The sequence below is a fragment of the Anomalospiza imberbis genome, chromosome 5, assembly GCF_031753505.1.
Source record: "Anomalospiza imberbis isolate Cuckoo-Finch-1a 21T00152 chromosome 5, ASM3175350v1, whole genome shotgun sequence".
In the NCBI taxonomy this organism is placed as follows: Eukaryota; Metazoa; Chordata; class Aves; order Passeriformes; family Viduidae; genus Anomalospiza; species Anomalospiza imberbis.
Window position 1 is genome coordinate 28894421 of NC_089685.1, and position 144179 is coordinate 29038599.

The 144179-nt window shown below is 37.3% G+C and overlaps 1 protein-coding gene across 5 annotated transcripts; it reads right to left on the reverse strand.

Annotated features, from left to right (window-relative positions):
- Nucleotides 1-24124: 24124 nt before the first annotated feature.
- Nucleotides 24125-110567, reverse strand: ADAMTS20 (ADAM metallopeptidase with thrombospondin type 1 motif 20). 5 transcript variants are annotated; one of them, XR_010999054.1, is made up of 39 exons: nt 109872-110567; nt 109212-109558; nt 98158-98317; nt 94745-95004; nt 83205-83288; nt 82374-82498; nt 81502-81542; nt 81087-81192; nt 79856-80002; nt 79082-79223; nt 77682-77786; nt 70676-70821; nt 69114-69295; nt 68881-69017; nt 67649-67766; nt 64038-64133; nt 62644-62810; nt 62405-62534; nt 61413-61539; nt 60515-60725; nt 59856-60020; nt 59019-59183; nt 57235-57357; nt 56266-56373; nt 55060-55224; nt 54548-54838; nt 54052-54213; nt 52451-52627; nt 34543-34710; nt 33147-33320; nt 31625-31795; nt 30749-30949; nt 30486-30615; nt 30237-30331; nt 30044-30138; nt 29502-29635; nt 28762-28830; nt 25898-26002; nt 24125-25264 (listed from the first exon to the last, which is right to left on the reverse strand). XR_010999054.1 is itself a non-coding variant. In XM_068190033.1 (39 exons), exons 1-39 carry the CDS (start codon nt 110521-110523, stop codon nt 25175-25177), a joined length of 6270 nt encoding a protein of 2089 aa, XP_068046134.1. In that variant the 5' UTR covers nt 110524-110567; the 3' UTR covers nt 24125-25174. The 5 variants fall into 5 exon arrangements, 2 of the variants coding, with proteins under 2 accessions (XP_068046134.1, XP_068046133.1); XM_068190033.1 differs by having other exon boundaries at nt 28762-28853; nt 67673-67766; XM_068190032.1 differs by having other exon boundaries at nt 28762-28853; nt 109872-110566.
- Between the last annotated feature and the right edge of the window lie 33612 nt (nt 110568-144179).

Sequence of the window (144179 nt, forward strand, 5' to 3'; positions counted from 1 at the left end):
ATAGGACCACGGGACTTGAGGTTCTGTACCCTTTTAGGCCAGACTTGGGGTTTCTAACTCTCAGTAATATAAGTTCAGCCTGACTTTTCTCCCCTAACAGGAGTCTACTTCGTTTTTAAAGTGAATGCGCCAAGTGTCTCAGTGCTACTACAATGCTTTCATTTTCTCATTGGATTGCTCTCCCATTTTCACACCCCTGTGGAAGTTCCCCTAATAGTCAAAGAAATATGTAACACTCAATTTAACAATACATTTCCAAACCCATCCTGTTAAAATAGGTCAGACATTTACTAAATCAAGCCTGATATTTTTCCTTTTTCAAAAGGGAAAACGTGACCCTTGAGGATGTTAACATATTTGTAGCTAGGAGGTTCTAGGGAAAAATCTGCAGTAGGACTTTATTTTCAACATTAAAGGAGTTCAAGGAAAAATCCGTTTGCATATGGCCAGTAGTTTAAAAAATTCAGGACTATAATGCTTTCACATCTATGCTGTACAGTATTTCCTTATCTAACCCAATTTCACCCTCAGGTAGTGATTTGATTCAGGTGTCTAAAGTGATCAGTGAAACTCACTTGCTTAGAAAATCCCAGTCTTGGTTTTAATGGGTAGTCTACAAAGATGTAGCAGGAAACTGATGGTTTTTGGAAGTCACAATTCAGGTTTCCTTGTGAAGCAGATACACATGTACAATTCACAAACTGGTGTCCATAAACACATCCCAGATAATTACCTGATTTTGATTTCCCTTATTTAGTTGCAACACCAGAAATTCCTCATTTTTACAACTGAGTAAAAGTCTTGAAGAGCCTGGTGCATGGATGAGATTAATGGGAGAAGCCTACAAGAGGCAAAAGAGCCACAAGCATGGCTCAATTTACTGGTTCAAAATGAAGTTGAAGAGACCCTAATGGTGAGTAAAGGGCAGAGAAGGGAAGTTCACTGAGCAAGGCAGAGCTTTTGATTGACTGATATTTCACTTAACTGAGCAAATGAATGTAGTCTTTAATAAAACAGTTATGTTTCTGATAATACCAGTCTCTGGTAATTTAGTTAAGCTGTGTTAGTTAGAAGTCAATTCATAGTTACTTGATTCCACTGTTTGCAGCTGGGATATGGCTCAGCTCCAGTGGGGTGCTGATGGAGTGATATGGGCAGCAAAAGGGACTGGTGGGGGCACAGCAAACACTGTGAGGTTTGTACTTGCTGTCATAACACACTTTCTGCTCCTTACAGCCTTTGGCAGCCACGGTTGTTAGACAATATTTATAATGCATGGTAAACTTTATTTGTCTATCTAGGTAGCTTTGGATTTTCTGCTGCTAAAAACAAAGAGGAACCATAGATGCAGGGCTAAGTTACTAACTGGATGTTTATTCTCCCTCCATCTTGTTTTACTTTGCTATCAAAACATATTTTGTTTCTACTAATCCAGAAAATTAAGCTGCAGTAATCTAAGGCCATTTACCCTGAATGAAACCATTCACATGCAGCTTGAATATACTATAACTTACATAAATTGATTTCACACCTTTAGCTGATTTATTTATTTAACTTTCCCAAGTGACCTTGTGTAGGCAATCCAAAATGTTTAATTAGTAAAATGAAGACTGCCCTACAAGCTGTATCTCTTACAGCTTCTCTCAGTCCCTATCGTGCAGTTTTTCATTACTGTGCAAATTAAAATTTTTGCAAGGGGCTCGAGCCCAGTTTTAGCTCACTGCTTGGACAACACTTTGGACTCAGCCTTCTTCTCACTGCCATAGGATCTTCACTTCCAGCCCTGCTCCTGCAGCACTCTGTCCTCCCACCCAATCAGATTTACGGGGTCAGGGCTTCTGCTGTGTTGTGTCAAGGTTGTCCTCCTACATTACCCACCCACCTCCATTTTTCTTCTTTCTCTTTCTGACAAATTTTTCTGCTTCTTTATGGTGTTATGTTAATTTGGTATTTTTCCTGGAACCTTTTCCAACAAGGACTCTCTCAAATACATTTCCTACCAACACAGCATAAAGCAAAGCCCTGATGTAGGAAATCTATGAGTGCCCCCTCTTGTCTGCTTTCCAGTAAAACAGCTCTGACACCCTTTCCATGGAGGGAGAGGAGAATACAATAATTTGGCTTAATCAGTTTACAGACTGAAATGGAATAAAATAGCGAAGTTCACAGCATGATAAATGTAGATGCCTGCACATACTTGCAGAATGAAAGGTTGGGCTGTCCCTTCTCCTGGGTGTGAAGGAGATTCAAAAGGCACATGTAATATTTCTGCCTACTCCACATTCCTCAGTTTTTTCTCTGCAGATGGAGAAATGCTTTTGGTATTGCTTTGATCAGAAAGATCATAGATTATAAAATATTCCCTTTTTTTCTCAGCCCTGCTTGAACCTTGGGATTCACTTTTCCTTGAAACAGTTTATTCAAAATGGTTACACCACAATATGAAGTCTGATTTCCCAGCTAGTCAGACCCATAAATATTAACATTCTTACAGCCCCTCTACTCTAGAACAATATAGGGGAAAAAAAAATCTATCCATTTGAAATGCCCTAGGTGATGAGAATGGAAGTGGCAAATGGAGGCCACACAAAGAACTAGCAGAAGCATGGATCCCCTGTGGTTACTAGAGCTGGGCTGTCATCTTCAGAGCCAAGTCTGCAGAGCAGGCTCTGTCAGGGCACTGTGCTGCAGGATGGCTCTGGACAGAGAAGGCTGTGGGGTAGGATCCACTGGGAGGTGGATTCGTGCAATCTGCATGCTCGAGAATGGCCTCAGGCTGCAAATCATCAGCTCCTTGCATTTAGATGAATATGGAGAATATGGAGGGCTTGGATACAAAAATCCTAATCTGTGGGTTTAAATATTTCCCCCAAAAACCCCTGAAATATTTTTGTATCATTAACTGAAAGTCTGCAACACAGCCTGATTTTTGTTCTCTCTTTGCCTTGTTTTCATTCTCCTGCACAACTTTTGGTTTGCTGGCTGGAAAGCGATCCCTGGAGACAAAGTTAATCTCATTTCAGGAACTGTGCCCACAAAACAAGGAGAGGACTGTTGAGTTCTGGATAATATTAAATTTTAAAAAAACTGCATTGCAGCACTGAAGTCTGTGTGAAGGCAGCACTGGGGAGCAGGGCCACACTGACAGTGACAGGGAATAGAGGTTCTGATTTACCCAGGTGACATGCAAGTACAATGTTCTGTTTTCCTGCTAGCACATCTACATGTCAGGACTTTGTCTTTACCATCTAATCAATAAGATGCTGTGGTTGGCCTAATTAGCTCCAGATCTTTAATTAGGCCAGCCAGGATGCTATGCTAATGTGGCCAGGCTGCGTTGGGACTTCAGCAAGTGTCTCTGCACATCTTTGCACCGCACAGACCTGTCAGCTTGATGGGATTTGAGAGGCCACCCTGGGCTGTGAGGGATGTGGACAGTGCACTTGTGGTGTTTGTTTGGTGCTCAGCCCTTGCTGAAGCCCCAGATTTGGTCTGACTGAGCAGCTTGTGTGCTTGTTCGTGCTGGAGGGTTCTCCTGGGGAAGTGAATGATCCTGTAGCAATTTCCAGGATCAAAACATATTTCAGGGCTTTGCCTTACTAATCTCCAAATAATTGACTCCTCAGTCACAGTTTCTGTCTCCTGGGTGGATTCCATCGAGAAGAGAGTTCATGTCTCGTTCTTACTGTAATTGAGTTGAAAATCAGTCATCTGTGAAAGGAGAGTCCACCAGAAATGGCATTTGATGAGTTCCAGTGGCTTGAGAAAGGACGCCACTCCCAGGCCCACAGGGTGGGCTGACACTAGCCTTCTCCTCCACTTTGCCCAGTGAGGTGATTTCACTTATCTCTGATCTAGTCCAGTTTTTTTCAAGCCCTTCAATGCTAACACATTATTTTTATTTTCTTTACAGCTTTGTGATATTTACACTTTCCTAGGATACCCTTCCCAGATGAGACTGCACTCTATTGCCTCGGATCTCTGCCAAAAAGAATTACAGATGTTTCAAAGGAAATGTGCAGAAACCATGTGGCTGAAACAGAACAAATTATGTTTAAAATGGAGGAAATGTCCTAATAAGTGAGAAATGCACCAATTTCTCTGAGAGCTTTTCCCCCTGCCTCTACCACCTGCGGGTTTTTTTTTTCTTTTTTTTGTTGGTTTTGGTGTGGTTTAGTTGTTTTTTTTTTTTTTTTTTTTTTTTACTTTACTGTGTGGTACAGCAGATGGTTCTTTCACATGAAAAAGTCTGCAGTAAGGCCAAAGTTAGAGAGGATTTTTAGAATTTCTGAAATTTTCTAATTTCAGAGCACTTTACTAAAATTTGCAGAGATGTTTCTTTGTCTGTGCAACCAGAAAACATGGTTCTGGAGCAGCTCTTAGAATTGCAAGTACTCCCTGACTAACTACAGATGTAACACTTGATCCAGTCATCAAGTAGAGTCTCAAGTGTTGGCAGAAGCATCCCCACCTTGAATCAGTGGAGTGAAATGAGCTCCTGAACTCACCTGGATGACACATCTCATTTTCTGTCTGCAACAGGCTGTGAGAGACTAAGATATTAAGGGTTATAATGACTCAAATGGTCAACCTCTGCAAAAGCAGGGGAGATTTGCTGGCAGGTAACAGCCCCAGTGCAGAGGTTGTGAGCACCCACCACCAGAGGCTGCACACTGGAATTTGAGCCGGGTAAGGAAAGAAGCAGATGCTGCCTGGTGGGATTGTGCTTTTACCACACCAATGTCCTCTCTCACACAACTGGTTCAGATATGAAAACTCCCCTCTGGGGAAGTATCAGGACATTCCCACGTAGGCCTCGTCCCCTCTGATGGGGCATAACTGACTCAAATACACTGATGTGCGTGGCAGCTGTCATGTTGTGTCTCAAAGACCAAAGTGCCTCCAGACTCATTCCTGAGGCCTTCCACTAGAGGACTGCATGTGATACACAGTGTTCTATATAGAGAGTATAAAACTCTCTACCCTGCCCAGGGAGGTACCTGGACATTTCATAAACTTATATAAACCCACTGAGCTTCTGTCTTTTGTGGGCTTCCCCCACTCCTGATGGATGAAGACTGAGACCATCACTTCTACCAACAGACTTTGAAATTGCAGCAATCTCATAGCTGGGTCCACAGGTGGTGGTATCTTTGTGCTCTTATCTTCTTCTTCTTCTCTTCCTTTCTTTTCCCTATACATTTTCTTAATTTTTTAATATTTTTATATTATAGATTTTATATTGCTGTATTTCTACAGATAATAAGCAAAATGGCTGAACACCTCCTTTCCATTACAACCAAATAATTCTGAAATAAACCTGCTGATCATTTAGTGTCATTTCTCTCTGATCCTCCCCAAGGGATCTATCATTAACAAGAACCTCAGTTACCCCTGCTTCAGGGAGGGTTGTAGCACATGCTGTGTTCAGAGAGGAGCATTACTAATTTTTGGTCTTTCTGTAGCTGTATCTCAGGAGAAACTGCAAACTTGAGTGATGTCTCGTCTCCTTGCTTTCCAATAAGCTTTTCCCTTACTTAGCAATGTCCATTGCCCACGCATATATGTACTCCAACAATGTAAAATACTTCTGTCCAGCTAATTTTAGACTTTGCCTTTTTTAACTGTTCTAGAAAAGCCAGGCCCAGCATCTCAGAAAACCTTGTTCAACAGAAGATGCCAGATTTTTACACCTTACTTGCTGAACCATAGCTACTAATCAAATATCTGATAGGATCATCAAGTCATTCTGGAGAAAAGGCATTTCTACCCATTTCAGTCGGGAAAATACTTCTTAGATTAAAGTCTATCTGAAGAGGAGGAAGGTATTTTTCTACACATTTATACTTTTTGCTGGATTTTCCTCTTCTGTGTTTGATTTCATTAATTTATCATATTTTCATACTATCAAAGCTCAGGTTCCCTGAAGAACCATGAGAGCCACAGTAATAACATTCATGAGATGAGGTCATCTGTCCTCTCATGGAAGAAAGCTGTAATTCCACTGGAATTTCGTTGTAATTTAGCATGCATTTGTGTCTCCTTATTTGAAAGTTTTTCTGGATAATGAATTGCATCCCTTAGGCATTCCATAATAGTTCTTGTTTTTGTAATACTATATCTTCTGTGCATTTCTAATACCAAAAAATTCCACGTCAAGCAAAATTATCAAAACTGAATGTAGTTTCCTCAGTGTAATTTAGCCCAAATTTGAATTCCTTTCTAGCTATGTATTTTAATTATGCAAACTAGGGGCTCAAAGTAATTTTGCCATGTTAACAGAAAGGACAACTGATTTTCCCAATGTGAAAAAATGCAAATCTCCTCAGCTTTTGCTTGGTTCCCAGACTTACTATATTTTGATGTGTCTTAGAAGTGTGTTTACCATGTGCATAGAGTCACCTCCCAGGATCTCACTGTCCTGAGTGTGGGCTTTAAACGTGTCATGTGTTTTTTGTAGCTCATGAGTAAGCTATAGGTTACATATTGGTTTTTTGGTAACATGTGATCCCTCATTGTCTGGTCTGAATTTGGGAGGAGGCTGAACTTTTTCTCATAGGAGTATTTGAAACCGCTGGGTGGAAATGAATCCTGAGCCTGTTCTCAATGCTCCCCATCCACCCTGTAACACTAAACAGTGTGCCCAGCTAGGGCTCTTACACTGCTGGGATCTGCACATGCTATCCCGTGTCACTTCACACACTGCAGCTATTGTCTCCCCATGTTCCCCTCAGCAGCCACAATCATGCCATCCCTGGCTCCGCTATCACAGCCACATGGATTGTTTTCCTTCAGACTCCAATAATAAGTCAATTAGGGCAGGATTAGCCTCTGGGAAGTGAAACCAGTCAGTCTCTCTCTCCCAGAACGAGAACCTTAAATGATCTTCTTGAACATTTTGATTCCTTTCCTTTTGCTTTTTTTTTTTTCCTGCAATCCATCTAATCTCTGCTCTTCTAATTAGCTTGCCAGTAGCCATCTATCAAGCATTTCTCTCATTAACTTACAGACAAAAGAGTCCTCTCTAGCATGTTGTGAGGCTACAGCCAAATTTGGTGTCTGGTAGAGCTGGAAAGCAAACAAACAACCCATCCCACCTCCAAAATACTCTGCCTGACCCTGTGCTAAGTTTTCACACAGGAACAAGCTCATTTTCCTCCCTGGCTGACACTCCCATTTCACTCCTCTAGCCGCTGAGAAGAATCATGGTGATCTTTTTTGTAAACACCAGTAGGCCAGTGTTTAGAGAAGGGGAAAAATTTCTGGTCATGATTTTCATTTCCTGGATTAAAACAGGCAGAAAAAATGTGGTTAGCCACTATAAATGGCCTTTTTCTGTGTTAAAAGGTAAGCAAATTCAAAATATCAGCCAGTTTGCTGCACCTAGAATTTGAAGGATCAGCACTGACTCCTCGACATCACATCCAAGCCTTGCTCCAATCCTCCTCCTGTTTGCCGGGCTGATTTATCAGGGCAGTTGTTCCAGTGGATTGGCATTTGCTCTGGAGGCACATTAGCGTTGTGGATTTGCCTACTGCAGTTTCCCAGAGCCTCTGCTCCCCCAAGAACAACAGCTGAGACTGGGACTGGCAGCTACAGGAAAGGCATGGAAAGTGCCAGGGAAGCACTGCAGCTGTGAGCAGAGCTGTGTGAGGTCTCCCTGCATGCCCTGCTACTGCCCCAAGCCATGCAGGGGCTTCTCCATGGCGTTTGGAATTTTTGCACTAAGTTTCATACAACATGATGCAGGTTTTGCTGCAGGGCCTCAACTATTAGTAAGCAAGAAGAGGAGGCAGGGCATGACAACAAAATCTGCTGAGAAATGAGTTTCTGAGGAGCTATTAAGAAAAAAACCTGCAAAGACCCTGGAGCCTGGCTGTGGACCTCTTTTAGATATTTCCTCAGAGCCATAGAAAATATGCATCGTTTCCAAACAAATAACTGTAACTGTAATCTGGCTATAACATGGGCCTTGATTTATCAAAGAGCATATCAGAACAATATAAGTGAATGACAGCATGGATTTTTTTCAAGCAAACCTTTTGAGAAAAGCCAATTGTTTTCAAATCTGGAAATGCAGCTTCTGCTTTCGGCTTTTCTACCTGCTGGCTGCAAGGGGCCTGCAGATGGAGCTGGATGCTCTGGGTGTTTTGTTTGGTACTGTGTTCTGAATTGCACACCCATGAATCTTCATCTTCTGAACTTCTGAAATGCTGAACTGAAAATGTATCCCACATTTTAAACTTAATAAAGCAAATATCCATTGACAGGGAAAAAGGGGCTAATGCCAGGTAAAGCCAGTAAGAGAGACAAATGTGGAGATGTGCCCACAGAAAACATCCAGGCAGCTGCCAAGCACCACATAATCGATTCTGCTGACAGCTTTGCACAGAGAGTTCAGCAGCAACAGTGCCTGCCACAGCTCTCCCTGCCAAAGAGCTCCCAGCCATCCAGGCTGGACTCCCCGTGCAACAGGCTCTTCTCAGCATCCTCCTCCTGGCCCTGGATCTGTGATTAACAGCCCAGCCAGGCTACGCCAGGGGCCTCTTGATATATTCGGTATTTTAGAACAAAGCCATCATTCTCCAGGGCAGTTGAATGTGCCATAATGAACTGAAATAAAGCAGAATGTAAAGGCTGGGAGATACAGGCACACTGCTGGAAAGCAAAGTCATTAAAAATAATGAGCAGTCTTTCACTTCCTTCTTTTTATTAACTTTCTGCAGAGGACAACCTGGCACTTTATTTTTAACACAGTCTCCACTTTACTAATATCTGTCAGACAGATGGCTAATTTTTTTTCCACAACATGAGCCACAATATTTAGAGGAAAGGAAAGGAAAGGGAAAGGAAAGGGAAAGGAAAGGGAAAGAAGGAAAGGAAAGGAAAGGAAAGGAAAGGAAAGGAAAGGAAAGGAAAGGAAAGGAAAGGAAAGGAAAGGAAAGGAAAGGAAAGGAAAGGAAAGGAAAGGAAAGGAAAGGAAAGGAAAGGAAAGGAAAGGAAAGGAAAGGAAAGGAAAGGAAAGGAAAGGAAAGGAAAGGAAAGGAAAGGAAAGGAAAGGAAAGGAAAGGAAAGGAAAGGAAAGGAAAGGAAAGGAAAGGAAAGGAAAGGAAAGGAAAGGAAAGGAAAGCCCAGCAGCATTTGAAACGTGTATATTAACCATCAATAACAATTAGGGAAAATTTCAATGAATAAAGTTTTGCAATGTCTTCCTTGGGACAGAGGCATGTCTGTAGCCACAGAGCCCTGGCTTCCTGATTGGGTCTAGGTAAATCAGTCCTGCTGTGCAGTGTAGAGCTGAAGCAGGTGATGGGGTCGACCAAGCATTGCTTGGGTTACTGTTGAAGCTGTTGCTCAGGCACAACTCCACAGCCCTTAGAAAGGTCTGAGCATTGGAAACCAGGCTGTTAATTGCTCTAGAAGCTCTGTCTTCTCCTATAACCACAGAAACCTTCAGCCCTAGCTTGGAACCATAAGTTCAAATCCTGACCCCATTCCCTGGACCAGCATCCTTGGGCTCCTCTGCCCATGCCAGCTGCCCAGGCTTGTAGACACTGAGGTACCAAGTACACTGAAGGTTAAGCTTAGCAACAAGCAATGCTAAAACATTCCATTGCTGTAATCAGACAGGTGGCTCAAATCATTGCTCTAGATCTAAAGAGCTGTTGAGTAGGATTTAGACTTCTAATTTACACTTGCAATTTGTCTTTGTTGCAGCTTTACACTGGGGTAGTAATTTATTGCTGCAATTCTACCATCCTGGCCAAGGTGTCCTGGAATCCTAAAAACCGAAGGCTTTCCCTAGGCCTCCTTGAGTAAGATTTGTCCCTGCTGCCCCCTTAAATGGGTTCTTAATTTCTGCACTCACACACAGCACTTCTGTGCTTGGATCATAAAAAAATCTGCCGTGAGGCCAGAAATTAATATTTCAGAAGGTTGTAAGATAAACTGAATGAAACATCAAAATGAATAAGCAACATATTTGCATCAGGCTTGAGATGGGGGTGTGTGGGAAGGGAGAGAGAGCTTGCTGAAGATAGACAGCAATATTACACAGCCTTGAACTACCTGCTGGCTACAGCCTGAAATGTTGGGAAAGTATCAGAGGGAGAGCAAAAGGAGCCATGAGCAGAAGTTGCTCTCCTGGTCTGCTCAAGCATGTACAACCCCATGCAGAGCCTCCCACTGAATTTAGCTTCAGAGGATGACACCCTGTAGCCACAGGGGCCCAAATCATCCTTTACAAACACCTTCACAAGCTTCTGCATGGTGATTTGGGGTCTATGGTATAAAGGTCTTACAACTTTGTATAGGCATTTTCCTACATGACTGTAGCAAAGCTCCTATAGTTCATGTCAGCCATGTTAGTCAGGATTTACAGGGCTGTCATGATAGCCTAGTGCTGATCCCCTGATAAGAGAACAAATATTTAAGTCTGGGTTGGTTGCAAATATTTGCACTGGAGTTGTGCTTCCCAGTTGTAATTGATAAAATGAGTGCTGCTGTTTCTGTCGAGGAAGGTCTGGTGACATTTTCACGATACTTTCCCAAGGGATAGCTCTGTGAGTTTGCAATCCATACTCTGGCTTGTTTTACAGCCACTTCCAGCAGCAGAAGAATGGACAAGCCCATACACCAGCAGCAAGTCTGCATTTCAGATCGGATGTTGAATTTTCTAAGTTAAATATTTATAGAATTTCCTATTTGTGTCTGTGTTTATACATACAGCTATGTGTAAAGATATGTCTATCCTGGTTGGGACTTAGTAAAATTTTTTAAAAACTTAAACTTTTCATGAGCAGCATAAAACAGCAAAGCCTTTGTTTCAGTCAGTTCACTACAGAGGCCAGAGGAAATTCAGTTAAGAGAAAAATATTCCTTGTGCTTATGTATCATCTTGTATTAATCGTCTTCCTCCTGTTCCACAAATTGCTTTGGGCTGTACTGGTATACAAGGTATACATCAGCTGAGGATTTGTTTTTGAAATCCCTTTTGGGTTTGCACTCCAGCAGGGCCTGTGCCAGAGACTATCTCTGACAGCTCAGAAAAGATACGAACTGTAATTGATTGTGCCCCTGAGAGCTTTTCTTCCTGTTTGTCTGTGTGTGTGCATGAGAGAGAAAGGGAGAGGGAGAGAGAGGCTGTCTTTTATCTTTTGCCAAAAGTGGCTTTAATCCAGCACTGAGCTTTTCTTCTTCACTCATGTCCTGAAATGCTCAACATTATGTGTTTTCAGGGTGGGATCAGAAAAAGGCAGCTTTCAGGGAACATCTTGCTCCAGAAATTTCAGAAAAAACCCCTTTTTCTTTAGTTGAGAGGCAAGGGAGGCAGCAGCAGTGATGACAGAGTTCATTTTTGAAGACATGGAGAGAATGGTATTGCCACACCATGCCAGCCCTCTGCCATGCTGAAGGACTCTGTCAGCAAAGCACTGCCAGATCCTGCCAGGGCAGTTAGATGGGTCACAGCTTGTCCCTTCTCTGCCTCCTTACATCCCCTTTCGCTGCCCAAGTACCTGTCCTGCTGCATGGGATGCTGTGGCCTGGAGGACTGGGTTTCACATCCAGCCTGCAGCCAGTGAGGAGAAGGCTGGTCTTTTCAACAGGCTTTGACAGAAAGTGGAAGGACATGAACCACTTTCCCTGCTGCTGCATCAGCCCATCTTAATGCCTGTAAATCAGAATCATAGATTCATAGAACATTCCAGGCCGGAAGGAACCTCAAATGATCATTTGGTTCAACGTTTTTTGGGAAAGGGAGATTATAGATGGTACTAGCACTCTGACCAATCACATATTGAAGTTCTCTAATGACAGGGGATTCTACCACATCCTGGAGAGGTTATTCCAATAAATGATTGCTCTCACTGAAATATTTTTTTCTGTATACCAAGATGAAGCATTTCATTGCAACTTGTACCTGGTGTCCCTTGTCTTCCCTATGTGGCTCCTTGTGAAGAGAGAGACTCCATCTTCTTTATAGCTGTGTTTTAAATACTGGAAGGTTGTGGAGCTGTTCCTTCTGGAAGATATTCCAAAGAACATAAAAGATGGGAAATGTTTGGGAACAGCCGGAGTGGAGTGAGCAATGAACAGCTTGGTAGTCCTCTGTACTGAGGGGACTGGGAATCAGACAGGGGGAGAGCAGGACATGCTATTTCTTTGACTGTAGCAAGGCTTTCTACAGTATCCTTGGAGCTAAACTGGTGTGACATGGGCAAGGCCCTTCAAGTGCAGGATATGTGGAAATTGATTCATTGGATGGTGACCAGCAGGGCTTGTTCAGTCCAGAGAAGGTCTTTAGAGGAACCTTATTCCTGTCTGCAAAAATTTAATGGGGTCATAGAGAAGAAGAAACCATATTCTATTTGGAAGGGCATCAGGCAGCAGACATAAATTGCAACACAGAAAATTCCAATTAGATAGCAAGATAGAATTTTTTTCCTCAGTATGAGGATAGTCAAACACTGGAAGACAGTTCCCAGAGACTGTGAAATCTCCATTGTTGAAGATATTCAAAACTTGAATATCCAATGGGATCCTGAGCAGCCTGATCTACTGGGCCTTCTAGTTGGAAAACCTACTAGGAATGAAGAAATAGGACTTTCTGTGGTATTTTTCATTCATGTCTTAATTATTTCCCCCCCTCATTCTTGTATAGGGCCAAGAACTAACTCCTGTGGCTCCTGGTTTTAAAAAAATAGTCATCTGTGCGTATTTTCTCTCCTAGAGTTACATTTTCCTTGCTTCTGCTAATGAAAAATCCCACAATGATTGTGTTAAATGCCCTACAGAAGCCTAAATAACTTTATAATCTTAAAACATTTATTAGCCATCCTTATTTTGCTAAACCTTTGTTAAAATAGCTTTAAAAATGATTCAGTGTGAGCCTGATGAACTGTTTTCCATAAAGTCAGATCAAGTGGCATGGCTGATAGCATTGAGTTGCAAAGAGAACTTTTCATCAGTAACTCTGATGTTTTGCCCAGGATTGATGGCAAGCTCAGAAGCCTGCTTTCAGATCATTGTATTTATGCCTTTAAAATAATGGCACACGTTAAGGTCTTTCTTACAGGCCTCTGGAAACATAAGCCAAAACTTTCCCAGCTGGATGCCAAATACTGCACATTTAAATAATGTTTGCAAAGACCATGAGAATGGCAGATGCTTAAAAATAGGGCATGTTTATTTATGTGTTGAACATGGGTTTAGGCATCTAGCTTCTTATATGAAAATTACTCAAGTGTGAATAGCCCACTTCCAGACAAGCGTGGTTATGCTTGTGATCATCTTTGCTCATATGCAAAAACATGCTAAAAGTGGGTGTGGGCAGCAGGATCTCATACAGCATGGTCGTGTCAGGAGGGGAGGGCAAGATTTCCTCCACCATCAGGTTTCAAATGCAGCATCAAATAACAGCAGAGGTGTGAAACATAAAACATGAGCCTGCACCTGCATGGGAATTTACCATGGAGCAGGTATGGGATGGAGATTATTGGCATTTGAAGAAAGAGATGCAGAGATGCAGGGAGAGGGAGGGAGGGAGGGAGAGAGAGAGGGAGAGAATAACTCTTAAAATTAGATTCAAAGTGGGAAAATGACAAGTCCTGCCAAGTCCTATTAAGATACTGCTGCTAAGGACAGGGCTGTCCCCTGGTTCAAACCTTTGCACTCGCTGCCACTTACACTGCCACCAAAGTGTGCTTTTCCAACTGGCTGCATTCCATCTCCCAGTCTAAGAGTTACATATTGCTATAAAAAAATCCGACTGAAACTCATATGTAGTGTTAAAAATCATGAGCATATCACAATCAGCCTGTGTTGGTTGTGGCCAAAATCCATAAGAAATAAATTCACAGCAAATGTCTTTGCAGTGCAGAGGGTGGGAGGTGAGATTTTGGAGGAGATCTGAGTACATGCCTCAGCAGAGATTATTTTCCTGCATGAGCTCACGTGGGTGCATCATGTCTGATAGTCAAACAAGCTTGTTTGGAACAAGCTGAGCATCTCTGCACACTCTGTTTTATCACAAAAGCTTTGGCTCCTGAATGCATAAATAATTTTTAAGTGATACTTCTGGCCAGAAACAGAATATGTTTAGAGACCAAGTTCATACTTAAATCACTGAGAATTAGATGTCTGAATACCTCTGAAAATCTGGTCATGTGGCTTTCAAGTCACTGAAATGCCTCTACAAGTCCCAGCCAAAGGATTAATCTGATCTTGTCACCTACTGATAGAAACTCACAGGTACAGCCGGGAATGTATTTCCTTCACAATCTTTTTCAGGTACCCGAAAGGCTGGAGCCATTCAGTCTGTTAAACTCAGCTCCCACCTTGACCAAAATAAAGAGCTTGTATCTACATTGTCCCTTGAGAATGTAATTTTTATTGTTTCTAAAACAATAGGACCCTGGGAAATAACTGTTTCTAATACTGGGCAATACTTTCACTCTTCAAAGACCAGCAGTTTATAATGTGGAATATTTTCTCCATCTCTAGTACCCAGTTTGAGGGTACAACTTCCCAGGGGCAAATTCTGCAGTTCAGGCCCCATTCGGGTTCCTCTGCTTGGTTGCCCAAATAAACAACTATCCCAAACTGAGCACAGTTAAATATAAAAAGGAAGTTTAATAAAATATTTTGGAATTAAGTATAAAGGAGAGTGTTATAGGCCCTCCCTAGCACCTTGCTTCTTCTAGAACCTCACTTCTTCCCCGTCGCATTTGTTCCTAGAGAGCACTGCTCTTCAGTAGCTATCTTTCTTACGCCTAATGCACCATGCCACTCTTTCATGCTTAATTCAGAAATGAAGGAATTTATGGACCAATAGACCTCACACAAAAAAAAAAAAAAAATCATGGGTGGTGGGGGGACAGACAGGGGGAGGGAAAGGAAGCAGTCTGGCAAAGGGATAGATCAGAAGCAATAAAAGTACTTTTCCCTCTCCAGCATGTAGGGAACTTGTAATTCCTAATATGGAAGGACTGAAACTTGCTATGTAGTCCTGAAGTTAATTTAAAATACAATCAACAAAGTACTTAAAAATAATGAACACTTGTAAAATGAGTAATCCATTAAAATATGCCCAAAGTATATTATATAAGCAGACTTTAATGCAACTACATGATAAGAAAATATTTGGAGTCGCTAAGACTGTATATAGCACAAACCAAAATGATGTGTTATTAGAATTGCTTTGTCACCATCTTGTGGACATTAGGGTAACATCTGTCTTGCTCCTGATTTCAGTTTGTGGGTTCAATGTGTGCTGAAGAAAATGGTAAGAAAGTGACTGCTCTAATATTACACTGGTGTAATATAAGCACACCATACTGCAAAATTTCAGATCACTTCAAGTGCGCTTTAGGGCTCCTGCAGCTTTATTGTGCTGTTGAACAAACTTTCCAATTTGCAGGTCAAATAATTCTTTCAAAGAGAGTATACAGACTCTTATAAAAGTTGGCACAATAAAGAGGGAAGACAAATCAGATTGCTAATGTAAACATCTTTGTCTTCTCAGAGAATGTCTCTTTTTCAGCCGTCTGATTTCAAATGGTTTCCTTAAGCCCTAATTTATTACTTCAAATTCAGAAACTGAGCCTAGTCTGAAGATGCTTAAGAAATATGCTCCCTCTCTCCATGGTCCAAGCAGTCTAATGCAAACTTTTCTGGGTAAATGTGAACCAGATGTTTCCCAGTCCTAATTTGTGAACTTCTGTCCCAGGTTTCCACGCTGAGGCAGTGCAAGAGAGCTGCGCAGCAGTAAAGGGCTGTCTGGGTAAGTGTGCTGCTCCAGACACCCTTCAGTGTTGCAGCACTTTTCTTCTTGTGCTTGACCACCAAAACACAAATCTCTCTCTTTCTAGGGCCACTGAACAGCACCCAGCATAGCAAAATATATTTGTAGTGAACAAACACACCATACTGTGTGTTTCTAGAAGAGGTGCCAAACCTGTGTGGGCTCATTATGCCAATCCCTCTGTGCCAGCTCTGCCCATGGAAACCACCTCACAGCCCGCTACTGCTCTGATAGCAAAGGACATCATATCTGAGAGGTCTGTGATAGAGAAATCTCGAGTCAGATTGTATTTCCCAACTATTAATAAAATTTCCCCTGAAATAAAAGTAGAGGATCTGGCGCCACTTTGTGTTATTCAAAACCACAAATTCCCCCTCTCCCACAATCTGCCAGAATTGTAGACTCTTCTGCAACTTTTTATAAATTTGAGATGTTTTTGTCAAGTGAGCATCCTCCCCCTTCAAAATACACCCAAGGAAGTTTAGTGTTCCAATTTAGCATTGTTGTTCATGAGAAGAAGGAAGGCTGATATTGACCCAGCACAACACCATGCATTGGAAATATATTAGCAATAGTTTCATCACTGCATTTGCCCCACCTTTTGCAGCAACTGTCTCTAGGAATCATGCTCTGTGGCCAAGGTGAAGAGTGTAAGCTGTCTGTGAGAGGAACAAGGAGAATCTCTGCTGTCAGCCTCAGGGCTGCTCCTGGGCCAGCAAAACAGAGCTGGGATATGGAGTGACCTCTGTCTTGCTGGCTCTGGCATCAAATTATTGACACATTTCTTGATGCTATTTTGGCCTCTACTGTTCTCCAAAATATGTGGGCATATTTTGGAGCAGCATGTGCCAGAGGTTCCCGCAGCAAGCAGGGACCCTGCCTTGGAGTGGGGATTTATACCTACAAACGTATGGAGATGAACTATGTGTGCTGTGTTGTGTTACTACTAAGTAGGGCAGATGAGGCCATCCACGAAGGCAAGAGTTGAGTTGATGCCTGGCAAGAGCTGTTCAATATTTCTTGTCTGTATTGAGTCACATTTTCTTGTTAAGAAGCACCTTTGACTCTAAATGCAGGTATGCAGAGAGCTGGATGGGAAATCATCCGATCATTTCCCAGATTTTAACAGCATATTACCTTATGTCTTTCATTGCTCAGTGTTTTACAGCCCCCCACTCCCAAAGCCTCTGGGTATATAAAATAGACCACTGATGTCAGATGGAGTATCTTGTTACAGTAAAATTACTTGTAAAATTTGTTACTTGTAATAAATATTATGAGCAGTCAAGGAGCCTAAACCACCCAACTTGAGATTTGAAGAAGGCATCTTTCATGTTTGATGTGCCTTTCTCTTTCCAATGAGCTGAAAGGCTGCTGGCTCCTGACCTTCAGCCAGGCTGAAGCTCAGAATGAGCTGACCTTCAGAATGAGGTCTGTCCTGAGCAGGAGGCAGCAAACACCCGTGCCCAGCCTTGAAGCGGCACACAGGACACCTGTGCTCCTTGGCAGCACCTGCAGGAAGAACTGTGAGATTGATTCTGGGGAACCAGCTACCACATGTGTGATATCCCCATTTGGTGATGTGGGGGCATGAGCTCTGTGCTGACTGCTGAAGCCCAGGCTGGAAGCACGCTGCTCCCTGCCTCCCGCCTCATGGCCAAGCCTTCATGATGACAAAGAATCAGCACATTAGCACTGGAGAAAGGACAGGGTGAATGACCTGAGTGAAGTTCGCTTTCCTGATGAACAAGCAGGGATTTTATATATGCAAGGGAGATTCTTGGACATACTCTGTAGTTCAGTAAATGGGATCATGCTTTTTTTTAGGCAGAAGATCTAGATTTGAGACTATCATCTGCTAGTTGAAACTATGTAGGGATGACATCCTGTCTTCTGCATGTCAAGAGGTCATTTTAATGTCCTCATATTTATTATTCTGATATCTTTAGCACATACTTGGCATAGCACTGATCAGATCATTTAGCTTTGGCTCATATGGTAAAGGCAGTGTGAAGTAGCAGCACAGTATGCAGTTAAATCTTTAAAGCAAAATATGCCCTCAGATTTACATGAAATTTCTGTTTCAAAGCAAGTGATTCTTGTGTAGCTATAGGGAATTTAACTGGCAACCTTTCAAATAAGACAGAAGTTTCAAATAGCAACTCCTGATGAAAAAAATACCATACAAGTAACTGTGTTACACCATTTACCCTGTATTTCTCACAGCAATAGCACATTTTGAAAAAAAAAAAAAAACAATTCTGAAAAATAACCACGTGCTTTATCCTGAACAAAATGCTAGAGGAAGGCATATGGCCAGGAACAAACAAAAAAAAAAACCCAAGCCTGAGGTTTCAAGCAAGATCTCATACAAGATCTGTGGACCAGTATAGAATTACATGGGCGTTATTGGGGTTCATTGAAGGGTTAGAAGTATGGCCTGCTATGGTGACTTGTGGAATCAGACCCAGAAGTGTTTTCTTATACGAAGAGTGGCCGTGCCAATTCACATACATTTTTTGTAATGTACCATGTTACTAAGAAACCTAAACAACTTTGCCAGGTTGGTACTCATGCTTGTGCTGGCTTATGCCTTTTGATATGGAAGATGCCACTGGCTTGAACAAGAATGTAAATGTGGGCGTGGGTAAAAATATTTAAATACTAAAATACCTGGTTGCATGAATGTGTGTTTCTAGGGCAATATCATTAAAATAAGAAACCTCACTTTCTTCAGGGAGTAAAGCAGAAAGAAATTTTTTTAAGAACTGATGTCTCCAGAAGAGTTATTTTTTGGTTAGAAAAGTCAAGCACATTCAAAAGGTATGAAATGATGTTTGCAGTGTACAGAACTAAACAGAGAGAAAAAGTCACCGAGCAGTGCAAAAATTGCCTGTAGATACATTTTTTAAATTAAAATTTTATAGTTCTGACAGCTTATATATAATTTAATGTGGCAGTAAAAACACAACACTGGTAACAATGGTGAGGGGGTTGCTTGCACAGGGGCTAGGTAAGCTTTTCAGGTAGCCTGAAGCAGATTTCCTTATTAAAGTCCTCCCTCTCCCTCTGCTTAAGCAGGGTGTAAGTTACTGCTGGAAACAGCGCTCCACACTTCACCTCCTTTGCTGCTTGGGAAATACTCTGAACATTGAATTTCATATGAGGCTATGCTGTCGACAGCTGGTCAGACAAACACATTGCAGGAGGCTAAGCTTCCAGCCCAAAGAGTACATCCCTTTTTTATGCCTGCCTATCTGCATTCTCCAGAGACCTGTCTCAAAATAATCTCTCAGTAAATATTTGGCAGCATGATACCAATAATTCACTTGTCCACAAAAGAAAAAGCAACAATGACTCTCTAATCCTGCCATGGAAGAGAGGCTTCTAGGAGCAAAATAATGTCATTCTTCACTATGCACTTTCTGGTCCTGCTTTTATGTCAGTGCACAGGTTGTGTGGTTTCCCTTTGAGGTAGCAACGATGAATTTACTTCTTTTCCCTTCTTTCTCGGGACTTAGAGGTGGAAATTTAGCTAAGGAACTGGAGACATTTACTTTCCTGGCAAAGGTAGTAATAAACCCAAGACAGAAAACAATAATTGAAGGGCAAAAGAATTCTTAGTTAAATACCTTGTAAACCCTGATGAAAGGGGCTACTGGTGGCAGCCTTCTTAGCCCTGTCTGATCTGCAGAGCTTCCAGGAATACAGATGCTAGCAGGGCTGCTGTTTTCTTTACTGAGGTGTATAAAAATGTTTTTACAACAAGCTTTTCTGCAAGATGTTTTAAATACAGAACACTAACATGAAAGTTTCTGCTCTCTGGTTTTACAAGCACAAATTTCAATTTGTGTTCTGTGCAACCGCATTTTTAATTATTCCATCTTCCAAAAGTAAATGAAAAAAAAAGGAAAATGGAAAATGATTAAATGACCATGAATGTCATTACTGTGGTCAATAAATGACTGCCAGAGACAGCTGAAGTGCGAAAAAGAATTTCAGCCTACAAGGTGTAAATATATGCTGCTGCTATGAATCACTCTAGTCTTCTGCAAATAGAAAATTCATGAGCTTTCCTTGAATGTTTCTTGCTTCTGTAAACCAGACTGCAAAATAAGCCAATACAGTTATTTAAAAAAAAGCCTTTCAGTATTCATAAATGAGGGGTTTCGCTTTCCAAAACAAAATAGTAATGATGAGAAAGACAGAAAAAGCTTGGTTTATTTCAGCTCTTTAGAGAGAGTAATTTGCTAACATTTACAGCTCAGATTCTCCACGCTGCATGCTTTGTTTAATTATGCAAATAAGATTTGAAAAACATACGTAGACAAGAAAGTTTTGTTGCAGGAACAGAGATAAAACATACACAGATTAAAGAGGGAAACATTTGTTTATTGAAAAGGAAAAGGTTCTGGATGGCAGCACAGAGTCAGACATGAGACAGATGAATGCATGCACAGCTGTTCATGTTTAAAGGCAGAATACAGACATAAATACAGTTAGATCTTTGCTCTGCTCTACTGCTACAGTATTTTTATACAATCAACTCAAAGGAATATCTATCATAACTGAACACAAGGAGAAATTTATCAGAAACAGAGCACAGATTGCTTCTTTAAAGCCAGGATAAACAAAGCCCAGAAAAGCCTTTCAACCTATAGTATTGCAAAATAAACTTGACTGTGCAAAAGCAAACCACCTTCTGTGGATGGCAATATTAAATGTCAGATCCAACTCCAAGTCAGATAGCTTGTATTTCTGTTTGAATAAAATGCAGGTAGTTTACCCCTACTATCACAGTTCTGCTCTGTCTCAAGAAAAGCCAGCACTGTGAAACAGGAATGAATGCCCTTTAAAAGCAGTACTTTTTTTTTCCTGTGATCTATAAAGCTTATTTTCAAAGCACACCAGAAAGAGGCCCCCCCTGCATATTTTAGTGATTAGATAATGATTAGTAAGACCATCCTGAAAAATCGTAAATGCTCAGGAAATGATGGCTAAATACTATAGGAGAGCAAAACGGGCCATACAAGAGAGACCATAAGCAGGTCTATAGAATACAAATACTTCCCCAGAGTTGCCACTTTCTAGCCTTTAGAGTACATTATTTCATATTGGTTCTGCCATGGTGACCTCCAGTCATACTTTGCCTGCATCAAGTAGGATACCACATAACTGTTCAAGCCATTTAATTGCAGCCTTTAGTATTTCATGGTTCAATTTCTACAAAAGTTGAAATATGGAAGTCTATCATATAATGAAAATTAATTCTTGAAAAATGCTTTGACAGGCTTCTTTGGTGTGCAGTAGGAAATTATTTCAATTTTTAAATAAAGCCAACATGGATTAACTGCCAACATGGATTACTTTGAAATCTCAGCTGTGATATTTATATATGATGTTCATTTTAATGTTCCTTATTTAAATATTCAGATATCTTCCTTCAAAGTTATTTTTGTAAGTAGTTTTCCTTTATATTTTTAAGTTAAAGTTAAAATATTGCAGCATATTTCTGATCCACTTATAATTCAAGTTCAGTTTTGATAGCCACAGAACATCAACTTTCACATATCTAATTGTTTCTTTATGGAAACTGTAACAAACAACCCCACATATTCCTTCCTAATTTTATTTAAAGCTTTGCAAAATGTAGAAAGCACTTGCAAGACAGTAGTATTTTATTAATATTCTGGATTTCCCAAGAATATCATGTTTTACTGCAATAAAAATGTAAAGATGCAAACCGCCCTCCCTGCTACATGTAACTTTCATTTCAAATAGCCAACAAAACACAGAAGTTACACTGAACATATTCCAGGTTACAGAAGTGCAAGAAAACCCCAAACCTTTCCTTCATCTTGTCAAGTATGTCTTGGATAATACAGCCTTTCAATTAGATAAGAAAACCCATGACTGTCCATCAGAAACCTGCACAGTCACATCCATGTGCTGAAATCACTCAGTCACAGCTCTGCCCACGAACATAGGATTGAATGATTGTACAACACCCGTGTTCTAGATCAAACACCAGGGCACATCCTGCTTCTCTGCAGAGGGAGAGAGGCACAACAGACCAGGATGAATCCTGCTAGAACAGAGACCTCCTAGTGTACCCTGAGCCAAAATTTCCAACTCCTCTGCTACCTCCCACATATAACATTTGGGGAAATACAAGTAGAAGACATCTAGAGGATGAATTCGTCAAGAGAAGTCGCAGGTACTGTCACACATCAAGTGACATTTTGTTAGAGAAACATAAGAAACATGGTTTTTCACATCTAGTCCCTTTTTGGCACTTAATATTCATATAAGCATTAAATGTGTGTGTGCACACACACAGGTAAGTGCATGCAGAGCCAAGTCAAGTGCAGTTCTGTCACCTAATATGTAATGCTACCATTGATGGGATTGAAAAGATCCTAGAAGCTATCTAACAAAGCATAGTTTCAATCCTCTTTAGCTATTACCATTCATCTTTTTTTTTTTTCTCTATGGAATGGTGATAGGGCATTTAAGCATTTCATTTCTTAAGCATGAACCCAAGCAGGAGAGCTGTGTGACTGTGACCAGCAATGGGCAGCTCAGCACATGCAGACCCAGGAGGTGGAGTTGATAGCCCTGTCATGGAGCACTCTACCACTCTGGCAAGCATCTCAGCTGCCCAGTGGGATGGAAATTCAGAATAATTTCAATTAAAGTATATGGAAACATCTTACTGCAAGTACAACCTGTGATCTGCTTTTCTGTTTTGCATGGCCTCCTAACATGTCAGCATCATCAAGTCTCCAATTTCTTCAGAGTTGATCATCAGGCTTATGTTTTTGTTAAATTGCCCTCAGGATAAAAAGTTAGAAGTTAGAAAGTTGAAATTTGGATGACCTTTTGAGCCCTTTTTCCTCCAAAAAAAAAAAAAAAAAAATCACAAAAAACCCCACCAAAACAAAATAAAACAAAACCCCAAAAAAACCCCAAAACACCAACTTACACAGGGAAGTCAGAAAATGTCAGAACATGATGATTACTTTTTCCCTACAGTAGGCTGAAACTCTAAATCAAGGGTATGAGAAAAAAAAGATGCAAAAATATAATCAATATAATATAGTGCTGTTACATGCAGAAGTTGGACCACTGGAATAACTGGTATACTAGAAGCAGAGAAAATACATTTTTATTCAAAAATATATTTTATTATCCAAGAAAAACATGATGTATTGAATATTGCATTAAAAGTCACTTGTTTGGCAGTGGATTGACAGAGTGACTTTGTGGCAGCAGAGCTGAATGCTTTGTAGCCTTTAAATAAGCTGAAAAGTAAAAAGTCCTCTTGGGGATAGAGGCAAACTGCAGTTGCCCTTCTGCCAAAGAAGCAGGCAAGGGACCATGCTATAAAAGCTGGAGTTAGCATAAAGAGAGGAAAATAATTTCAGATTTCTACATTATTTCAGTTAACAACTTACAGGGCAACCCCCTCCCCCAAAAAAATTATAGCTAAATGTGGGAGGATAACTGGAAAGAGCAGACAGACATGGAGTTTTTCCCTCTGAAGCAGGATTTGCTTCTATTGACATTTTTCCTGTAACTATAACCTCCTGTTATTCCAGTACAAGTCAATGTATACCACTGTAAAGAAGCATTAAGAATGTAATTATTCTGTAAATTATCTTATTTCAGCTTAAAGAAGCTGAAATGTTTTTGCAACATTTTGTACATAGAGTACAATACCAAAAAGAGCCCAAACAAAAGTACCCTGGTACCATTCACACAAGCATATTTATTATATAAATATTTTATAAATTACAAGACTTTAATTCCAAATGTAAACACTCCTAGGAAAATAATGTTTTATAGTCTTATTAATGTTTACAACTATTATAAGGCACATAGTGCAAAAATACATTTCTGATGCAGAGATCACAAAATAATTACCTACACGTGTTATCTTAAAAGAAGCTGCATACACTTCTGTGGTACAGTAGTGTTTTTAATTAATAAATATTGCTAATTCATGGCTAATTTTTTGTGGGTAAAAATGTGATATAGCTGCCACTTGATCTACCAATTGTACTGGCATGCAAAATAAGTATTTGGTTTACAGAATGTGTATGGTCAGAAAAAGCATGTATAGTTATCTTCTACATTATGGTTATCTGCTACAATAATATGCACTATTATGCAGGTAGAAAATTTTATTCTGAATACCTGAGAGTTGGCCCTAAAACACATTATCTGTATATGCATATATTTCTACAGTTCTGGACTGTAAAGTAATATAATCCAACAAATCATAGAGCTAGATAATTTTTAAACCTTGTGACTCAGGTGTTAGAACTGTATTTACAGACATTGAAAAACCAAACTGAGTCAAAGATGGACACTAAAACCACTGTGGGTGCTGCCTCTGTCCAGATTTTTCACTAAGGTTATTTAAAATGATGCTGAATCAGACTTTGAAGGACGCACACTACAGCCTTTACTAATGTGCCATTGGCCAGGGTAAAGGAGTAAAGTGGATATGGAAAGTGTTTAAGCAAATACATATTCGTGCAATTATACACAAGATCCTATGGTAAACAGAATACACTGCTTTCACAGTATATTAGGATGAGAGGCAGTGATTTAAAATCAGGTTTTGAAGCAATTTGTTTCCCTATTTTCTTTTTCTGTAACCACAGCAAACCTAAGACCTGATGTTTAACATGTGCTACAGAGACTAAAGAGGTTAAACCACACTTCTCAGTATTTCTGCTAGGAGTTGAGCACCACCAAGAATATAATGAAAGGGGTGGGGAAAAATGCTTTCACTGACAGAGAAACACACAAATCTATAAAACTATCTCAAGCATTTTGGCTATGTACTTTTCAGCTGTAAGTTATTGACAGATAATCCCTACAAGTTTGCACAAAATTGGAAGTATTGAAATTACCCGTCTCTTTATATAGCAGTAAAGCTTTCCTTTCTATATTTTAGCACAATCTATCAAAAAGATCATTAGAGGATAAATTTTGTTGAATACTGCATGAAAAATTATACTGGTAAGTTATAGGTAAAGAATTACAATTATGGTAAAATTTAGAGTGTTACCCATGGAAGTAATCTCAGTGCAATTTACTCATTAGCATATACTGTACTTGGAATAAATGCTTCTATAAAACCTGAAGGTTTCTGATTGTGATTTATGCACTTGCTAGACCACAAACAGATAATACAACTTTGAGCAAATCCTGAAGAAAACAGGAATTCTTATTAGTGAGCATTACAGTAATGAGCACTACAGACATAAAAAAAATTACAATATAAAAATACAGAGCACCTACAATTTGAACCTAAATGGCAAATGTCTCTGCTTTGATGCTGTTAGTACATCAGAGTTCTCACTGTATTTGAAGTTGGAGACCAATAATTGTGTTAGGAACACATTTTCCACAAAATCCTCCACATCTTCCATATATTTTAGTACCATCCTGGGAATTAGACAAAGAGAAGAGTCAATCAAGAAAAGCAATTGAAATGACAGTTGCACAAAAGGCTTCTCGAGGTTTGCACACAACAGACCTTTTGACATATCATACCTAGAAACACTAAATCAAGAGACAACAGCATTAGCAAAAGAGGAACAGAGAACCTTTATCACTACCACTCTCACCTTGTTCCCAAGGCTCTACACCATTACCATCCAATGTTGTCTTAAACCGTGCACGCTTACTGTTCCAGTTTAATTGGTCTTTTGGTTTCCCATGCTAATAAATTTGGGAGTAAGCAACAAAAAGGATCATCTGTAGTAGAATGATCTTGAACAAAATGTGGAGGTTTGGGCATTGTGTTCGGGTATTTTTTAAAGCATCTTCAAAGCCTCTAATAAACCAAATTAATACAATACCTCTTAAAATCAGTTAAGAGAAGGGTAGGTAGGGAGTGTTGATCTGAATTAGATGCTGGAAAGTGTGATTAAACATTGCTGAAGAAGACTTAAATGAGTCAGACACCTTGAATGCTATTTCTGATTCACAAAAATCACTGTAGCTTTCACTACAGTCAACACTTGTACCTCTTGTCCAAGCAATAAGAGCAGGTAAAGAAAAACAGCATTGACTCACGTGGGATTTGTGTATATCAGCAGTTGCATAGTTGCCCTGAGCAATCCACCTCACTGTACTGGATAGTCTCAGACCTGTACCAGCTAAGTTAATGCTGAACTGTCCCTAGGAAAAAAAAAATACAGAGCTGATAAATGGTTCAAACGGTTCAAAACACTAAAAGACTTTACATTGGCATATTTGCACATATCGCTTGGGATATGTCTAAACATTAAATACTCAAAGGTGTGTACAAAATATGAGCTGGTTATGCTGCATTACACCTTTTCTATGGACATTCACAACACAAAACCAAGTTATTCTGCAATAAGCATCAGTTGTGCTTCAGCTGATCTGTAGCATCTGAGTATGAAGACAAAACTAACATCAGACAAGTGAAATTATTTTTGCCTTTCTACAAATGAAATTTTAATTTACAAAAAGTGCAGACTTTCAAAAGACAAGAGTGAAGCTGTTTTTCTTGAAAGACTATTTTTTTTAAGTTCCTGATATTTTTGGAAATAACTTGATCAAAACATACTGCTCTCTGTAAAGAGAAATCACTTCTTGTACACCTAATTTTCAAATGTTTTAACTCTGTCTAAGCATCATCATCTTATCATGTTCCATTGCTTTTTCAGTATAATAAATAACACATTTGAACAGGAATATAAGAGAATGTTAAAATAAATAACTATACTTTTAAGTGGAATGTTTTGCAATACAAACCATTCACAACAGATAGAGAAGCTATTGATTCTAAAACATTTGCCTACACAAATACAGACTCTGAAGACTAGCTTCAGTCAGTTCCTATGAGAATAGGAAATATATTAAAAATAACAAATTGCACCACCTTGGTAAACAAACTGGCAAACAGAAAAATATTAAATTGCATTCACAGAGAAGTGCAATATGCTACAAAGAAGTACTACCTCCACAAAGAGCCTAATGATTAGTTCAGGCAGCACTACAATCAGAAAACTGCACACCTCTGCATCACTCACTGAAAGCCTGGATTGCTGTATTCAGACCTCATAATTTTTATTGCAAATGGTAGCTTCTGTGTTTTATTGCTTAATAATGCCATACATATATATATATATATATATATATATATATATATATAGCTTTTATTATGATGATTCGCTTACATTATTTTGCAAAAATTCAGTTATATTGCTCAGTGTGGCAGATTTATTTTGAGAGCACTTCTATAAAAAGATGCTGTGCTTATAGTCCTCATGTAACTCGGGATGAGATAATAAAACTCATATAGATAGATAGGTTGTTCTTCACAAAGAATCCACAAAGTGGAAGATTTCCATTTAATGAAGGAGGAAATTCTATAAATGGTGTGGAATGATTTCCATAATTAACAGTCCCAGAGTAACTTCTTTCACACTGATACCGTTTTGCAAAAATAAGTGAGAAATGCTATTACAATTACAATGCCAGCTCAATAGCTGTCTGACATATCATGCAGCATATGCAAGGCTAGGAACAGATTTCAAGGACTAAAAGTACAGGAATGGAAGCCTTTTGACTGCATCAAAAGTGCCAGCTTCAGTCAGAACTTATAGATGGAAATAAATGTGTCAGTGCCAAGGCATATAAGCAGAATGACCTCCCAACAGAAGCTACACACAGCAAAGAGATTTGTATCATACTGCACCCAAAGGACTTGCAGGTTGAAGGCATCCAATACTACAATGAAATTCAAAAGTTTTCTTGCCAAGGTTTAAGTCTGCCAAACCTAAGCACTTCATTTGTAGAAAAACTGCGCATAAATTGTCTCCATCTGCCCTTGGCTGTGTCCACTCACAGAGCTGGTCTTAAGTTAAGGCAACCAGGAGACATGGGCGACAGGGATTCACTTCCAAGCAAGTGTGAGCCAGTTGGTCTTATCTCCTTTATAACCAGTGAAAAGAAATTCACTTCCAGAGGACAGCTGACCTCATCCTAAACTGTCTAATACAGTAAGATAAACTGAAGTGTTTTCTAAGGAATCCTGTTTCTGCCAATGGGCTGCAAAGGTTGATTAGGTCAGACTAGGGCTATGTCTGCATTATCAAGAAGGACAATGCAGTATAAACATACTTTTAAAGTAAAAATTGGCCCAGAGACCCCAAGTCTGTAGACAGTGCACAAATCAGGGGTTTATTTTGGACTAACTCTCCCCTAGTCCCATGGACTGAATCCTCAATAGCATTAGAGTATATTAAGATCCTTCCTCTGAAGCTCATTGTTAGCTTTAGCTTCATCCAAAAGGGATCCTGTTCATGTCTTTCAAAACTACTCTGTGATGTGAAACAACAAACAGCAAACTGGGACAATATAGAGGTTAATCTAAGAAGCACCACCCAGTACAGCTAGAACACTAATGTAGTCACAACAGTGCATGTGGAAATTTTAAAGTAAACTGCTAAAAAAGATTTATTTCCTCTGGTAGTCTTCAAAGACATGAAGCAGAGTAACAGAGAAGCAGAGAAGACATCTCAGGAGAAAAACAGAAAAGATAAGGAAAATTATGCAGGATGATAGAAAAGTCACTAGAGAAGAATAAAGAATGAGAAAGCATTAGGGGAAACAAAGGATACATCAAATCCAGAGAGAGGCAGAGCAGTACATGAAACACACAGAAAGTTGGAAGCACATACATGGAGCCTACAGGGAAAGGGTGTAGCAAACAATTTGAGGGAAAAACTGTGAGGGGGGGATGATGGAACAGGAGAGAAGAGAGTAAGAAAAAAATACTTGTTAATGCTGTACACTGACCTCACAGAATAGGAGATTAGTTTAGAACCTTACAGATCTAAACAAGTCACACTTTTTTTCCCCCACTCTTATGTAAAAATTTTAAGGGAGTAAGAAATCATAAATACCTGTGGACATCTGGCTGCACTGTAGCAATCTCCAGCTGTAGCAAATGGTACTGCTCTCCCAAGTATAGTCTGAGCAAAAAGAAAATCTGTGGCTAGAAAACAGAAAATTACTCAACACTAACTGTTGCATTTGAAGTTCAGGGGGAAACAGTGAAAAGTGTGAACATGGGTGTTTGCATTTTTATTTGTTGTTCCCTTGGAAGGGAAGGTTGTGTGTTTTGATTTAAGAAACAATGGTTTGAATTTTGATTATTGCACCACTAGTCCAACCTACAAGGCCAGAATTCTGTCTGAGATATGAGTGGGTTAGGAGGAAGATGGATGTGTGCCTTGACACTGCACCAAGTGACTTGGGTCAACTTGCCAGCTTCAGGCAGGGGCTTAAAGCACTGTAAGATTCCCTGATCTCAAGATTTATTTAGTGTCTGCCAAGGCCTAGGAAGGGACTAAGCAGAGCACAGAAATGAAGACTTCCACAAGAAAAAAAGGCCATGGACTAAAATAAAATGAAATAATGGGAACAAAACCTTTGAAAATGAAGGTAGTTCACATATAAGATAGTGGTGGGTTGGTTTTTTTTTTTTTTTTGACATTGAATTCTTAAATTAAATAAGAACTTTGTTTGCCACGCAATGGCACAGCTGGATCTGTTAAGTGGATCAAAGTAGTAATTTGGTAATTGTAACCACATCCAACTTCAATAGAATGCTGAAATTGGCTAAAACAAACAAAATACTTACTTTTAATTTGCATAGAAGCTACATCAAATCTTATTTTGCTAAAAACCGTGAAGCCAGCTGCAAGGTAATCATTTCGACAGGCACAGTCTTGCCTTCTGCTTCCATTGAAAGGACATTCATATGGATTCTGCAACCTAAAGAATAGAAAATATTCAGTTTTCATTTTGAGATTTTTTCCTTAACAGAATTTCACAGTGAAAAATAAGTGTATTGCACTATGTCACATAAAAATATTAAACAACCTTTACTGAACAAGAAGCGCAGCTTTTAATCTTGGCTCAAGTGAAATACTAATGTGGATCCAAGTCATTTCTACCAAAGTCAACACAGAAAAAAAATATAATCATTAAGTACAACTGACATAATTTCAGGCTGGAAGTATCCACATTTCTGTACGTGTGCTCACATACCTGGATATTTAAAACAGAAAATCAAGGAAAAAAAATCCTACTCATATCCCTCACAAAAAGTAAGTATTATTTTATTCTTTTATTTTGGAAGGAATAAGTGTACTTCATAAAGTTACAAAACCACGTCTGTACCTGTATCCATATACTTCAGAAAAGTTTTCTGCTTCACCTTTTACCAATGTCAAATATTCTTTGGGATTTTCTAAGTTCATGCCTGAGCAATAAATCTGGGAGAGAAAATGCAACTCTTTAGCAAAATCTTTATTAGAAAAGTGTAATTTCACAAAAATATGTACTCATAAAAACTTATAAATATTAACAGTACCTTTATCATCCTCCCCTTAACGTTAAGTAGGTATTCACCATCCTTCCTAATCCCTTTTTTAATCTGCATATCTTTGCAGGTGGCAAGAGTTTCACCTTCAAAATGAATTATTAAATCATATTAATATTTCAGGAACAGAGCTTACTTTTAGGACTTAATTTTCCATAATTGCACTGCAAATATATTTATAGCTTTAATATAAGTAACCTGGGAAAATATTAACTGCATAAAATCACAGCTATCACTTACATTCTTTCTCATGGCAGATCTTTCTGGCATTTGGTTTTAAATGTGGCAGGCACAAGTCACTAGATAAGCCATTTTCAGTCATACACTCTACTGTTCTCTGCTTTATCCCCACTCCACAAGATGCTGAGCACTAGACATAGATAACCATTAAGACTCAGTTTAGAAAGAAGCAAATAATTAATATCATTATGTCAGCAAGTTATTCTTGGCATTTATTCATGCTAGAGGCAGCTATAAAAATAAGCTTGCACGTCTGTACTCACTTTGGTCCACTTCCCCACTGTCCACGTAGATGCTTGTGAACATCCTTTGACATTGCATTTATAAATGTACGGGGATGGCTCTACTGGGCATTCTCGGTACGCTACAGTCCGAAGGCCATGGATGTGCTGACTTTGGACGGAGTGGATTCCAACACAGTACGGGATCCTCTGCTGGTAACCAAACCCACAGCTCTCTGAGCACTGAAATAAAATCCCCAGACACAGACATCATTTCTGTGAAAGTTTCTGTGACATTTCTGAAGAATTGCATTACAGGTAAGTCAGCTCTGAGCCTTGCTCTGGCAAAAGCCTGTCATTGCAGGCGTGCCACCTTGGGCTGGAACATCAGTGCGGAGAAGTGAAGGTCTGCAATAGTTCCATGTGCAAGGAGCCACAAAGCCCCATGGTGCCCTTTTTTCAGAGGTTCCAGAGAGCTGTGACACATGTACAGACAGTCATTCCCTCTCAGATGTGATACATGCACAGACATGCACACACAGGCAGTGCAGACGTGAAAGGAAAAAAAGCACCGATCAAACACTTCACTGAAATCAAGGAAAAGCTTTTTGGCTACTTCAGTGAGGTCAGCTTGCAAGAGAGTTTCCTGGGAACCAGCAAAGGAACCCTGCAGTAGGTGTAGCTCTCCTCTAGTTAATGATCACAGGTCCTAGGTGGTTAAGGGAGGACTCACAGTAACAGCCTCTACAGTAAATCATGGCTGACTTGGAAGGTCAATGTGAGAACGTTTAGACAGCCATGTTCAAATGCAAATATACTTCTCTTTTTCTCCACACAGGTAACCTACATTTTACATGAATATAACATTCTTAAATGTAAAGATATATAAAGGATGTGTGAGCAGTACAATTAGTGTACCTGTGACAGTTCTCCTGTAAGCACAACATATTTCGAGGGAGCTACCCTGCAGGTTTTGGATGATGGAGGCTTTGTAGCAGGATCACAGAAGCTTTCATCCACTTGGAGCTGGTTTTCATTCACACATTTTACTTTCCGGTATATTTCCTTTCTTCTAGATGATGCTGAGCACTAAAAGTGAGAAAATCAATCATAGTTTAACTAGACATTTACAGAATGAAGTTATCTACTGATTGTCACACACCAGTAAAACCCAGACAGCAATACTTTTGACATCTGCTATCAATGTCAGACTAAATTACTCACTGAATCAGTGTCTTTTACTTTGTTTTCAATGTTCAAGTACTTCTAATCAGCTGAAAAAAATCAACAGCTTATAATAACAATGACACAGTAACTGTTGGGTGAGACAGAGAAGAAAATGAAAATGCCAAGCCAAGATGACAGGTTAAGTGTAAAAGCCTTTCCACAGAGAAAGGAAAGATACAGAAAAAGATTTCAGAGAAATATGAAAGGAATAAGTTGGTCCTGAAAACAAAACAAGATGATCTTGAAAACAAAACAAGAGGGAGATTGAGAGGGAGATGGACGGGGAGAGGGAGAGCCTAGAAAATTTAGCATGTCAGATTATTATTATTATTATGACACAAATGCACAAAATGTTTTTTGTTTAATGCTAGAGAAAGGCTCTTCTGCACACCATTTCAGGTATTATACATAATTTTTGTTTTTCTCTCTTCCCCATCTTTATACATTTGCATGTTTGCAAAAATATCAAAAGTTATTAAATGTTTAGCGTTTTTAGCATATTTTAGTAGAAAATAGTAATTACACCTTTAGAAATGACAGCACTCTTCTGAAGGTATCTGTAGATTTTCTTAAATATGAAAAAGCATACTTGTTAAGAGAATGCTGAGTTTTATTTTCTTATCTTGCTTCCTCTTTGCTAGGAATATAATGAGATTTATTTTGCTTCTTATCTTTTCTTTAACAAGAAAAGATGCTTCATGTTTTTAAGATGCTTTAAATCTTCCATACAGAAATTCTTATAAACACTGTTGTCTGAAGATTTTACCTCCATGGTGTTTACTTCCACATGACACTTCTGCTGCATTTCTGTTCTTAAAAAGCTGCTTTTTAAAAAGATATTTCATAATAAGGATTTATTAAACATCTTATGCACTATGTAGAGAAGTATGTAGAGACAGTCCTATCAATAAGTACCTGCTCAGAACTCCACCAGAGCTTTTGTTTACTACAACAGGCAAGCAAATCTTGTAGAGACTATAAAAAGAGAGTATAAATAAAGCCTTTGACATTTTTTGTCACTTTTGAAGTTTTGCAAGCCTGACCTTCAAAATTTCCAGCATAGTCATTTGTTATTCTGCATCATAACAGCTACTAGAAATATACCCAAATGTGGGGGAGGGAAAGAAATTTAAAAATAACAGAAAGCCCAAGCTCATTATATATAGATATTACGTAACTGAATTAAGTCATACAAGTTAAAAACCTTACTTACACTTTCCCATCCATGTGCCAGCCAGCGGTACAGAAGGCAGGCGGGCTGCTGGCAGTGCCTCATGCTGGCGGGGCGCAGGTCATGGCTGCACATTGCATCACTCACCCGCCCCAGGCCTGTCACCTGACAGGAGATGTCCCTCTGTTGAATCCCCACTCCACAGGATACAGAGCACTAAAATTGATCAAAATTAGTTATGTCACTACAAAACGAGACAGTTCCCAAAAGGGTGTACAGATGTCATTAGAAGCTCTTAGGATATCATTTAAGATATACTTCACAGCCCTTGTGATAGAATACCTGAAGAAATTTATGTTGAAAATGCAAAACTACAATTAAAACATTTTAAAAATACAGAAAATAATTGCATCTGAGGTACCTAATGGAACTCTCTGCCTACCTTAATACACAGTAGGGACAATCACTATAGAAATATGCAAAGCAAAAGTTTACATTTTTGCAAGACCAACAGTCGAAGCTCTGAGTTTACATCTTGTTTTTATTAGAGACTGACAGTCTTGTCTGTTGTTTTAAAATGCAAATACTACAATAAAAGAGAAACAAAATCTCAGTGTTTCAGGTTAGAAAATCTTGCAAAAAGTGTAATATTCTGAGGACACTATCTTTTGTGGTAGTACTAAGAATTTTGAACCCTGAAGAGCTTAAATGCCAAATGTCTCTTTTCCTCCTTCCTGGCCAAAGAAGTTTCACTATGCCACTAATGCCTGCTGAGATAAACCTAATTCCTTTTTAGCCTAGGCAGAAGCACTATTATATCCCAAAGCCTACCGAAAAGTCCAAGCTCCATCATAAAGTTCACATTGTTCTATCAAGTGTGGCCAAAATGTGGAGAGTGGTACTGTGTCTTTACCAATGTGGGGAATTTGTGTTGAAAGAGTGAGTGAAATGCAAAATATTGCAATGTGCTCAGTTGTACACACAATTTTACAAGAAGGTGAAAGACGTTTTATAAGACCAAACCAGGGAAAAGTCCAGTATTTATGGCCATGAGCCCTTTTTCTTGTCCTTTTCCCACAAATGTGGCTCCATTTCACTGTTTAGACTGAAATAGCAAATAGTGATACTACTGAATTCCTTGCAGAAGGTAAGAAGTAAACCTTAAAAATTCACTGTTAATTTACAAGGTAAGATGAGGAAAGTCCTAAGTAGCTATTCAGTACAAAATTCAGATTAGCAAATAATTTCAGTTTCCACAGACATTTATTTTTCATTACTCTTGAAAGAAAGAAAAAGAAAATACAATGAAGTACTTGCTAATTTGCAAATGTCATTGTGATGTGTGTACTGACAATTATTCCCACTGAAGCATTGTGTCATGAAAATGCTATTGTCTTGCATTTTCATGGAGAACATAATTATGGAAGCTTTTACATACCTCTTTCCATCTGCTGGCCTTCCAAGAAGGACATCTTCCAGCTCTACATATTTTGTATATTCGTGGTTTTTTCAAATGTTTGCAGTTGTCTTCTCCTATTTTTGCTTGGAAGCTGTTAATGCAATGCACATCACGAAACTTCAAACCTTTTCCACAGGAAACAGAACACTGAAAAGAGAAGTGTTATTTCACTACTATGCTAAAAATCTCAGAGCAATAAGAAAACCAGAAGAAGCTGTGGCCTCACTCAAAATGGACTCAGCCATTATAGAAGTTTCTGTATTATGACACAACATCTGCTGTACGTGTCTGAAACTGCTCTGTAAGCTGTCTCATACTGAGCATTACAGATCACGTGCCAAATGTCTCTCTCATCTTGTGCATTCATTGATGTAATCATTGAGAAATACCTGCGCTCAGCCATCCATACCCATGCAGGAGACAGCTTGCTGCTAATGTCACCTATGATCTCACAAGAACATGCTCTAGCAGCTGTTTCCAGCATGTGTACTTCTATTTTCATGTAGGCACGATGCTTATCACAAGCACCAAAGAAAGGAAAATGCAGTACCATGGCTATGTGTGTTCCTAGCTAGTAGGCTACAAAGTCATGTTTGCTTGGCAAGTCCCCTCCATGAGCTTTGGGTATCTTATGGTATGTGGCAAAAAGGCATGAGAAGAGGTATGAAGTAGACACCACCAGTTTAAGTGTGGTCCTTGGAGGTGTGGAGTTGCCCCACCCCCCCAGTATCCCATTTTCTTCAGAAAGCTGCTACAATTTACAGAGCTGGTTCTAGGACCTTCCTCCTTCCCTTTCCCTTTTCCTTTCCCTTTCCCTTTCCTCCTTCCCTCCAATATCAAACTGTCAGGGCTGCAGGTTCATTCCGTGAAGCCCTCCCTGGCAGTGTGTCCTAGCTGAGACTACAGCGTGCCTGATGGATCAGGCTCTTCTGCAGAAATGGCCATTCCTCTGCTACGTTGCTGGACTGCTGTTAGACTTCACTGAGGTTTGATCAGTGAGGTTCTGATTCATCACATCATGGTCGTCCTGTACACCTACAGAGTAGGGCTATAGGACCTAGGGAGCTTTCAGTCAAAGAAGGAAGTCAAACATCTGAACTTCTTCCACATTAGGTGGCTACTCAGCTGATTTCTCTTGAACCATGAACAACGTAAGTACTTTAGTATTTCCTTCTTAAATACTGTTATCATTTTGTCATATTTCCTTAAATATTTCATACCCTCCTATTAAAAAGCTTAGATCAATGGAGACAATTTTTTCTGTTTTGAAAGAGAACATGCTTAATTTGTTCCAGGATTTCATCCATGCTTTACTTTATGCTTGAAAAAGCACTTCCTACAGGAAGATAATTAATTCAGGTAGAAAAATAATAGTCCAATAAAAATTGAATTTTTTTAGTGGGTATGAAAAATAAATTAAATATAGACTTTCCTCAAAAGCAATGAAGATATTTCTCTTCCCTTTATGCCACATCATCATCACCTACATCATTAGCATTACATGCTAACTAAACAAAACATTTTTGAATACATATGTCTTCTATTTTCAGGAAATTAAGTTCAGGTCATTCAGCTTTCTGTACAAAACCTGGTAAATATTTGCCTGGGAACAACAGCTGGATGAAAGTTTTTAAAATAGAGAACAAGCTGCTGTAATAAATTAATCTGCTAGGTAAGAAACATTTATGTTTAACAGTTTGTTAAACAGAATCTCAGTTTACTCAGTTGTCTTCAATATTACATGGATTTATATGTCTTTAAACATTTATATGAATATTCTTAAAGGTTTAATTGAAACTGCCACTGTGCTTAAAATTACAATTTTGCAGAATGAAGCAATACATTTGTCACAAAATAAAATGGCTGGCATATTTCTCTTATGCAACTATATTTACAAAAAAGATAAGGGCACTGATTTGGCCACAGTTTGCCTTTTACATATGTACTCTAAAATCTTCATAAAAATGCTTATTTCTAAATTAAATTATTTTGCTCTCAGCAAAACCTTTCAATGTATCTTTTTAAAATCATGTTCTTGTAGTTTTACAATTTATGTTTTATTAATTTGGAAAATACTTTGAGATAATAAAAAACCAAAAAATACCTGAAGTTTTAATATATGGCTAATGTAGGTCAAAAAACTTAAAAGGTTTAAATCATATCATTATAAAACCCCTTCAGAAGACTTAGCTCTGAATTCAGAGGATTTATTTATCAAAGCAGGCATTATAACTTACATAAAAAACTAAAATACTGTTACTATCTGAAAATTTACTCTACCTTCCCTTAAACCTTTTTTCCCAAGAAGTTCAGACATAAACTATAGACATGAAGGACCCCTAAACAGTAAATGTTTTTCCCTTTAATTCTTTAGCAGGAAGCGAAGCACAGCACAGTTACTTAGCCTCCACCTGTGATGCGTCAGAAAAATCCTACATGTCCCTCCTTTCTCAATGGCCTCCTCTGCAGAATAAATCAGGCTCCAGAGAGCTCCCAGGAGAGGCCTTGTGGGGACAGCATTCCAGGCTGAGAGCTGCAACCAAAAAAAACTCTCCTAAGAAGTCTCCACTTCAGGAGGTGAGGCTAGAACAGCACAGAATAATCTCACAGCACAGCACAGTCTCACTCTAATTTGTTGCCCTCAACATTAAGTACTAGGACAACACTTTTCAGCAGATACACATCTTTGTTGATATACCTTATGCAGATATCTTCTATTCAACAGAAGTTTTATTTATTGCACAGGGCTCATGGCTGCTAACAGCAGTAGACTATGCAAAGAAATGTCTTATCCTGAATCTCAGCCTTAGAAAGATCTTCCCATATACCTACTCACTAGATACAGCATTACATTACTTCTACACAGGTGAGAACTTGATCTGAATTTCTGTGGTTGGCCTTTTTTTTCCTCTTTCTTGGTTCAAATTCAACTGAGTTATATCTCTGTTATATTTAAATGTCCTTATTTGATCTTTATAATTTGTGCTATTACTTCTAAAGAAAAAACTAAAGATTTTTGTGTTAATTTATTAGAAGGTATTATTACCAGTTCCAGAGAAATGCCTGCATCTCTTTTACAATGTTCTACTTTTGTAATTAGAATACAGGAATTAAAAGAGGGAGTTCAGAAAGGAAAATACCAGCTTAGATGTTAAAAATAAGAGAGGCTTTATGAATAGTTATTACAAATATTTCACTTAAATACTGTTTAGCTTTGATGATTAAAAGTAGCTGAAACCTAGGTATCTTAATGTGAAAATGCAGAAACACAGATAAAAGATTCTTAAAATCTGAAGGCAGAAATTACTTTCAATTCTTTTAAGAATGTTTGTATTTTTAAAAACTAAAAATATAGGGACTATAGTTTATCTTTTCAGTAATGTAACTTGTATAAGTCATCTTATTTAATTTTTCTTTGCTGTAAAAGACAAAAAGTTGCAAAATATCGCTAACTCACATCAAGTAAATAGCCACATTTAAATAACTTTTTCCAGGGAGTTTTTCACTCCATATTAATTTAATGTTATGTTTGAAACTTAAAAAGACATGTTCAACATGTTGGGACTATATAAAAAAATATTAAATGCATTAAATCCTTAAAAGTGTACAGAGACAACATTTTTGCATATAGATTTGCTATCTAATTTTTTCCTATATTCATCAAGATCTGATTCTTTGTTCACATGTATCCAAACCTTCTCTTGAATAGATCTTGCAGTGAAAAAAAGGACTGTCACTCTGCAAGAAGTGATTCACTTCCATCCTCTTACAGGTTTCAACTTGAGCGTTTTTCATCTGGGGATTTTTTATTTATTTGTTTTTGTTGTTGTTTTGTGTTTTGGCTGTTTGGGTTTCTTTTACTTAATTCATGAAAGAATGCAGATGTTTAATTCATTATATTAATGTGGTTTTGCTCTGAAAGAATGAAACTCCTGATGTTTTTAAAAGCTAGAAAATCCCACAAATATTAAGCATTTGTAAACTTTTGCTTAAATATAATTGCCAAAACTTAAAAACAAATACAGCACTAAACTAAGATGTGTCTTTAAGCAGCTTTGTTACAGCACATGCCTTTAAGTGCTTTGTTACAGCCAAGTGCTGCATCTCCTGGAATTTCATGGAACTGCTCTTGCCCACTTCAGAGTGGTTCCACAGTGCCAGATTCATACATCTGCTGCAGTGACTATCTCCTACCAAGCACAGTGTGAGGAATAGAAACCTAAATATCTCTAAGGACCAGATCCTTTACAATTTCACTGGGACATCAATAACATTTAGGCAAGTGATTTGAGGACTGTTATTCTTAAAGCCTTGCAAACATATCAGTTACAGAAGCACCTTGATTGCCCTGAGCCACAGCCAAGAACCTTAAAAAAGTAATCTTAAAAAGTGAAAACAGTCTAATTCTACATGAATGCACAATATTTTTAACAGATTGGCCAGCTCAGTGCTTTACAAACCCATAAGGACAATTAACATCCTGAAAACAGATTTTCCTCTATTTCTAGTAACAAGTTAAAGAAAGAAATTGTTCTAAGTGTACACTGAGTGCACAGCAGATGAGTGAAGCACACTGCAAAACACAGTGATAGATGCTATGTAGTGCAACTGAAAAAAAAAATGCTCCAATTTTACTTTTTTTAAACACGTGAAAAAGCTAATACACTTGCCATGGATGTAGAAAATCCAGGATCATCAGTGGAAAGCTTCAGAGGTTATATTACTCTGTATGTACAGTATTCTCCTGAAATTTGGTATATTCTGGCTTCATTCCTTAGATAATGTATTAAAAAGAGTACTTAAAAGGATCACTTCCTCCCAAAGTGCTTTGGCATCATATGCAGGCAGGCTCAGCTGTGTTCTTTACTGCATAGTGACCCACCTTCAGCAAGAGAAGACTATTCCAGTCCAATACACAGCTCATGGGAGACTCCTGACCAAGTAGGTGTTTCCTGTCCTCCATTACAGAGAACAAATAGCAAAGACAGAACACCAAATCAGTCAAATGCTGAATAAAAATGTTTCACCAATATCAAGTGGGAAATGTCTTTGCATTTCTGTTAAGGACAGAGCATAGATCCTACCCAGTTCCTTGAATGAAAATATAGATTCCACAGAAGATCTAAGTGGAATTTGAAGTGCTTAAAGACATCTAAATGCAGCTTACAGGGAGATGTCTTGCACTGACCTCTACCCCCACCAGTCAGTATTTTCTTTAGAGAGCTGCATACTGAACACTGACCTAAGACACTTGCCTGCCTGGCTTTCCTTCAGCTCTGTAAAATCACCAAGAAGTGTCAAATTCTCCCTAGTGCAGGACCAAAGCCTTGTTCTGTGCTCAGGAAGCCACTCCTGTCCTCCTAGTGCATTGAGCACACAGTGCATTTCTTATAAGGCTGAACTTTCCCCTCCATGTGCCTGTGTTCCTTCTCAAAGCTCCTAATGTGTTGTTACACACTCTCCATGGAATACAGTCCTCTCACTGCTTGGTGCCCACCCTGATCTGATCTTTCCAAGGCTTCACTCTCCTGGCCAGGGAAAGTACAACTGCAGTAATTCTGGCTGCTTGACCACCCTCCACTCAAACTTGAACATGGTCCTTGACTGCTTGACTGTGGTCCTCATGGCTCAGTTTGTCAATGATGTGGTTTCATTTGTATGACATTCCACACAATTGGAGGTTTATGGAGAGAGAGAACAATTTTCCATATATTTTCTGCAGATTAACCATGTAGGAAGAAAAAAACCATAAGAGTGTTAAATCTCAGATGAAATATGAACATTTCCTCAAAACATGCAAACTGAAAAACCCCATTCTGTAACTATTTTAGACAGAAATTCTAGCACTTGTCTCAACATTGGATAAAGTAATATTTCCCATATGTCATGTTCTTTAAAAACATAAATCTGCAGTAAAAAGCTGGATTTCATTACTATTGTTCAAAGTCATTCCATAACACTGGTAACTAGGATTCATCTGTTTGTGTTTTCTTCATAGCAATAAAGTTCTGTAGGGATCAGCCTGACAAAACTCTTGCTTTCTGTGGCACAGATGGACTCTCAGACAGGCATACCACCATCAATTCCTACCAAATTAGGGCTCTTTCTGCAGCAGACATGTAATTTCACTACAAGCTTTTTGATTCTTTTGCTATTATTATTTCATTGAAAAGTTGAAAACCTTGTATTATTTGGTGGATTCTGTACCAAATTTTCTTAACCTTTTCTTTAAAGCAAGTGCTTTGTGTAGTTTAGCTGGTAGCCTAGTGGGATTCTGGATACCGAAAAACAGACCAGTAAATGGAAAACATGTTGTAGTTTCTTTATGTATTTGTATTAGATATACAGAGACTTAAAATATAAATGAGTGACTAGAAGATGATAGAGGTAATTTTCTCTGTAGTAGCCAGTGCAAGCTTTTGGATTTGTGACCAAGACAGTGTTGAAAACACATGGATATTTTAGTTATTGCTGAACAGTGTCACACAGCATCAAGGCCATCAAGGAGGCTGGAGGTACAAAAGTTTTGAGGGGACACAATCCAGACGAAGTAATACCATGATCAGCAATAGAAGCTGTTGGGGAAGAGGGAGGAGGCAGAGGCATGTGGAGTGATGGCATTTACCTTCCCAAAAAATGATCACGCATGATGTAGCCCTGCTTTTCTGAGGATGGCTGAACACCTGCCTGTCCATGGGAAGTGGTGAATGAATCCCTTGGTTTGCTTTGTCTTTTGGTGCAGCTTTTGCTTTACCTATAAAAATTACTTTTCTTAACCCATGAGTTTTCCTACTTTTATCCTTCCAATTCTTGCCCCCATCCCACTAAGGGGGAAGGAGGGAGTGGTTGTGTGGTGTTCAATGCCTACAGGGGCTAAGCCACAACAGCAGCACTGAAAAAGGATAAAACATATTAAAAATGTTAAAAGGTATTTTCTTCCTTTTTCTGCCTTTTTTTTCGGTCATGAACTTTTGTGACTGGTCAGGAAGTTCACTTTAAAATGGTATTAAACATGGTAGTTGCTTGAGTTGTTTGGCAAACTGCATTTTGGTGATCTCTAATTGGCCCAAAAGCCTGATTGGACTCTCTTAATATTCTAGAAGTAGAGTGGGATCACAACTGCACAATTAATAAAACAATACTTTGGGCATTGCTTAGTTGAGAATTACTTTCAACTTCTTATTTGCTGCATTAGAACTAGATCTTCTTGTGTCTGCCTCCTCTGCTTGCTTCATCTTCCCAGGGGTTTTTGCAATGCTTGAGCACAATATACATTTTTCAGATAAAAGCACTCAAACAGTTGTTCATTCCTTTAAGTATGTTAACAACTGTTAAGAAGCAACACAGACTCTGTAATTACATCCTACTGAATTCTTTGATTCAGAGTCAGTAATTCTTTGCTAAAACAAGTACAAGCATTTATACCATTAGCTCATGCACCCAGAAAGGACCAAGGATCAAACATTCCATCACTCCTGAGAAAGAGTAGATTGAACTCCAAGAAATGTGTGTGTTATTTACTATTACATCTAAGTCACCTACAGAAGTTACAGTTAAGAATTTTTAAGTTGTCTCTTTGAGTATGGCTTGATTTCAGAAGTTCAGTGTTATATCACATTTCTCTGATGTTCAGAAGATAGCTTGATTTGATTAAGTCCTCCTTCCATCTGCAGTCTGTAAGTCTGCTTTGCCAATTTTCTGACTGTGCTTTTGCAACTATAGATATGGAAGGGAAGAAGGCTAGGCTAAGAAGGACCTACAGATATCATCCAATCCACGATGCTGCTCAGTTTGAATCAGCTATACACGGACCATTCCTGACAGCAGTTTGTCAGTCTTGTCTTCAATGACAGGGATGCTACACTCTCACTTGCAGGAAGTTCATCTTTTGTTCTTTCCCAGGCTTTAGGCAGAGGGAGGTCAAAAATGTGGATATTCTTCTGTTCAAGCTCTACAGTGAGACTTCACAGTACAAACTGCCATTTCTATGCCATAAAAAAGGCATACTTTTTACCTGTTGCAAGTACTATCACCTAAAAAGTAGATTTGGATTTTCTGTCCAAGACTGAATCCTCAATGTACTTGTTAGAGCTGCCTGATAGTCGTTTCTGAATCCTTGCTAAACCTGGATTATGGTTCCACAATCACCATGCCTCACCTTAATTATTAAGAAAAATTTTTACACAATCTGAAATTAATTTTTAACTTTGCATCCTTATCCATCCAATATAAGCAATATATTGCTCTGAGCTGTCAGGATATTTTTACAAGGAAACATGTAGGCAAGCTTGAGAGTCCCAAAGCCACTTTATTCTAACATATGAAGAAAGCCTTCCTCTGTGACCTGAGTTATCTATAACTAGATTCTGCACATCGCAATGTCTTTCTAGTTAATGTTGGCCTAAAATTCATCCAGAAAGTATCATTGGATATTATTTTTGCATCAGAATTTCAGTATTTACAATAACACCTCTTCTGTATACAGATAGCTTTCAAGTAAGAATACTGATGATTTAAACTTATTTGTAGTGTTACTTCAAAAGCTTATATTTGAAGATCACCTTTCAGGACACCTCCCCAGTGATTTCACCTCAATTACTTGTAATTGATTAAAAAAATCACAAGTGTGGTGTAGTATACATGACTTTCATAATGGAAAGTATTGTTGAAGGTCAGTTCTCATTATTTTTTATGAAGGAAATTTTTAAGTTTACTTTTCAGAAGCCATTCTCCTCAGCACAGCAGCTCAGGAAGGACAGGTCCTGTGCAAAGGAACTGCCGTTACCTACTGCCCTGAGTGGAATGTACCAGAGGACAATCTGCTCCAAGTATCATCATCTAATATTGGAATTTTTAAACTCAGAAACAAAAGAAGGCAGTGATCCTTTTCTCTAGTCAGCCCAAGAGGACCTTCTACTTTTTTTTCCCCTTTCAGTTTACCTACTTATCCTGGCTGTATAACAAGCTGAGAAGCAGGCACACACCATGTTTCTACATTGTTTTCTGAGGCTTCCAGGTGTGTACTGGGGATGTTAACAACAGAGTGCACTACAGTACAACCTCACAGCTATTTGCAAGTGGCAGCTGAGCACAGAGACTGACGTGACTCTCTGAGGTTATCGAACCTGGCCATTGTCCCCAGCCATACTTTTTCTGTCAGGACTGAGCACTGTATGCTCCATAAAAAAGCTGCTTCTATTGGACTCCTTTTTAGATAACTTTGTTTCAGCTTTCACCTTAAGGGTAAAAAAAGCTCCTGAATAACCATTTTCCAAGCATGCTGAAGTATATCTATTTATCAGATGGACATAAATGAGAAGCTACATACATCTACATACAAACACAGAAAAAGCAGAAATGATGGAGGAATAAAGAGGATCAAAGACAGATTTTAGGAGTGATGTGGATAACAGGAAGGAAAAACTATGAGAGGATCTATCTGGCATCTACTAGGAATGTGCTATTCCTCTTAAACATAAAGACAGAAAGAAAGTCAGAACCACCAGCACATACATTGAAGGTAAAAGGATTTCACATCTGAAGATGCCACACTCTGCTGATGATGCTGAGAAACTTTAGATGATATTTTTTTAAGTTGACACCACATGGTCTGAATTCTTTTGTCCAGTGCAGCTGGCAGTATCCTTACTGCAGAAAATGGCAATCTGCCTGGATGTCAGATGAACAACCATACTCTTTGCAGCTGTTGGAAAAAATCAAAACCAGAACCCTTGAGATTGCACTTAATGATAATCTACAGAATGTCTTTTATTCATTCCAGTTAGATTTGTGAGTAAGTCTTAATTTGGCCTACCTTTCTGACATCTCAAATACTATCCCTTTCTCCAGTTTCAGAACAAATAAAACAGATGACTAGCTCCATCTTTGAAAACCCTATCATGTCTTTCACCCTCAGGATGAACACCACTATTCTGCCCATCACTGGCTAAAGTCTGAAATCCTTCTTGATGCCAACTACAGGGCATTTGAAAACCAGACCATGCTTGTGGGCAGACCAGCTCCCCAAGAGTTACTATGCTCAGCTCCCCCTCCTACTGTGATACTCAGACAGGCTCCACTGTGCCCTGTATTCCTACAGTGTCTACATGTATTCATAAGTGAGACTGAACTTCTCCAGTCAGCAACCTTCTCTTTGTTTTACCTACATGACTCATATAACACTATTAGACTTTCAAACAAGCTTTTAGCTATTGCATTAACACAAGAACAATGGATTATGGAGATGTTAAGGTGGGTGGAAATTTAAAAATAATAATCTTATTTTCATGAGCTCTCATTCAACAGTGGTGACACACTGTATTTGCTATCTCATTTACCTCTTCCTTTATATCTTCCATTTCATCTCTCAATTAAAGTAAAAATTGTATTGTCTAGTTAATCTTCCTGCCTTACATGCTCTTGATTTGAGTCCTCTTTTTCTGGTTACCACCTGAGAATTAGGAAACCAAAAAGTATTTCTGCCACCTTTTAGCAGCCATTTGGCAGGTTCAGCTACCTCATGTGCAGTCTTAAATTTGTCACTGAAGGTTCTGCATGTATCTGTGCTAGAAGCTTTACCATCAGCCCTCATTCAAGCAACATTGAAACTATCATTCATGACAGTACATATTAAAACAATGAAAAGTAAGATGAGCTTATTAATTCCTGGGAGTGAGAGAACAGATAAACTACTGTGTTCAGCTAGAATTCCTGCATACCAACTTATCTGGTATGTGTACCTTTTACCATCTTTCAGTTGAATGACATATACAACAGACTGAGACAAACCACAATTAAAAATACAGAAACATTAGTAAATTACAAAACAAACCAACACCCCCAAAAAATAATTCTGCCTTTCCTTCTGAAATCAGTGGCAGTCAGGAACAGAGCTAGACTCTCACTTGGTCTTTTTGAAAATCTAATCTACAAGTATAAATTTGTGTCAAATTTACAAAATTGCAGTCCTTCTCTGCGCCTTTGATGCCTTCTGCAAAAGCTTCATATGGGCACTTTCACCATTACAGCATCACAGACATCAAATTGCTGACTTGGCCAGACTTTAGCAAGACTCATCTTCCTGCACCCCACAGCCATATAGCACTAGTAACACTTCTAAGCAATTACATGAAAGCAGCAGCACTGGAGCCAGTGAGTAAAGAGCAAGCATCAAGAAAGAAGGTTGGCAGAAATGGAGACAGGAGACCTTAAGGAAATCCACCATGAGAAAAAGAAATGCAGGGGTTTCTCTCTGTTTCAAATAAATGGATAAATTTCAGGACACATTTTTCAAATAGAGAATAACAGAAGTATCTCTGTCCATCCAGCAGCTGTGATCAAAAACTTCCATGAAAACCAAACAGCAACCCAAAATGAATCCATTTATTGCTTCCAAAAACTGGACACACTTTAACAGACTCTATCACAGGTAGGTTAGCCTCCAGTCTCCTGTGAAGCTGGGGAAAACCGAACAAATGCACAGGAATGACATAATCTGCACTCTCACTGAAAAGTAACTTTGGCCCCTTGAGAGGGACATTTTGTTCACAGGTCTTTACAATGAAAGTTGGAGCACAATTTTAATATGAGGGAGGATGATATTATGGAAACTACATTTTCACAAAGGGCTTGCACAGTTAAAAAGCCTTTTCTTGTAGTATTTTACCTATTTAAAACTTCGTTTTATTATCTTAAGGGAGAGCGCCTTTTCAATTAACCGGTTACAAAAGTAAGTAGACAAAGACAATAGACATACTGTCTACAATAGTAGATGAATTCGTTTCAGCTGAGTTTGCAAAGATCTAAAAATGAGCAAAAGAAATGCTGGATCCCAGCAAGTGCAAGCTCTGATTTATCATTTTTCATCATGTTAGCAACAGCAAAACAGTAGCTCAGAAATTAAAGGAATGACAAATACATAAGCTCTGTGTGCCTTTCTGCTCTATAAAAAACATCATATCGATTTTTTCATTTGATTAAAATCTAAGGTTTTGTATTTAAACTTTAAAAACTTGACATAAAAACAATATGTGCTGGCACAACATAGTATTGTCAGAAATTTTTTAAATTTCTCAGAAGCATAGAAAATACAACTTTTTCTATGGCACTTAACTAAATATAACTGAATGAATTAAATTTCAGAAAAGGAAATGAAATCTTGGAAACAGAAAAGAAGGACTTACAAACACTCTGGAAAGGAGATATGAGAAAATGAAATGCAATTGAAAAAAAAAAAAAAAGAAAGAAAATTGGGATATTTTTTGACTACAAGAAAATGGTCTGTGAGGAAATAAGGGACAGTGAAAAGGACCAAAACATGCCAAAACTAACCTCAGAGATGTTGCAAAATCAGGGGAAAAAATCAAGGAGGAAGAGAGAACATTGAGAGGAAGGTATGAGTGAAATAGCATGGATACTGAAAAAAAAAATCTTTGCCAACATGAAATCCATCCACAGGCATGGGATGCCATGAAGTGCAGGGATATGGACCAAAGTATGCCAAATTGATCCCCATTGAAATCACAAGATTTCGTTTCCTTAACCCTAACCCCCTACAGTCTATATTAAATATTATATTAGCATGAAAATATGAGTATATTTTGGATGAGAAATGCAACATTTTACCTACCTTCACATGATGAAATCCAGTTTCCTTTCAACCTAAATCACTTTTCTGTGTATTTTCAATTTACTAAAAATATTTCCAATGCTACATTTCCTGTACATAAATATGAGCAGGCATGGAAGCTTCTGAAGGACTGATTCAGTAGGAAATCTAAGTGTTTAATCCTGCTGTCACTGAAGGGAAAGGGCCATAAATAGATGCATGCTAGAACACACACTGATCAATAGAGCAGCCTGTCTTAGGGGAGTCACCAGTCTCCCACAATTACTGTTTTTTAAAGAAAGGACTAGGAACTCATGCAATACAGAACGTATTGTTCATTTCCTAACCCATTCCAGGTAATAAAAATATTTATGTATTGACCCCCACAAATGTTTGAAAATGCTAATATTTTAATATTTATTTAATAACTTTTAAATCTGAGTTCCAAACCCACTTTGAACCAACATTTATGAGTTCTGGTTGGGGTTTTCAAAGCTGCCACATGCATACAAGCAGCTCAGAATGATTTCACAAGGATCTGACCACCTAGAAACCTTCAGCTTTTCTGAAAGTTCTAATAAATACACTAGTAGCTTCACATTCCTTCAATTCTCATTAAATGGCTGAATGTTTTTAGCCATGGTATTACACATGACCTGCTTCTTTTCTCCTTTCATTATATTCTGGTTGTTGGGGGTTTGTGTTTGGGGTTATTTTTTGGTGTGCATGTGATTTCATTATTATTTATTGCTTTTATTTGACTATGTCCCACTCTTACTTGTCTTCTTTCTAAGTGGAAGGTCTGAAAGTTCTGCAAACCTCTTCCTGCCAAAAGTGTTTTAGGAATGTAAAAACCATGTTATGTCTTTGAGATAAGACCTGAGCATTATATTATGATCCTCATTCTTCTTTGTGTTTTGTCTGTCACTAACTGGGAGACAACTGGGCCACAAAATTACAGCTCCAGCAAAAGATTCAAGAGCTAGGATCTTTGAGCTTTACCATCAAAGACTATGTGCCAACTGTCTATTTCAGTCCAGTTGGTCAATGGCATTGACTGCTGTTTGCATCAGTAACAATATTTTTTTTGTGCTCAAATATAAGAGCCTTCCCCATGAAAACAATGCCACTAAAGTATTGTATGAAGTTAATTTCAACACACAGGTTAAAGAAAACCCTCACTTTCAGCAAAAGTGGTTAGTACCTGTCCCACCCTTTATTTTTTTAAGGGCTTTAAACGTTAACATTCCTTAATAAAGAGCACAATAAATATAAACACAAAGCCACACAACATGCATGAAAAAGAAGGGTTAAAATGCAACTGTATTTCACAGACACAAGTCACAGACATTAAATTAAATTATTACACATACATTATAACTTATTTATTATTTCAAGCTATACAGGCAACATAGCACCAAACAGGAGATTTTCCTCTCGATGAACATTACAGAAATATTTTGGTTTTGAATTTTGGAAACAAGTATTTTCTTTCATTTTTATCAGAATGACCTGAAATAAAATTCACTATCCCAAGTCTGTTTTATGACATTATTTGGGCAGTGACATCTTCTGTCAGTTATCTCTGATAAGGCCCCCCTCCCACTTCCAAAGTTTTAAAAAATGAATAGCAGATGATAACATCAAGATTTCAGGCAGTGGGATATTAATTTAATGTGCTGTATTGGCAGTGAGGTATTTTGAAGTTCAACATTAGGCAGCAGCAGAAGTAGAGGTAAAAAACTGAAGATGGTTTTGAAAACCAAGTTCACCGATTCTGAATTCCCTTTTAATATAAAAGATTATTTTTAAAGATATAAATACTTTTTACATATTAGAAAAAGTGAATGAAGGCACTTATCATACATAGCAAGAATTTTTGCATTAGAATGAAATCAAATAAATATTTTACGCATGCAAGTTTGGCCTGCTTCTGCTCCTGGAGAAGTCAATGGGATGCCTGGCAGTGACAACACTGGAAGGGAACTGGGACTATTTCTAAAAAATAGATTAATATACTTAAAAACTAATAGTAGCTTTCTTCCACTACTGCAAAGACAGAATTACATCTAAATTATTCTGGAGCAAGTAAGTAGAAAGCTGAAGCACTAGAAAGACAGCCAGTTTAAAGAATATTACATTATGTGTCTGAAGGGCAGTAAGAAATGGCAGTAAGAAATGGCAAGAAACACATTTCTGAGACCAGGGTAACTTCGAAAATAATCCATTATTTTTATGCCTATTTTCTCTGAAATCACAAGTAATACTTATGAATTACATACAAATCCTAAAAGTGATGAAAAGAAAAAGAATGAAAACCTTTATTTTATAAACATTTCTGACAAACAAAATATAATTATCTTTTGTAAGGAGCTATCCTTTCTAAAGAAACAAGAAAGGGTGAGAACCAAACATATTTCAAATTGAGACATATCTGGTTAAAATTTTCATGATAAAATTAGGTAACTACCAACAATCCTACAAGAATTGATTGCCCAAATGAAATAAAAAGCTTTCAAGGTAACATCAACTGCTACCACCAACTGCCTAAGCAGAAACCTTTATGTTTGCTACCTGGATCTTCAAGGGTTTTTGCAGGCACTGAAAAAGTATAGGAGGCCAAAAGTAAGATCAAACTCCTAAATTAATCAACATTCTTGTTGTCTGAAAATGTGAATAAACTTTCTTCCCTTTGCAAAGCCTGAAGGTATTGTCTTCCCTTATATTAATAGCTTATTCTATTCCTCAAGTGTAATTCTGGGCCAAGCTTCCTAAAATCTTTAGAAAATATATAAAAATTAAAGGCACAAACCTTTAGAATTTGAAATTTACTTGACTCATATCCATTTGTACAATTGCAGAAACCAGGAAGAGAGGAGTACACAGCCTGTAAGCTTTGTGAGGGTCGCTCCAGTAGCCACTGACAGAAACTATGAAGTGTAACAGCCAACAGCTGCAAAACTGCAGAAAGCCCCAACTAAAATTCTGGCTTCAAATCATAAACTAAACCTTCCTTGCAAGGGCCCTTTTGTGCATTTACAACATATGTTTCATGTTAATTATGTTGTGTAAAATGAATCAATAACTATAATAATAATAAAACAAATGTACTTAGCATACTGCTAAATATTCCTCTTTTCTCAAATATGTAGTGATAGCTAGTGGAAGAAGTTAGAATCACAGAATCATGGAGGTTGGAAAAGACTTCTAAGATCATCTAGTCTTGCATCACAGTTTCTGCTTAGGTTTAACACTGGAATCCCAATAGTAGACACAAAAGCTCAATGCATTGCTCACCTGGCACAGAAATACTACTCAATACTTCTATGAAAAATATAAATAGTTATTTGTCTGGTTCTTGCAATCTTATAGAGACGGGGGTGAGTGTAGATGTGACAGGCTTGAGAACTTCAGCAGTCAGAGAGCACCTAGTCATTAACAGTTCTCTATATTAGAGCATATTTTATGCCAGAAATGTGTAAGATAAGCAGGGCCATGATCCATTGCCAAATCACTAGCCAACCACGGCTAAAAAAAGCTATTTGTATTGGGCTACATCAGTGCTCCTGTGACTAAAGTTTTACTGCTCCTTCCTAATAGCCATCCTTAATGAATAAATTCTGCTCTGCTAAAACAGCAACAAAAAACAACTATATTTCTGTGTTGGCAGCATTCAAACTAGCTAAATTATTTAAATGACAGCATATTCAATATGTGAGCCTGCTTTTATGTCCTGAATCTGCTATGTTTTTTTCTACAGCATAAGATAGTGTGATGAAATTAAATCTTTTATGGCTTAACCATGGAGCTTGTAATTAAATATGAAACAGGCTTCTCTCTGATAAATAGAATCCATTTGAACCTTAGTTTTTGAAGGCTTTAAATGGCTTTTTATGTCCCTTGAGAAATAAACCAACATGAAAATTTTTATCAAACTAAGCCATACACAACATTTACCATACAGGATCTTACAAGTAATCCATTAATGTAGGGCAAACTGAATTACTCAGGGAACGAACAGGTGGTGAATAATTCTTGATCTAAAAGGAAAACAAACATTGAGTTCAAAGGCAATTGTGTGCTGAACCCTGCTTATCTTCTCAGCACCTGATGAATACTACTTAGCGAGTCACTGCTAATTATTTGGAAAATGGCTAAATAAGATACTCTGGTGTCTCCTAAACACAAACCCTAACTCTGCTTTGTGTAGTGGAAGAAAGAGATAACTGTGGGAAACCATTAAATCAAACTTACATTTTACAGTCTCTTTGCAATAAATTAGAATAGTTTATATAAACATTAGCAATTGTTATAATTGAAATCAGACATTTTTTAAATGCTGCCATATTAATTCAAAGAGACAAATGATATAATTTTATTAATTAAAGAACCCAAATAAATGTTGTCCCAGGCCATCTCTCAGGGATGTCAATGACAGATATTTTGCTGATTTTGATGGAACCAGAACTGGATCCACCCTCCTTTGATTGCCATTATTCCCCTTAGAATTTAGCAGAACAATCAATATTGTTGTCAAATTCACAGCTTGGGAATTACAGTGTTCTCTATACTGCAGAGCTTGCTATGATTACTTCAGTATGTTAATAATCTCCTAGTGGCAATTTTAAAGATTAATGGTGATTACAGTAGGCATTTTTACACATTAATAGACAGTGACATGTAGACAATAACATATTATAGTTACATACATAATTATACATAGTTAACTTTAATTAGTCCCTATTTTAAAACCACTAATATAACCTTTTATACACAAATGTACAAGTAATATAAAGCAAAATGTTTGATGACAGAGTATAATATACATAGATGTGAGTTGTTTTATACTTAAATATACAACAGGAAAAAAGTCACGCACTAAAAATTTAGGGTGTTTTTGCAAATATAAATACGTAGATAATACTGCAGCATAATTTACAGCATAAACTTGTAAATTTAAACACGTATCAAACTGTAACCCTTCCAAATGGAAGGCCTATTAGGTATTGTTATAGTTATGATGATTTCTGGCAATTTTCAAAATACTCCCTAGCATGTTTTACAGACCATGATGCTGTTCCCATTGAAGGAAATGGCTGCTTTTCATTTAAATCTATGACTGCAGGAACAATTTCTTTATAAAACTACAGTGACTATATTCTACATGCATTATTATTTCACTGTTATCAAATAAAAAATGACAAAAAATCTCTTAAAACACATGGGAAAATAGAGTAACAAAAAGAACAAGCAAGCAAAAAATATTGAATGCTATCGTACCGATTTCCATGGTCCCCGATGCCAAGAAACATCACCAGGGCAAGAATGCACATTACATTGTGCCATGTTAGGTGGCTTGTCTAGAATTTCACAGTTTTGATCACCCAACATTTGGCCAGTGGGAAGCTGGCAAATCACCAGTCTTGTCTTTATTCCATCTCCACAAGTCTGAGTACACTGAAACACAAAATTTTATATTCAATAATTTTATTAACAGTCATCACATACCAACAAACCAAAATATATAGCAATAATCAGTACATCATATTATTCACTATGTCTATTTCCATATTCCCTGGACACTCTATTCAAGCATAAGGACTTAAAGTCTAATCTTAGGTAATTCTCTCACCAAAACCTTTACCAAACTACGTTTTTATGGTTTAGCAAGTGACTTTCAGCAGAAAGTCTCAGTTGCAGACAATCCATTAAGGAGAAGTAATTGTGAAAATAAATGTGCATCTCTTTCTTTAATATGAGGAAAAGATGGAAATTTGTCATAAAAGTAGTTTCCCTGCCAGACAGTGGCAGAAAACTCAGATACTGGGCTCACTTTTATAGAGTCCAGTTTATACAGACTAAGTATAAAATACTTATAGGATGTGTTTTCTGTGTTTCAGTTAGCCTGTAATTCTTCAATACCAGTTCTCATTCCTAATGAGCTCTTAAAGCCAATCTATAATAGTTCAAACCTTTTTACTGTATTCTCAAGGATTCCAAATTAGTATCATTTGCATAAACTGTATCCCAAGTCTATGGCTGTGAACATTTAGATATGACATTTAGACTGACCTTGAGAACTGAATGGCTAAATCTGGCCAAAACAAGGAGAAAAAAAAGTAAAACAAAAAAGTAACTCAACTAATTTTTCTTCTTTTTTCAATTCCAGCAGCTGATTTGCTTAAGTAAGAAAAGTGGGCAAGAATCACAAGAGGTTAGATTAGAATAAATGCAAAAAAAATTAGCTTTAACTCCTTCTGTAGCATTTGAGCAGGAATGTGTGGTCAAGATACGACATCACATAGCACAGAGAATAACATATCCAATAACACCAAATGTGTCATCAAAATGTTCTAACCAGGCACAACCTTTCATGCATGATCCTATCCCCATACTTCTAATTTGTAACTACAGCCCCATAGCCGCTACTACTTGCAGGTACTATTGTTAGTACCTATGAAATTACAGGGAATAAAATTTCTCTACAGCTTCTATGCTCATTTTTTTCTTAGACTAGCTATTGCACTGTGGTTTTTCTGCATACAATCCAGCTTTTTGTAACAGAATATAATTTTCTGTGTCTCAAGATACATGTTGTACAACAACTATATGATTTGTTGATGTTGCATATCCTTAGCCTCATCAATACTTACTTCTTTTGCATGTATATTTACATTACTCATATTTCCACTACAGTTCTGGATTTGATCAAAGAATAAAGTTTAGATAAACAGGTTCAAACTCATTCTTTTTAAAATTTTAAACTCTATTAAATAAGTAAAAACAAGGTGTTCAGTTCCACTCACAATCACATAATTATGTTTCTACTTCTAAGCTTATGTAGCAAACAATGTTCCCCTTTGTAAGTGAAATGCTCTTACTTCTCCCCAGTTCCCAAAGTTCCACTGTGGGCAGGGTCCAGAATCACAGTGTCTCGACTCTGAAGGTTTTGTTGCCTCATCACAGTTACTGGCACTTCTTCCTTCTTCATCTTGACATACTACGACTCGGCGGTGAAATCCACCTGCACAAGTACTAGAGCACTACCAAAACAGGTAAACACACATTTTGCCATTGCATGATCAAATAAATGTAAAATATGTTGGTTAAAACAGATTGGTTATAAACCTTACCTTTCAAAAGTGAAATCTTCAAATAAAAATGACTACTATGTAGAAGTATTTTATATTTGAAATAATGGAAAAATTACACTTGGAGTTCAATATATTTTGAATAACAATAAGAACAAGAATAACAATACTTTTAAAAATTAATGTGCTTCTCTTTTTGAACAAATCTGTACTGCAATAACTTTTCTAGAAATGTTAATACACATGGGTACAGAACAAATTAATATATTCTAAAAAAATTTCTTACTGCTCCCCAGGGTCCAGTTCTCCATTGATATCCTCCCACAGAAGGACGGTTCCACTGGTTTAAATTGTCTTGTGGAGGGTGAATTGGGAGGTAACCTATTTCTGGAAAATGGCTTGGATGGTCATGTGTTTTTGGAACATGATGATAAACTGGTGGACAGGGTGGCATGTTACATTCTTGTTCCTTAGGAGGTCGGCCTTCAGGATCACAGTAATTCTCATTGATTTGCTGATGATAATTGACACAGATGACTTGTCTTGTTACTATTCCACTGTCACACGTAACTGTGCACTGACCGAAAGATTAACACAGGGTTTGTCACAGAAGATTGATGATTAGCAATCAAATACATTTCTATTTATTTTTGGCAAGAACAAACATATACTTTGCCTTTTCAAGGGATGCAATTTCAATCACACTTGCGAAAAAAAAATGAACTCTCTATTTCTAAACAGAGACTTGGCCAATAATCTAAACACACACATTAAAAAATTGTTACAATTAATACTTACAGGGGACCAATTTCCAACTTTCCACTCTCCACATGGGCTAAAGCAGCTTGAAATTTCAGCTGGTCGTGGTAAATGAGCACACAAAGATTCATCTGCTATCTCTCCATGAGCATCTCTACAACTCACATAGCGAGCACGATCACCCTTCCCACAGGATGCAGAGCACTGTCAGTGAAAAATTCAAAGTCATCACACTTTAGGATACTAAAACAAGATCATGCATGCAAGCATCTAAAATACTAACATAGTTTCTGTTCACCTGGAACTGAATTGCATGGCCTTAATTCTCATGAAGCATTTCAGTGTATATAAAGAGCATTTAAACTATAACATGGAATAGTTACACAGTTGCAAGTAGTGACAGAAACATCAGAAACTTCCAGAACACTTTAGTTGTTACACAGGGATGCAATATTTACAGGAGCTGTTAAAATAAAAATGGATATTAACAATCCATTTGCCATTATGGTTTGTATTAGCAGATTTCATTGAGCCCCTTCTGATGCCTTTATAGCTGAAAAGTTCAAGGTGGACTTAATGAAGAACTGCTGAGTAGCCTCAGTTTATGCACCCTTTACTGCTATTTAGTTAACATAGCTGTGCAAAAATATAACTGCATTATATGCTTTATTAAATATCTCAAGGGACTAACAGACACATCCACATTTCATAGATAATTTTAAATTTTCTCACTGCTATTAAGTAAAACTAATTTTTGACATTATCAAAATAAAAACCTTGCATAGAAGAAAATTTATGTAGGAACTGTTTTACTAATGCTTATTTTACAAAAAAAATGTCAAATTAGATCTTTAAAGATTCCAACTGTTTGCTACTCACATAAAAGATTTAAATAATATTTTAAAATCAAAGATGTTCCAAATACTTAGAAACTTATCAATTACATTTAAAAAAACACTTCCTAGTGCACTGTCAATCATACAAAAACTATTTCACTCAGAACCTCAGCTCCTAGAATTCTGCTTTTTTTCCTGTTATTTTTCCTGGTTGAATTTGAAGCACACAGTTTGCTGGAAATGTCTATCTGCTCCTTAGGAAACAGTTTCTTAAGAAAATATTAGAACTCCTTTTTAATCTATCCCAAGCAGATTTCAGTCTGAAAAATATCTTAATGAAAGCTTCATGGAAAAATGGGTGAATGAGTGGAAGGCTGTTGTGTAAGGTGTTGACTGCTATATTACATACTGGGGTCCATGATCCATATCTCCATTGGGTCACCTTCCCCACATGAACTAGAGGAAGTGAGGTAGTCCATAATTTTGTATTTTCTGGACAAGAGGGCAATTCACATTCCTGTGGGGGTGAGGAAAAAAAAATAAACTTTTGAAATATACATTTTGGAAGAGCCAAATGTAAACCAAAGGTTAGCATTAATTAACATGCAAATACCATCTTTTACATTTTCCCTGGAATTATTCAAAGATCTTTCATTGAACTGCTTTGTTTCATTTTAAATGGAGTTTCAAAGAAAATTCATTTGATCTTAAAACTGCATTAGCTATAACCAATAATATTGGCACATTGAGAAAGAACAGTTCTGGCCAAATTGTTGGAGAGAAGGAGCATAGACATTACAGTTTTCCTGCTTCAGAGCCACAGGCAGCACAGAAGGATCAAGCAAAGATGGTGGCTGTGCTATCCTGCCCTTTATACCTTCAGATACTGAGAATGTAAATTTGCCCAGTTTCAGTCAGTAGCTAAACAGGTACTACAATTAAAAATGCAAAGGATAATCAAACCCAGTGTTTGCACATCTAAGCAGAAATAAACTACACCAATTAACTGGATTTTATATGTTGAAGCTTATAAAAGAAGCCAGTTAGGTATTATTTATTAAGCAGGATGCCAGGCAGTGTCCTTAGAATATTCTACATGTTGGAGCTTCCCCTACTGCCAAATAACCACAGGCCTTTGGATTCCTTGAAGTCATATACTCTATCAACATCACATATCAACTTTCAAACATGTCTTAAAATTACCCTTCTTTTACTTAATTCCGTAGGTAAACTTTGATGTTCGCAAAGAAAAGCACAGTTTCAGTATTTTGTTCTCATTTTAGAAGTGATGTCCTCTGAGTTCCCACATAGAGTCAGCGGAAAAGAGTTGTATTCAGACACTTTTGAAAGAGAAGTAGAGAGGTGTAATTGAACTTACCTGACTGTCTCTAGGACGAGTGGCAGCATTGCAGTCCCTGTCGTCGTTCAGAATAACGTGGTACGTCCCAGTAACACATTTGACTGCACGCACCTGGTATCCGTGTCCACATGTTACAGAGCACTGTTGAAGGCGGCAGTTTCATACACTTGAAATAGCGCTATTTATAATCAAAGTTCATTTTTAATTACATTTTTTACTTTAAAACTTTTTCTAGAATTAATAGGGATGACTACTGAGATGGTGTTAACTTCCTTTGTAGCAGACTATCAGATACTTAACCAGTGTCCCATAGCACACCAATGAAGAGTGCTTGTGCAAGACAAAGGATTTCTCTCTTTCCCCTTTTCTATCCCCTGCAGTGAGTAGGCTGAGGGTTGGGCAGGAGACTGGGAAGGAACGCTGCCAGAACAGCTGACCTCATCAAAGGGACAATCCATGCTCTATAACATCATGCTCAGCAATAAAAACTGGTCAAGAGAAAGTAGAGGAGGGGAAAGGTTGAAGAAGTAGCTTCAAAAGAATCACTAACTGCAGCTGTTAAATGTCCGTCTCTACAGAGAGAAGCCCTTCTCTACAGAATTTGACCAGAGTGCACTCAAAGACGGCACCTAAAACATTAGATGGCTGAAAATATTATGACACAAACCCTATCCCTATAATTGTTGTGGTTCAAGCACAAGTACTTGTAAAAAACCTGGTTGTGAATAGCTATCACCAGGTGGTATAGTGGAACAACTGCAATGAAAAGTTCTGCTCCAGTGACATAGATTGGTAAATTACTTGTACAAGCTATTTCAGAAAACTGTTTTTTATTCCTAAGAATTCTATCATGGGTCTGAATTAATCTTTAATTTAACTTCTGCATTTAGCTTGTAGGAATGGAAAGTCATAGTCTTGTGATCACAAGATTACATTATGTTAGATAACAGTGTGGTTATCTCTAAGGTAAAAAAGTAAAAGAAATTTCTAAATTAAAAATATATTTAATTTTCAAAGGTATATTTATTCTGTATTTTAATAACAGGTTGTATGTAATAAGATAAAGATCAGCTGCTATTTGGTTATGATTTCCCACTAACACCCAAGAAACACTGAATAATTTTCTGATGGTTTGAGTAACCTGATCTTATAAAAGCCATGTGAAGTTGAGTACCTTATGTTTTTAATTCATTCTCATCTATTTACTGACAAAGGTTTCCTTCACAAATTAATCCACTTTTTTCTAGCATTTTAAATCCACTCTAGTTTACATGAGATGAGTGCCACACAGGAACATATTTTTCAACAGCACTTTCATATAAAGAGATAGCAGATCTTACATCACTGAATGTAAAAACAAAATGCAACAATAAAATATTAAGTCCCTTTCCCCTCTATTATTAGCATATACATTTCTATGATTGATTGAAGTATATTGTAGATTGAAGATATCTACATTAATTGGAGCTACCTTTGGAATATGTCCACTTACCTAAAAATATTTGGTCTTTTACTTGTCTCGTTCATTTGAACATTTTGGTACCCTCATTTTCATTATTCTGGTGATGTGCAAAATATCTTTGATATTAAGGGTCACGATCTATTACAATTTTAGGCATTTAACTTGCATATGGGTGTTCCTAAATTGCAAGTTAGCCAATAGGACCCTGCAAACAAACATGTGACTCAATTCAACTAAAACAACTGCTTAAGATTCAACTAGAATGTTTAAAAAGTATTGTTTTGCGATTGCTCATAGCATGAACTATAAAACAAGAAGCCAACAATCCTTATGTACTCACTGATCCCCAAGGCCCTACTTGCCAAGATGCACATTCATGAAGTTCACATGGTGTTATTGACTCTGGTCTGTCATTTGGGTTACAGAAATCATCTCTCAGTTGTTCATCATTAAGTTGGCACCAGACTTGACGGTGCTTCATTCCTTTGCCACATGTCACAGGACACTGTAAAATTATTATAAACATCAGTTTGCAGAGACATGAATCTGCATTAAGGCTTCAATTCCTTTTAGCAACTTGTTTGGTTTTAGAAGTCACATAAATAAAAATATTCCATGAATATAAGTAGTCAAAAACCCCTATTTTTAAATGAACTTTTAATTTCCTGTTAATTTCAACTCAAATGTTAAAACAAAGAAGTTACTATTAAGATTCTAAAGCTCCAAAGTATGAAAACGATGTGAAGATCATTTATTTCCAATACAATAATAGCACATATACAGCTGTCACTGGAAAAATGTTTAAACTGTCCACAACTTGTTTATATCCATCTAGCCTATAATAAGATTAATATAATTATATTAAACAGTAGGCTGTATAGTTGTCATTGCTTCATAAAAAAGGAAGGTATGCAAATTACTGCAAAGACATTTACGTATCTTCACCACCTCATTTTAACGTAACAATATTAAGGAGAAAATAAATTCTAGGAGTGTTTTACAGAAGTCGTCATGCCAGCCATAGATGTGTGATGTGTATCAGAAAAATCATAGGACTTAAGAACTTTCACAACCATGTGGCCCAAAATAAAATAAAACCCCTAAACACTTAATTCAGCGTATTTTAATATTGATGATCAGGACCAAATGTACTTTAAGTTTTACAAAGTTTCATTACCTCACTCCAGTCAGTAACCGACCAGCTTGGACATAAGAATTCATTGCAGCTCTGTGTTACAATTCTTGGAAGTTCCTGGCATTCTCTGTCAGGAAGATGACGTCCCAAGTTGTTCATACAAAAAGCTTCTCTGCTTCTGACACCTCTTGCACAGCTCCTGGAACACTGTGGTGTATAGTTATGAAACAGGAAACAATAAAATAAAACCAGGCCAAAATACATTATCAGTCTTAAAGGTAAAAGACATTAAAGATTGTGCCAGACAAAAGTGTCCTCCATTTAATCCACAGAATGCTAATATGTTCATTTGAGATAAATTCAGCACTTTGTATAATAGTTCCAAGATAAAGCTCTACCAAAGAACAAAACCAAAATTGTACAGAACTAAATTATTAAATAAATAAAATATAGAACTTTAATTACCAGATGTTCACTGCTGATATCCAAAACCAAGCTGCAAACAAGCTACCCATTCTTGTAAAAAGATAAAGAAGTTGCTGAAATATAAAGGCTGGTATTAGCTGATTCTTCATACCTGTATTTGTCAAAAATTGTTTCCTTTTAGTTGTTAAAGTAAAAAAAAATATAGAGAATTAAAAATTTGGTATGAATGCTAACCAGAATTATAATGGTACAATTTTAAAGTTTTAAATCTGTACCTCTGACCACTCTGTGTAGTGCCAACTTCTTAACGTACAGTCACCATGGCAAGGTTCTCTGGCTGGTGGTTTCTGCTGATCAGCACAGTACTTATCATCCACTGGAGCACTGAGACCTCTTGCAATAGAGTATTTCATGCAGTGGATCTCAACAGATCGATGTCCTGGGCCACACTTCGATGTACAGTCACTTTTGCCAACACTGTGCCATCTAAAATGACAAACCATTGTAGAAAGGTAACCGTGTTTTAAAAAATATGACCATGGTAATTAAAGCACTCAGAGAATGTACCAAGAATTATAATGTAAATATAGATATGCATTTTATGGAACAAATAAAACAGTAAACTCTTATCTCATGACTGAATTTTCAAAGCAATATATGAGAATTTGGCTCATAGGCTTAAAAGAACTTTTTTTAATTTAAAGGATCTCTTGTCTTAATCTCCTCGGTGACTTTGAAAAATACAAGCTATAATTCTAGCTCTTCATCCTCTGGATATTTCAGTGTGGGCCATCTTGGAGTGCAAAAACACCAGTGTGTTTCAAATGATTTCCAGTTGTGGGTACAATTCTGGTGGAAAACGTATTTCATGCAGCAATATAAGTTTTTGTGCCAGAATATATAGAACAGATTCACAATTATAGTAAGTGATTTTGTACTTTACCAATAAAAATTAGAAAAGTACTCTAGTTCTATGTAGAGTTGAAGGTGTAAATATCATGTATAAAGCCATTACACCAACAGATTTAAGGAAAAGGAAAGATGGGAAGGATGAGGAAGGTAGAGAGGGCTGGAGGGACAGAGGATAAAGCAATCTGAATTACCTTGTTTCAATGTCAATCAATAAAACCATATTAGACCACAATAACTCCATCAGTTAGGAACCATTTTTACCTCAATTCACACTCTGTATTACACTCCTCAAAGACACTTGGTACAGTGGGTATAAATTCACATCTTTGATCAGACACGACCACACGATCACTTTTACGTATACATGTCATTCTTCTTCTTCGAATACCTTGAAAAAGCATCAGAAGAAGTATATAAATGGCTAAAATAAGAAAGACTGCCTTATGGATTCCAGTCATCATTTAGGAACTGAGATACCCCATTAAGACAACTTCTGTATACAGCAGATTCTGCACAAACATGCTGCTTTGCGCAGCTCACTACATTCCAGGTGTTGAACAGCCTTTCCCAGTCACCTTCTCCACCTCCCAGCTGTCCTACAGCAGTCTCACAGGATATCAACTTCCAGAGAACTCCAAAAGTGCAACAGTCCATTTGCTCATCAGGCTAAGTATTCCAAATGCATCATGTATGTCCTGCTAATTAACATATTTCCTAAACCACCATGTTAACTTAGATGTTGTGATCCTTTCCCTTAAAGAAGCAGAAAATTTGAACACAGGGTACCTAAAAGATCTGGAGTTCTGGGAGAAATACCACAGTTGACAGCTGTTCAGCTTCTCTAGCACATGAGCATGTATTCAACCAGAAGAAACTCACCATCACATATTTTCAGGCTTTTTTAGCACCCACTAAAAAGAGTATTTGTCTGTGTACATACACTTTTATATATACACATTTCATATGAGGTTTGATCCAACCTTTTTTAATAAACTGCTCCTATGTCTCCAAATGTAGGTTTGAATATAGAATTATACAGCATAAGCACAATTAAATACAAATAAGTACAAAAAATAGCAAAAACAAAAATCAGAAGCTATTCTGTCCTTAAAGGCTCTGTGAACTTAAAGCTTACTGAGGGTAACAAGTCTCTTCCTTACAAGTAATGGTGAAAAGTCAGAGAACTTAAGATGAATCCCTTCCTAAAATCCCATCAGGTCTTTGGTTCTGGTGAAAAAAATACTGCACAGTACCTTGGCACATCCTGCTGCAGTCTTGCCAGGGTCCATAAGGATCCCATGTAAACAGATCACTTCCATCTTCTATTGGGACATTGAATGAATAACGCACATCAGGGTTGTATAAATTCCCTACACACAAAACCTTGATTGAGATAAAATGATAGCTGTTTTTCAGTGAATTTGAACGTAAAATTATGAACATAATGATCATATAGGAAATTTTCAAACTTCTGAGAAAAGTAAACATGCACCTGTAAGGTTAGTTCTTCTTCAACTTTATCAGTGCTGTTAATTCGTTCTATTGTATTGTTTGAACCACTGTACTCAAAAATGGCTCCTTGTATATTGATTTCTCTTTTTGACATGCTTACAACAAAATTTCCATTCAAGATAAAATTTCCATGGGCATCTGATAAAGCTGTAAGGGAAATAAAATATTGGAAATCTATTTAGTTAAAAGGTTCTACCAATAAAATCTCACCAACGCGTAGATTTATTTTAGTCAATGTAAAAAGTTGCATCAAACAGTTCAAATTAATGAATTGAACCCTAATCATCACCTGAGCAGTGGTCATGGATTTTCTAAGCCATGGATTTTCTCTGCATTATAGTACTTAAATAATATTTGTTCTGCTGAGTTGCTGACTGCAGTCCTAACTTTTAAATTTAGCTGGGTTCTGCTACTGCAGAAGGAAACAATAATTATAGGTATTTCTGCCCTATTCTACAGCCCACATCCTTGTATTTACTACAGCTACTTCTAGTGAACTGGGTTTTAAAAGTAAACTTGAAACTAAAAATAAATTACTAAGCATTTGTGATAGTAATTTAATGCAATCACCTATTTGCAATAATAATAACAATTTAAACATTTTTAAAATAAGGCAAAATTTGTAGCACAAGATGCTATTCAAGCATTACTACATTTGAAATGGAAGCTAATGTCAGGGGCAAGGGTTGTTTCTGGGCAGCAGGTTACAAGGAAAACATTTTGAGAATTCTGAAGTTTATTGGCTAGGATGACAATGGAAGAAGAGACAGCAGGTAAATATGCTGCAATATTTTCTCAGACACTTCAGATACAATGTAACTACTGTGAAATAGAACAACCAAGATTTCTGGTAGGACATACTTATGAATTCTTTGTTGCCTACACACACTTGCAAATATATCAGGGTGTGACGACCTTTATACTCTTTATGACCCAGACATAATAGAAAAAGAAAAATATGAGACAACCGGTAAGTTTGCTGATGGTCAGACTGCTTTGTTCATAAACAAAGCAAGTGCTTCCAAGATTTAAAACAACAAATACCTGCATGATTCCTCAGTTCACTTGTGGCATTCCAATTAACATTGTGACAGCAAAGTAAAAAATTGTCAAAATTATGCAAGGTGCTATAACTCTTATTCTCTGATGAATTAACCCACTCATCTAAGAACTAGAAACCTTAACATCAAACTGATTTAGATACTTGTTTTCTGAAAACTAGTATCTACAGAGAGACTGAGGCCAATGAATATACAAAATAATTAGATATTTTCTCCAATGTCTTTATCAGATTCCTCATAATATACATGCAGAGAAGATCTCTGTGAAAAGCACAAAACCTATCCATCAATGTTGTACACAGGAGGATTTTACCAAGGTAGTTGTCATCTTCAGGTTTCCCTGAGTAGCTGTGCTGTTGAATATCAATGTTTGTTGCTCCTTTTGGAATATTTACTACAACATTGTAACCTGCAAATTAATTATATACAAAAATAGTCAAGTATTAGTAAATATGAAAATACATTTTCATTCACAAAAACCCTACAATGCACCAGAGACAACCAATACTGAATGCCTTCATGTGTTATTAAGTGTTAGGTTCTGTGTTCAGATATGTGAATTCAATTCTTTACCACTAACATGAGCTCAATCTATTTAGAAAAATCCCTAGAGAGTAGAACTACTCTAGAAAGCAGTCAAGTATATCAAGAGGGACTCAGGAAACACTGACTGTTCAAAATTTAAACTTTTACAGAAATCTGGGTAAGTTGCTTAACATGAAATATCTCCATTCCCCGTTTAAGTGATTGAGATAGGTTTTCTCTCCAAGAGTATTTCAAGACAGCACACTAAAGAATGAGTCTTAAATATTAAAATATTGCAGTGTTGCAGGCCATATGGGTAGGTAGATACAGATGTTAAACTAGCCACGCTTGATCCACCTTCTGCTTAAAATATTGAGTGCACTCTCTTCAAAATACAAATGCTTCACAAATGAGTCACCCTTTCTTGTAATATCTCCAAGTAATATTATGGTAGCCTTGCCACCAGGTAACAAAATAAGGTGCATCAAGATCTACTTTATAAAAAAATCGCGTTGCACATAAACCTAGGTTAAAAAATCCAAACATATCTCTCACAGGTGCTAACCACAAATTCAAAATACTTATGGCTGAGAAAAACTGAGTACAGCAAACATTGCAAGCAAATCATAAATACAAACATGTAATCTGAGGTATTAATAAAAAATTTGATAACTTTTCCACTTATTTCACTGTGTTTAACAATATTACTGTGGCTTTAGTTGATGCACCTTTGTGGATAAAAATTTAAAAGGCAATATCCTTTTCATTTTGTACTGGGTTTGACTGGGATAGAGTTAATTTTCTTTACAGTAGCTGGTAGAGGCTGTTTTTTGAATTTGTGCTGGAAAATGTTGATAATTCGGGGATGTTTTGGCTATTGCCGAGCACAGCTTACAGAGTCAAGGCCTTTTCTGCCTCTCACCCCACTCCATCAGCGAGGAGGCTGGGGGTGCACAAGGAGTTGTGAAGGCATACAGGTGGATTCCAGCTGACCCAGACCATATGGCATCATGCTGGGCCAAAACTGGGGGAAGAAGGAAGGGGGTAATGTTCAGAGCATTTATCTTCCCAATTCACTATTTTGCATGACAGAGCCATGCCTTCCTGGCTGGACACCTGCCTGCCCATGGGAAGTGGTGAACCAATTCTTGCTTTGCTTGTGTGCATGGCTTTTGCTTTACCTATTAAACTGTCTTTATTTGAACCATCTGAATTTTCTTACTTTTATTCTTCCAGTTCTCTCTCCCATCCCACTGGGAGGTAGTGAGTGAGTGACTGGCTGTGTGGTTCCAGCTGGGGTTAAGCCATAACAAATTTTGTAATTCATTAACTTCAAAGTGTTTTTAAGCTATTAAAACTATGCCATGCATTTAAATGAAGATTTAATCTAATTACAGGTCCATCACATTTACCAGCTGGGGGCAGCACTGCAATTGCAAATCGACAAGATTCATGCTCTGGTTAAACACACAGTTTGGTCAACCCTTCAACATACTGGGAAGAAAACCAAAACACAGTTAAAAAAGCCCCTCATCTCACACACTGAAGACCTTGTGGTAATAGAATGAAAGAAGAAAAAATACAGGAGGAAACTATGAACAAAACTGCATAGCATGTTGTCAAGGATCACATACTAGGACAATGAGAATGACCATTGTCCAGGAGAGCCTCAGATACTCTAATTTGATGCAATAATAATAGGAAACACAGTAATAATGTGTACCTAATTAGATTACCATCTCCTAAAATGGAAGCCAAGTAAATTAGCATTCCGCTGTAATGAATTTTTGATTATTTCTTTACTACTGTTTACACAGTTACTGACAACATTGAAACTGCATGACTATAAGCACACACCACAGGCTGCTATTATCAATTCCAAATTCTGCCTTAGTAAAATGTCTCATTTTGGTTTGAAAGGGAACACAATTAAGTTAAAAGAAAAAGATTAAGTGCACATCAGCATACTTAGCTTGTGATCCTAATTCAGAATTTTTTTTGAAAATTGTATTTCCTCAGACAATACCTTCAATCATTAGCCTAGGGATGTCTTAGACCTCCCATGGACATGAGAGTTTTAGTGATCAGTTAAGTACAATTTATTGTTTGCATGGCTGTATTCCTACTTGAGCACACCCTGTGATAATCCCAAATGTTCAGCATACTGTTCATTGGTATAACTCAGTATTATCTCTTATACGCTATAATTCAAGAATTTGAACATAATTTAAAACATTCCACTAATTAGAAAAACAAATAATAATTCAAGGTTTTCCTCATCCCAAAACATGGGGGCTTTTTTCCTTTCCAACTTCAATTTGAAGCAAATAAGTCTGTGACAATGGCAAGTCATTAAATCAGAGTGACAGTCTTGGCCCTATTTGCATAATGGCAGTTTCATATAATGGTCATTTGACTTGTAACAGATGTGTGTGTGACAAAATTCATGTACTATCTATAAGCAACTTCTTAGGACAGACACAAGAAATAATACATGTATTTGTATGGGAAGGGTAGTTGTATAAATTTTTTGGTAATTTTCAGTGGGTGTGTGCCTTCTGCCAGGGGAAAAGAAAATCCAACAGGATACTTGGCATACTTTCCTCTTCAGCAACAATCCCTTTGTCCTATGAAGATCCTATTTGGCAGCTCTCCAGGTATCATTTTCACTTCACCTGTGGTCTCTTTCATCCAGTGAAGTGGCATGAAGGAGCCTCTAGGCTGATATTAACCTGGAGACTTCTGTTCTATGCTCTAACTACTTAACTGCACTGCTACACACATACAGTAGTCACTCCATACTTCACAGAAAAGACTACATAAAGAAGAACTATCAGTAGCGCTTGTAGAGAAACAAAATCAAATAAATAAGAAATACCAGGGTTATTCAGAACTTTCTCATTCATTACCTGTCAATGAGGAGGAAAAAACATAAATATTGTTACCCCTGTTCTCTGGAAGGAGAAGGGCCACATTTCATAGGTTGTATTTTTCATTCTAGGAGAAAAGGAACCTCATCAGCTGCTCACAACACAAATTTCTTTCTATCTCTTTACACAACCAAAATGAGATGTTGGAATATGTTCTTTAGCTGCAAAGTTTCTGACCAGAAAATGCAAAGTACAAAGCAGGAAGCAGTCACCCTTTTAAAGTATTTTACTTTCATAATTTCTTTTATTTTTGGCTTTGACCTCAGAGGAGATTTTTCACTTGAATGAGATAGTATGTCATATTGTTTGCCTCTGCATCCTTGACAGGGAATGTGACTGAAAATCAAAAATATTTTTGTTGATAGAGGCACTAAAGAATATTAAATCCTGCTTCCTTCAATGTAAAGAATAATTTCTAAGCCATAGTGAAGTGTGCATTAAGATTAAAAAAAAAGTAAAACAAACATACCATAATGAGCACTGTTGAAAGTACCTGCAAGTGTCTTACATGAAGAATTATCACCACCACAGATTCCACATTTGTCTCTCCTTGCCTTTGAATTCAAAACGTGATCACAGCCTGCCTGCTACAAAAAATAATAAAAATAAAAAGACCCAGTGTCACTCAGCCCAATGGGAAACAATGAAAATAAGTAAAGTAAGCTTCCTGCTACCCCAAAATATTGTTGTTCACTGTATATATCTAGGCTGCCTTGCCAATTCATTAAAAGCCATCAGTGGTTTTGGATTCTGCAATGTTAGGACAAAATAGAATGGCGCAATCCCAATACACTCCATATGCCAAGAACTGCATAAGAATACATAATAGAACATAGAAATTTTGTATTAAAAATCAACATAATTTATACATTTTAATTTATATTTACATTAAAAGCCTTGGAAGTCTAAAAGCAGTATGCATAACAACATGGTCATCAATTCATTTCAAGTCTGTCATTACAGAAAAGAAGCAAAGGAATACATGGAGACTGTGCTGGTTTAACTAACAAAAGCACAATTTTTGTTTATGTATCTTTACTTAAACTTCCAGGGGTTTTTTGAACTATGATAAACAGGACAATTCTCTGGCATTTCCTCTTTATTCGATCATATAAAAAAAAGCTATATTTTCTCCTCATTCTGAATTTGCTCAGTTTCACTGCAATAAGCAAAATCTCAACAAGGCTTGACAAAAAAGTCTTGAATTGTTAAAATATAGCACCTTGCGTCTCCCAAAAAAATCCTGTGGCAATGCCATAGCTGCTATTAAGCAAAGAGGGATGAATTTATTTAAGGGTCAGTTCCTCCTGATTTTACAGTAAAGTAATAATTACATAATCTATATACTTGGATTTTCTACTATTTACTTCTTTTGTAGCAGAAATGCAATGCTAATAATCACACAGCATGCTTCTTTCCTCCCTTTATGCTAATTTTGGATCAGTTTCTCACTGCTCACTTGAACAATATTAACTCTTTCACATGTGAGGCTTAATGAGGCAAGACTGTGGGTCTTCAGATTCAACTGTATGTTCTTAATTGCTTCCATTTCCAGATCTTTAATTTGAGAGGTGGTAAAATTAGCATAAGTGAACTCAGAACACCATATTTTTAGTAATGTTTACTTGTATTAATATTTACTATCTAGTTTACCATCTGTTAAAACTGATTTTAATAATTAATAAGTTTAGATTTAAATACCCTGCATAAGCCTTGAACACAAAGGTCATTGGTTTCTGCTCCACAGGGAGTACCATCAGCAACTCTGTCCTTCAGCTGATAGTAGGAAGTTGTTCCAGAAACTCGGCAAAAAAGTTTACAGCGATCTTTCATAGAAACTGGAAAGAAAATCCAAGAGGTTTCTTGTCTGTTTTAAAACTTTAAATAAAGTAACATTTTCATTGCGTCAATTGAAAAGATGTGTAATTACTTACTACCACTGTATTTTGGAAGCCAGCGAACAGCAGAGGTAAGACCATTGATATTAAAGTGTTTGCCATCAAATTCAGAGCACTGTTGCTCCCGAAAATCTTTTTTGCCTTTTGGACATGAAACAGTATTACATGACCGAAATTTCATCCTGCGACCAACACAGTACTTTCCTTCATTTCTTGGCCTAAAAAGAAGGTAAATTTAAAACACACTCATTTTCTAAAATTGCTCTTTTCCAAGAAAAGTGGCCTCAGCCACTAATCTAAAGAGGAAAATCTCACACAGCATTCTGCCAGCTGTGTAACTGACTTACACTCAGCTTCTACTGTGCATTCAATTATACCCAAAATAAACCCAATCTTTGTAAAATACTATTGTTGAGGTGGTAATCTCACTACGGATGTTTATTAAGGCATTATTATTTTTACTTCTCTTACAACTACAACTATTTAGCCTGGGTAAAAGTATTAATAATTTTAATGTTTTTATCAATTTAGCTGAGATTACAGCCATATTTCTACACATGCAGCACTTCCATCAGCAATTTGAAATTATTACTTTACACTGAAAAAGAAAGAAGACATTTTGGAGCTGGCACAGTCTTTTCTATACTCCTAATATTGGTTTCACTTCAGGGATCAAAAGAATAAAAAAAGGAAATTGTGGAAAATACCCCATTTACTGTAAAGTCTAAAATACATTTTATCAGCTATAAATTCTGACACAAAAGAATTCATTATTAGTCTGTTCTTGGGGAAGAACAAAAGAATAAAACAACCTCATATTGATACTATCAATCACTACAGACTGAAAGAGGCATTATCTAATGGCAATCTAGTCTACTGTCTCTTACTCATTAGAGAAAATAAAATAACCTGGGGCATTTGATTGAAGTTAATTTATCCTACTGATAATATCAAGCTGACATGACTTCCTAGAAAACTCTGAAACTTCTCAAGCACCAGCTTTGGTTCTGCTTCTGGACAAGTTAAGGGTAAAGTTTTCCTTGACCCTTATTACAGAGAACAAAACCCACATGGAATTATTCAGTCAATGTAATTTTCTAGATATAAAGGGACATTTTAAATGCCTCTGTTATAACAGTGCTCCTTGTGGGCTGTTACTGGTGGTGATGTTGTGGAAAAGCCTGAAATCAAAGCAAATCAATTTTCACTAAAGAGATTAGTAGGCAATACATGTGTTTATTTTTGCACTTTTTACTGCAAAGAAAGCATCTAATGTTTAAAGAAACCTCAACAGTTAGAGTAAACCTAGAAAAAAAGTCCCTGCCAAACAAATTTTTTAGACACATGTGAAAGAATGGATAATATTGTTGAAAGACATGAGTAATCTAAACATCCTCTGCATATTAGAGTCTGTAAATGTATCACTTTCGAAAAACATGGCTGAAACAAGCACTTTTTATTGGTGCTTCAAAATTATTTGCACAGCCCACTTCTATTTTATTTTGAGCCAATCCATAATTTTTTAGTATCTTCATTATGTAAATGTAAAATACATTAAAATGTAACAAAAAATGCGAAACAGAATAAAAAAGCCATACTCTGGTCGATTACACAGCCTGGTGGTGCTCTTGATTCCACCTCCACAAGTTCTTGAACACGAGCTATAAGGTCCCCATGGTCCCCATTCTCCATCTACAGGGCGCAGCTCCATTTCTCTGCTCACACAAATTCCATGGCGGCAGTGCTGCACAGTTGACAAACAAAATAAAATTTATAATTCAAGCAAAAGGTTACTGCATATTTTAGGCACAAAAAGAACAAAATTTAAGCACTCACTTATCTGGATCTGGATGTTTTCTAAAATGTTCCATTTCCTTTGAGATAACTTACACAGTAGTCACGTTTTTAAAAATGCTATCCAGATATTTTGATATCTAGGAAATCTACTGAATATTGAATACTTATCTGTCTTGTCACTTTATCCAAATATCTCTAAAAGATCTTGAATTCCTGATACATTTTCATGCATAAAGTTCAAAAAATAGGTTTAGAACTGCCTTTAATGTACAATATTTTTCAGTTTAATTTTTAATTCACGCTGATACAAAAAGTGAAAATTTATAAGAAACCACCAAGAGAATCAGGGTGTTCTGAACATCTCAAAAACTAACTGTCTAGTGGGATTGTTTGGGAAAAGCAGACAAGCATTTAAGACCTTGATTATGTAAAGCAAGATGATGCTATAAATTCATTCTTGAACTCGGACTTTCACACCTATGACAAAAAGTGTAAAATACTTTAATTTTTAATATTGTATGAAATTTTTACATTTAATACTCATTTAACAATGAGTAGTAAATGTAAATAATTCCATTTAAATGGAATTAACAGTTAAATTTTAAAAATGAATAGTAAAGAAATAATAATTCTTAGAGCAAAATACTACATTGCACTGCCTATTACGTTACTTTAGACCTTATTCTTGGGAAAGAACTACCTGTTTTCACTAAAAAATTACATAAAGAAGGAATTTTCATTTCATCTTCTGGGATTTACATTATTATGAAGACAAAGAGTGCAAGACTATTTTGTTGTAGTCATGTCATTATGAGACTTCACCACGCTGTAACTGTATACTTTTATTATTTATAGAAAGTAATTATCCTTTTTTCCCCAGAAGCATCAATCTCTTGCTTCTAAGGATTTACTCTCCCTGTTCCTGACTGCAAATGTGTCCACTTCAGTGATTATTCAAGAAGTACATGACTAAAAAGTCTAAATGGGAATTTTATGATGGGTGCAGGTGTGACTTTTTCCAAAGAATCCGCAGGAACTACCAGGACTAATCCTACTGATGACTTACAACAGTTGGAATTCTAATTCACTTGTATCCTTTAGAAAAACCCAAGTAGTATATTTGATCATAACATAGTGGAATACTTTACATACTAAAATAGAATATTTATGAGACACTATAATTTCAGCACTACATATCCTGCTGACTTCTATGTGGGAAATGTGTCAACTTTGTCCTCGACTTCAAACACCTTCTGAGGTATCAAAGACTACCCTTATCAGGAGACAAGACACTGGCCAGGACTGAATACATGGGGTCAGTGCTCATACACAATAGAGAGAATTCTTTATTTTAGATGCCTGTTTGCAGACTCAGGATCAGATTGTCCATTAATTAAGGTTGTTGTCAGGAGTGATTCTGCTAGTTGTATTGACAGGGAGTGGCTCGTTCCATCTTTCTCTGCAGGAAATTTAGTGTATGGATCAGTCATTAGAGCAGGTTATATCAAATCAATTGCTTGTTATTTCTGAAGCCTAGGCTTTGCCTCTCTTCAAGACAAAACAGCATCAAATCACCTTAAACTCTAGAAGGATTTTGATAAATAAAGTCTCTGGCACATAAAATAGTTAAATAACCTCTGATACACAAAAGATTAAGTAATAAAACAAGTATTAAACCTCGTACTTTTTAAAATTAATTTAAATGTTACGTAGAATTTCTTAAGAGTTATTACAAATTTATTGCAAAAACTATCAAGAAACAAATTTCACTGAACACACAAAAATTGTGTGCAGTCTTTCTGAATATAGCTGACTGGCCCAAAATTCAAATCTTGTTCAGTGGTTTTATCACTGCCTAAGATAAGTCCTAGATAATTTTTTTTTTCCTTATTAGTATATGCATTTGTTATATTGATATTTATGTTCACATGCTATCAAACATTTTCTTCTCAAAATCAGAATTTGCCACAGAAACAGGTTCTCTTTTCAGGCTTCTGCCTAAGTTCCTAATCAAACTTGATGATAAAATTGCCTGCCTGAATAATTCCTTGTCACACCAACTCTTGCATATAGGCGGTATCTTTTAAGCTCTGAATGCCTTCCCCTAAGAATATGATGATTCCAGTTGATTCTCAAACCCAAAGCAAATGCAGAACAAAAGCTAGATCTTGGCACAGAACTGTGTAAATGATCCAGACAATAGGCCCGATCATCACTTAAAACTAAAACTAATGCTCTAACCTAAAATCAAAAAGCCACCATTATTTCACTGCGTAAGAATTCACACTGGAGTGCTTACATGTTAGTGTTAGTTTGTATTAATTTTTTTCAACATGGCTTTCAGGAACCTTTACATCTGAGTCTTCTAGTACCTAACATCAAATCCCTAGCAATCAAAGACAGACTTTCTACATAGTCCATCCATAAGCTAAATGAGGAACATTAAGAACTTGCCTTTCCAAGAACTGTCCTTAGCACCTTAGGAAATAATTTTTTACACTGTAGGCTGAAGAGTCTAAATCATTCTTCACAAAATGAATACTGCATTCTATTATAGACAGTGACCTAGCATTTAGGTTCTTTGTCTGTCCAGAAAAACATTTACAATAACTTGAAGGGAGATTTCAAGAAAAGAGTTTTTAAACAAAATTTTATAGCCACAACAGTACAATTTTGATGCATAAAAATGCAAAGCATATGCTTACATCTGGGATTTTAATAGCTTATTCAACAAACTTGTCTCAGCTATTATTCAGGTGCATTCCTACAGAAGCAACATGATGAAGTCACAGTAGAAAACTCCAGCACCAGACATGTTCCAGATGTCCCTCTGTGTTCACTTGAATCATTGCTTCACTGACAATAGTATGATACACAGAGCTTTCATAAACTTGAATACAATTGCTAACAATTTTTTCTACATTTTTTATGGCAAATATAGCATATGCATCATATAAAGTATCACACAGAATTCCAGACATACTGATTGCAGCAAGTGGCAAGGCTGCTCCAGTCAAGATCAATAGTTGGTTTTCTGTCAAAAAACCTAGAAATGCTTCAAATTTGGAATCAATAAACCTATGGGTACCCAAATTTGGTTTTATTATTATTTTATTTGTTTTTATTAATAATCTTCTTATAATAGGCACTTGGGGTCTTTCGTATGGATTAACCTATGACTTGGTAAATTGATTTTGAGAGCTTCCAATTTATGACTTACTGAACTTTCTAAATTTCCAGGAAAGCAACCTTGAAAGAAATTATTAAAGCGTTACTTGACAGGCTATGCTCAGCTTTGACTGAATCAGGGAGAGTGGTAGATGCATGCAGAACAGGACTAGAGCTCCTCTGAAATCAAGCACTTCCCACAGAGCCCACCAAGATGAGAAGTGGGACCCTAAGGCACATAAAAGGAGCTAAAGCAGAGCAGTTAATAAAATGTACATACAAGGCAGAATAAATGGAGCTTGGAAAGATGCCAGACTGAAGGTGTCACCACAGCATCTCAGGTCTTTATCTCTGTGGCATGGATTCTCAGACGAGTCTACGTTTATTACTCAAATGACATTATGTACAAAACCCACATTATTTGAATTTTTTCAATGTTTTCAATTTTTTCTTGCAAAAAATCTGCATACTTTATTTCTCCCTTGAAACTTCTAATTTTTCTGAAATTATAGCTCATAGAAAAATATTTCACAGAAATCACAGTTTACAGAAAAAATTTATGGTTTGAGCCTATACTTTACTCTGTTCTTACCATTCAAAAAATCTGCTGCTGCTTTCTAGATGGTGAACATATTCCCCAATTCCCAACTCTGATAAAATACATCTGATTTTCTTATACTTACTTTACATATATACACATAAAATTATTCTTTCAGATTCAATATCTTCATGTATTACCTTCATGAGATAGTCAAGCTATGTAGCAATTCTTAATAGTAATCAATAAATGGGTACTACCTACCAGTGAAGAACAGCAAACATACTTCAGAATTAGATGGGTATTTCTTTTACTGTTCAAAGCAACTCTTAGTTGCTCTGCATCCCCATTCTCAGTTGTTCCTGTATCCCTGTCTTTTATGCCAAAAAGGCATAAAAGATGAAATCTTAATTTACCCAGTAGCTATTCTGAATATTTTTAGATGCTAGCTCACTATACATTACATATCTACAGTGAATAGAATTGATTAACATGTCTCTAAAACACAAAAAGGCAGGCGCTTTCCAATCCAACTGTTACTTGTATCATGTGAATTCCTTCTTGCTGTTAAAGAGATTTTTCCAAACTTCAGTGACAGTTGGTTTCTTTCAGTGTTTAAGTAGCAAACTGCCATTATGTAGAACACTGGGATATACTCAGGACACTGAAAAGTTTGGGTCAAAATCATATAGCTACCTCCTACCTCTCCATTCCAATGCTCAAGGAATCAAGAAAATAAAGGCATATTTCTATATTCTTCAGGAATCCAGGAAGGATCAGAGGGAAACCTTTTGGAGTGCCTCAAAAAAAAATAGTAATAAGCCACTCACATTTTATTGGGTGTTTTTGCTGTTATTTTCATAGCAATAAAGACTTGTTCTGAGAATGCCACTCCTGGAAGATAGGTGTTTTCAATATTTTTTCTTCTTTGGAGGTGGGCTTTTTTTAACTCAGATATGCTTCACTAAATCCAACTGCTAGAGCAGTGCATAGAGCAAGATCCATTAATACAACACATGACGTTTGAAATCTGAGATTAAAAAGTTGATACTAAAAAACAAATGCCTTAAATGGATCTTTTCTGTATCCATCACAGCAATAATGTCGCAAATGTATAAAGCAATTTAGCTTCCTGGAAAATATTACAATTAATAGTCACCATGTCTTATGCCCATTAACATCAGCAGCAGCTTGCAGTGTGCGCTTGAGAAGAGCTGTCCCTTAGTCAGGAACAGATGACAATTTGTCAGATTAATTAATTGCTGTTCTTTCTTACATTTTTCAGAGGTAATGACTGTAATTAGCTCTTTACTTCCTAGATAAAAATGGTTCCACTGCACTAATTACGTAAAAAAGGTTTTTGTATTCCTACATAAAAGCAATCCTCTGATGTTGGCAAATTGGAGTCAATTTAACTGAAGATTACAAGTGAAGTTTACATAAAAGATGAACTTCCTTTCTGATGAGTGACTGAAAAATGGGTTAAACATTGTAACACCAATGGCATGCATAGGCTATAATCAAGCAAAGTTTCCACTACAGCCTTCAAGTAACTTTTTCTAATCTTGCAAAACAGAAAGAAGCCATTTGAGACAGTTTACCCACTACATTTGTTATCCATTAAGACACTATTTTCAAATTCCTCATTAATATTGTCTTACCAAAAATAGAATCTTTTAAGATTAGAAGTTACTGGGGGAATTTTAGAAATAACCAAGTGAAATGTAGCTGCCTATTATACAAAGTAATTAAATTAGAATTTTTAATAATTTTTGAACATATAAAATTATTTTTTTTAAAAACTAACATTGCTCCCACATTGCCCCCTGAAGCTGCCAAAGCACGCTACTACATAAAAGCAGCTAAACCTAATAAACCACACACACTTAAGATAATCACTGTCATACCTGACCATGTAAAATCTCAAAAATATTTATTCCCACAATACCCTCACAAGTGAGAATACACTTCTGTTTGCTGGTGGTGAAGTGAGACATGAAGAAGACAAATACTAGACCAGTTAAGAACTTAAGCACCTTAATTTTGTTCACTTCCCAAACTACATACAAATCCAAAACTAAAAGCCTCAAATTTTCACTGGAAACTGGATACAATAGCCTCCACCATTGCTTCTGTATCTATGGAGGTTCTGTAAGTGCCTTGACTATATCTACTAATTAGATATTCACGACCCTTATGGACAACCCAAGAATGGTTATATTGTCCAATTTTACAGATCTGGATCAGCATTCAAAGACTTGCAAATGAAGAAGCAGTGAGTGGCACCCTTATCATCCAAAAACTCCTTACCAAATAAACCAATGAGCAGAATACAGGAAACGCAGTTTCCACTTCTTTTTTTTTTAATGTGTCAAAGCATTCAATCTGTACTTCAAGCAGCCGGGTAGTCTTACATATTGGGGTATAAATGAGAAGAGAGCTCCTGTTTCTAGCGCTGAACAGACCCAAGTATCCTGAATTATGTTACAATAGGAAAAACAGAAAATGAAAGCAAGTTATGTGCGCTTAAGGCACTTCCTGGAGCAGGTGAAGAGCTATTGACACATGTTTTCAGATCTTCTCTGAAACAGATACAATACAGATATAAATAGCTAGTGAGACCAGACACTAATCCAAAGACTCCCTCTTTCCAAAAAAGCATACACCTGTACCTTAGTGACTCATACTTAATCTGTTCTGGTTCAATAAACAGCCTCATCAAGATGAACTGGGGGAAACACACTTTAAGGATGTCATATTTCAGATAATTCTACTTTGCACACTACCGATCAGGAAAAAAACAACTTATTATGCATGAGCTGAACGTTTCAAACAGAAGGAAAGATGTCAACTTTCCCCTGAATTCTTTCACCTATTTTTAAGCAGTGTGGCATCTGTAAACTTTAATAATTACTCTGAACAGACAAACTGTGGGTTTTTATGTCACAAGATTACAGAACAAAAAGAAACTGCATGTAAAGTCAGGTAGACAATTTTCACACCATCAGTAGTCTATAGGCACAGTACTGCCACACAGCAAGCACTGATCTTTCTTACCTACATCCAAAATTGCAAGTACTGAGAAATAAAACAAGGCTTACCATTCCTACACCACAAACTGTCCCATCAGCCAAAGGCATGTGCTGAGTACGACAACCCTTGTGAACACCTTCTGTGCTTGTGCACCATAAGCGTTTGCATTGTTTCTAAAAAGAAAACTAGATTACTTTTGTTGCACCTGCAATACCATTTTAGACATTAGTCATGATTATTTTTATTTTCTCACACTGTGCAGGCTTAGTGTTTGCTGTTGTACTACCATTTTTCATAGAAAAAGCCCCACAAAACCAAAACAGATTTTGCTTAAGGCCAAGCAGGAATGTGGAATATCTGAAATTGATCCCAACAGATCAAAAGATAACTTAATTTTCTACTTCAGTAGAAAATTTTGTTTTAAAATATATAAGAGGTTACAGTTAATACTACACACCATAGTTTCCATATAATCCTCCAGAAAAAGACTCTAAGTGAGTTTAACATGAACTAAATGTAGTTTCTAAAAAATTAAGCTGAAAGCCTCATTTTTAAATTGCTAAAACACTCTTAACAGACAAATAACCCTTATGGATTAAAAAATTTACAAAGCAGTCTTCAGTAACACCATCTGCAAGTGTTTGAAGCCCCCTTTTCCTTTCCTTTAATATTCTCATAAAGACTGACCCGTTTTAAACAACATTATACCTCACCAAAAAGCTCCACTTAATTCAGTCTGAATCTCAGCTTAAATGCTCTTCTTTAAACAACTCCAACAAGACATACAATGCTGGTAGAGGAATTTCACAAGCTGTTCCAAAATCTAACTCTACATGAAATCTCATCAGCAATGAATGAAGTGTTATATTTGTGTTTACATTGCAATGGCCACATTAAGTTTTCAAAATAAAACTTAAGTTTCAGTACTAATCTGATCAAATTTTCTTTCCACATCTCAGTTTTGTATACAAAATATACACTCGGTCAGGCATGAAAATATTTTTTGACTCTGACAAAGTAGAGGGAATCTACAATTTTGAACAAACATTCAGAAAAAAAATGTTTGAGATAGTTTATTTTTAAGTTATAAGTTTCTAAAAAGCATTAAAAGAAGCAGAGAAGCAAGACCTGCTAATGTAACTTATGACCTATAATGTGAAAACATTTGCAGGAAGTGCTGAAAAAAATCCTTTGAAGTTGTTGCAGGAAACATTAGTTTATGCAGCTTTAGATATTTTAAAGGAATTATCACATTCACAGATATGGAAATGAAAATGAATGCAACATACTTTCTATTGCTATAGCTTTCTCACATGAGAAATTGCAATGCTGCTTACTGAACTCTTCCATTTCAAAAATATATAACCTGAAATTTTACTTATTTCAGGATAAAATTATTCCGAAACCAGTAATTCTCAGTAATTTTTTAGTCTAGATTAAAGCATGACTTTGTCTGGTTTTCACTCACCAGGTAAGGGCATACTTGTGACCCAATACCAAAAGTAAGCTCACACTGCTTGTTGACATCATACATTGACCCAGGCAGCTGAGACGAGAGATCGTATGTTCCTCCACTAGGTTTGTCTAAGAGGCATTCACCATAACCAGTACTGTTGTAAAACAGGAACAAAATGTGAATAAATCACTCAACTCATTGGGAACGTTCTCACTATTCACACAATACTGACACATGCATATTTCAGTGGAGTTATGGGTTTGCCTGCCTACTTGCCTGTATAATGACTTTTAATTGAATTAATGAATAATGAAATGTACCAGGTCACTTGATTTTCCTTTTTTGTATTTTGCATTTAGATCCACCAAACAAAATTAAATGGGTTTTTTTTCTGGTTTCTTAAAAATAGGAAAAAAAAAATGGTACTACCTAAATTATACCCATCACTTATTTTTAACATAAAAACTTTAGAAAATAAAGGGTGCCTATTCTAACCTACTAAAATAATCCTAAAGGTATTTTCAATAAAAAATACTAGTACATTAAAAAAATTCTTCTAAGCTTTACATGTTTAGTGCAACTTTAATGCTCATAAATCACCAAAAAAGTTAAATACGTGTATTTTTGAGGCCCTGCAAGTCAGTAGTTAAACCAAAGAACAATGCAAAAACTATATTCAAGCAGTACCTTTGAAATACTTCTCAGAAATAAATGTAATTGGTAAGGGAAAAAAAAAAACAAACCAAAAAACTTCACTCCAAACCATAGCATTATATTAATACCTACTCAAGAAATTCAGTGATGTATTTTTGACTGCATTTTGACCAGGTCCATGGATTTGTGTGATAATTTAAAGTTGGAGCCATCACATGATATTGGTGTTTAATTCCAGCTTCTTTACATTTAAAACTATCATCATGAGGTACATTAAACCTAAAAAGCAAAACAGATTCAGCAATAATTAAATAAAACTCTCTTTGCTGTAGCAGCAAATGCTTGAGTTTTGAGTTTGAAAATGCCTTCAAATTTAATGGGACTCACTTAATACAACTATCTGGCTTTTTGGCAATAGGCATTTTTAAAATGTCTTACATAATTATCCCCTTATCCAAATGCTCCTACTTATATAGTGGTGGGTACAGGAAGAATTTTACAAGTAACATATTTTTTTAGCTTACCAGAAAAATTCCAGTGTTTTAGGAGTGTGCCACTTTAAAGGACCAACCCATCTCCTCAACTGAATATACAGGCCATGGCTGGTCTGTCCACAACATGTAACCCCAATACTCACATCACAACTCTTACTATTCAGAAACAAAACCTGCAGAGCACATCAATATCATACTTAATGCAATTAATACATCATCTTATGTTACTATCTCAGTTCAAGTACCAAGACAAATAGCATGTGTCTAAGTGGACTTGCAGGCACAAGAAAATGAACAAGCTAGCTACTGAGCTCTGTAACGTCGTCGTTACCTACACTGAGGCATGCTCATGGAGCTAGAGCATAGCACCTTTCTGCCATCACTGATGAGGTATGCTTCATAAAATAAAATGCTGTCATCTCCTCTTATTTTTCAGTGTAAAGTATTTCTCTTTGTGTTACTCTACTGTATTCTGAAAGGATCAAACACAAGGAAGAATATTTCTGTGTTATATTGACAATTGTCTTTTCTTAAAGGCAAATTCCTAACAGGGGCTAGAATACACTTAGAGTTAACAGGATTATGTTGCACTACCTAGGGTAGGTCCCAGTGTCCCAACCAGTTCATATGACAAAAGGACAGAATTCATTTCTTTGGACAGTTTTTCCTAGAATTCAGGATACCAACCAAGTTATAAAATTCACAATTTCTTTACCAGGCTCCCTGCAAGGGGCAAAAATAATGACTCATCTAAAAGGCCGTATCAGGCTCCATCCTCTTAGAAATGCAAAGCCCACTGCTGAAAATTGATCATATTTAAAAGGGAATTTAAAAACAAAAAAAATACCTGCCAAGAAATAGGTACTTACACATGTCCCAGCTCATGTGCTATAGTAAAAGCAGCACTCAATCCATTTTCTTCACTTATAGAACAACTGCGTAGTGGGTCACACATTGTACCCAGCTCTGCTAAACCTGCAAAATCGAATCCTTATATAAAAGCTTAAGAGAATGAATTTTCACATATTGCCATGTACTACAGTGAATGCTATGGCACTCAAGCCAAAAATCGTGCCTCAAGTATGCAGCAAATTTACACAAAACCAACAACCACCCGGCACCAAAGTACATGTCAGGAAAGAACAGCAACAAGAAATGTGAAACCATTATTTTTGTCTGTGTGGCTTGAATTTTGCATCTATTTTCTTACTTATTGCTAACACAATATTCACACTGATATTCTCATATATATAAAATCGTACTGATGAAAAAAGAGTAACTCACCAAGAGTATCACACTTCTCTCTAGCTCTGCAGATATCTTCCCTTGAAAGAAAAAAATATTTATTTCAAATCATTACAGCATATAAAAGGATATTTGAAAATAATTTCACTGTTGCTATACTAGTCACAGCAATTGCAAATCTGATTCTCAATTTTTAATATTACAGGCCATTTAAACAATTTGTATTCTAGTGAAAGAAGTAATTTAAATTCACTAGACTAAGCCCACAGTATGGCTTTTTATCTAGCATGCAAAGAATAAAAATTTATTACATTCTTTCTCTACAATGCAGAAGGTAGATCAAGTATGAAATGATGCTGAAAAACATGCAAATGGCAGTATACTTGAAACTTTTCTGAGGGAAAAATTGGTGAAAAAGAAGAGTGAAAGAGACTATTCCAATGAATGAACATCAGAACCCTCACTGAGGTGACTAATGAATGGGAAGAAAACATACTAACATGTATATGCTTTCCATTTTAAGCTTTTCATAGTTGTGATTACATCAGGGCTATCAGGAGCTGTCTGTCACTGCATTCTTCACGCTGACTCTTATAACACTCCTCCTCTATCACATGTATGTACCAAAGCTAGAGATTTAATTTTCTTGCAACACTTTCAGGTCTCACTAATTTCTATCATCTTTAATGGAAAGATCATCAGATGCTTATATATCAATATAGCAATGTCAGAGTAATTGCTCACATATTGATAATGAGTGTTTTGGAAGGACAAGATATGTTATTCACTTATCTATGAACAATGTCAGCAGAATGGTTAAAAGATTATATTGTAATCAAATATCAATCAAAAAAAAACTGAAGCATTTTTCTCACCTAGCTGGGTAACTGTGGCTATTTTAGATACTATACCTAGTGATGAGAACAGCAGTATCGTGATGAGAAGGGTGAGTATCATCCAAAGTGTTTTGTGCTTGCTGCCATAAGCAAAAATTACGCAGAGTGGTAGCTGCATTAAAAGTGATAGCTGGTCCTTCCTAAGCAAGAAATGCCAAAAACATCGAATAAGGGCTTTAATATTTATGCATTTGCACTTACTGCATTGTCATTTGTGCTGTTAATCTGCAAAGTAATGACATGCGCATGGAAAGAAAGTCAGCAGGACTCCACATAAGAATTCCCTCAGCAGATTTGTTTGAAGGGTCAGATCTGAATTCAGCTACAAATCATCAGTCATAAGAACCCATTATTCTAAACAATGTATGTTTACCATGTGCTTAATACTGGAAAAATATAGTGACAGGACATTTATGATAAATAAATATAAAATCCATTTATTTGAAAAGCAAGTACTTCTTACAATCTTAAAATATTACAGCTGTTAGGGCTGAAAGCTTTCCGTCGAAGCCCTCTATAAAAACTGCCATTTTCCTGCCATGTTTCCATGAGCATAACCACACTTCAGGTAGTTCTGCCATAAGCTTTCATATACTATTTGATTTATGTCAGTGTAGGTCAACTGGACTTGCTAATACAGAGACAGGAAAATAGAGGCATTGAATACAGGCCTGAAGTTAACCTTGCATTTGACATATTGTTTCCTATTTTAAAACAAAATTATGTAGTTTAAGAAAATATTTTATATTTAAACTAAAAAAAATTAAACTTCGTAATTACAATGTAAGCTCATGTATTTTGTTTCTTATATAAGAATGAAATCTTTTAAATGTTTATGTTTCTTACCTGTTCATTGTGAATTACAATTAATTTGACAATAACTATATTTATAAGATTTCCAATAGTTGAATCTTTATAGATTGCTGCAACCTAAAGAGAAAAAAAAGAAGATTAAAGTATTAAACTCACCTGATAAACTATCTCTTTTAATGAAACAAACAAATGACCAAAGCAAACTAAGCTGCTACACAGCAGGTATCTCATGCATCCAACTGCACCTTCTACTCAAGGACATGGTGACAAAAAAAAAGCTTCTCAGTTTTTAATACCCAAATAGCTTAAATTCTATATTCCTTTCCAAATAAAGAGAGACCATGTTTAAATGCTAATGTAAAAAGTACACTTAATATACAGTTTATTGATAAAATATCAAAGAAAGGAAAAAAGTACTGTTACTGTGACTGTGAGGCATAAGCTGCTTTATATGGACGATTTGTAGAATCAATACCTGAAATATTAGAGATTCTTAAAAAGCAATTTTGCAGAAATAAGGTTTTATCTTGCTTTTAATGGAAGCTGGACTGAATTGCAAAACTGTTGAAAATACACATGACATATATAAAGGTATCTTTCTGCATTCATAAAATTTGTATTTATATACCCAACAGGCATTTTCATACATACTCTTGCAGACAGGCAGTAAAAATCATTAGTCAAGTCCATATACCAAAGTGAACTACTTTGAAAGTTACTTTTCATAAAAACAGTATAAAAAATGTATGCACTCCAAGTAACAACTTCAGATATCTCACCCATGTGAATTCAGTAAATAAAAAGCAGTAGTCGAATGACTGGCCTTATGTAAACAAGAGTTGCCACCAAACACAGAAGTACTGCCTTTCCTCCCTTCAAGCTTGTGCTAAGGCTGCAAGGCTACAAAAGTGATCAAGGAACTAATCCACCTGCAAAGTTTTGGGGTTTTTTTAATCACGTTATTCTGGTCAATATGCTCTCATTTCTTGTGCAGTCTCCAACACAAGTGCTGACAGAGGGAAAGGGGAAGAAGAACAGACTTCTTTCAGAAGTCTTTTGAGCTACTTGAACTGACTCAAATTGCTTCTGAAACCACAGCCTTGCAGTGTATAAATTCAATTTACCTGAGGTCAAGTAATACAGCTAAAACTTAGAACTGACAGAGCACTGGTTCCCAACTCATGCCCCACCTTCCTCTAAACTGGAGAGAACACAATGTGCAGCACTGTCCTTCATTCCTTGTTGACAAACAAGCTGGAAGTAGAGGATTCAATAAGAGTAGAAAGGAGCCAGACAGCTTCAGAACCCAGGTGGAAAACACATTTCAGAGCAGTACAGCTAGTTTGCTTCTTTCCATATGGACTCCTTTCTTGGTTACTAACCAGCTATTCCGTTACTATCCAGTTATTCTTAGGTGGGAATAAGGAACATCTCTCAAATACTCACTGAAGTGCTGAATCCACTGGGCATGGACAAACTCAGAAGCCTTTACAAAAGGTATCTCAAATGCTCAAGCACAATTTAGGCAGAACTTCAGTGGAATAAATTACCATTTTCCTAATAACCAAAATTACTTTACCACAATCAAGCTCATAATGTGTTTATATACCTTGAGATCCACTTTGACAAACTTAGAAAGGATATTTCTGGATATTTATCCTCCCCATAGTCAAAGTATCTTCCTGTAGGAACTGCTGTCTTACAATAACACAATTATCACATCCATCTCAACTCACGTAACTAACAGGGAGTAGATTCCCTCAATGGTAAATTGAGAAGGAGAAGGGATGAACTGTTCTGTAGACATGACTATCCAGAGATATGTATTTAAACATATATTTTCATACAAGACATGAAGAGCAGCTACTTCATTTCTTCACCCTTTACTATGGAAAGAGACAAGATGTTTAATTTTCAGATGTATGAGGCTAAGGCAGATTAATTCCAGCCCAGCTCTTTCAAGTTTTATTTCTCTTCAGCAAAGAAGAAACAGAATAAGGGTTCCTATGGCATTCCAAAATCATGTCAGAGAGAAATCTGAAATGAGATCTGTGAGGATCTTTGGCTTATTTCAAGGATTGGAAGACACTTGTTCCAAGGATTGATTCTAATACCATTTAAGCTGATGTAAGAGGCACTTACAACTGAGAATTTGTTACAGCATAAACCTATACAAGAAGATTACATGTGTGTAACATTAACAAAGACTGCCTTCAATGGACATGGCTGTTGCACTTGGCCTTGTCGACCTTCATGAGATTCACACAGGCCCACTCCTCAAGCCTCTCAAGGTCACTCTGGAAGGCATCCCTTCCCTCAAGCAATTCAACTGAATCACTGAACTTGGTGTCACCTGAAAACTTGCTGAGAGTGCACACAATTACGATGTCTGTGTCATTAATGAAGTTATTAAAAAGTGTTAGTTCTGATATGGACCCTTGAGGGACATCACTCATTACTGGTTTCTGTTTGGACATTGAGCCATTGATGATAACTCTTTGGACCAGCTATCCAGTCAATTCCTTATCCATCTATCAGTCCTTGCATCAAATCCATATCTTTCCAATTTACTGGCCAGACTATAGTGGGGGGCTGTATCAAAGGCTTCACAGATGAACAGGCAGAGCTCTTTCTTTGCCCCTGATGCAGTTACTCCATTACAGAATGCCATTAGATTAGTCAGAAACATCTCTTAATTAACTTATAAATCAGTCTAGTTAATGTCTGGTTTTGGAACAGAAAGCTCTGAAACTCAGGAACCAGATGCATTTCACTGGCTGTCAAGTAAAGAGCATGCAGGTCATCTGAGATAGTGGCACAATCAACAAAAAACAATACATGATTTGTCCAGTACTCTAAGGTTATATATATCAGGTAGAATAAGCAAAGGGATTGAGAACTGAATGGGAGAGTTAAGTAGGTTCAGCTATTACCAAATAATGCCTCAATGCCTAAACTGTGACTTTTAAGCTTCAGTGCAAAATTAGCCTTAAGTTTACCAAATGCCTCCTCTGCTATAGTAGAGATAATTTCTGCTCTTGGGTGATTAGAATGATCCAGGCAAGGAGTTAAGACTGAAGCCTTCTTGTAATTAAAACTTAGCAGTTCTTGTTCATGGCCACAGTAGTATTTATACTGTAGTTGATGGATGTTCTCTCATTATAATGTTCCACATTAATAGTACCTTGAAAAAAATATTTTACTACTGTGCAAGTGCTTTTTGTCAAGGTTATCCTGCTAATAAAATCTGGAAACACAGAGGAGGCAAAGAAACCAACACAATACACCGAGACAAGAGTCCTCTTTCCTACCTGTTCACCCAATGTCCATTTAAAATATTTTAGCAAGAGTGTATCTTCAAAACACAAAACTAGTTACTCATACCTCAGAGGAGATGCATTACACTGAGTAAGTATACGAGGCAAAAATATCTCATTGCATGCCAGAAGAAAATCTGTTGCAGGACTCTCAACACTATATCTATGCACCATCTGAATTATGTACTGGTTATCTCTCTGGAGAATAGCTGAGGACTGAAATAATGTCAAGTAGATGCCAGAGGTCTGCAGTTCCTGCCAAAATCTGAAACATACCTGATTTAATTATGAAAGTAAGTTCATGCTAAATGTAAAATAACACTGCTCTCATTAATCCTATGTTTGAATCAAACTATGCATCCATTGCCTCATGAGCACTTTCATGACCTCCAAACATTTAGTTACTACCACTGCTTTCAAAAGATCAAAAAGCAAGACTGTATGCTGATAACAAGATGCCCTTACCAGAAAAGTTCAGTAAACATTCTCAGCATGGTTGAACACATGTGAAGAGAAAAATCCTGAAAACTGATAACCACAAATCAAACTTGAAGATTTACCTAAAGTACTAGACAGATTAAATAATCCACTGAGACTTGAAATGATATAATGATACAGGAAACTATCAAAGATCTGGAATATAAGAGTCTTATTTTTAGTGAAAAAAAAATTGAGGTAAGTACTTCCTGCTCCTATATTCTAAGGATACCACTCTCAGTCATCTCTTATTGGAGGCATTCATGAAAAAGGATGATGAAATGGGATAGGAATTTAATAGAATACACCATTTCTTTACAATTTCCAGATCTACTTGCTTTACAGTGATCTAAATACAGGCTTCAGAGAAGTAGGAGATAATAGCCAAGATAAAGTGAAATTAGTTTCAAAAGATTTTTCAAACTCTTAAAACCAGCCTCTGCAGCAGAATACAACAACAAAGAATGGAAAAAATTAGACTAGTTACACTTTAGTGGAAGGACCACAGCTTTTATTTTCATGGAATTCTGAAAAATTAAGTCAGACAGTTGTAGCTGCCAGTTTACTGGAAGCAACTTGGTCACAAAGTTTAGTTTCTCTTGAAAACCCTGCTGCAACTGTGAAAGTGTGACTGTGAATAGAGGCAAAATGCCCTATTTAGAAAGGGTGCTCATAAACAGGCAAGTACACCTAGAGGATGGAAGGTAAGTAAATTATATATCCAAATCCAACAGGATATATCTTGTTCAGCTCTTTTTCTCCTTCCTCCCCCCCCCCCCACCCCCTCAAACATTGTATCACAAGATCTCTTTTTATTTCCTCTTGTCGTTTACACACAACCATGGTACCAAGAAAATGCAAACATTCATATCCCCTGAAAGAAACACAGTATCACTTCATAGCTTGTATGTCTTTTGCAGGATTCAAAATCTCCTATGTATCACTGTAGTGCTGAAAGCATGTAAGGATCTGTGAGATTTCTCCTTCACCTTTTCCAGTGTCATACTGATTCTATCATATTTCATAAGACCCTAAATTTGTCCGAAGTCATGAGATATATGAGCAGTTACTGCTTCAGCAAAAGAGCCATGTTATTTCTGTTGGTGCTACTCCTGTTGCATGCATATTTCTGTACAAAACTGGCTCCCACAAGTGGATCCTAATGGCAGCAAAGATTTCTCATACAAATGTGCACAAGTATAGCTATGCCTCAGACTTTCCATTTTTTCCCTCTGTAAGCTTTAGGTCATCTACTGCCCCCTCGGCCAACTCCTGCTCAATCTACTATCCCCTGAGTTAGCCAAGTAGAGGTTCCACATGTCACCTAGTGCAGTGCTTTTGTGGAAGCAAAATGAAAGACTACATCCCTTTTAAAGGCTGAGTTGCCTTTTGTGTCAGTTGTCTTCATAGTAGCTGGTATGGGTTACATTTTGGATTTGTGCTGACTACAGGGTTGATAAAACAGAGGCCTTTCCTGCTTCTCGTACTGCCACACTGGGGAGGAGACTGGGGGTACCTGGGAGGCTGGGAGGAGACACAGCCAGGACAGGTGACCCAAACTGACCACGGGGAGATTCCAGACCATGTGAGATCATGCTCAGTATATGCACTGGGGGGAGGGAGAAGCAAGAGTGGGACATTTGGAGTGATGGCGTTTGTCTTCCCCAGTAACCATAACATGTGATAGGGCCCTGCTCTCCTGGAGATGGCTGAACACCTGCCTGCCCATAGGAAGCCCTGAATAAGTTCCTTGCTTTCCCTATTAAACTGTCTTTACCTCAACCCACAAGTTTCTAGCTTTCACCCTTCTGATTCTCTCCCTGATCCTGGTGGTGGGGGAGTGAGCAAGTGGTTGTGTGGGGCTCAGTTGCCAGCTGGGGACACCCTATCAGGAATGCCTGTGTTCTGTCTTACCTCTAACTTGCACCTGAGATTGGTGTAAAGATAGCCCTTTAATATCGCAATAACTCAGAAGATGGTAACAGTCATGACCATCACCATCTACAACTCTTCAATGAAAATACACACCACAGTTATAATCAGATCACATCAAATGCCATCATGTACAGCGCAATGTCAAAGTGTGCTTTCTTTCAGAATCTAAAAGAAACTACCTTAAAAGGTCATTTCACAAGACACAGCTTTAGACAGGCTTCTCTAGCTGTTAGAAGCTGCTCAGAGCAACACATGAGTGCTGCTTGGCAACATATCTCCTTATTCTCCTTGTTCCTATTCTTATTACATGAGATGGGTCCCAGGCAGTTTAAAGCAAGGCCTTTGTCATAACTGGACAGTACTAAGACTTCACCTTAGGAACACCTCTTGAACTACTGAAGAGAAAGTCATAGAGACACGTCTAATCATTGAATCAACAACAACAACCACCACCTAGACAAAAATAGTAGTAAATAATACTAACAGCAGTGAAGTATAAAGACAGGCAAGTAGGTGCCTGCCTACATAGTGCAAAATAGAATAATTAAGGTAGGAAAAGACCCTTAAAATCATTGAGTTCAACCAAACACTGCCAAGTCCACTATGAAACCCTATCCCTAAGCACCACATCTGCACATCTTTTACTTACCTCTGGAGATGGTGAATCCTCTGCTTCCCAGGGCAGCCTGTTACAATGCTTCACTACCCTCTCCATGACAGAATTTTTTCTAAACTGTCCTAGTGCAGCTTGAAATAATTTTCTCTGGTCCTTCACTTGTTACTTGGGAGACAAAACTAACTACAATCTCCTGACAGGTAGTTGTACATAGTGGTAAGGTTCCCCGGAGCCTAATTTTTTCCAGGTTAAATGCCACCAGCTCCCTCAGCCACTCCTCATATGACTTGTGCTCCAGACCCTTCATCAGCCTTGTTGCCTTTCTCTGGCCATGCTCCAGCACCTAAATGCCTTGCAGAGAAGGGCCCAGCACTGGACACAGCACTCAAGGGGCAGCCTCACCAGTGCTGAGTACAAGGGAAAAATCACTGCCTTGGTGCTGCTGGCCACATCATTTCTTGTACAAGTCAGGATGCCATTGGCCATCTTGGCTACCTGGGCACACTAATACCTCTATATTAGTTGGTGGACCTCAAGATGTAGTGAAGTATCACTATGACATTTAATATATAGGTATCATGGAGATGCAATTAAAGGACAGTCAAAATTAAAAGAATAGTTGGCTTTTATACCCCTACAGATACCCATATGTCAAGGTAAGTAAGAAGGCCAGCTCAGAAAATTTATATAAATGATACTTTGAAAATAATTGTTTCCAGCTGTGTATATTTATTGGTGCATAAACAAATACCCACTTTAATTTTAACCATGCCAAATGCACAAGATCATGGGGTTCTATAAACACAGAAGAAACACAATAAGGTATATTCTTGGCTTGTGCTGGCCTTCTAGATTTTACCGGATGAGAGATAAAGGCACTGAACATTCCTGTAGGTTTAATACTAATACAATGATCTGAATGAGAAAGGGGAAAAATAGACTACCGGGGTTCTAAGGATACAAGGAACAATATATTCACCTCTAAACTTTGAATGTAACTATATTCATTGCCTTTCAGATACTAGTAATACAAATTAAATTACTAACCTACAAACTATTTAGGTCTATTACCTATTTTTAAATGATGACTATAGGCAAAATCAGTAATGCCAAATATTCTTAAAGGTCAGGATGCATCTATGTTTTCTCAGTGTGTTCTGAGAAGATGAATTGTTAACTACTGTATAGTATGGACTGCAAAGAGAGTATAAAAACAGTCTTTAAATTCACCCCATATATATTAACATACAAAAATTGCCTGGTTTTAATGATGGTGCACAAGATCTTCCCATATAGGAAATACTTAATGATCAATGCTGATGATGAGTGCAAAAAAAAAGTATAAAAAAGACCCTAACTATAAAAACCTTTTACTGTTAAGATCTACTATTCACTACCTTCCATTTCATACGTCAGTAAAAGATGGTAGCCGTAAAACTTTACTAAATTTTTGGTCTTAATGAAAATCAAAAGGACCAGCTTTTAACACCATATTATAATAGTACTGTTTTACCATGATACAACACCATTTTATGGTTTCACAAGTTAAATGATCTAAATTGATGCTGGCTCAATCCTCAAATGCATGGCTGCCCCACTCCCATGCTCTGATTTTAGCACTCGCATGACTAGGCAGTCAGCCAGCTCACAGTCTGAGCTGGCCATCACAGCCTTACCACAGGTGGTTTTGTACATCATGATTTCTTTTCAAAAAGGCAAGATTACAAAGGTTTTGCTGCAAGCAGACTAAGAACAGACCAAGTAGTTTTTTTACTAGCAAACAAAATATATAAGCAGTACAGTACTTAAAAGGATGTTAATAATCAGGTTATTGATTCAGAAAATGAGGACAGTACCTCAAAATGTTTAATGGAACCAATTTTCAGGTGTTTTTGAATTTTACAGTAAACTCCAGTGTTTTAATGAATTATTTCAGTTGCTAAAATCAAGCCTTCATGTTTGGGGCTCTGAGCTTTCAAACATAGTCTAAGACTAAGTCCTCCAGTTACTAAATCTATTAAGGCAGTGCCTACTGCCTGCTCTGCTGATACAATACTTGGAGGAGCAAGAAGAAACTGTGCAAGTTAAGCAATTACAGTATTCTTATTGTTTTATTTATTGCTTCACATTAAATAATGCCACACTTTGTGCTGAAATACAATAAAGATTTTCATAAAATCCTATGGCAAAGGTACTCCTTCTATCTTGAAGTACATATTTCAATCAGAATGAGTAAGTATTTCCAAGGTAATGTGAATGCTCATATTGCCGACATTTATGCAGTTTTAAAGAAATGAGATTACTTGCATGCTGAGAGCTAAGCCTTTTCAGGTTGAATTGGATGAGTGACAAGACACTTAAAATCCTAAAAATATTTAGCAGTATATTTCAGTTCTTATTTTCCACTCATAAAACAGCAGCAAGTTTACTTTGGTGGCTTTGTTGATGCTAAAAAAAGGCCCAAAGAAAATAAAAGAAAAATGGTCCAGGGTTTCAAAGGTTCTTCTGGGAGCTAGATGTCTAAGTTTCATTAGATTTAATATGATTTATATGCTTAAAGTTTTTAGGTTTCTTTAAAATCCAAGCCAGAACCAAATAACCTTAGAAGTTTCAGAATTATTACAAGAGTAAAGTATAATTCTTGATTCAGTTAAAATGTCAGCAACCTGACAATTTCCCATAACAGAAGTTGCTTGACCAGACGTAAGTACCAGTAAAATTTAAGAATCAAAGCTATCCATATAATGGCAGAAAGGATAAAATTTAAAAGTTTCATTTCTTTCCTTTATAGGCTATCAAATAAGACTAAAAATGGTTCTGTTTCAAACACTAAGAGGCTGTGTGTCAAGAAAGGACCCATCAGCATACTGATAAATTCAAATGCAGATTACATAGCAAAGAATGGTAGTCGTCTTTTTTCCTTTCACATTTTTTTTACTAGTTTACTGAAAAATAACTGTTATGGATAAGAAGTGACTGAAGGCTGTATATTCATACACATATTCATTATTTGTTTGACAAATATCTATGTCAGGAGAGGGTTGGATTAGATGACTTCCAATTGTCTGTGATTCCAAGCCATTGCTGAAATGCTTCAAGAAGAAGGGATATGAGCTGGGATATATATTCTTTAGGGGAAATGGAGGCAGGAGAAGGCAGACTGCAGGGAATTAACTGAACTGTAAAGAAAATCTTTTAAAAATAAGATTTGAATTTATACTTTTTACATCTGCATTTATAAAAGCTCAACATTACTAGAAATAACATCTTAAGAATTTTTTGTTTCAAGATTACCTTCCACATATATATACATTCTGCATATATAATTTTTGTTTCAAGATTACCTTCTGCATATATTACCATCTGCATTACCTTCCATATATATGTGGAATAGAGCTGCCAACAGATGCAAGCAATAGATTTTACCTCCTACAGTGGTATTCAGAGATATTAAATGCACATTAAAGATGTAGTGCCTTATTGAAAGCTATTACCCCAAAGCCAGCAATAAGTGTAAAACCCTAGTTTTACAGTACAGATAGGAAAGCACAAGAAAAAAATGAAAAGTTTTTTTAGAAAAGAACTGGTATTCTTCCACTCATATAGTATATGTTAAATACTAGATCTTAAAAACAGTTCATATATAGGTTCTCTTTAATAGCATTAATACAATGCTTATCTTATTTACCTAGAAGTCCAATTGTGTAAGTAAAAAGACAAATATTGCACTGTAAGGAATAGTACTTGAAAGTAAAAATCTACAGATGCAGGAATAATGTTTTCTTATTAAAAAAAAACAAAAACATCAGGAATTACATTACCTATAATCCCAATAAGACCTCATGAAAAAGATATAATAAATGCTCGAATTCATCTTATTGTAAAGTTCTGTAAAAAACAGCTTCTATTTTAAAGTAACATCTTTACCACTTCACTTTGTTTCTTAGTATACCTCTTTAATAAAGGAAGTAATTATAATAAAATTGCATCTTAGGGATCAATTGTTTCAAAAGGAATTCCAAACTCCAAACAGAGTCTGTACTGTAAGAGAAAAAACAACTTCTGGTATGGATTTTTTATGGTAATACATGAACTTTCATACCTTCACACCATTAAAAGTAGAAAAATTCAGAAGACTTACAATAACAAATGCTAATCTCCCTTAAAACATTATTTTTCTTATAAACTAATAAATGGAAACTCCATGTTCTAAATTTAGGTGCCTACATCATCTGTGTAATAGATGGCAGCACCTGTACCGTCATCAGCTGGACATGTGGATATTAGAGTGAGCAGAATTCAGCTCAGTTGTCTAAGTGCCTATTACCCAGTGTCCCTTCACACACTATAGGTTATCAGAATGCTCAACTGGCAGACTCAACTGATGTTTTACAGGAGACTTGCAGTGTGGGGCAGCAGCAACCGAGGCCACGTCAGATGTCCTACAACATCTTAAATGGCATGGGGCACTTCTATGAAGCACATTAATTAACCACAGTAAAACTAGAGTGCTATTCTGTTCATCCAAAAGTAGATGTCTGTATCTGGTCATGTTAATAGCCATCTAAAAAGCAGATGTCTCTATAGATACTTATGTGATAGGTGCTTTAATTTGCTATCCCCAAGCTAGATGCAGTTTCATACAAATTAAGCTTCCTGAATAGATGTGAGGACAGAAATCTAGGGATAATTACAATGGCATATGTTAGCATGCCTTTTCCTAACAGATGGTTCAAGCGATGTCATGGTAAAACTTTTGATTTTAGAGCTTACTGTACTATATTCTGAATCACTTTTAGTTCAAGAAAGAATTTACCACATAAAGATCACAAATAAATGATACCAACTCAAAGTCTGACCCACATGAATCTGAAGTTTCTTGAAAAATTGAAAAACTAGGATTACTATAACCAAGCTTTTTTTTTCACAATGCCCTTTAACATCTGTCTGCTGTAATTAATGTGTTTTTTTTCACTCCCTGAAGCTTAAGAATTCTTCTAAAGCAACAGAAAATCAGGAAATGGGTCCCATCATTTCACCTACACATGCTACTCTGCATTAAACTGAAAAGATCCCTAATCTTAAATTTAACCCATCTTTTTATTTATGCTTATGTAAACTCTTTTTATTATACAGGATTTGATCAAACCAGAAGACAGGAAAGATGCAGAAAAGAAAACAACAGGACAGAAATAATTAAAATTCCTAATAATTAAGAGCTTACTTACTATTGACATCAACGTTAGAACATAGTGCTGTAAATTCTGCCCGTGGTGACGAACCATTTTGGTGTCAGCTGTGACCATCACTTCTACATATCTTGGATAGGAAAGAAAACGTTTCTTCCTGGAATGTGGATTGCCACCATCCTCTATGGAGAGGTTATTTAAAGCATACTCTAAACTGAGAGCCTTCGGTAAAACGCTGCTCTTTTCATCTAAACTGCTGAAGGTTGGATGTAATAAAGTGCTCTTCTTCAACTCTTTCTCTATAAAGTAAAAGAAAGATTTACTCTTGAATGCAGTTGCTAAATAGTTAAAAGGCAAAACGCTGCCCAAAATAGAAAAATTTATATTTATGATCTTAGTTCCAAGAGAAATTGTGAAAGAATTAAAAAAAAAAAGAAAGAAAAAAAAAGAAACACAGAAGACTGCAATAAGAACATCAAATGAGATGTCTTGTATATTTTTATATAGTTCTATCATAAATGGATTATTTGTTACAAATTAGTTGAGAGACAGCAATATTACACAGTTCCTAGAATGCAGTGTAATCCAAACAGGAAGGCTGGAAGGAGATAAGCAGTACAGCTTACTCAGTACAACAAAGGACACAAGTTAGTTAAACAAAACACATTTTTACATGCAAACTTTTGGCACCAGCAGAACAAATAAAAACAATCTACTTCCAACTCTTGAATTCAAGTCCCTACTGACTTTCAAACTTACATAATGTTATATTTAAATAAATATGCAAGTGCACACACGCAAGTACACATCAAAAGCCTTAAATGACCTCTTCAACAGTTTTGTAACTATTCATTATGTAGAATCAGGCTCTAAAGGAAATACACAATCTACTCAGATATCTCCAAACTGAGTACTATAATACTTCAAATTACACTGTATAGTCCAGCCACCAGAGGCTTCTGATGCCTGATACAGAAAAAACAATGCCTTTACCAGAGTCATCTTAGCTCACAAAAAAAAATACTTAACAGAGAAGCATATCTGAATTCCCACTACCCTCTAGAACTTCAGCAGCTAACTGGACACTCCAGCCCCTTCAAAATAAACCTCCACTGTCTTTCTGGAAACTAGATTTCCCTCTTAAAAAGTAGCAGCCAAAGGATGCATCTCCTAATCATTTTATTCTAACGACTTAGTGACTGCAGCACTGACTCAAGAATTCAGAGACCACATTTCTGTCACCCTCAACTTGAGAGGATTTAAATCTACACATTCCATTATTCAAAGGAAGAGCCCTCGTGTAAACTTTAAGCTATTTTTGAGAGATCCATAGTCTGTCTTCCTTAAAGTTAGGGGACGATATGGCCAGAAAGAAAAACAGTCGAGACAACAACAAGCACTTTACTGAGTAATTGTTTAAAAATCAATCACAAAATAAAGCTATGCTAATCGTGAAACCATTAGCACTAACAATAACGAGGGGAGAAAGCAGGGACTGGCTCTGAAAAGGAACTATTTAAAGAGTATCCACATATACCCTTATGTGTTCAGACTGACTGAGTTGGATGCACTGAAGAGAATTGGCTGAAAAATTTCATATACACAATCTTTACTAGGTCACAGGAAGAGCCTGAGATTCCAGAGTACTGGCAAAATAGGAAATAATACTTATATTTAAAGAGACAGTTTAAAGATTATCTAAATTTATGGACCAAACAAATCAAGAACAAATCAAATTATTTTTGTTTACAAACACCAGAAATCAACAACTGGATAAGTAATAGCTGTCAGATTTATCCAAAACATATTCTGGCAAATTCTGATGAGCTTCCACATATTAAGGAAACAGAACTTATAGATTGAGGAAATGCAATAAATATCCTATCCTGACCTGAGTAAGGCATATATCAGGGTTACAATAACTTTTTTCATTGGCAAACTAGCTTTAGAAAAAAACAGTACAAAGTAGAGAAAAGATCTGGTAGACATTTTTAGAATTATCATGGCCCAATTTCAAATTAAAAATATATATTGAATGCTATGTTCCTCCATATCCTCTGTCAAGGTTCCCTTACTAGAGAAATATAAACTTCCATGATTCCAAGTGGTGATATAAGTTGCTCCTCTGTGAAGAAAGGATATGAATAACCAAGCAGGACTAGCATTAAAGGAGACACAGTTCTTCCTTAGAAGGACAGAAACATAAAAACACAAAGCTTTTCTTCATAAACATTTCTGCAACTTCATTCCCCCCAAAATGACAGTAAGCCCTAGCTCACAATCTTTTGTAATTGTTCCAAAAAATGAAAAGGAAGAACATTACTACGTTCTTGATTCTTGAAGTCTTTTTGCCATACTAACTTGTTTCGATTAAAGAAAAAAAAGACACAAAACAAACTGAAATACCTCTAATTTGGTTCAGTACATATTATTCATAATTTTAAAAAAAGGCATAGGAATAAGAACATTTGCTTGATGTAATGGTTATTTTCTGGCCTTAGTATCTATGGAAAAGCAGAATTCTCAAAAGAATGTTTTCGAGTATAAAATATGTTATAAGAATTTTCCAAAATTAATAACATTAGTCACCCAAGTTTTTTTTTTTTTTTTCTTTTTATCGTTATATTTTTAACCATATTCCTCAAGAAGAGTTCCAGCAAAAGTTCCCTGTTCAGCCCAGGAACTGAGCAGGGAGCCAATCTTCCCTGCTAGCTCATCATTCAGCACATAGGGATGGCCTTCCTCTGCACCTGTAAAACTTCTTTCTTAAATTATGTCCAGCCTTCCTGGACCATTTTGTTATTAAGGACTGCTTCCCAAGGGACACTTTGAACCAGTGCCCTGAACAGGCCAAAGTCCACCCTCTGAAAGTCCAAGGCAGAGGTTCTGTTGACCCCCTTCCTTTAAACTTAAATAAAACGAAATATTATGAATATGTAGTGTGAATAAATTATTAAAATACCCATAAGGACAAACATTTAAAATAACAGCTAAGATTAGATTATAATAAATTAATGGGTAATATTAGATACTTCCATTATTAAGGAAGACAGATGTCATGTATTATCTGCTAGAATTGCAGTAAGTTCATGATCTTTTATTATCTGCTACAATTGCAGTTAGTTCATTATCTTTTGTGAATATAAGCAACAGCTCCTGTGGATCTTCTCTTTAAATGTTTACATATGGGACAATGTAGGTATAAAAGCAAATCCATACCAAAGTTCATGTAATATCATGGATATTTGAATATTCACATTCTGTCCTACTTTTGAATTTGCCACTCTCACAAAATAAAAGGAACAGCTGACAAGCCTATGTGAAAGAAATGTGTAGGTTTTAATGGCACAATGCGGAGAAAAATTATTTACTAAATAAAATCTTGCTTTTTTTTTTCTTTAGAACATTTGACATTTGAAGAAGGCATAATGAAATTTAAAGTATGACTGTACCTGAAACTTCACAAGGTTTATGGGATTTCTGATACTCTTTAAGTTCATCATGCCTGTATATAAGATGTGGTTTGTTATGTTCATCTTCATGTGCATCTCCATCTGCTCTCATGAGAGGTTCTAAAATGTATTCACCATCATGTGCCTTGAAGGTGCCCATCTGAAAGCAAGAGAAGTAATTGAATTATTTTACACTGAAAATACCGATATAAAAATAATTCTCAATGAAATAAAAGCTATTTATGATAACTTTTTAAAGTTAATTATCATACACATACATGTGAGATGGGGGAAACTCCAATAAAACCTGGAAGGTAAGGCAAGAGAAGTTTGTTTTCAGGGACTTGCCCCACCAGAATAACTCAGATTACCTTGCATATTAACAATGTATTAAAGGTAATTATTGTAAGAGGTATGAAACAAAGGAGATCACAAAAATAAAGAGAAATCAGGTATAACCAAGCAGGACCAGTTGGGAACTGTGCAAAGAAGAGCAGAGGCCATCAAGAAATTCAGAATTTGACTGCTGTCCAAATTCTGGACTGATTTGTTGCCTTCTATCCTTAATATAATTTATATAATATTCTTCTAAAATTGCATTTTCCCCATAGATTAGAAACAGTGTTAACATGATATTATTTTTGAAGATTTTTAACTGGAGCGCCAGAAATTCAAAGTTGATACCATTAAAGTTTTTTTTTCCTTGATTCCTCCAAAACACCCCCGTCCCCAGCCACCAGAGACACACATGGTTAACTACATAATGGGAACCACAGTAACTTGATTACTAACAAAAGCACTGGCACATACACAAAGAACAAAAATTAAGCTCCTTTCCCCCAGCCTCCTGCCCCATAATCCTTTCAGTTATGAAATCCTAAAGCAGACTCTGTTCTTTCTCACTGCACTTCTAACCGAATTAATAATTTCCTATGCTTTAAGTATTCCACCTCAGAAGACTATGAGGAGGAAAAAACATGCAAGAATTTCATCAAAAATATTTTCAAAAGTTTTAACAACTTCCTCGCTTCAGCCAATTAAACACATCAAGTGAGTAGGTACACAGCATTCTGATAGATGTTTTGCCACTATGGCATAAGAATTACCCATAATACTATAGCAACAACATACAAAATATTGTTTAAGAGATTAAATGTTCGTGTCAACCTTGAAACTCAGGGTTATAGAGTGGCAGAGCAGGATAAATGAGAGCAGAAGCAAGACTAGGGCTTTTTTAAACAACCTAATAAGTCTTTTAAAAACTGCTGTAGACTGCTTTAGTGTCCAGGGTACTGGAATTACAATACCCCCTTGAATTTGGGATCCTTCTAAGCAGTTATCAGTCATCAATCTGTACGTCTGTTAGTCTGACACATGCCTGCAGCCCATCTGCAATCTTGCCTAATATATATAACATTATTAGAGCTGCTGTCAACACATTGTGGATGAATCCTCTGCACCAGCTTTGTCACAGAATGAAAAAAGACATCTAAATAGTATTTTCATTTCAAGACTGCTCAAATCTAACTCACAGAAGCACTTTTCCCCCTCAGTTTCATTTAAATTCTTTGCAAGCAGTCTTCATGCTGGATCTTTTATACATTCTGTTTAGCCTTCTCACATGCAGTGTTTCCAGGGCATGTAATTTGTAGAGGACAGCAGACTAAGTGTACCAAGAACAGCCTGGAAAGAGCTTCAGGAAAACAGACATGCCACAGCTCGTCAGTCAGTCTTAAGGTACAACCTTTTGGGTAAATGACAGGGACAGACAAGAGCCTGTTACTCAGGGACAAAGCATCAATTCTTATCAAGACTCATGTTTTATTACATATACTATAAAAGTCCCTGTTAACAAAATGTTGTAAATCTGACCCTACACTATTTGTCAACACTCACATGCTAATTAATTCTTTTCTCCTGATACACCAAACCCCATATTTCTACATAATAGATACTTAAAGTATGTTCTTCCAGATTTAAGCAAGAACTTTATTGTTCCTGCTTTATTTCCCACATACATTTTACTTGTCTCCTATTCTTTCAAACAGGTGGAGCAGATAATCTGGGTTTGTTTCTTCAAGAGTTTTCCAACAAACAGACAAGGAATGGTTTCAGTTACAACACACAGATTATAAGAACAATACCCCAGCACTAACAAGGAGAGAGTTCGTACTACATTCTAAACTAAACTTCCAGAACATCAGACTTCCACTGGAAAAGATTAACTGCAAGAACAAGGATATAGTCTTTTTTTACAATTTCATCCTAAAAAAAGAACCAAAAAAACCCAAAAAAAGTAAAAACTCCCAAACACTAAGACATATGTTTTTGACCAAGCCTCCTCACTTCAAAACTTCACAATAACAGATCACAAATTTACAGGCCAAAAAGTTAGGACAAACAGCTGGATGGGCAGACTCCTCCATTATGACTGCTGGCCTCAAAATTATTCTTAGCTTTTTTTTTTTCACATCAAAAGATTAACACAAGATGGTACAATTGTGTCCTTAAGGCTAGAGAGTCCGCCTTTACAGATACATGGGACAACCATTTTAGAAAAATGGAGTCAAGCTGTCAAGCTTCCTTTTGCTCACTCTTTGACCCACTGATTCTCACACAATATCCCAGGATCAATGGCCTGTTTAGATATGGAAAAAATAACTGAGCAAAAATCTATAATGCAAAAAGCTTTCATTCTTTCTACAATGAATTCTCTCCTCTTCAAGAATGCATGGATAAAGAAGCAATTACTATCATTGAGTAGTTATGAAGGCATCCTCCCAGTAGTCTCTGACAAATTTTTACACATCTATCTCAACTGAACTCACTATGTTGTATGTGAGAAAGAGCAAAAATTAAGAGACCAAGCAGTGTTCTATCTTAAGAAAGGTATTTGATATTTGTCATTCAAAACCAAAGACATTGAACTTGTAGCTACCCATTCCAATCCTCTATATCTGCCACAAAAATACATGGTTCACTCTTCATTTTCCTAACACATGCGTCTACAAAAATTCAGTCACCAGTTACACTGTCTGTTTATAGTCCTCCAGTCAAGAAAGTGATACTTCCCTTAGTAACAGATCCTGATGATCTTGGTTGCTGCATCTTGGACACACAAGGAAAAGAGCTGTGAGATCCAAATGGAGAATACTTTTGGTAAAATGAAATAAAGAAAAGTCACTTAGATGTACAGAGGCAGGTTGCTGAAACAGGAGCCCACGCATTTACAGGAAATTAAATCAGAAATTAACTGTATTTATTTATCATCTACAGATACCTCTCAAATCATCTAACAAGAAAGCTGCCTCAAACATTCTATTTCTGTTCTTCAGATAAAAAAAGTACTTTTAAAAGATCCCTTCAGTAGAAGTAGAGTACAAAATTGAAAACAGTCTCTTGCGCATCATAAATAAATAGTCCAAAGGAGGAGTGCTACCCAGAACTATACATATGTATAGATTTGAGAAAATTTATGAGAAAGCTCACATGAAAACGCTAATTTATTTTTTGGATTTAAAATATTATGGATGATCTAGACACTTTAGATTAAGTCAAGGTTCACAGGATCAACACAGCTACTCACTTTATAGTATGACTTAGTGGTTTAAAGTGGTTTAAAACTGTATAGTTTTAACCAATATTAACTCTATTCCAAGAGTTATGGAAGTAAATATTGCAAAATTATGGTTAAAGAATGCACCGTGCCCATATACAAATTACATCTTTGTCTATAAAGTTTGCAGAACACATGGAAAACATAAGGGATATATAGCAAATTTCAGAAATGAGGAATTAGTATGTCCATCAGCACAATTGGAACGGTTTCATAAAAACTCTAAAAGAACAATTGAAGCTCTGGAAAACTTGACTCTAAACTGGCAGACTCCCTCCCAGGTAAGCTCCACTCCTGTGCTCAAGTACTTCTCATGCCCTTAAAGTATGGCTTCTTAACTCACTTAAAAGCCTATAAGTAGTTTATAGCAAAAGCACTTTAACAGTCAAAGTAATTTACAAAATCCCTTCCTTTTATATTATTCTCTTCCCCTCTACTATCCCTTCCCTTTTGTTTATTGAAAGCTCTTAAACCATGTAAGAATCCTTCCCCTTTTTCTTCCTGCTTCACTGTTACAATATTTTATGATGAAAGACTAAAGAAGCATTGCTTAATTAAAGAAAAATATTACAGTGATCATAGTACACTGTCAACATGTGGAAAAAGTATTTCTGCTAGAAGATAATTCAGCTAGAAACACAATAAGAGATAGCAGTTCAAGCTAATGTATTAAGGTCAGAGCTAATATAATTGAAATAGGAAAATAGTATAAAATCATAAATTTTGTATTTCTTCCCTCATCAGGGAAGAAATATCTAGCAACAAATATTTCCTGGTAGAATATATTTTTAGAAGGGATTGAAAGCAACATTACGTTTGATGTTCTCAGAGAATAAAATGCTAAAAGTTTGTTATAGGCATCTACATCTTACAAATTCTGTGATGTTAAGATTGCCTGAGCTGACTATAATCACACAATTGAAAGAATTGATGGGGCATTCACCTACGGTTGGAAGTGTTCTAGTCTGCAAAGACACCTTTGGTTAGATAAAATTTCTTAATTCCAGATTGAAATTTAAGTTGCATGTAAATGCTTAAAAGGATTTTACTATTTGTATGTTTAGACCACGCCTTACCAATAACCATATGATAACCAGGAGTTTCTAAATAATATTGTAACAAAAACAGAGGGGCTAAATAGCAGACAACTTGTTAGAATGTAAAAAAAACCAATCTCAAAGCCACCTGGAAAGAGCGCTTGTTCACGGAAATTAAAAATTAATGAGATTCATTGGAGTAGAAGGAAGAGAGAGGGGTCATTTATTTATTTATTTATACCTTTATATACAATTCACAGTAAACAAGCTAGACAAGCCAACTAAAAATATGCATAACAGCTTTTTAAAATAGATATATACATGGAGATTCCATTATAGAAAAGCAGTTATCTTGGAACACCTGTTGAAATTGACAAAATAAAATGTATAAATACATCATGGGATTTTCTTGTTTGTTTGGAGGTTACTTTGGGAGGGAGTGGGTTGTTGGCTTTTATTTTTGAGTTTTAGATTTAGTTTTAACACCTAAACTATCATCAAGCTAAGTATTCTGACAGAGCACAGACCTGGGGGATCCATACACTTTATCTTGGAGGAAACTCCTTCATATCTTACCTGTCTCAGAAAATGTCAAGCAAATTTACATTTGCAACTTATCTCTGTTAAGAGAGAACTTCCTAGTTTTGATGTTTTTAAGTGGATACAGAACCACCTTTTTCTGTCACTGGGAGATGAATAGCTCCATACAGTCCTTCTGACCTCATAAGCACCATCACAGGCAGTTATCACCCAGGAGCACATAAGCTGTGGTTAGATTTTCACCTTAGTCAGCCACACAGTAAGCTACCTTGAGTACTTCTGTAAATATGTGCATTCCCAGAAGGTATTAACTGTTCTCAGTGTCTGGCTTTGCTATCTTAATCTTGCCATTTTCTATATGAGGGTATGTCTGAAATGGAGTGAGAATTGAGACTATTGCAGATACACTATCTCATATGGGAAGTCTATCTATTCCCCAAGAGTACAAAGTTTCCTGAGACCCATGACAGCTTAACTGTTGGCTGCCACCTGGGACTGGAAGTATTAAGTTCAGACAAAAATTTAAAAAAACCCCACACAATCCCCCCTCCTTCCCCCCCACCTATTTGCACACGAATAATTTAGCTTAGTGACAGCAAAGGGCCATATGTTGTGTACTCTGCCCTTCCCTGACACAGAAACTTCTGTGTACTTCCTCGAAGTTTAATGAACATGTGTGTTTGTATATATATACACAGATAAAAGTAAATCAAAGTTCCCTTGGCTGCCCAGAGCATACCAGCAAATTTACCTGTGTCCCATAGATCTAAAAAATAAAAGCAGCAGTTGAGAAAAAGCTGCAACTGTCAGAACAATTTATTTGGCAAACATATGAGCAAAGAATGTGCCCAAGCAGTCACCAAGGAAAGGCCACTTGACACAGGACATGGGCAGAAGGCAGGCCAGTGATGGCTGAGCATCCTTGACATAAAACATTACATAGGCACATCCAGTCTGTTGAAATGACAATTCCTGCAGAATTTTGCTGGTGAACAGGTAGACACATACTCAGGTCCTACTGCTGTTGATAAAACATTTTCTGTGACAGACCTTCAGCTGCACAATCGACAACTCCATGTATCTTCTCAGTTTACAACTGCAATTACCACCCGTATTTGCTGATCTGTGCTGGCCCATATGTGAAGGTATGGCATCTGTGGACATATTTCCAGGAAAAGTTGAGATGCAAAGAGCCTGAGGAAAACATACTGAAGAAGATTCAGGGTTTTTAAAACAGCTGAAGAGGGGATCTAAATTGTCTTATTTTTTGTAACAAGCCAAAAAGAAAGAACATTTTATCTTAAACTTGCAAAGTAAAACCTTTTACTTAAAACCACTTTGTGCTGATCAGAGACAGAGCAAATGCTGAGGGTTGCAGATCCAGAGCCGGAGTCTCACCTTATTTCTATGTATGACACAAGAAACCAGAACTACTAAGTGGAAGTCTTCAGATCACCCAGACAGTAGCAGTAAGACTTTGTTTGCTCAAGCAAGACTCAATTGCCTTGAGTTGACATTTTAATAGGATTATTTTCCTAGCTTATGATGGAATCAGTATATTAAGACAAAAAAACCCTATAAAATCCAGTATGTGCCTTATGGATGTTCACAGCTTTATAAATGTAACCTGAATACTGAAACTATCCTGCCTTCCAGTTTCAGAAAGTAACTTTTTTGAAGTGACAGCTTAGAAGTTAAAGCATTAAATTACATCAAGGTAAGCATATTTTCCAGTTATAAGTCTTAAAGTTTCTTGGAAAAAACAATGTAGTTTCACTCACAGAGGTTGTTAGTACAAAGGAGCACAAAACCAGGGAGCAATTATCTGGAGTTTGTTACCTGCACTAGATCTCCACAAGAAACCAGATGCTGGCTATTGTAGCAGTAGCTTCTAGCAAGTTTTTGGGCTTTGGATTGTTGGGGTTTTTAACCAAACAACTAAAAATCACAGTTTCTTAAGACACATTCCAAGACTGCTTACTTTTCCTTAAAAGGAGCCACTTTACCCATTCATAGCAACAGACAGAGCTGTTTTCAAAACCTCTTAGAAAGGTGATTCGCTGACCCGTATTAATAAAAAATAAACACAACCTCCTGTACTGGGGATTGCGAAGATCCACACTTCAGTTCATACTCCTGCCATTCTCCAGACAAAAATAAGTCTGATGTGCAGTAAGGGAGCATTACCAAAGGGCTCCCTTGAGCTGCTGAAGAAGAAACTTGTCACAATCCAAAGCTACATTAGAACAAAGTGGTCCTGCCTTCCTGGACTGCAGGCAAATCCAAGCAAGAAAAGATTCACGTGTACTTTTCTACTCCTGCCAGTCAGTGAGCATGTGAAATTGCTCTACACATGAGAGACCAGACACCCAAAAGAATGTGTTTTTTCCTTCTTTCTTACCTTTTCATCTCTCACAGTAGTCACATAAAACACCTTTGGCACTTAGCTCACAAAAACTGATTTTAGCTGTTCTCAGCATCAGCCAACACTGTCCTAACCCCTGAGAAAAACTTACCAGGTTTCTCAGCAGACTAAACAAACTGTTTCTATAGCATTCATTCAGGATTATGAAAAAAAAAAAACACCAACCAAAAAAAGCTTCTTTTTTTAGATAGGTCCTTCTAGGAATTAATGTGCATTCTAGTTAAAATAAGGGAGCTATCATCATTTATAAGACACTCCTTCCTTGCAATTACTACAGACTCCCTGCTGACCTTCTAACCTCCCTGTGCCATTTGCACCCCTGAACCCAGGGCATGGTCGGAAATGTAACATAACAAAACTGCATACAGTGAGTGTATCAGGAGCCATTAAGCAATGCTCCATGGATACTCTGGGTTGTAGATGCTCTTAGCACATGCAGGAAAAGACTTAATGGAGGGTGAAAAGGCAAAGCAGAGTGGAACAGGACAACACACTCAACCTGAGAATGCAAAAAAAGAAAAGAAGGAATTTGAGGAGGAATGAAGTTGTGAATGAATGCAGTCAGACCTTGGGGATAAATGCCTACAGGATAAAGTGAACAGAAGTACCTGGTTTCACTTCATGTGACTCAGGCAAATATACAGAGCAATTTTTAAAATTCCATTGTTATACTTCCTGTACCTTTATAACTAAGTACACCTCCCTAACTTTTATAGCATTGGTCAAATATAAGCAATTCTCTTATATATGCAAAGCTGGAAGATAGTTCAAAGCAGTGTCTTAAGTTCCATACACTAAGCTCAAGTTCAGCAATCCTACAAAGAGAAAGGATTTCGCCTAAAATAAATATAATGCAAGGCTACTGAGTCACTAGCCTGGTTTCTACCCTCTTGCTACCAATAAATAGTATCTTACCTCAGCAGCAGTCAGACATGAAATGTTTGGATGCACTCATGAAGCATGGCACTGTTCATTAAAAGAGCAATAACTGAGTAATGTATTTTTTTCAGGTACATTTGTTGAATGCAAAAACCCATTAAATTTTAAAAGCTTTGAGGATCAAAACATCTTTTTAATAATTTTTGAGGGCAATCCATCTAGGAATAAGGAATGCATTCAAGGAGGACAAGATCTCACAGGACAATTCCACCTGGTCTGTAGTTCCCTCTTTTCACATTAATTCTTCTCTTAACTCCAAAAAAGTTTTCTCCTTTTGCAGTCACACAAGGCAGAAAACATTTGCTTTGAATCCATGAGGATGAGGAAGAACATTAGCCTGAAGGTTCTGAGGCAAATTGAAGACACTCTGTGCAGTTACAGGCAACCAGCTGGCTCGTGACCACCACACAATCCCTCCCTGGAAAACTATAGGCATATCCCACAGAAGTGCAACAGCATCCATGGAAGCTCTGCTTCCTCTTCTGAAAACCACCACCACTGAGGGGAAAGCAGACACAACACTGGCTATGCTACATACCTTCCAAGGCTGTATCTGCCTGTGCAGAAAGTGAAATGAGAGGTGACACAAAGTCCTGAGAGCAGCGAGACAGTAAGGTCTTTGCTGGTGGCTCAGACCAGGCACTCTGTGAGCCAAGCATGAAGTACACCTGGAAGCTCCAGTGACAAATTTACAAGGCTCATCTAGAAGAGGCAAAGGCCTAATTTAAAGGCATTCAGGGATTTCTGAGCACAGACATACATGATGATACTGTAATGTATCAGTAAGGAGGACAGGGGAGAGAAATAAGAAGTGAGACTTTCAGCTTGTTGCAGGCAAGAAGATGGTCCTGTGATGAAGAATTTGAGAACTGATAAATGAGGTATTTGAGACAACTTTTAGCAGCAGTAAGTACATGTTTTGATGAAAAGTTATTTTCAATGTACATGGTCCTTTCAAGTAATGCAAAGCAACAATTTACAAGAACAGAATTCAAACAAATAGCAAAGGTTATGAAAGTAGAAATTCTTAGAACTTCTCATATTTATTCTGTATAAAGTATTCTCAATGACATGACATTTGAGCATTTATTAAAACATGAAACATGGAAGAAATAAACCAAAACCAACCATATTTGTGATACCTCATCCTCCCCTCTCTTAATAAACATACTACTCTCTCTCTTAGTAAACATATTAAGATATTTGGTATAGCTTTGAATTGGGTTTTGGATAACGTAGTCAAGAACCAATGACAGTTGTTTGTAAAGCAAGATATATAGATAAAACTTAGGATGAATACAAACTACTGTTTTCAAATGCTTGTTTCTCCACTAATTTCCAAGGATTATCCAAAGTCCACACAACTCAACCCAAAGACAAGATGGTATATACCCAAATATCCAAAAAGCACAAGAAAGAAGTGTGTCTTTCAAATGGCAGTTATTTCTGGTTCTGTCTTCTATCCTGTGTATCACCTTCTTTTAATACACATTAAACAGGCCTAAACACATCCAATCAATTGCATTCTATTTTGTGTAGGCTACTAGAAAGAGCCTAGTAAATGAAGTTGTATTTTCTTGAGGTCCCAAAAATAAGTCTTGCACCTTCAGTTTCCTGAGTGACTGCAAAAAAATGGAACAACCCCAACTTAAATTCACAGTAATATCTACAATGCTGTATTTCTACCGTGTGCCTGTTACACAACTTGTTCTTGGCATTTCAATAAGTAGTGATGTGGTAAAGCACAAGGTATCAGTCTTCGTGTTTCTAGGCACAAAACTATAAAATTTAGCAACACAGTACAACTGTTTTCAAAGACAGTTGTGCGATACTATTTCTCCATTATCACTTTAGAAGACATAAATGCTATCAAGGGTTAAGTACAGAATGTATATCATTGCAGTTTTGATTTGTCTACTCAATTCAATTCTTAAGAAGCATTTTGCAGACACACTTCCACTGAAGTTGGAAACGTTCCTATTCCCTTTTAACAGAAATGTGTTTAGACAGAACTGCTGCACACTTATTAGGATATAACATACCTTATAATATTATTGAAAGCTGAGGAAGAAACTGATCAACACCAGCTCTTCTCTCACCATCTCAACTACCATTACTCCTCACTCAAACCACAATATCTGTTAAGCTACAAATACATAACTGATGCCAACTGACAGCATCATTTTATCAAGACAATAGCTTACTGTGTTTCTAAGGCATGCTTTTCCCCTCCATTATAACGCTCTTGGTGTCAGGAGCTACATCAACCAACTATATTAATGGACAGCAAGAGATTCTTTGAAAGCGGCATTTGTATATCCCACCAGAGAAGTATCATCATGACTGCACACTGCTGATGCCAAGACATTTCATGACCAACTACTTGGAATGATGCCCAAGAATTTCCAGCTTAGCTCTCCAGCAAAGGCATCCCACTACATTTCTTTCAGGGAGGAGAATATGAATGGAGACAGGAAGCAGTGACCAACATGCTTACCAAACCACCACAGATGCTGAAGACAGCCATGTGCGTCTCCTGGGCATTGACATGCCCGCGATAGAAACAGTGGCGCAAATCAGGGGACGACTGCTCCTGCGGCGCCCCGACGTGCACCACCGTGTACTGAGCAGCAACGAAGCCTGCATCAGCACTCAGGTTGAGCTGGAAGACCTGTCCGTATGCTCTGAGCTGGTAATGTGTTCGGAAAGCAGCGGGCTCAAGCGGTGCCTCCAAGCTCCTTTTCCTCCTTCTGAAGTGATGCGTGTGCGGGAAAACTTCTCCAAACTCATTCACTCGGACAGGTGTGATGATTTCGTAAGAGGAGAGCTGCCTCACCAAGGTCTCTGCAACAGAAGGCAGGAGGCTCAGCCTGACGCCCAGCACAGCAGCAACCCCTCGCCGGCATCCGCACGGCTCCTGGCACGCCACTCGTGGCGCCAGCCCGGGGTCCGGTGACAGCCGGGGGGCGGGGGGCTGCCGCCAGCACGCCCGCGAGACCCCGCGGCGGCGGCCGCCCGGCCCCGCCACTCGCCGCCGCCGGGAGCGAGCGCTGCCTCCTCCCGCACGCCGGGGAGCGGCGGCCGCCCCGGAGGGCACGGCGCCCGCCGCAGGGCCGGGACCCCGGGCCGGTCGCCGCCTTTGCTGCCGCTCGCTTACCTTGTCTGGGATGGAAGCGGACTGCCCACGACGCGGTGACGAGCAGGGAGAGGGGGCACAGCAGACCCGCCAGCCGCCTCGCCCCCCGCATGGCTCGCTCCGCGGCGGCCGTGCCCGCAGCGCCCCCGGGCCGCCGCTGCCTCAGCGCCCGCCGGCCGCCCGGGCCGGCCCCGCACCGCGCCGCTCCTCCATGCGCCCCGCGCCCCTCCTCGTGTCCCGCCGCCTCCGCGGCCCCGCACACGCCCGCGGGGAGCCGCCCCGCGCCCGCGCTCCCTCTCCTCCCGCCCCTCGCCTCCGCTCCCCCAGCTCGCTCTCCGCCGCCGGGGTGGGCGAGGGCGGCCCTTCCCTTCCCGTCCCTGCCTCCGCCTCCCGTGCCGCTGCCCCCGCGGCCGGCGGGGCGGCGCGGAGATGCCCGCTGCCCCCAGGCGGGGCCATCCCCGCACCTCACAGCGGGCGCGGGCTTGGCCCGCCCCCGGGCCACGGGCCGCCCAAAGGCGGAGGGCAGCCCCTCTCCGCGACGTGGGCAGGGCCGGCCCGGGGGTCCCGGCCCCGTCCCGCCGTCCCCCGCCCCGGCTGCAGGCGGCGTTACCGCACGCGAGACGTGTCGCTCCAGCCGAAATATGGGCTTCTGAGAAGCCTGGCAAAGCCGCATCCCCACCGGGAACGGCAGAGGCCGTGCCGTAAAATCCAGCGGTGTGTGTCTCACAGATTCAGTATCACCCAACCGCAGCCCCCGCCCATCACCTGCCCCTGCACCGCCGTTCCAGGGGGAAGCCGTTTCCCCAGCCTGCTTCGAAGGAAGGGGACGTCCAGGCAGAGCCTGACACCACGGTGTAGACAGACAGGAATTGTTCTAGCTCCAGGTCCCCTGCTTAGGGTGTTCTGTCTGGGCGCAGTCTTTCTAAAGCTGCTTTCAGGGAGCCCGGCATCCCTTGCATGGAGTGTGTGGATTATCTGTTTTACTTGAATACTTTTTTTCCTGAAATGAGGGAATGGGCTAATCAGGCATGGAGTGAAGCTGTTTAGTACTGAAACAGCCTTCACTGCTAGAATAAAATCATATATCCCTTGTCAACAGTACAGGATTGTAGAAGGAATACCTGGATTGTTCCAATGGATATTGGTATCCAGCATAATCTTGAGAATATTGAGTCTTGTTGAGAATAACATATTTCTTCTTGAATACCCAGAAAATGGAAGCTCTCAGATGGATATTAAACTGTTTCCTCTATGTGAGGTCACTGATAAGCACAGTTATATGAAAAGAAAAAAAAATATTTCAAATCTGAAGAGTTCTGCAAAATGAAAGCAAACAAAAAGCTTATGTCTCCAAATACCATGAATATCAAAGAAATCCAACAAGAAGCAAGAATTGCAAACTATTTCTTTTAAACTACATACACCAGAGAAGACTGATCATGATATGTAAACAGAACTCCAGTTCTGAGAATTGGGTATGAGAAAGGAGGTGGGAGGACAGAGGTCCATTCTGCCTAGCACAGAAGCATGAAGATACAACATTCATTTCAGTACCCCGAGATGCCCTTTTGCAGAACACACACGGGCAAAGTAGAGTAGAGCAAAAGTAGAACAAAGTTTAAGGATGTGTGCTTTGATTTTATTGGCATAAAACATATAAACAATAGTAAGACATTAAATTGAGAGGAGCAATTGGTGTACATGCCTCTGATTTCTCCAGCAAATTAGAATTTTTCTGTTTCTTGGATCTTAATCATTGAAACTGTTATCAGAGTGCAGCAAGTTATCTCCTTCCCAGTCAACATAAATAGTTGTCAGTGATGAAGCAAATGGGCACTACTTCATTAAATGGAAGCAAATACCTACTGATTCAGACATGATGTTTCACTTGTTTATGATTTTCAAAATTACTTTTTGTAAAAATAAACAGAAACACTAAGCACCAGGAAAGTCAAAGGTTCAGTGATCCCAATTAAAGCACAAAGCTTTGTTGTAGACCACTTCAAAGCAAATATGACTCAATTTTTTAACAATATATGTATTTTTATTGTTTTAGAAAAGATATTTGCTTCAAATGCAAATATTTTAAAAGCAATAAAATTACTTCTCCTAAATCTCATTTTAATGTGTTTAAATTTCCCTGTATTCTATGTGAGAATGGAACCCCAGCTCTTCTATGGTAAACACTGAAGGTCTATCTCTCCCTGAAGATCGATTGTTTAGAACAATTTAAAATTGACAACCTTCATTTAGATTGACACATGTTCCAGTATCTCCTGCCATGGCCATAGACAAAACCAGTGCCAGCAAAGGCACTTTTTTTCCAAATTTTCAACTGAAACAAAAATTAAATTTCCAAACATGAATCCAGCGATTCAGGCAATGTGAGGCCACACAGTTGAACACCTTTTTATACTTAGCAGCCATTATTCCTTCAAAAACTACTGATGCCCTATAGGTATTAGGCACAAGTCTGATTTTCAAATGCAAGATGGGTTAGCTGTGCAGGAGCAAAGGACAATAGGGCAGGGGATTAAGGCAGTTCTAGCAGTGTTCATGTTACCTGAATGGCTCTGGGCAATAAGCTGCGGTCATTCATTTGACCTCCACCCATATGGCATCACTTTGAATCTTGTGTGGAGCAAATATAACCCTGTATATCAAAGCAAGAGGTACATTTCTCTTACAAAGAAATATAAGTACATCAGAAAATTAAGAAATCATGGAAACAGTTGCTACAACTGTTAGAGGTAGAAAGGTAGAGACAGGCTTCAGGATGAAATGAAGATGAAGAATTATGGAAGTCATTCAAAGAAGCAGAACTGCAAAAAAACCCCATAATGAAATATCAAAAGATAATATTTTTTTTTAAAGAGAGGGAGGTAAGTACAGAAACAAGAACACAGAGAGGTTGTGCAGTCTCCATCCTTCTATATACTCAAAATTCGCCTGGTCAGGAAGCCCTGAGCAGCCTGAATTAAGTTTTAAATTAGTCCTGCTTTGAGCAGGAGGTTGGCCTAGGTGACCTCCAGAGTCTACTTCCAGCCCAGGTTATTCTATGATTCTATGAAACAAAAATTTAAAAAAAGGTTCTTGGAGAAAGCTGAAAATACTTAAGTAGAGAGGAAAAAGGAAAGTAAAATACCTATTAAAAGAACAGAGATGTAGGGGGGAAATCAGGAGAAAATAGTCTTCAGCTACAAAGAAACAGAAGAAGAAAGGAGACACAACTGAGAATATTTAGTAACATTTTTTTCAAGGCTAGAAGTTATAAATTGGTAAAGCTCCAGCTAAGGCAGTAGAACTATGCTGGTTTGCATCTGCAAATGCAAACCTCAGAGATGTAATGTATTCTGACTTCATTAAATCTGCATTGACATTAAAACTTGCTATTGAATTGTTGTCTTTAAAATGCCTCCTACATTAGTGAAATAAATCCATCTATTTACAGTATTTATTCTTTTCACTTATCTCTTTCAGTTGATATGTTTGGAGTGAAGTGTGTTGCACCAGTTACTTTGCAAGTCAATGAAATAGAAGGATAGTCGTGCTTGCTGAAATAACTTGTCCTCCTTGGGATTTCTCTAGGATTTCATGGACAAAATGAATTGCAATTAGGTCATGATTACTCAAATATTTGTATTGTGAATTTAAAATGCTGCAGTAGATAAGGCTTAACAGTTAAAACAGTAGGTTTTGTAAAAATGCATACTGAAAAATTAATACATTTCTTCCTTAGAACCACAGATCAGCTATTAAATCCTTTCACCTGTTTTTGGCTCAATTTTTTTTAATTTAAGTGGTCCTTTGTAAGTGGTTTTGGCTGAAAATCACCAAGTGGAAAATAGAGTTATAAACGTCAGTCATTCAGAAAAGACAAAGACAACATTTGACAAGTAAGTGAAATTGTTAAAGAAAAAATAAGACTTATGAACAATATTTATTTTAAAAAGGAGACTGTATGAAATATATATTTTACTTCTTTATTATTATATCTTGGCATTTTTCTGTCTTGTGGAATACAATTTAAATCAGACTTTCAGGCTCTTATTTACTGTTCTTGACAGGACACTAAGCGCATTGCACAAATCTTCCCAGTTTGCAATCACTTCTCTTATTCATCCACTTATCTCACACTTACCCTGAGATATTAATACCTTATATAAATATATATATACACACATACACACCATGGAGCCACCTGACCTCCAGCACAGGGACAAGAATGGCCCGAGTCCATTGGTCCCAAGGCTACTGTTGTCAGAAGCAGGCTGGCCTTGTCCAGACGCTGAGCCTTGCAGTGAGCCTGGCTCGCTGCCTGTCCCATAGCCTTTCCCATCTGTGCCCCACCGTGCCTCCTCCACAATTCCATCTGCAGTGAGCCACGGGATCTGGGCTTGGTGGAGGGAGGTGTCTGGCTGGGTCAGTCAGTATTCTCTGTGTGTTGGCAGCTGGGCTGTGCCTGCATGACCAGACATGTGATTTTGATACATACTGCTAGAGAAAAAAATGTTAATTTTTTTTCTCCACAGTATGTATACATTTCTGCTATTATCTGCATTCACACTATAGTAGTTTTTCAACAGTGGTGACTTATTCTATGGTTAATGTCTGTAAATTTACTTTTTCCTTAATCAAAAGTGACAAAAGTTTCATAACTTTTATATTATTTAATGTGAAGTTGTCAAGTTTTATCCAGTGAAATATAGGTTTACATAGAGGGTGAAAAGTACTCAATATCATACCATGTATTTTAAACTTGCTTCACTTAGTTTTATTGATATCCTGAATAATTTTTATATTAGTCATTTTGTAGCATTGTCTATTAAATACTAACTTACTGGTAAAAAGTATTATTCACAAACATATATATACCAGGCAGTCATAACTACTAATTTAAGAAGCTTATGAATGATTAGTATTATTTCTTTGTGTTAACAAGTGAGGACAAGCACTTTGATATCATCACAAATTCCCCGAGAGGGAAAGCCAAGAGGCATATGCCAGCTACAAAGTATTACACCCAGCATTGTGCAAGCAAGTACCAAGGATGTACTGGGGCTCAGTGATCCAGGACAGAAGCAGACTGATTTGTGCCTTCTGCTAACCCTGGGTCAGGAATCTTGCTCCAAACTTCACCCTATCTTTGTGCTCCATCAATACAGAGCACCTGTTGTATTGGATGGGAGAATTTCAAGAAGAAGCAAATGTAGGTCACCACAAACTCCTAGAGAAGCATGCACAAGAAAAAACAAAAGCCTCTAACCTGACATGTACAAGTGATTCTATACAAGTAATTCAGAAAAATAAGAATTGCTGTAGTGTGAAGACAAAGGCATGTGCACTCACTGCCAAAAAGCATGCTTTTTTTTTTTTTTTTTAAGTCACAAGCACAGTGCAGCTGTTACTCTGGCTGGAGTGAAAGTAAAGAGACCTAGGGTCCAATTCATCTCTCATATCAACACTATTAGTTATGCCAAGGATAGTTTGGCTCACATAGCAGTCTCCTAGCTACCAGCCTTTTTCAGAGTCCCATTCTGGACTCTAATTAGTACCTAAAATTAGTCTACAAGAGAATATAAATTTAACATTCCAAGACACTAACAGCAGTCATAAAACTGGCCATCAAATTATTAATAGCAAGTGAAATGATTCCTAATTGTACTAATGCAAGCCTGTGTTTGTCCAGTAGTACATTGTGCCAGTCAGAAATGCTGGCTTTAGCTGGAATTAGACTCCTCAAAACCAGAGATTTGCATTATGTCCATGTGGTGAACTGCAATAAGACCAGGAAGATCCAGAGGCATCTGAACTCCAAACACTCTGCTAGGTGTGCTTCAATAGCATGATGGAAGGGATTACTTAGAGCACGACATGAGATATCCTCATATCCCAGTGCTGTGTTTCAAAAGGAGATGTGAGCTTGTTTTGCATTAATTTCACAGTTCTGACATTATAGTCATATGGCACAAAAGTGGGAACATCACAAATTCATGGGTCATTGCAGTATCTTACTGGACCAAATATTGTTATTCATTGTTAGAATACTATTCATGTGTTAGAACTCATAACTCTGACAATAAAATTGCTGAAGAAAAAAGGAGAAGAAAATCATGTATAGTACTAACAGGCTTTCCTGGAGAGAGTATATGCTTCGTGTCTTTCAAGAAACTTCTAGAAAAAGAGTTGTCAGCTCTCTGCCAGCTGATAGCCCTGCATTAGCATACCAGAAACTACCATCTTCATTCTGGGTTTTTCTCAGATATGGGATATTTTTATCTTCCTTCAGACACTATTTTTTCCCAGCTGGGAGACTCACAAGAAAAATACTGAACTGATTGCCAAGAGAACGGATGGAAGAGGGGTTCCATGACAAAGCAATACAAAGCTGTGTGCAAAGAGCTAAGTTGTGTTTCCATCTTTAGTAGTTCAAAAATATTAACTCCTGATAGCCAAATTGAAAATGCTGACATTACAGAAATTTGCACAATTTCTTTTGTGTAGATAGGGCACCACTACCCTATCGTTATTGTTAACAATAGAAATTGACATTCTGAAAAATAAATACCAGTTCAGAAGATTATTTCCTCTGAATTTAGTTTTAGATTTACAAAAACTAATTAAGGAAAGTTGTTTTATCCCATCCAGCAGTTACAGAATTCATCCAGGAGAAAACCCATGTTTAATTCTATTTCTTCCAAAGGAAATTTGATCTTGTGTTTCCATTAATTGTTTAATAGAGTAAACTGGGCATGCTTATTACTCATTTTCTTGGTGATGTTCTTCATACACTAAAAACTCAACATTTCCCTATCAGAAAATTTGTGTAACAGATATATAGTGTATAGCAGTTAGATCTGCTTTCTGTTGCATGGTTTCTGCTTTCTGTTGCATGGTTTCATATCTCATTAAGACACCAAAAGAAATTAATGCAAGGATCCCCCATCATTCTTCTTGAGGTCTCTAAGTCAGAGTTATTGGGCAAAATTTCTTTTTTATGAGCTTGAAAGAAATGGCATGAAACGGAAAGATTTTCCAGTTCTTTTATATCCTCTAGGCAAACATTTTGAGGATGAAAAGCTTTAGATTAAGTTTGAACAAAGGAACTAAAATAAAAATTTGGGTTAACCACTGGAAAAAAGATAATAACTTTATATCGTGCCAAGCAGGACCTAAAATGTGTGTCTTGAATACTTACTGTCCTGAGCAGATTTGAAGTTAATACCGCTGAATGGACAGGTCACCAAGTCATTTATGTATTGTGGGAATTCAGTATAGCAGTACAAGGATACTTTCCTCAGTGTGATACTTTTTCCACTGTGTCCCTTTATGTATGACCCATAAAGCGACTTCCAGCCAGTGAGAGCTACAAAACTGAGGCATTTGTCTAAAACCAGTATTGAAAGAGAATGTGTGTGTTTTTTGAAACCTAGGACACAAAGTTTAATGTTACCAGTAAAATTCAAATAACTATTATTAACAACCCTAAGACTTTCCTGCCAACCAAAGGGTGTTGTATTGTAGACCCTGTTTGCTAAACACTGAAGCAAAATGATCTGGTCATTTGATTTCAGACCCTGGAGAGTCATGAGATGGATAATATTTAAATAACAGTAATTTAAACAAAAATACTTTGAATTTGAGGCAACAAGATAGTTTCATCCTGTCTTTTTTCTTCCTGAGACTAATTCCCTCTTCTTTTAAGCATTTTCATTTCTAAAACTAGAGAAGTATTAAACTTCTGTAGTCAATAATGCATTATGCATTTACCACTGAAGAGTGAGAAACCCTTAGTTCCACTGTCACTTTAACATGTCTCCCACACATGCATAAAGATAAGCTCTCACATTAGACTTTGAAGCAATAATGAGCACTTTTATTTGGTACTTAATACAATTTTAAGACTGTTCCTCAGACACAGAATAGCCTAGAGGCCTCAAAGGGACTTAAGTGGTTGTCAGACCTCTGAGGAGAATATGAGTACTTTGCTCACATGCACATTTCCTCCTGAAAAGTGCTGCTATAAAGCAAGAAACTAGATAAGTGCATATAATAAGTTACCTGGAAATTAGCCATTCTTTAAAACTGGCAGTGTCAAATCGGGGCTCACAGGGAGAAATTACACATGGCTCTGTCGTGTTAGCATTCCTTTGAAACTTTTCAGGCAAAAATAGTAATAATAATGGTAGTTTCTGAATGGCTGCTTTTTTTTCTGTTTCTAGAAGGCATAGACAATCTACATCCTAATTTGTACATAATGAAATGTTATTACAGATACTATAACATGTTCCATGGCTTGGCGTCTTATTGGTAATCAACCCTATAGAAACCAAGCATAAATTAAGTAAAAAAGTAAAAGATCTAAAGTCATTCTGGTATTTGGGTGTAGTATGGAAACAAACTGAATTATAAGTAAGAAAAGCATAATTCTTAAAACCAGAGTCACCAGGTTCAAATTTTTAAAATTAATAATTGCAGAATTTTTAACTAATTAAAATTAGCAGAATAATCCAGGGGAAATGCCTAGATTAAAACACAGTCTACAGAAACAGTTACGATTTTGTCACCAGAATGTCAAAACATCAGCTGGATTCCATCTCTATTCCATACAGCAGGTGGTAGAAGGAAATCATCTGATACAATAATCCCAAGTTAGCAGGTGCTGGCATCAGTCAGGCTTTTCATAAAAAGCAAATTGTCCTCATCAGAAAGTTTAACAGAGAAAAACACAATTCCACTTCAGCTTGTGTTTTACTAAGTCATTTCAGAAATAATCTAACTAGCTATGGTGGCTCAAAAATATACAAGTAATCTTTAGATTCATAAAGTTACCACTATACATATCAGTGTTGTTTAGCTACTTTCCTTGGAGCTTTTTTCTAATATTCAAACTATTATTTGTTCTTTAAAATTAGTATAAAGGCTGCCTAATGAGCATTGCCCTGTGATCGTTCTCTCATTAGACTTGGTGAATCTGTGTGTACACACCATCTGTGCCTGTAAATTTCTCTGCTCTCAGATTGCCATGAAGGACCATGCTGGTAACTTTCCTCTTCCTACATGCATTGCAACACAATAATTTTATTTTAAAATATCCAATCATATTTCATCAATGAAGTAATGTCAACTGCTCTGTAATCTCCATTTTCTAAAAAATATTTTTACTTGTATTGTTTATATTTATATTTATTTAGATTTTTTTCTCCTTTCTTGCTGTTCATGTACTTAGACATTCAGTCAGTATACAGATAAACAGATTTTACAAGTGTAATAGATGCACCGCTATGAGTTCTTTATATATAATGCATTTTCCAAAAAATGTAACTTTGTCTTCAATAATTAATTTCCTTTAAACTCCTGTTTCTAAAGGATTTTTCTGATAAATGTACTCTTATTGTTTTTTTTAGTAAGTACACACACATTGTTCTAATAGTTGACTCAAAGCAGTATGCTATGTCTAGCATTTTATTTTCTTTTATTCATAAATCATGGCTCTCAGTTACAGTCATTCTGATTTTTGAAACATTTTACATCTAATTTTCTCAAAAGCATACTATGGAGAATTATGTTCTCTATTTGCTAAAAGATCATTTTTGAAAATATATGAAAACATTTTCTAGAGATTTTAGCATTCTGCTTGGGCACAGCTTACATTAGCAAATGCCCTAACAACATGCTCTTGTCTTCACTCAATGATGAATTATATAATGTTTCAGGTGTATTAAAGACTCACTCAAGAATATGGCAAGCACATTATCTGTCTGGAAATAGAAACTGAACTATGTTGCTTGCATAATACTACTATGGTTACTACTTCTTATTCCAATTTGGAAAATAATTATCTCCTTCCACATTTAGAGAATATCCAGGACTGAACCTTCCTGTGAATTGCACCATACCTACCTAGTGATCTCAGCAACCTTTGTCTGATATAATTTTCATTTACAGACAGATCTATCATCTGATACTTGGCAGAGCAGCACTTAAATATAATTACCTGTAACCTTATTACAGTGTCTTAGAGGTGGAAACTATTAGCTGCCAAGACTGACTGTGATGGACTGGTAAACAATCAGAAATCTACCTCACTTGGGTCATTCCTTTTAGTAAGCAATAAAATAGCTAGAATGTGATTTCTGTAACCATGGGAAAAAAACTACAGGGCAGCAGATACATCCTTGAACTAGTAAATCTGTATATATTGGGAAGATCTCTTATGGTGTAGTAATTATCAACGAAAACTTTTTATCATACACATAGCAGTACAGTATTATGGATCATGTTTCTTCAGCTTTGCTTAGCTTATTCCCTGTAGTTTTCCACTTTCTGTTGCAATATCTTCCAGTTTCTGAAAATGCCTCTGCCTATACACTGGCAAGTTGCAATCACCCCTTTTTTATATATCCATTTGCATACCCACTTATATATCCGTGTATATATCTATGTATATCCATCTTTTTATTTTGATGCATTACACAGTGTAACACATCAAATAAAAAATAAAACAAAAAACTTTATGAAAAAATAAATTTGTGAAATTTCTTTTTAAACTAGAGTATTTCCTAGGTAGCATTATTGTATTAAATACTCTGGAACTCAGTTAATGTACTTGTTATATAAGTCGGTGTTATAAAAATGGAGGTTGCATCAGAAAGCTTCAAATTTGAATGAAACAAAAAGGTCCTAAAATTAGAGCATTGGAAAGGGGTGTCCTTTTACGAGCAGTCTAAAAGTAAAAGTAGAACAAATGTCATGTATCCAACATGGGTTCTCGCCAACAAAATAGCCTGGCAGAAGATTAGAGGGATCAGCACTTACCCCAGTGACCTGACAGAAGGCTGGTAAGGTGGATTGGCATCAGGGTGGAGGTGAAAATCAGGCACAGAGTCACTGGCCATCCACGTCAGAAACAAGAGGGCAGGAGGCCAGGCAGGATGACAGCATACTGTTCTTCCCCTTATTAGAAGGCAAGCAGGCTGCATGCAGTGAATATTTCTTTCCAAATTCTCAGATACTTGAAATCAATGTGTGCACTCTTTTCTCATTTGGAGCTTCCTTGATTTGCTGCAGGGAAATATGCAGAAAGGTTAGTCTCTTGTGGTGAAATCCTTTGTACAAAGTGAAGCAGCGATGAGTACGCATCAAAGCAAATACTCAGTTATTTTTGCCCTGAAAACCTGTTGGCACTTTGAAAGTTCTCTCTTTGGATATCAAGATGGAGGAGTGACATGCAACTGTCTCTACTGGGAGCAGTTAGTTCCAAAAGTTACGCCAAACTGAAGAACTTTGCTCTCCTCTCAAACATCCTCCTGTATACACAAAAATGGAGGGGGAAAACTCTCATGCTGAGGGATCTCCAGTCTGGTACCACCAAAAAGAGCAGCAGCCAGAAGGATTACAGTATGGCCTGTTCCTGTCGATGCACAGAAAGGCGTGACAGACAGTAAGCTGTAGTGCCAACTAAAAGCAGTGACAGTGAGCAACAGCCTGAGATCCTGCCAGAAGGGGATATGTTGTTTGATCAAGTCAGTCTTAGGCTGGTGCATACCATCATGGCTCACAGCACAGCTAACATACTTACAGTTCCCTCAGATACTCTACAGCACTTCTAGAACAGTATGACGGTACTTGTCTCAGCATCTAGGAAGAAATATTGATAAGATGATCTTCATGTAGGGTGAATAAGTACATTTTCCTACATCACTGCTAGGTTTTTTACATGATAGACTTTCAATCAATCAAGGGAGCTTTACCATATAAAACAGATATTAAGCAGCTGCTTTATTAATATATGTTTTTACCTAGCCTTTTTAGTGCAGGGAAAGCGGTTATCTTATTTGTTGTACCTTTGGTAGTGGCTCATCTGCAGACTGCTCCTTTTGGGATGTGCCAAAAACCACTTCGATAGGAAGAGATGAAAGACAAAACTTGGAAATGAAACATTTTATCAAAAACTGCCATCCACTAACCAATGCAAAAGCAAGACGGATTAAATAGTCTGGTTAAACTGAATGAAACATCCAGTGACAGTGGGCAGTGGGGGTGGACTGCAAGGAGTCCCCACCTCATTTCAGGCGGTCTGTTGGAGACTCAGGTACTGTGTCCCTCTCTCAGTAGCTCAGGCTGTGCTTAGTTTTTGTCTCCTCTAAAGGTTACAACCACCAAACCAGACAGATGTATCCCCTTTCAGTCTCTGCAAGCAGCAGCTATAAATAGGTATTACTGTAAGCCTCACCCCTTGCTCTGTGCTTTGGGCAGTGGGACAAATCCACATGAGAAACCACACAGAAAGAAATCTTACGGGCTCAGTGCTGCTCCTGGCACAGGAGTGGCAGTTCTACAACTAACATTATGAACTATGGGATTGAATTAAGTGGGAAAGAATCCTAAAAACACTCACATGGTTTTCAGAGTGAGAATGCATTTTTGCTTGAACAGAATTAGTATCAAATTTGCCAGGCTACATAAATAGGTATAGTTTCACTGAAAGAGTAAATTTTGATCATTGTTTAAAAATTTACTCTATTCTTACTGTCTGAATATCACTGAAATATCAGCTAAGTATTTGAGCACAAAATTGACCAAGTGCACCAGACTGCATGAGGGGTTCAGACCTCCAAGTTCCCAGATATTCCCAGTTCAGTCTGACCACATCTTCTGAGATGCTGTTCACCTTGAAACTACCAATCTCAGCAGGATTTGGGGATGCAACATTTTTCTGCGAAAGCCATAGCACCTTGCAATTTCAAGTGGGAACATTTGTGATGGTGCTCATCCATGTTGAAGTCATGTAAGAGCTTAAATTACTTTTCAGATCTAATTAAACTTTTTCGGAGCGAGAGTCACCACTATAGCTATTTATTAAAACAGTGTACAGATGTTGCACAGGGCTTGTACAAACCTGTGCCTATGAACAAATGAAAAGCTTTTAAGATCACAGAGGAGTGTTTGAAGTTAAAAATTAGCCATGATTATGTACATGATAACCTGTCACTTCTTCTACGCTTCTGTAAAATAAAACACTGTCAAGAAAAAAGAAAATGTCTTGAAGAAACACCAGAACATAACTTTGCATTTGCTTAAAATGTGCTTCCAAAGCTGCTAAAACTTGATTATTGAAGAATATTTCTTATTTTAAAAGACCTATTTTTTGTCATTTTGTATTGACACAAAAAAGCATGTGTAAGACACAAAATTACTTGCAGCACTGTAGAAAAGATTAATTTGTAAAACATTTTATTTTAAATTGACCACACAATACACTAAAGCTAGTTTTCATAAAAAACTAGAAATGATGAAATATAGTGAGATAAATGCATAACAACATTCATTACAAGTATTCTGCTCCTTAAAATGTGACTAAGTATTTAATTAGTGAAAAATTCCTTATTCTAATCCTATTCATTTATTTATTTTCCTGTTCTTCTGGAACATAACATCTGAAAGATTTTTACAATTTTTAAGCAAAATTAAATTTTGCTGCCTAAAAAGCGAGAAGAAAGTTCATTTGTGCCTTGGGAAAGGGCAAAAGAAGGGAAGATGATGGAGGGAATGTTTCAGAACAGAGCCAGATAAAGAGCGACAGAAGTTCCTGCATCAGACACTGCCAGCAGTGAGCAGGGACCCTCTGCCATCAGGGGACTGCTCCTCTAGCACCTCAGAGCCACTATCTCCTATGCTCCAAAGTCTGGTTTCAGATTCCCTAACACAGGCAGGGTGTATGTGGCTGTTTTTATAAATTCCTGGCACTCCTAGGCATCTTCATTGGTGCCATTAGCTGAGAGTGTAGGAGCTCTGCACTGGATGCTGATGTTTGTGAAGGTCTGTCAAAGCCTACTGTTGGCTTGTTAGGCCTTCAAATCACCAGAGAGAGGTGGTAGGAACAGGGATCAGGCAGCATTCCCCATCCCTGTGCTCATGCAAGAGGTCTACGCTAGAGAGAGGCTGCTGACACCTGTGACAGAGGATACAACTCCTTAGCTTGAATGAATCCTGTTTACTAGATAAATACTCATCCAGCCACTGCTTGCTGCAGGGAGCAGACCCAAACGACCCCATCCCACATGAGCCCGACTGGAATTTGCACAGCCAGATGGAGCAGAAACCAGGACTAGGAAAAATCTCCCTGTGTTGTGGAGGAAATTCCTTACAGCCATTCCAGATTGAATTGGTAATTCTTAACAGACCTGTGGTTTGTTTTTTTTTTTTTTTTCTGCTGAAAAAAAGTAAAAAAAAAAAAAAAGGGGGGGCAGAAAAGCTTTTTCTAACTTATTTTGCATTGTTAGTAAACCAAATGCTAGAAGGAGTTATCTAGTATCCTTGCAGGAAAAGTGAGGATGGTATACTTGCAATTTAATCATCACAGAAGCTGCAAAGAAATCAAGCAAATTTTAATTGGCAAACGCCTGTAAAGGATCTAGCTCGTATATTGTGGTAGTCTAGTGCAGTCTGAATTTTCAGAAGTTTCTAATTTGCCAAAAATCAGGGATAATGCAATCAGGGAGAATGCAAAGGTCAATCCACTATGATATATCACATTTCTTTACTCCAAGAAAGCTCCTTTTAGTTGAGCAGCACTTTGTCAGCAGGTGCAAAAAAACTTATTGTTTGCATAATCAAAGTATCAGAGATGGCTACAAAGTTTTATTTGAAATTTTTCAAATATAATCAGCCCAAAGTCTGGCAAAGTTAAGAATAATGACAACAGGATCCTGCAAAATTTGCCTTGTACAGTCTCAATACCAAGTAATCTTAGAAGTTCTACCTACCACAGCTGTGTACATTACTAGAAAGTAAGTAAATAAGTATTTGATACTTGGGAACTTTAGACTGACAGAAGCTCTAGGGAAAAGACAAAAAAAGACATGGCTCTCTGTATTTTTTCTTAAACTTGTGCTAGCTGGTTCTTTTCCACTTCTTATGAAAGGGCATAAAAGTAAGACCTATCTCTTTTTTTATCTTCATAAACCAAAAGACTGATTTGATCTGTCAAGAACAAGACACTGAAAAGTTCCCTGTATCAGTCTCACTGCTGGGACTGACCTTGCTCTGTTAAGGCCTCACCAAAGCAAGAGAGTAGATGGAGGATATATGAAAAAAAGACCATGCTAGTGGGCAAACTTAACTGTTTTAGCTTGTGATGTGGAAACAGCTTTTGAATACAAGCCAAAAAAAGACCCAAACACCTCTTGTTTTCTCTTGTAAGGAGAATACAGTTCTTTTTGAGAAAGATAACTGAATTTGGATCTTAAACTATCTTTAACAAAGCAGCAGTTCATGGTGGCAGTTACTGCACATGCATATTAGAAGCCAAATGCCAAATACTCCTGCTGAATTTCTTTAACAGCTGAAAGAATTTTTTTTTTTTAAATTTTGATAACAACTGAGTAACATTCCTTCAAACTTCCTTATTAAGGTAGATAGGGTTTGCAGTCCAAGACAGTCAGGAAGAGCCACTGCAAACAAAGATGTAAGGTATAAAGTAATATCTAAACTATATCTGTATCATCCCCTGAGAGTAAATAAATTACCCAGTTGCAACAGTAATCACTGCATATTTATATGTCAAGTAACATCTAGAGATTCCAAAATGATTCAGTGAAATGTCAGTCATCACAACCTTCCTGATGAACAGGTGTCATTATCCTTATTTCAGAGATCAAAACACTGTAACACTTCTTGATTTGAATGACTTTGAATGCTTAGCTTCACTCAAGAAAACTGTAGCAGAGCCATGAAATGTGTCTAGATATGAGAACTTCACATTTTAAACTGTCAGTTCAAAGTCTTACACTTTAAATGCAACATGCTTTTGCATTTGATCTTTGTCCAGAACTTCAAACTTAATTTAAACTCCCATTTTGAAGCCTTACCATTTGTATGCTATGTGGCCTGCAGGAATACACTGTTCAGAGTTGGAGACTTTGTTTGAACATAAGAGGAACATACCTTTCCCACAAATGTCTTTAGCTAAATCATCAACACCTTGTTATTGTATCACTTACCACAGTGTGCATGGATTTCAGAAATGGTGTTAAAGTGAAGAGGGAGTGAGGTATGTGGCTTTGCATTCTTTAGAGAGACCCATTAGTTTGTACTTCCAGCCTGAGCAAGACCACTTTCACACCCCTCTTTGAATGCACTACAGGTTAAGTGGAGCATGCATGATGGGAGGAATGTGCTTCAGTGAGATCAAAATCCCTGATTTTTATGGTTGTAATTCTGTGTAATTCTGTAAATCCGTGCCTCACCACCCTCATGGTAAAGGATTTTCCCCTAATAACTAATCTAAATTTACTCCTTTAAGTTTGAAGCCATTGGCTCCTTGTCACAAGTTACTCTTGTCTCTCTCCCTCTATCTTATAGGCTCCCTTCAGGTACTGGAAGGCTGCAATTAGGTCACCCCAAAGCCTTCTCTTCTCTGATTAGCTGTTACTTTTTCTGAGTAGCTGCTTCCTTTAGGAAAGAGAAAACCTTAAGAAAGTCTGAAAAGCTGAGGACTGAAATGCTGGAGACTAAAACACTGGGAAAGTACTTGGAACTCTGGTAGAATTTCCACTTTTTTCTAACAGCTATAGTATAAACAGACTTGCCTATATAAGCATGAGATACCTTGTCACACCATTTCTACACCATTATTTTATGTGACTGAAAAGGAGACACTGGCATATGTTCATTTTTCCCCTCCTTGTCATGAGGCATCTATACAAGAGAGATAATGCTGCCCACATTGTGGCAGCAGAAAAATTAAATGGAACAGCCAAAGAATCCTATATTGAATGATAGGCAGTGATCCCACTCCAACAGCACTTGAGAGATACCTTGTCCTGGCAATGTTTGCAGCAGGAACCAGGACCAGCAAATAAGTTCAGGAAGTTGCCATACTGAAGATGTTTGTAGGCATTTAATTCACTCTCAATTTTTATGAAACAAAAGTAATTCTGGAAATTGTGTCAGAAGCTGATATTGATTTGTACCTCACTGAGTAAACAGACAAAACCATTTCCTACATTTTTTTACATGCAGACACTGACAACTGATGAACCAATCTTCACAGGTGATTGTAGAAAACCTGCTTACTATATCCCATTAAAAATAGCCCAACTATAAAAAGTTTTATGCATGACTACATACACACATCACAGGTGAAAGCAGACCAGGCCTAAATATAGACAATAATCTTCTTCCATAGGAACTTCCTAGCCAGATTCTGAAGAATGGCTGCTGGGACTACACAGTAACATAAAAAGATATGCAAAAATGAGTGTCAGAGATTTTCATCTGTTTGCATGTGTTTCTCCCCAGTCTGATATGGGTTTCCCCTAAAAGGCAAGCTCTCTCAAGTCAAGTGACAAAAGAAGTGAAAGGTTGCCTAGCTGTAATTCTAAGTAGAAGACATGTCTAGTTCTGCATATTATTTGTATGAATTTTGAAATCTCTCTGAGATGTGCTCTTTGGAAGAATTCAAACTCTCCAGCAGTTTCTCCTGGGTAGGAATTACTCCAATGCCAGCACTGAGAGAAGTCCCAAACTGCCTCTTGGATCCCTACACTGCGCAGCGCAGTGGATGGATGGACAGCTGATGCCATCAGTTACTCACTGGCAGTAACTGATGCATCAGCCCTGTCTTAGGGAGCAGAGGTTTGCTGTTAGAGATTTAGAACATCAAAATATAAGATGCCTGCCTGCTACAACTCTCTCTTCAAGCTTAGCAGGCCTCTCCTCAAGAGGCCTTTGACACTGCCTCTTGCAGGTATCTCTGAAGAAGCTGCACACAACACTGTTTTTAGGCTCAACACAACAGCCCTGATGCTCTCCTTGCTTAGGATGATAACATTTGACAGTCACTGAACTTCCTTCCCCATAAAATGCAAGGAAGGGGAAATCCTAACATCCTGCAACTGAAAAAAATAGTGAACTAATCCAATATGCTCATGAGCACCAAAAGGCTCCTTGTCTGCCTGCCCCACAGTTCTTGTTATCCCCCTTAATTAGATGAAACTATGGGCCCTCTGTGGGCCTAACTATTTTGAATGAAATTTGTCTACAAGCATAACGCTTTATTGTTATGCACAAAAAATGTCACCATGGCCATACAGAACAAGAACCCGTAACACTGCATGCTCTTTCTGGCTGGCAGTTGCTGGCAGAACAAAACTATTTGCAATCTTTTCCGCAGCTGCAAAGTAGCCTTTGTGTATTCATTTCTCCAGGATGTAATGCTACTCAAATTGCAGAATTCATTTTTAATTTAAATGATTGATATTTTGGGCCATTAATTTGACTGTTGAAATATCCCATCAGTTACCTAAGCAATAAGATATAGCAGACATATCTGCCATTTCATGATCTAATTTTCAGATTGTTTCAATTTATTCTGTACATATGCTGGGAAAGCATGCATGACATTTAAGTGATTTCAAGTGGCATTAAATTTTTTGGCCATAACCTACGGAATTGTGTGCAAGCCAGAAAGGTTGTGATTTATTAGGAGAAAATTTGGGCCAGAAATATTTCTTGAAGACTGGAACATTTCAGTTTGAGACTGAGATTCCCTGCCTTCCTATTATCCCAGGACTGCAACACTTGGGAATTCAAAGGGCCTGACGTAATGTTCAAGACAATGTGGCTTGCAAATATCCGATGTGAAAAAGCACCCCTAACATCAGCCTCTTTACTGCCATCCAGAGGAATTAATCAATTACCCAACATTAATATTAATATTAATATTAACATTAACATTAATAGTAATGGTAATAGTAATAGCAATAGTAATAATAATAATAATAATAATAATTACTTGTAAACATCACCTTAGAGACAAAAAATGTTTGAAGAAAAAAATTGGCTAAGGCTTTTCAGCCAATCAGAAAGCAAATAGAAATGATGGAATGTATTTGACATATGGAATTTTTATTCCAACTGAAAATGGCTAAAAAGGCAATGATAGGATTAAGGTGGTTTGATATTAAGATTTTACCAGCTCCCATAACTTAAGTAAAAAGAGCCTATGAATGGTATTTCAATCATATGCCAATAATCTTCAGGTCATACATACCACATGTATATTTTTATTCCTTTACATTTAAGTATTGCCTTTAGTAATAGTGTATATTACCCTATGTATAATGTGTGCTGCTGAAACTTTAGCTTGGGGAGAAGGACTCACTGAGTTGACTTCCTGCCAAAACAGAAGAAAGTTTTATAAAGTAGTAAGAAAGAGAAAATACAGCTTTGCCTTGGAGAGGTACTGGAATCACATGCATTTGCAAGGGACTCAGCTACCATGGCTTGATATATTTCCATGTAAGCTCAGCAACAACAATATGCTGAGACTGCTTTCTTGGGCTGTATTGGACAATATCGTGATTTTATCAGCTCCTTCATGTTGCATTTTTAGCTGTCTATTCTGAAAAACAACACAATTCCAAAAGTTTACAGAATTCTCCATACTTATTGTCACTTCTCACTCAGACTGGAAGTTTATTTGGACTTTCTGGTCAACCAAAAGGACAGCAACAGAGAGCTTATAATATCTTTATCTTTCTGCTTGTGAAATGAAACTCACCTTTTGCTATTTAGTAATGTATTTTCAGAAACTGCTTCTTTACCCTCACAATGCACCCTGGCCTCTGCTTGTGCAGTCCAGCCAGCTGTGACAATTGCTTTTTAAATCTCTTCACTCTAAAAGACAGTCCAGCAATTTCTCTGTTCTTCCAGAAGCAGGCCCCACACAGATATAATGGGCTGAAAAGATGAAGTTAGCCTTCCACAGGCTTTTTCTACTGGGTCAATTGAGCAGTTATTGATTTTACAGACCTTTTTAAGAATTTAATAAACTTTACTTCTCCTTCCTAACCTACCTAATATAATGTGGCATTAAAGTAGCTTTCCTTTAAGAAGTATTTCAAATACACTAAACTGACACTAAAAACAAGCAAAGATCATAAACTTGGGTTGAGATTAAAGCTAAAACATTGTACAGATGTTCAAGTAAATAACAGCTGCTGTTATCAAGAAGGTAATCCTTTTAATTTGATACTTCCAAATTTAGCCTTAATAATTTGGGCAAAAAATATATCTTCAAGGTGAAATTATACTCAATTTTGGTCTCGACATTTGGCATATTGCCACAGGTTAATCCCAGAAGTGTGAAATTCCAACAGTCTAGGGTAATCTAAAGCTCACTTTAAGAATTTCAGCTCAAATGGGGAGCCATCCACCTTGTAAGCATGAACCAGGGGCATAGGGATGCCTGGGGACGGGTGGATGTAAGAGCCTTTACTCTTGCTGTCGACACTCAACAGGTTTGGCAGAGATGCTGATTTCCAGGCAGCACTGCAGAGTTGAGAACTGGGCTGACACCCCATGCTGGAGGAAGCTGAGGACCTTGTAAGCAAGACAAACACAGGAAGAATATAACCAAATCCCCTTCTGAAATCCACAGTGACAGAGGTGTTGAGCAGTGCCAGGCTCAGTTTGGGCTACTGAAATCAATCTCAGCTGAAGCTGCTTACTGCAACTAGGAGCACAGATTTGAAACCATCCTGTTCTGTTCAAAGGTGTCTCTCCTGCGAGTGCCGTGCATGCACCCCTTTTGTTGTGTAGGAGGTTATTTAAATTGATGAATTATGTGTATACTTAAATGCTTGGAGGATTTTAGTTCATGAGAGTTTCTCACTTTTAAAGATGTTGGCCTAAGGCACAAGTGTCAGTTGTAAAATTGTTTGCAAATAAATGGGTAACAAAAATTGTATGTACAAAATAAGTAAATAAATATGTAAGAACCTATGCTGCAAAGCTTCTATGAGCATTAGTTTTTCTAATAGGTTAAAGATAATATTATGGGCAAATAGAGAGTTCAGAATTTAAATGGTTGACATGTAGTGAAACTTCATTTTAAAATACTGATGGTAAAAGTGTGAAGGGAAAAAATACCTGTTTGCCTTTTCCATATTCCTTGTAATAACAACATTTAGGTATAGGAAATGCACACAGCTATAAAAATGACATGGTAGAAACCTGTGAAAACAAACTAATATTACTGAAAAACTCTTTCAGCACACTCTGTGGAACCTTAATAGTGACAGCAAAGGCTCCTAAACGAGGGCAAACTTTCTTGTCTGATTGCTACAATGCTTAGTTATAAGGAGATGAGTGAAGGGGTCTTTTGTCATGTTAGCCTTCATAATATCTATCTCTCCAAGGTTGAGTAAAATCTTTCAGATTTTCCAAAGACAGTTTTGTTTTGATGCCTTAATTGCTATCTCTCTTTTTTTTTTTTTTTTTTTTTTTCCTGGGCTAATTAACATCAGTTTGTAAAAATCTCCTGCAAGAGATTGTAAAACATCACTTGTTAAAGAGATTGTGGGGCTTGCTCTTGACAAATGTGAAGTGACATTCTGCCTGTGTCTTTTGTAAGATCATATAAAGGAGCTGGTTCATCTACCAGAAAAAGAAAAAAATCTCACCAGGAACCAGTGAAAAAGACAATACTCATCATACAAAGTCGCAGGGCTAAGTAAATGGTTCACACGTCTTGCTCACATGAGATGAAAAGGAATGAATCTAAATTCATTTTACATTTGATCACAGACAAGGAATTCTCCAGATCAAAGTGTGCCATAATAAAGAAGACTAACTAAATGCAACTAGATCCAAAAACATCTGTCAGGGGCTTGATGTCTAAAAATGGAAATACTTTATATTAATGTTATTATTACATAACCACATGAGAACCAAAAGGCTCTTGAAGTCTTATTTTGCTTTTTGTGTATTGTGGTTAAGAAAATTCAACTAACATAACCTCCCCAAATGCATCTAACACATTGAGATAATAGAGAGCTAGATGAGTTTTCAACCTCTTTGTGTCTGATCAGGCACTACTTTTAAAAAGGCTAACGGCAGAAATGCTGGTGACCTAAATAAAATATATCAGCAGCATAGAAAATGAGTTTGATGGTTGTAATCCAATTTTCAGTGGAGAAGGGTGCACACTGCACATCACACATCACAAAAACCTTCTTCACAATTAGCACTAATTGGCAACCTTTTTGGCAGTCTCTTTACAGAGGCCAAAAACTGAATGAACATGGAGCTTAAACTGTCCTTTTGTTCCTAGAAGTACTCTGTTTGAACAGCAGCTGAAACTTATTGATACAGTAATGTGGAAAAAAAAAAAAGTGGCATTTCTGACTTGCTGTACCTGTTCTGGAGATGATCAGAATTCATTTTTCAGGGCTGTCAAAGCAACTTGTATATGCTAATAGAGTTACAGCAGAAAAGTGAAAACATTTTTTAACCCTCTAGGTGAAAAAGGTTAAAATGTGTATATTTAAAGTTGTAGTGAAAAAAGTGTGGAAACCTAAGTTGTGCAGAACTGAACAAAAATGGGCTTGCCTCTTTTGATATGAGAGGCATGTGTGTGCTGAGGGAAGTGTTGTTTCTTTCCATCATTGCTCTGCGTTCACTCGCTCACTAATGCAATCCTTTAGCATAGTAAAGCTGTCTGGATGCTCAGAAAAATTGATGCCCTTTCCAAACTTTATTTAACTTACTGAATTGCAGTCTGAGCTTGATCACACAGCTGGAAACACACTGTTCCACCGAAAAGAAGGCATGTTTTGCTGCAGCCCGCCTTGCTCCTGAAAAGCTTTTGGAAGTTGTCAGGCTAAACAGCAGCTCTTGGCTCTGCAGTAGCTGGGACTTGTACTGGCATAGAAGTGCCCTTCATGTTTCTGGTTGAGTGAAGCTACAGTGCAACAGACACTTTGATCCATTACCCTGAAGTCCAGTGTGCAAAGAAAATCAGGGACAGAGCAGAGTCCCTTTTCTGATAGGTTACCAAATCTACTGACTCTTGGCTGTAGCTGTCTTTACTATTGCCATTTCCAAGAAACTGTCCTTCTTGTCCCCAGCTTTCACTAATCTCTGCAGTTTCTGAGAAATACAGGCAGCTCTGCTTGTGGTGACATCAGCTTCAGTTCTGCTAGTATTATTTTGATTTATTCTAGAGTCTCTTTTTATTCATGACCTAAAAGAATTTAGATTGGTATGTTGGTACAGTATAATAGCACTAATTTCTGGAAACAGTACTTAGTACTCCATGAGAACAGTTTATTTTCATGGTGCTTACTGAACTTCACAGCTGTCACGCCATTCAGTCTTTCATTCCTCTGACAGATTTAGATTATCTTCTGTTCTTGTTTGAAATTATTCAGCTCTAACAGCATATGCAAAGAAAATTACAAACACTGTTTATGTTTCTACTGCAAGACTTTATTGTTGTCAAAAGATACAGAAAAGGTGAGCCAAGAGTATATCACCAGAATTCCTATTCCTTGTCAGTGTTATCACTGCATTTTTGTGGAAGAAAAAAAAACCCTTCTGAAACAGATTTTAAAGCATGGGAGATGATGGTATGGCAGAAGCAATTGACTGTGTCTTGCAAGTCATATGTACAGCTTTTCTTGAGGTATTTGCTTGTCTCAGTGGTTTGATATTCCTTTACACACTATGGAGAAATATATGTAAATATCATTATAGGCTAGAGTCAATGAGGTATCAAGCTAGCAAGTGCTATTGATAGCAAGAGATTATGTATTATTAATGTTTGCCTGTGTCTGAAGAGTTTGGTTATGAACCAAAACCAGTGTGAGGGATAGGATGACAGTGGGCTGTAACTTGGAAGACAGCAGCTTTCACTGAACAAGATACAGATCTTTCACATGAAGCAGAATGCAGCAATGTTTGATCTACCCTGAAAATTTTCCTTTTTACTCTTTTATCTTCTCAGGTGTCTTCTGATTATCCTGTTTCAAGGCCTTATTTTTTAAAACAGAGATAGTCATGTTTATTTGTATTTTATACCAAGTCTTTCAAAGAAAGGTGAAAAAGGATGACTACAATGAAAAGGCAAAATATGCTGTGTACAGTAACAAAAGTTTCCATACATTTCACCCTAGATGGTATTCAAACACTGATCTGATTCTGCTGAAAGCTGTTCACATTCAGCACCCCCTCACTTGATGTTCACCATAGGTAGTGCAAATCAGTGCCAATCAGTTCTTCACCCTGAGCAGATCTGCTGCAGTGAAACAGAGACAAAATATTAGCGAAGAATGGCATTGCAGATAAGACACCTGAAACAGTTTCCAAACTTTAAACTCCAAGTATGACTGAAATGCAAGTTTTTGAAAGTGGATGGCTGTATTTCTTAGGGACTGAATGAGCAAGTTTTTTTTAAATACACGTTGTTTCAATTTAACACAAATTGTTAACTATATTCTTTATTGTTCCACAGATGAGTATTATATTCTAAAACTCCAGGCAAGTATGAAAAAATACTTTCATGAACACAGCTTTGCATGCTAACAAGAGTTTCCAGACTTCTGGAGTTTTGGGTCATTCCATTTGACAGACACTGCAGTGTATTTTTATTGTCTTCAGATGATAAATTACTCCATTTATTATTAAAAAATGAAAAGAGTTGTAATTTAAAGCAGAATATTTTTTTTAAATCAAAATTATCTGGCTTAATAAATTGCCAGATCAGTTAAAAATGTAAGGGTTAAAAAAAAGGAAGAATTCATTTCTGTTTCTTTCAATAATTTTTACTCAAATCACACTAAGACCTACTCTGAACTCTATGGCAGTTAATAAATTCTCCTTATATATTGCACCCATAAGGGAACACAATGATGAAAAATTCTGTTTTCATGAATTCACCAGGGATTTCGTCTTTTCAGCAAGGTCAGCATTTGACCTAAAATATTTACTGGTACAGAGATTATTACATTTTTTTCAGGGAGGTTACACTGAAGAATTACATGGCTTTGCATATGCTGTGCTCTGTGTGCATTTGGTTGCCACACTCCACAAGCTCCCCACTCCTAGAGGGGCAAGCAGGGCCAGCTGTGACGAGGAGGGTGAGTGAACACAAGGAAGCAGCTCTGGCAAGATCACAAAACAAAATAGTCTCCTTTCAGATATCTCTGTGCCCAACAGTGCCCAAGGAAACAAATCCAAAGCAATTGCTGTTCTCACTCAGTGTCTTCAAAACCTGAAGGCAGAAATGTCCTGGTGAATTAAAAGGGATCAGACTGAATTTTGACACAAAATGAACAAGATCCATCCTGCAGATCACTCTGGAATACACCTGTGACTTATAGCCACCTTCCAGATTAACAGTTTGAGAGAGATTTTGTTTGGTTGGAAATCTTCTGTGTCTACCTCTTGATGATTGTCAGGAGGGACCATCTTGTTGAAGGGCTGACTGAAGAACAATGGCAAGACTCACAGTCGTGTTCTACTATTCCAACTATTTTCCTTCCAGCTTTGCTCTGAGAAATTCCTTCTTCAGTCCTTCTCTCTGTCCTTCATCTCCTTTATTTCATCCTCAACTACTGGTTCTGTCTCACAGTTTGTTCCCTTATTCCAGCACACAAGACTCTAGAATCTAAAATCCCTATTTCCAACAAATTCTCTGTTAATGTTTCTATAAATAGATGATTAGTGAAATTTTTGCCTCCACAATTCTGTAATTTGGCATTTTAGAAACAGTAGTCTCGTGAATGAGATGCCAGAATACACAATGTTGCAATTATCAGTGAGCATCCATAGAAAATTTCATGGTTATTGCCAGCAAAACACAACATTAGATCTTTATCTGTAGTATTGCTGAGGTATGTTCTTTCCAAAGATATAAAAATAATGACTATTTCAAATACCAAAGCAACATAATATTAGGAAATAATCAGAAAGTGCATTATCAGTGTCACATCTCTGCCTAATATTCAATTTATATTTTCTGCAACAGCAAGCACACAGTTAAACTTTCAAATAAGTAATACTAACAAAAACAACAATAGAGTCCAAGTAAATCAAGGAAATTATATACAATGTACTGAACTCAATTTTAATTCTGGGCTCCAAGCTTCTAGATTGCTCCTCTGTTTCTTCAGTTGATGAAGGTTTTACCCTCAATATGTTTCACATTACCATCTAAGCTTGCATTGAAAGACAAAAAATGAGAACTAATTCATACTGAACTCAAAGAGACACCACACAATATAAACATCAGAATCTACTTTTATTCTGGCTGAACTTCTGTAGAGTCAGATGGCAAGTCAGATATAAGGGAATTTCGATTTCCAGAAATTGTTTAGGCTGGCTCTTTATTATGGGGTCTTTGAAGGGCTTTGATAGATTCACAGATAGATAGTCTCCTATTTATCTGCTACAGTGCACTTCACAGAGCAAACAATTCTATCATTTTGTGATTTATTTCTTGACTTTCATAATGCAGTTCTCTATGTTTAACTTTACTCTTAAGATGAACTAAAATTTTTAGAAGATAAAAATCTCAACTGGCATCTGTTAAAATCTCATTCTGGCATCTGAAAATATAAATTGTGCTGTTCTGTTGGTGACTTGGGCCAACGTAAGGAGCATTTTGATCATGCACTCATAGTTCTTGCTGGTCTCCTTAAGCCTCCATTAATTACTTTTTTTCTTTTTTTCCCCCAGCATGATCCATAATTGTTAAATACATCATACATTTTGTCTGCCCTATGATCCTGCACCTCCCTACCTACAGGTTGTCCAGGTTAGCCACAAGACTGGGAATCTTAGAGTGACTTGAAGGGAGGGAGTGTAGAAGACTGGAGTTTTAAGCTCTTTCTTTTCCTAAAGCAGAAGAAAAATAAAAGATGATCACTTTGAAAAGTGCCTCCAGATCTCCTTCAGCATTTTTACAGCATTCTTATGGGTCAGTATTCTGCAGGTGATACGCTGATGTTCTTCAGCTTTTCTATAAATAGCAATCCGCAATTCTTTCATCAGCTTGGAAGCTACTCCACAATCCTCTCTAGGAAGAGGAAAAAGAAAATCCACTTTCACTTACTTGTATGTCCACCACGAACACAAGGTCCTTCTAGGTGTGAGGAGAATGGTCACATCATCCTTTGAATCTCTCCTATGGTAACTGAGGAGAGCAAAGGAAAGCCCATAGAGTTCTCCTTGGGTAGGATCCTCTCCCACTGTGTGGATAGGAGTGTTTCAAGTCCAGCTTCTTCAAGCTCACCTTTAGTCAGACTCCAGACCCTCATTATCTCATATTATAGGAGGATACATTGGGGCTTTATCTTGGCATTTCTCTACCTCATGGGCTTTTCTAGACCTTTCTTAAATCTTTTCAATCCTGGCAATTACATTTTTTCTTGGTATTTTCCCTTTCATTTCCAATGTTAACAACTTGCCTCTAGCCAACCAGCTCCCTCCATAAGACACGATGTTTTCCTTAGTCTGCAGGTCAGGCTCTGATCTCAGTCATGACACTGTAAAGGACAACACTAATCTAATGAAGGTTAAAGTCCACCCCATCATCTTCTTAGACTGTTCTTCAGAGCTTATATTCAGTTATTCTGACTCCAATCCTTCAAAGTGAGAGTTGTCTCAACTTCAGAGAGAGTTGAAGGCTACATTGCAGGCATGGCCTCTTCAGTTCATTTTTATTTAAAGGAAAAAGAGAAACATTTACTCATAAAACTTGGCCATATTTCAGCGGCGATAGAATTTAAAATGGAATATTTTGTAAAAGTTTGTAAAGCAGTAAGTTCTGTGTATCCTCAGCATAAACAGGATTCAGAAAAAAAATCAGACAAAATTAAGTCTGTTCAGTATTTACCTAACCTGGTGTTTTCTTTACAGAACATTTATGGGGGTACAGTTGAATTCTATGACATGAGCACCTCAAAAATAGATCTGACATAATAACTCCTGTTGCAGAAATATTTGCCAGTGTCACATGCTTGCTCGTGACACTGAAAATTTTGCTGAGTCAAGATGATTCAATCACTGGGAGTGTTCAGAAATAATTTTTAACATCATGTTATAATTTTTATCATAGCAATTATAGTATTGTACTTGAATTTATACTTTTCCCCTTAAAATCTGACTCTGTATGCCTTCAGCATGTATTCAAGTTTGCAGTCTGCCTTTAGTTGCTGTTTCTTCCAGACAGAGAGAATCTCAGAGAATGCAATTGCCTGACTGTGCTACGTCCAACTCATTAATAGATTTTATGCCTATGGGAAACTGAATTTACTCAGGTATGATAAGAACAATACTGAAGAGATGTAAGGACATGGTAAGGACAAGAAAACCTTTAATTTAGGTAAAAATCACTTTTTCAAAACTCCTCTTTTGGTACAACAAAGCTGCAAACAGAATTATTTTTAATCTTAAGAAAGATTAAATTCATATAGCTGTAGAGACAAAAACAGAGGATTCCAGTCAGACATGAAATTAATTCTGACACAAAGAATATTGTTCTCTAGATGACAATAGTATAAATAAAATTCTATCCATGCTCACAGCTGGATTTGTCTACCAACATAATTTAAAGTAAAATACATTGTCTTTCAGAGAAGGATTTATACACTCTGCTGCCCTCAGCTTTTTAAGTACTTCTATTACTAAATATAAGAATAGGTTATTATCATTTTCCTAATGGTCTCCTTTATTACTTTCTTCTTTTTTTTTTTCAATAGTTACATTATAAGATGGAAAATCCCTCACTTGAAGATCTTACAGTTAATGGATGTGTTTTTTCACTTTGCTGCAGTCAAATCATCCCTCCAAGCAGGGTCTGGAAAACAGCTGATGTCATCTTCTCTTGCAGTAATAGAATCTGACATATTCTGAATAGAACTTTTAATAGTCACCTTCGAGGCATTTCAGGTGCTTACCATTGGCATAATGGTAAAACCCACTGGTAAGCGAAATCTGCAACCTTTCTGGAAAACTCCACTTTTGATAAATGGAATCAAAAAGCCTGCTGTGCTTGTTGCCTTTCTTGGTCCTTTTCTTTTTAAAATCTTGCCTTGTTACCCAATAAAGTTGCTCTGAGGGCTGGCCTTCAAGCTGATGGTGTTCTTTACAGCTCCAGCTGCATTTTTGTGTCAGTGTTTCAGCATTGAATGGGATAAAAAGAGTCCCCTGATTCAAGCATGTGGAAAGGACATACACAATGTAAACCCACAACATATCTACTGTGCACCAAAGGGGGCTGCCACATGATAGCAGCCGTCTGCCAAATCCTCTGAACTTTTGGCATCCAATAATAGGGACACCGCAATAAAAGAAAACCAAGGAAGGAAATTATTAGGGAACTGGGAAAAGTGACTTATGTCACTTTTTTCAGGGCAATCTCTTTATCCCACTTCATTAATGCAATGATGATTGGATTGATAGAGGCTTAGCTCAGAGTACATCTGTTGGACAATAGCTGCTCTTTATTTATCTCTGTTCTGTGTATCAAAGAGTATAAAGATAAGTTAACACTCTTTCTACACTCCAGCCTCTCACCCCAGTGCCAGAGCCTGGAATTTTCTTTCTCACTGTTTTGCTTCATTTAGAAAGGATATGCTCAAGTGTTGCCTTTGTTCCCACTTCAGAGAGATGGTCTCTAGGACCTGCAGCAACCTCCAGCAAGAAAGACAAATTGAGCATAGTAACCCTCAGGGCACTATTGATCCCAAAAGGAAAACACGGGAAAAGCACACATGAAAATCTTTTATAAGTAGTATTTTTAAAAAATGTGAAGAAAAAAGTAGCTTATATATTCAAATGAGTGTATATAACTAGCTGAGTGAGAACTGATTCATAAATATTTACCTGCTAAATGCAAATAGGATTGTTTTACTAAAATAACTAACAGAAATTGTCAGACTTGTGGGGGTTTTTTTTGTATTTTTACATTTTTTTCAAAGGAAAATATACCTCTTAGGACAATGAAAGTAACACCACAAAGTAAGGTTTGAACAAACCTCATGTCTTTATGACACTAATCCCAAAATAGCATAGAAAATTGTTATTACTGGCACTGACTCAATTGACCTTGCTCAATTCTGCTTTTAGTTTATATTGCCGCATAGCCCATGAATTCCAGGGGAGTCATCTGACTTTTCTGACTTTTTTTAATTTGAAAATTTTTACATGGAAAGCTGCTGATGTTAATGGAATCAGCTCAGACTTATTTAAGTGCTGGCATAGTGTGCTGTTATAAATAAAAGGTTTCCATCATGTTGCATGAAATTGATCTCTAAATACCTCAGAACACATGGTTCAATCTCCTTTATTCATATGTATTTTTATTTTTCATGTCTTCCCCCTGAAAAGATTTTCAAAACATTTACACATTAATTTTTATGTCCCGCTCTCCCTTTAGCTCATTCTCTTTGTTCCTTTCTTTTCCATGTTGCTCTACCTCTGAACATTAGTGTTATTTTTTTTCTCTATAATCTCTTTCTCCAGTTCTATCTTGTGGGTTTTTTTACTTTAAAAAAAAATCTTCTTCCACCTTACCAGGTGAAATTGTTTTCCCAGAGCTTTTCTTTTGTCAAAATGACTGTTTCTGCATCAGTTGCAGCATCATGAGCAAGCATTTCCTGCTGGACCAGAATTATCATTCCGCAGCATTTTATTTTTTGAGAGTGAAGTTTTAGGAAAGAAAGGACACTGTCTGTTGTTGAGAGGAAGGCATATTATCTATCAAACCACACTAACCAACCTCTCTGCATGTTCTCACACACTAGTTCTACCAGGACTAGCCTGGACCAGTTAAACACAATTCTATAATGGAGGCAAACAGCAGAAGTGTTTGAACTTCAGTAACTTCACTCTCTTAATTGTCTAGAAATATTTTGAGTTATGCCTTACACTCCCTCTTAGATGAGAGACAGTCAGATGGAATTAATTTATATGGCTTATCCATTTTTGAATAGTGTCAAAGAAAACTGATTAACTGTAGTATTCTGCTGGTTCTCCCTAAGGAAAAATGTAGATAGTAACAGGCATATCACCAGGCAGTTGTGAAATATTTATAAATCACCAGAGAGGATTGAAAACAAAACTATTTTGACAAGTACTTATGAAAATTTAAATTAATTCCAACACTGGAGAATGGAAACAAGCCTTATTCAGGTTAATGGAAAAAATTATCAACAACAGCTGTACAAAACCACCAGAAAAAAGATTCAATATATATGTTATCTTATGGCATGTGAACAAGACCTTAGAAGAGTAAAGTAGGTATTTATAAATATTTTGCTGTAAACAAAGTTCTGCTAAAATGAAAATAATTGCTGAATTATTACTCATCAGAGGTGGTAGTGCATTTTCAGAGAGCTGGACATGGATTACCTATGGCAAGAGGCAAGCTCATTTCAGCCAAGTAATTCTCCTGCATTTCCAGTAATTGCATCCTGGAAATCAAAAATCTAATTTCAGCAACCACTCTCCAGTGATGTATTTGGTGTTAAGTCAAATTTCAGACTTCAGAAAACCAAAGGGACACAGATTTTACTGATGAACTTTTACAGCTCCCAAAGGTTCAGTATGTAAAGTTCTTAGCCACAAGGATTGTTTTCTGGAGCATTGTGATCTTTCCTGACACCCTTTAATAATGCTACAAGTGTCTTTGTGTTTCATCATATTCGAAAACATTATTTCCATTAAAGTGTGGAGCCATGGCTTATTATTTGTATTTTTTGAGAAGTAAGAACCCTGGCTGAATCAGTGTTTCCCCTCCACCCTCCAGCCATGGTAGGCACCACAAATTCACATGATAAAGCATTCATTTTTCACCAATACAGTCCTATTTGAAAATAAAAAGCAAACAAAGAATAGAAAGGTACTACCATAATTTTATCAATAGCACCAGAGATATTTGAAGTGGGAGTCTTCACCAAAAGGTTTATTTTAAAGACGCTAATGCTAAGTAGGACCCTGCCACCTTGGAGCTCCTCGATAGGGAATATAGGCTGTAGATAAATAAGTACTGTCACAAGGCAACTCATCTGATCTATTCTAACTGTCTGTGTAATGAGAAAATGAATCTGTACCTATAAAGAGTGTCCAGTTCAGATTAGCATCCTGACTCAGATTTAAAAGTCAATCTTTTGATCTCTGTTAGGACCGATTACTCTCGTCACTGGTCACTTGACAAGGCTGTACAGCACATCTAAATCAGAGCCACAAACTGAAAACAAATTACTGATGTGTCATGCCCAAGGCTCAACTGTGAGGGCATATTCTGAATAGCAATTTCTAAGGATAAATTATATTCCCTGGGCTAGAAAAAGTGAATATCTAAATAGGCAAGAATAAAGAATTGCTTCCTGATTTATATCTTTCTGTTTCAGAAAGCTCTTTTCCTTTTGTCAGGCTGGCATGTGCATTTCTTCTTTTGTGCCAAGCAAGAATTTTCAGAGTTCAGAACATAAATGAAAGGTCACAGAAGTATAGTTTGCTTGCACTAAATCTTCAAAGGAAAGAGGCTGCTAATCATCACAGATGAAGTCTAGCATAGCAGAAAAGCTTGAAACAAGCTTCTTCAGAGAATGTTTTAACAATCAGACCCTTTTCGGGAGGGGGGAGGAAAGTAAGCACACAATTGCAACCTTCATCTAATAATTACTACCAGCAGCTGCAATACCACTTTTCCTCAGAGGCATGATATATCAAGAGTTAAAGGCAGTATCAGAGGAAAATAACATTAATATTACTCAAAACTGAGTCAGTTCTTTGATTTCCAATATTTTTCACTTGTTGAAATAATAAATTGCTATTTTTTACCCTTTCTTTTAAGACAGGGATTTTTGGAGGGGTCTTTAGGTTCTTTGGGTGTTCTTTGGCGAGGGAGTTGTGGTTTTTTTGGTTTTGTTTTTGGTTGATTGGTTGGTTTAGCTTGGTTTGGTTTGGTTCATATCTGAAACATTTACAAAAAAAATAGTTAAACATGGAGATAGTTCAAAAGGCTTTAAGGCCAGGCAGCCTCCCACTCCTTATCCTTTGCTAAGCAGGATGCAAGACATACATCAAAGCTTCTGTGGATGAATGTGGTAACTGTTACCCTGCACTCTACATGCTAAGAGAGACCCAGATCCAAAAGGAAACTTAGGCACTAAACTATGTGAAATCTTTTCCGCTGCTAACTTTGCCTTCATAGGTTTCAGCATCTGTTTCCCAGAGTGTAATTCAGAGCGGTGAGTCGGGCCTTGGTCCTCTCAGAGACAATGCAGAGCAACATCAAAACCTGCAAAGTGGTGCCTGCCCCCATCCCACTACTGCCTGTCTTCCTGGCCCTTAGCCCTGGCTGCACAAGGGACACTCCAGACACCACTCTGGTGCTCCTGATGCTTCAAGTGGGGAAGGGAAGATAGTATTTTTTTAAGAATTAAAAAGAAATAAAACCGCAAGGCGGAGGTTCATGGCCTTTTATATGGCATACTGATGCAGAATCTTAAAAATTATGAGTTACAGCCTTTCAAGGAGGATACTGGAAAAATTAGTTTCATTTCTGCTGAAATACCAAAAAAAATATTTGGGACTTTATAATTTTTATGCTATTGTAAATTAGTAAATGTTCTTGCAATAAAGTAAAATATATAACTTGAAACTTAATAAAAGTAAATTGTGATGTTTTATTGTTGGCAACAGCTGACTTCTTCTGGAATGGATAACTGAGAAGTAGTTGTAAATACCAACAGGATAATATTTTTTTATTGGTTAAAAAGAAACCATTTTTTATTTTATTTATTGTTATTATTTTTTATTTATTGTTGTTATTTTTTATAACAACAATGAAAGCTGAAAGCTTATATGGAAGGCAGGAAAAGGAAGTAGAACTCCTTTCTTCTTAGATATTTAGATCTGCAGTGAATAACAACAGCTAATTTTTGTTTTCTTGATGAATCAAAGCCAACCAAAGACAATTAGCTCTGCTCAGCTAGACTGAAATAAGAAAAGGTCGTAGAAGAATAAGAAAGATCTTGAAAATTGTTGAACAACTTTCCTGTGGGAAACAACTAGGCAGACAAAAACTTTCTGACTGGATATGACCAAGGAGTGATATGGATGTGGACTACAAAACTTTAAGAGGCCTGGATAAGGTGAATAGGGAATTATTGTTTGTTGCTTTTTCTAGTACAGAACTATGAAGCCTCAAATGAGGGAGAGAGGCTCAAAGCAAACAAGGAATTCATTCTTCCCACTGCTCACAGCTCTGGAGCTGTGAGCTCAATGCAGCTGGAGGACTTGGTGCCACCAGATGTTTCTGCTGATAAAAGTCTCCAACTTCTCCAGGGAAAGCGAACAAAGGAAACACCTCTCAATTTAGGCAAATGAAGTAAAAGGTGTCTTTGACAAGTGATATCCTCATCCACAAATTGGTGGCAGGCAGGAAAATATTCTGGGGAGTTACTACTGCATTCCTAGCCTGTTTCTAATCTCCTTGGGCACCTGCTACTGTTGGAGGTAGGCTATGGA

Bases quoted from the DNA above. Each gene is read 5' to 3' on its own strand.
- ADAMTS20 (XM_068190032.1), bottom strand. From the start codon at position 110,523: ATGCGGCTTTGCCAGGCTTCTCAGAAGCCCATATTTCGGCTGGAGCGA. The intron at 60,021-60,514 runs GTACAGATTTAA...TATACACCACAG, and splicing joins ACTACACAGAGTGGTCAGAG to TGTTCCAGGAGCTGTGCAAG. The intron at 30,332-30,485 runs GTAAGTGATAGC...TTCATTTTGAAG, and splicing joins GATCTGCCATGAGAAAGAAT to GTGAAACTCTTGCCACCTGC.